This window comes from Loxodonta africana, chromosome 12 (genome assembly GCF_030014295.1).
Source record: "Loxodonta africana isolate mLoxAfr1 chromosome 12, mLoxAfr1.hap2, whole genome shotgun sequence".
Lineage (NCBI taxonomy): Eukaryota > Metazoa > Chordata > Mammalia > Proboscidea > Elephantidae > Loxodonta > Loxodonta africana.
Genome location: NC_087353.1, coordinates 85836677 through 85949416, shown reverse-complemented (window position 1 = coordinate 85949416; position 112740 = coordinate 85836677). Strand labels below are relative to the sequence as shown.

The following is a 112740-nucleotide window of genomic DNA, read 5'->3' as shown; positions in this document are numbered from 1 at the left end:
TTTATATGACAGTATGGAATTGCCTATGTGACAGAAGCAGCCCTTCTGACCTCCTAGATCCCTGGTACTCACATGACCCCACAATACAACTATATCTTGGTAACCTGGCCTAAAATCCCTCTTCTCCCTGGTTGCTGAGATTTGGCCTTTAGTAATCTGAGGCATCACAGCATGGGTTCTGGAGTCAGAATGCCTGGGCTTGAATCCTGGCTTTACTCCTTATTTAGCTGTCTTACCTGGGGCAAGTTAACCTCTCTGTACCTCAGTTTCCTGATCCGTAAGAGTAGCTATCTCTGAAGTGTCGTGAGGATAAATGAGTTAACAGGCAAAAGCACTTCAGTCTTGGGCGTAATAAGCGCTCAATCCCGGTTAGCTAATATCATTAACCGTTTGGTCCTATCACAGAGGCAGCTGCAGCTCCTGCATCGTCCGCTCCTCTGTATTGTAGCAGACCTTGTTGTTAGCTGCTGTGGACTTGGCCCTGACTCATGGTGACCCCATGCACAACGGGATTGGACCATTGTGATCCATAGAGTTTTCATCGGCTTATTTTTTGGAAGTAGATCACCAGGCCTTTCTTCCTAGTCTGTCTTAGTCTGGAAGCTCTGCTGAAACCTGTTCAGCATCATAGCACCATGCAAGCCTCCACTGACAGATGGGCGGTGGATATGCATGAGGTACATTGGCCAGGGATTGAATTTACCACTGAACCACCTGCTGGGGGACTTAGAATTGGGAAATCCCCAGGCATATTTAAATGGATCATTAAAACAAATATGAGTCCTGCCCTCCAGTAACTCACCTACATTTTTGTACACTCGCAACTTAGTAAATTGAGAATGCAATTCGTTTTCACGTAGCTAGCGAAAATAAACATATAAATAAACCAAACCCTTTGCCATCCAGTCCATTCTGATTCACGACCCCATGGGTGGTGCGAACAGTTTTCACTTATGTGCTAAACTAAAGGTTGGCTGTTCAAACCCACCCAGTGGCACCGAGGAAGAAAGAGCTGGCGATCTGCTTTTGTAAACCTAAGAAAACCCTATGGAGCAGTTCTATTCTGTAATACATGGGGTCACCATGAACCAAAAAAACCCTCCAAAAACCTGTCGCCTTCCAGTCAATTCTGACTCACAGTGACATCACAGGACAGAGTAGAACAGCTCCTAGGATTTCCAAGGCTGTAATCTTTATGATTTTCAAACAGCTTACCTTTCAGTTAGCAGTTTTGAGAGTTTAACCACTGGGTCACCAGGGCTCCTTACATGGTTGGGGCCAAGCCCCAAGCCCATTGCCATGAGTCAATTCTGACTCATAGCGACCCTATAGGACAGAGTAGAACTGCCCCATAGGGTTTCCAAGGAGCACCTGGTGGATTTGAACTGCTGACCTTTTTGGTTAGCAGCTGTAGGCTCTTAACCACTATGCCACCGGGGTTTCCATGGTTGGGGCAGGGGCTAGTAAATTCCAAAGGAGCCCTGGTGGTAAAGTGGTTAAAGCGCTCAGCTGCTAATGGAAAGGTCAGTGATTTGAACACACCAGCCGCTCCGTCGGAGAAAGATGTAGCAGTCTGCTTCCATAAAGATAACAGCCTTGTAAACCCTATGGGGAAGTTCTACTCTGACCTATATAGGTAACTACCAAAAACCCACTGCCGTCGAGTCGATTCCGACTCATAGCGACCGTAGAGGACAGTAGAAGTGCCCCATAGAGTTTCCAAGGAGCGCCTGGTGGATTGTTAGGAGTCTGAATTGACCTGACAGCAGTGGGTTTGGATTTTGGGAGTAAATTCCAAGCATTCATGCTGCTTTTCTGGAACAGGCCTGGGGGAGGCAGTGTAAGGCAAAGGAAAAGGCTCTGTTTTACGAGTCTGACAACCTGGAGTCACTAATGGGATGTCTGACCTTGGGTAACACCAGGCCTTTGTTTCCTTTTCTGTAAAATGAGTAAGCTGGATGCGAAATTCTAAGGCACTGAGAAGTCTTCTGCCTAGAGTCCTCAGTTAATGGTAAATGTGTGGAAATACCATAGATACATGGACTATCTCTGGGGGGATACTTAAACTGTAGAGGAATGGGGGGTGTGGACTTCACTGAATATTGTAAATGAAAAATAAATCAAGAAATAAAGTAATTTGTCAAATTAAAAAAAAAAGACACGGTCACTAAGTAGGCCTTCTTGCCAGGATTAAGGAGAGGCCATTAGGCTGGAGGCCTCCTAAATCCCAGCCCTATTTTCCCCCCAGAGCCAGCTCAAACCCCTACTGAGAATTTGCATTTCTAACATGTTCCCAGACAATGCTAATGCTAGTTAGGGACAAATTCTGTGAACTACTAGTAGAGCAAAAAAACCAAACCCACTGCTGTCGAGTGGGTTTCGACTCATAGCGACCCTACAGGACAGAGTAGAACTGTCCCATAGAGTTTCCGAGGAGCGCCTGACTGACTTGAACTGCCCACCTCTTGCTTAGCAGCTGTAGCATTTAACTACGCCATCAGGGTTTCCACTAGTAGAGCAGTGGTTCTCAAATCTTATTGTACAGAAGAATCACCTGGGGATCTTGTTTAAACTTAGCTTCAGTTTCAGTATATCTGGGGTGAAAATGGAAATTCTCAGCCGGGGTTCGAACGGGAACTAACTGGTTAGAAACTCTGTTTTCCCCTTCCTGGGCCACTCACCACCGCCGGTGCTTAGGCACCCGAGCTCGAGCTCTGGCTTCAAAGCCACTGCAGCCATCTTAACTATGGCAAAAGGTGCTGCAAGGCAGCTCAAGGAAGGGCAAGAGAAGACAACTAGAGGGGCAACAAACCAGATCACCAGAACTAGATCGACATTAAGCTGTTAAAAAAACCAAAAAACAAAAAACCGTTGCCATGAGTCCATTCTGACTCTTAGTGACCCTATAAAAAACCAAAACTACTGCCGTTGAGTCAGTTCTGATTCATAGCGACCCTACAGGACAGAGCAGAACTGTCCCATAGTTTCCAAGGTGTGCCTGGTGGATTTGAACTGCTGACCTTTTGGTTACCGCCATAGCACTTCACCACTCACTACTCCACCAGGGTTTCCAGTGGCCCTGTACGGCCCAGTAAAACTGCCCCACGAGGTTTCTAAGGCCATCGCTACTAACCAAAATCTGCGGTTGGAACCCACCAGCAGCTACGTGGGAGAAAAGACCTGGCAAACCGCTCCTATAAAAGATTGCAGCCTCGAAAACCCTATGTAGCAGTTCTATTCTGTCATATAGGGTCACTATGAGTCAAAATCAATTCTATGCCACACAACAATGTTTATGGAAGCCAACTGCCATATCTTTCTCCCACAGAGTGGCTGGTGGGTTTGGACCACGGACCTTTCTGTTTGCACCCCACCGCTTAACCACTGTACCACCAGGACTCCTAAAGCTGTTAAATACCCTTCTCCAAAATGGAATGAAGCTAGAGTACCGTCATCTTTTCTAAGTTCCCTTGAATTTTTTTTCTTGGCCCCAGGGACCCGCTGAGTGCTCGGGGCCAGCCTCTTCCAGCCTGCCGTCCTAGAGTGACCCCACCCGAAGCTACTTTTCATCACTTAGGCTCGGAGGCCGAGTCCCAACCATCCCTTCCCGGAGGAGGGGAACCCACGGCGCTGGCCCTAACTCCATTCCCTGCAGATGTACCAGGGAGGCGGCCGGGTGGGGCAGTGGAAGGGAAAGTGGCCGAGGGTCCTGAGCTTTGCGGATGGGACTGTGTACTTCTCCCTGGAGGAGTTTGGCCTGTCTGCGGCCCGTGCAGAAGGCCCTGTACCAGGACTTGATTCGGAGACACTTACGGCCCCTGGGCGAGCTCGGCGAGGTCCAGCCATCCGGATCTTTGAAATGTGAAGGGAGTAGGTGAGGTGGGCAGGGCTGGGTGTCTCACTCACCCCTACTCTCGCCCCAGGACGACTCCACTTCCTATGGATTCTTGCAGATCAACCTAACTGAAGTCCATAACTGAGCCTGCCGGCCAGACACCTCCAATTGCTCCCCAGAACCCTTTATCTGAATAGACTCAGAGCCTTGTTAGCAGACCCCTAAAATGAGAGACGTTCAGGTGGAGCTCACAGAACGAGTTATCGGCTCTACTCTGAGGGAGTGAGGCAGAACTGGCTATTCTGAGAAAGAATGCTTCCATGCAAACTGCTCTTGCCCTTAAAAGATAGGCAGAACCATTTTCACAAACTACTTGCACAGACTGGTTCCAGGACGTCTGTAGGTTAACCCTTAGGTGACTTGTGGTTACTGTTTCCTTAAATGTTCCTGTATAAATAGTTTTTCCTCAACTCCTGTACTTTGAAGCATTTCGCATTTTTTGCTTCATGCTCCAAGTGCAGTTGCTCTATTCCTCATTAAAACTCATTTTTTTCCTACTCCTAAGAATTTTGTTCTTTGACAGCCTATTCCACAACCCATCGCACACTGACCTCCTCGAACTCAAACCACAGGCGAACAATTTGGCTCCAACTAAAATGGAATCTTGGTTCTCTGGACATGCCTCTAGCTTAATAAACCCTGGAGCTTTTGTGCTTGCTGTTCTGCCTTGTACAGGCTACACCTCCAAATCTAAGCCTTCCTTCGATGCTCTTCTCAAACGCTATCTCCAAGAAATTCCTCCTGGAACTCTCCTGCTCCATGCTAGAAGTCTCCTCAGAATTGGCGCTGTGTCTGTATCTCTTTTTATGAACCTGAAGCCTATAAAATGGAGGTGGGTACACACTACCAGCAGAATTTGTACCTGGTATCTCCCCCCAACCCCAGCTCAGTGTAAGCTTAAGGCAGGAATTTTATCTTGGTTCACCAATGTCTTCAAAATCTATAACAATGCCTGGCACACAAGAGGTGCCCAATACTTTTTCATTAAATGAATGTATAGGTAGTCTTAAGAAATGTTTCTTGAATAATCAGTGTTCTTCCTTGGGATTCCCAGGCCCCAAACCAGCCCTCCTCTCCTGGGTGGTGGAAGATGGTCAAGATCTCCAAGGAGAGAACAGGCTTGAGAGAACCCAAAAAGGTGAGAAAGGGGATAATGGAGGGAGAAGTGTTTTGTTTAGCAAGAAACACGATCAATATGTTCCTTGTGGCTAGTGCTACTAATTTTTGCTGACCTGAGTTTATGATACCCACTGAAGCCTGGGATTTTGACCTTCTCATTCTCACTTAATTGAATTTGAGGCATCCAGTGGTACCACGATCAGGCTGCACTGTAAGAATTACCCAAATGCTAGGTCAGCGATAGTGTAGATTCAAGTTTAGGATGATGGCAGTTCACCTTTCCTCTCCTCAGATCTCTGGTCCTGCAACGGTTGTTCTGTTTAAGGACATCTCCTCTGGCTGGTCCTGAGGTGGGTGCAAATGTCCCTGCCTGGTGAGCCCCTCAGTTAGCCAACCCAGCCTGGGGGGCCCACAGGGAGGAGTCCCCATCTGAATGCTTCCACTGTTGTGAAGGTTGACACTATTGCCTGAGCATGAGTAGGTCTTGGGAGTTGACAGGGCCAGAGGTGAGTTTTGGACATGCCATGTTTCAAAAATGACATATTTGGAAGAGACCAGAAAGAGTCTATTTAGGAGCTGTCACAAGTAACTGGGGTAAGAGATACTTAGTCTCTGGCCATGGCTCCCTGTAGCCAGGCTTTCAAGCCCTCGTTTGGCATCTAGCTTCAGCACCTGGCACTGACCCAGCACCTTCATCCTTGTCCCTAGTACAGTTGCTACTGTGCTAATACCTTCAACCTGGCACTCTGGGAAGTGACCCTTTGCCTGCAGCTGTCGTGGCACTTGCTTCCACCACAGTGAGGACCTCTTGTGCCACCTGGTGACCCACACAGACAGGTGGTCTTACTCCTATCCGCACTGCCTAAAAAAACCCGTTGCTGTCGAATCCAGTTGATTCTGACTCAGAGAGACTCTATAGGACTAAGGAGAGCTGCCCCATAGGGTTTCTGAGGCTGTAAATCTTACTGGAAGCAAACTGCCCCATCTTTCTCCCGTGTATCCACTGATGGGTTCAAACTCAAGACCAGGTAAACTTGTAGAAAAGAGGATCCTCCTGACCTTCAGACCTTATCCTTCTTCCCCAGGTGCCCCCACGATCCCCGGAATATAGAAGGTCCCAGAATTTCAGGGTCGAAAAGCTTCAAATTGGAAGGTTCTCTTTTATCTACTACATTTTTTTTATCTTTATCTTTGTGATAAGGCCCCTGTCACCCAGTTTTTGAGGTAGTGAGGAAGGAACAAAGAGTGATGGGCCGAAGCCCAATTAGAAACGGCTGAGAGACGAAAAATAACGTCCGAATTCACAACAGCCGGTCAGCCCCGTTCAAGACCCGAGCGTCCGCTAACCCTCCGCTACACGATCTTTGTTTCCTCCGAGCCTGGGGCGGGGCTAAGGTTCCGCAGCTAAAACGGGGCCGCCCCGCCGAGGCGCAGTCTCCTCTCCTGTCGACGAGCTGAGCATTCTTCGAATCTGCGCGCTTTGACCCGGGCCAGTAGGTGCCCAGCTTGTTTTCAGGTCTGACCAGTCGACATGCGCCATTTCTCGCGCTTGTAGCCGCCGCGGCCATTTTGGCTGAGGGCTGGAAGACAAAGCGACCTGATGACACTCGGGATGACGTCATGGGGGGCGCGAATGCGTAGGAGCAAAGTTCGTGAGGCCGTGTTGCCGCCATTTTTTATGAAGGCATCTTCCCGTTCTGATTCTCGATGTCCCTTCAGCCATCAAATCTTAGTTTTATCCACGGCTCCTTGAGAGGCGATTCCTGGTTTCTCTCGGCGTTAATGAACGAACTCCGACCCTTGCGTCTGGCCTGGGGAGACGCTTCTTGAGCTCGCGAGGCTCCGCAGCCTGAGGCCCGGCTAGGGGAGGTGACTGCCCCATCACCGGGGCTGGCGGTTCCCATGGTGCCGCCTGTAGCCCCGCTCCCCGCCAGGGAACCAAACGGGTCCCGACCCAAGTGCAGGAAAGCCGAGCCCGTGAGCTTCGGGGACGTGGCCGTGTACTTCTCCCCCGAGGAGTGGGCGTGTCTGCGGCCCGCGCAGAGGACCCTGTACCGGGACGTGATGCGGGAGATCTACGGCCACCTGGGCGCGCTCGGTGAGAGCCCCACCTACTCGCCTGGCCCCACATTCCGCATACAACCCGCTCCGTCTGTGGTCCCTGCACGTGGCTTGCGAAGCCTTAGGTCCACACGTCGGAACCTCGTGGGGCCGCCTCCCCTCAGCGTGGGCTTTGCGTTCTTTCCCCCAGGATTCCGAGGCACCAAGCCAGCCCTCATCTCCTGGGTGGAGCAAGAGGCCGAACTGTGGGGTCCGGATGCCCAGGATCCAGAGGCAGGAAAGGCTCTGACAGAAGCAGACACAGGTAAGGTGCCTCCCCTATCCTGGTACCCCCTGCTCATCAGTATCTTCCCTGCATTGCTTTCCCAGCTGGCCCCTTTCTGGCTTCTGGCTTCAGCCTGGAAAGGGACTGTGATTGTGACCCAGTTCTTGCTAGAGTGCCAGACACGGGAGTACCTGTCTTTCCACTCCGGGAACTCCTGTTTGCTTAGGAGCTCCTATATCTAGTTGGTCACTAAAGTCTGTAGCTTGTATGTCGGCATCATCCTTTCTGCCGTTTTCTTACAGTCCGTCTCCTCTGCCACCTCCTGTGTTTTAGCTTCCTTTTCTTTTTGTTGTTATATTTTTTGTAAATGCTTCCTTTCTCTTGATTTCCAGTGTTTCCTTTCTCTAGATCATCCATTCAGCCCTTGCACAGTTCCCAGCGCCATGACTTGTCAGTCATGACTTGTCATGCCAGCCATGTTCATGCTTGCCTTCCTGCTTTTCTGCTGCCTGGAATGCCCTTAAGTATCTGTCATGATTCAGCTCAGATGTTGTCACCTCCCCTTCCCTCCCAGTTTTCCCCACTCCTGAAGCAGAATGCACTGTTTCCTCCTTCCCCTCCTCTTTCCGCCCCTGCAGCTGAGGAGAACGTGTCAATCCTAGCACCTCTGCATATGCCGAGCTGAGTTCCAGAGGTCGCTATGGGTTCAGGTGGCTGTATCTAAGACACTTCTCCGTCACCATGTGGGGTATGGGATTCAAGGATGAGCCAGAGACTGAGATCTCCCCTTATCTTCCAGCAGATTCCAGAAACAAGGAGAAAGGACAAAGGGAAGAGACAGAGGCACTGGAAAAGATCCTTTTTATGCCTACTCGGCCTCCTGGGCTGAAGATTCTCAAACCCCCTCCTGCTGGGCTCCCTTATGGTTTGGAACAGCCATCCAGGGTACCTCACCGGGGCCGTCCCCCACTCTGTGCCCACCCCCCTGTTCCCCGAGCAGACCAGCGTCATGGCTGCTACGTGTGTGGGAAGAGTTTTGCCTGGCGCTCCACCCTGGTGGAGCACCTCTACACCCACACAGGCGAGAAGCCCTTCCGGTGCCCTGATTGTGGCAAGGGCTTCAGCCAGGCTTCCTCCCTGAGTAAGCATCGGGCCATCCACCGTGGGGAGCGGCCCCACCGCTGTCCTGACTGTGGCCGGGCCTTTACCCAGCGCTCTGCCCTCACTACCCACCTACGAGTCCACACAGGCGAGAAGCCCTATCGCTGTGCTGACTGCAGCCGCTGCTTCAGTCAAAGCTCTGCCCTCTACCAGCACCAGCGAGTCCATAGCGGCGAGACCCCCTTCCCCTGCCCAGACTGTGGCCGTGCCTTTGCCCATGCCTCAGACCTTCGGCGCCATGTGCGCACCCATACAGGCGAGAAGCCTTATCCGTGCCCAGACTGTGGGCGCTGCTTCCGGCAGAGCTCCGAAATGGCAGCCCACCGGCGTACCCACAGTGGCGAGCGCCCCTACCCCTGCCCCCAGTGTGGCAGGTGTTTTGGCCAGAAGTCAGCCATGGCCAAGCACCAGTGGGTCCATCGGCCTGGTGCTGGGGGGCGCAGGGGCTGCCACAGTGTCAATGGGTTGCCTGTGTCCCTGACTTCTGGTCAAGGGGACCTGGACCCACCTGTAGGCTTCCAACACTACCCAGAGATATTCCAGGAGTGTGGGTGATGGCTTCAAAGGTGACAAGGCAGAGGGTGAAGATCTAGACATTGCCTGAGGCCCAAGCTGGGCCATGGGGCCTGAGCCTCTGGTGGTCTCCAAGGAGGACACAGAATTCTTGGCAAGAGCTGGACCTGGGTGATGAGGACAATCTTGTCTTCAGCCCTCACCAGCTTGATCTGCTGACACCGTGCTCCCTTTTGCTTCAGACTCTAGAAGCCCCATTTGCTGAAGCCTCCTTTGCTGAGGTGAGAACTGCCACGATGCCTCCACGGTGGGGAAGAAGAGGCTGTCCCTCAGCTCAGACGTGTTAAGAGAATTGGGGTAGAAGAGAGCCTTCTCTTACCCATTGTCTTTTTACTTTATTGCAGAAGTTAAAAACTGATGGTCCCTGTACTGTATCAGCCTTTGGCTGCCTTTTCGTTTTTTGGCCGAGATGGCGTTTTAAAACGTTATGAATTAATGATCAAGATTTAAAAATTGGGATATTTCACAGAAATTCAGGTTTCTGACTGCTCTTGAAAAGTCCAAAGATTTGGCAACTTGGGCTAAACTCTCACAAAACTACAACTGGCAGGAGCTGAGTAGCAGCTGTTCCCTTTTGACGGAACCTGTGCTCTCCAGTTCACCATGACCCTGCCACCCTCATAAATACCTGGGGGAGGGACACCTTGCTTTAGAGAGGCCAGCCCAGTCATGAAGAGGCAGTCAGGACTGACTCTTGTGCCTTCAGACCAAGTGGTATTTCTTCTACATGAAAACCCCACTCACCCTATTTTTGAGGGGGGAGGCTCTTAGAGCTCCTTCCAGTCCTCCTGGGGCCTCCCTGTGAGAGCTTTATAGTTCAAGCCTTCTTAGCCACCCTAGACAGGTGGGCCTCATACATTTTTGAATTAGAAGAGATCTTAGTCCCCACCCCTGGGAAGGCCAAGCAGCCTATCCAGGGCTCCTAGTTCACTGCTGCTTTACCACACCACTCCTGAATTCCTTGTAAGTGTCTCAGGCCCACTCCCTGGGGTAACACCAGGCATTGACCTGGACTTGGACTGACCAGTTCATTGTCAGCAAAGACCAGGTACGAGATGAACTTGAAACAGTCTTATAACAGACCAAGGCAAGGGAGAAGCCAGCCTGAGATGAGCATTCCAGGGCAAAAGCAAAGCTTGCACTATCACGCTCTTTAGGTAGCCACCATTATGAACAACAGGGGACCAGGCCAGGAACATTTGTGGTTAGATCTGTAGCCAGGAGCTGTAGCCATCTTCCCAAGCTCTGCACAGAATCCCTCCCCTACCACCTTACGATTTGATTATCCATCTACCACTGTTCGCTTTCTGGCCAGAACCCAGTTTTGTCCAGGTGATGGAACTAGCTAGCCATAGAGAGACTTCAGGATAAGCTTTCACCTCAGAGACATAGCAGAAGCTTCTGTTCTTTGCTGGCATGTGTGCATTTGCCCTATTCACTCAACTAAACCTGGATCTGGCCTATCTTGGAGAGGGAGAAACCAGATTAGTTGTAAGCTAGTAGTGTTAGAGATTCTCTAACTTTAGGAGGGGGAATAAGAATCAGCATTGGCACAAAGCTGATCCCTGTGACGTGGAGGTCAGATATACCTCCACTCTCCAACTTTTTTACCATTCTGACGTGAGCAATCCTCCCCAGGGTACTACTTGTCTGCTGGGTTTGATGCTTTGCAGTGGCCACACACAACTCACAGACTGTACTCAAAATTATGTGGTTTATTAGGGAAATAACAGACAGGCTACAACTTGGCATTAACTTGGAAGTAACAGGAACAACGTGGGAGACAGCATACAGTTCATCCATCAGGACAGCTTCCAACCAAGACCGCTTTCAGCTCCTTGGAAATGGTAGCTGGCAGGCCATGCTTGGGCTTTTGTTGCTGGCCCACACTAGGGCCTGGCCTCTGCCACCAGGCCCCCCTCAGTCAAGTGCTACAGCTCTTTTGGCTCTGCAGTCAAGTGCCCAGAGGCACCACACTGCCAGCAAGCCTCCTACCCGAGGGGGCTCAGTTCTTGCTTCGTAGACCAGGAAGCCCACCGCAGCTGTCTTGCACTGGTCTGTTTCTTGCTCATACTGTCTCATGCCTTCTCATGCTGTCTCTTGCTGTCCTCGGTGTTACAACTCTGTCTTCTGGGTCTAGGAAGTTCTCATAGCAGGGATCCTGTGTCCAAAGGGCATGCCCCACTCCCAGCTTTCTTTGACGGTACTGAGGTCCCCCTCCAACCTCTGTGGAATGATCCTTTTAAGCCTAGCAGGATAGTGAAACGGACCAATTCCCTAGGTAGACCACAGTCACTTAATTTGCTTGGTAATTGACCAATCTCTGCAAGAGTTTTTCATACCTTATTTCCATAGCAAACTGTTAATCCCTTTGCAAGATTTTGGCCTAGAAAATCACCTTGGCAAAACTACAAACCCAGGGCCGGAAAGGCCATATATAAAGAGAAACCCACTGTGCCACATTAGTCAACCTGGAGAAACTTCTAAAGGAAGAGGTAGAAAATTTAAAGAAAAGGCACTGTTCAGGTGAAGTGATGAGCTGAGTTGATGCCGACATAATAGTCAAATTTGACCCCACCAAGGTCTCCCTGACCTTAAGCTTTTCTGGGGAAGATTGATCTATGTGCCACTTAGTCACAAAGGGGATAAGGGGTGAGAAGAGGCACCTTGGCAGTAGACAGTACCTCAGTGCCAGCTTTTAAGCCCCCAGAGGAGCTTGTGAATAACCCCTTTGCTCCCCTAGCCTTCAGCTTTGCCTGGGTAAAGCCTGGTTTGCAGCACCAGTACTCAGCCCAGAATCAAAGCCAGATCTGGACCCCAACCTTAGCTTGCCAATTAAAGGTGCCATAAATTACTACTCTGAGTGCTTTGAAGTTTGCAAGACTTGCTTAGGGCCCAGAAACCAGACCCAACTCCTCTTCCTCCTGTCCTCATGACCCAACTTTTTGTCATCCAATCAGGTTTTGAATATCATGAAGCCCTTAAACCTCATTCTTAGTTCCTTTCTTGGTGTGGTAAGGCCCCCTTTTTCCTCTACTACTGCAGGCTGAGACCCAGAAGCAATTTAAGCAGGGCAGAGGGCTCTTCTAGGGCTTCGTTGATGTTAGGACCAGATTGGGAGAATGCTTGTCTGCACCAGACAGAATGGGCCCTATCTGCATGGTCAGTTAGAGTGAGAAGTACAGGCCATGACCACAGGGCCCATCCCTAGCTTGTCCAAGAAAGTAAAGAAAAAAAGGGAGGCTGTTAATCTGAGCTCCAAGGACCCTTATAATTCCTTGGAATGTTTTTTATATGTGTCTTTCTAGAAACGGATGTGCAAAGAAGTCAAAGCTGCTCTAGCCTGGCATTTTTTTAAGTAAAGCCCCCTGTTAGAATCACATGGAGTACTTTTTACAAATTTAGCTCCCTGGGCCCGGCCCCTAGCCTAGTGAACCAGAATCTGGGGGGGGAGGGAAAGAGGGGGAATCCTACGCCTGCTAAAGTTTGAGAACCACTGCTCTGAACAAAAAGTTATCTTCTAGCTGCTCTTAGTTTTGCAAAAGTAGGGGATTGGTTCCAGGCCTGTTCCAAATGTATCAGGCTAGGAGATGACCTAGCCATACACAGAGACTCCCATTTCCTGTGCTATGGCTGGCCTCTTCATGTTGTATATACTGGGCCTGACAGAGGGCCTCTTAGAGGGGCTTGCCCTTTGCATGCAGGAAGGGAGCAGTTCGTGCAGAAGCCCCTCCCACACTGAGAACCTTTGCGAGGGGTCACCTTAGTGTGTGGGGCCTGCGGTGTTGGCTGAGTTGGCAGGACCATAAGCCCTGGGGGCACACTGAATGGCTGCTAGGGTTCTGCCCTAGTGCTGCTGCACACCAGGGGATGCTGCTGTGGACAAAGTGGGTGGCCAACTCAGGACACACATGTCTCCTCCTCACCATGGACACAGTGGCAGAACATGGCTCCGTGGACTCCCGAGTTTTTCCTGCTTTGAATGAGCTGGTGCTGGGTCAAACTGGAACCCTTGTCAGAGGCTTCCCTACACTTTGAACCTCTCACTGCTGGGGACTTGTGGCAGGCCAAGGCTGGCCGCCTCTTGAAGGCCTATTGAAGTTTGCAAGGCTTGCTTAAGGCCCAGAAGCCACACTCTGATGCTGAAGGAGGCTGGCTGGAGGTCAGCCACTCTTCTCCCACACTAAGCACTAAAAAAAAAAGCACTAGCAAGCCTGAAATTCCACATGGAAATGCTGGTGCCAGATCAGCTTGAAGCTCTGGCTCAACTGCCACACTTGGGGCTTGTGGCTTCTGATATGATGTGTGCTGGCAGTGGACCATGTCAGAGCTGTGGCTGGAGGCCTTGCCACATACTTTGCAAGATTTGGCTGCGGTCCAGTGTGAATTTTCTCTGATGGGAAGTGTCTCATGAAGGAGACACTTGCCTTGCCTTCCCTGGCGACCTTTAACGCCTCATTTGTTTCTCACCTGTGTGAGTGCATTGGGGATGATGAGGGAGTGCTCCAGGGCCAGCTTTTTCCATAATCAGTGTGTTTGTAGGGTGTCCTGCCTGTGTGGGTCCTCTAGTGCTGGACCACATGAGCCATTCTTAGCAAAGGTTTTAGGACAAACCCCACAGACACTGGGATGGGAGAGAGACATACAGCCGGAAGCTGTTCCTCGGGAGGGCAGAAAGATACCCATTTCATTTGTGGAAGAATCTCTGAGATTCTATTTGTAAGATCACTATTAATTCTCTCCAGCCTTTTACCACCTGGGATTCTCCAAATTTTTGTTCTCACCTCTCCTTAGGAGAATGGAAGATGCCATTTTTCCTCCCAACCAGTTTCTTTTTTGTTCAGGTAGTTGTTAGTTGCCATCCAGTTGATTCTGTCCAGGTAGACAGAATACACACAATCCATGGCTCCTGCGTCACTCACGTGGAGGATGTCCAGAGCCCTATTAAACTTGTTTCAGCCGGAAGTGTAGAAAAGGTTCAAGAATCAGATCCTATTGTCTTTCCAAGGTCACTTTTTTCTGGATTCCAGTTTCATCTGGGGCAGTGTTTCTAGAGTTCCCATTCTCTACAAGCCTCCATTCAAGTCAGACAGGACTGAGGAACTCCTAAGCTGCCTTAAAGGCCAGGTGGTTCTCTCTGTCCACTTCCCCTCCTCAATCTTCTGCACCACCCTCATCTAGGAAGGATCCCTATAGGATTTTACCCTCTCTATGAGAAGTTTTTTATGAGAAGTTAAGTGCTACAGCTGCTAACCAAAGGGTTTGCAGTTCGAATCTGCCAGGCGCTCCTTGGAAACTCTGTGGGGCAGTTCTACTCTGTCCTATAGGGTCGCTATGAGTCGGAATTGACTCGACGGCACCGGGTTTATGAGAAAACCCAGGGAACCAGGGACTAAGGCTCCCAGAGACTGCGTTAAACTCAGGCTTTGGGGAAGACGGAGGGGAGAAGGGGGAGAAAAGCAAGCAGCTTGCTCTCTGGGGGAGGATCCCTGGACAGGCCCCTTCAGTACCCGGCACCTGTGTGAAGACGGAAAGAACTGAGAGTGGGGTGTCTGTCCTCAAATTCTTTGACTTTCAGTCTTCAAAAAGAAAACATAATGGCAGGTAAGTGGGGGCGGGAAAAGCGCTGAAAGCGCAGGATGGACTCGAAGGGAGACGCCCGGCACCTGCTCCTACTCACCCCCGCAGGCGCTTCTGGCAGACAGGGGAGGTGGAACATGCCCCGCGTGCCCTCCAACCAATCAGAAAGGTTGCCTTACCTCCCCTGGCGACCTTTAACGCCTCATACCCCATGGGCGGTGAGAGCACTACTCCATCGGCCAATCGCTGAGCTCCCTGGGGGGTGGGGGTGGTGCCTCTGGAAGCCGGAGGCGGGGCTGTCTCCTTGGCAACGATCCCAGCCCTCCCGGGGGGGAGGGTTAAGAGGAGCACAGAGGGGAGGGGGACCGAAAGAGTGGGAGTGGGCGCGCCGGCGGTGGGGGTGGGGTATGAGGAAAGGGTCTCAGGCTCAAGGGCCTCCATGAGTCCGAGGCAGGTCGGTCGAGGTTCCCCAGGCACGGTCGGCGCTGACCCCGAGGCCTGGGCGGGGAGGCGAGCTACAGGCCGCCCCCGCTGGCGCCGGGAAGCGTCGCTCCTTCTCGCTGACCTTGGTATCGCTTGTCGCCTCGCCCTTGGCTACACGCACTGATGGACGCAGGGTCCGGGAGAAGGCCAGACAAGTTTCTGGACTGACGGAGACCTAGGACACAGGCGCACACACTGCCCCCGCCCGGCCTGCTGGCCCCGGGGCGTGGTGCCTGCCCCCGACCCAACGCTGGGGCCATCCAGCCCAGGGTTAATGCCAACGAGTTTCCACCTCCAGCCGCTCCTAGAGAGGCCGCGGCGCTAGCCAGCGGGGGGAACTGGCCGCGGACGGACACTTCCTGTGCGGGGGGGAGGGGGTCGGACAGCCGCAGCCCAGCCCGGGGCTGGAGGGCCAGACGGCGGGGTCCCGGGCGGGGAACGTAGTCCGGGAGCGGCGGGATCAGCTGTGAAGCCCCTCATCTCCAAAGCCAAGACGCGTGGGGGTCCGTGAGGGTCAAAAACCAAGCCGAGACCTTCAGGGGGGCGGGGCCGCGGGGAGGGAGGGGCCCGGCGGGCGGGAGAGGCCCAGGGTCAAGACGTCCGGCCTCGGGGGCCGGGGCTGTGCAGCCGGGTCCCCTGGACGGCGCTGAGCGGGCAGGCGGCGAGGGCCCGGGGCTCAGGCCACTCGGGCCGGGTCGCAGGATCGTCCTCCATCGCCGCCGCTGCCACCGCACTGGGAGTCGGCGGGGATGGAGCGGGAGGCGTCGCCGTGGGGCCTCGAGTCCCGGGATGTACACAGTCCAGACGAAACGGGGAGCGTCGAAGGGTCCCTCAAAGGTGAGGGAGGGATCGTCCCTATGAGGAGTGTGCTTGGGAGAGGGAGAGGGAGAGGGAGAGGGACCAGTTGTTCGTGGGAGGGGAGGAAAGCCAAGGGTTTGGATCCCTGCAACTTGGATGGGGTGGGGGACATGGGGGTGGGTGACTTGGGTCTGTTGAGGGGGTTGGGGTGGGAATTTCAGCACCTCCTCAAGGACAGGAGACTCTGCTGGCGAGGAGGGAGAAGTTTGTGGCAACAAACCAAATGACCTAGGTCTCACACAATCTGGGTTTTCTGTAATTCTCTGATCTTGCAGGCAACATAAGTGACAATGAGGAAGAAGAAATTTCTCAGCAAGAAGGCCCTGGGGACTATGAGGTTGAAGAGATACCTTTTGGACTTGAACCCCAAAGTCCAGAGTTTGAACCCCAAAGCCCCAGGTTTGAGCCTGAAAGCCCTGGTTTTGACTCTCAAAGCCCTAGGTTTGTGCCCCCGAGCCCTGAGTTTGCACCCAGAAGCCCTGAATCAGATTCTCAGAGCCCTGAGTTTGAACCCCAGAGTCCCAGGTTTGAACCCCAAAGCCCTGGGTATGAACCCAAGAGCCCAGGATATACACCCCGGAGCCCTGGGTATGAACCCAAGAGCCCTGGGTATGAACCCCAGAGCCCTGGATATGAATCCCAGAGTACAGGGTATGAACTCCGGAACCCTGAATCTGAAACCCAGAATGCTGAGTTGAAAACCCAGAATCCCAAATTTGAAGCTCGAAGTTCCAAATTCCAGGAAGGTGCAGAGATGCTTCTGAATCCTGAAGAAAAGAATTCATTGAGTATCCCCTTGGGAGTCCACCCCCTGGACTCCTTCACCCAGGGGTTTGGGCAACAGCCTACAGGGGGCCTGCCCCTAGGGCCGCCTTTTGAGATGCCCACAGGCACTCTACTGGCTACACCCCAGTTTGAGATGCTTCAGAATCCCCTGGGCCTGACAGGAGCCCTCCGGGGTCCAGGCCGGCGGGGTGGTAGGGCAAGGGCTGGGCAAGGCCCTCGGCCTAACATCTGTGGCATCTGCGGGAAGAGCTTTGGGCGGGGCTCCACCCTGATCCAGCACCAGCGAATTCATACAGGTGAGAAGCCGTATAAATGTGAGGTCTGTAGTAAGGCCTTTTCTCAGAGCTCTGACCTCATTAAACACCAGCGCACCCACACGGGAGAGCGGCCCTACAAGTGTCCCCGTTGTGGCAAGGCCTTCGCTGACAGCTCTTACCTGCTTCGCCACCAGCGCACCCACTCAGGCCAGAAGCCCTACAAGTGCCCCCACTGTGGCAAGGCCTTTGGCGACAGCTCCTACCTCTTGCGGCACCAGCGCACCCACAGCCATGAGCGGCCCTATAGCTGCCCTGAGTGTGGCAAGTGCTACAGCCAGAACTCATCCCTGCGTAGCCACCAGAGAGTGCACACAGGGCAAAGGCCCTTTAGCTGCGGCATCTGTGGCAAGAGTTTCTCCCAGCGCTCGGCACTTATCCCCCATGCCCGCAGCCATGCCCGTGAGAAGCCCTTCAAGTGCCCTGAGTGCGGCAAGCGCTTTGGCCAGAGCTCGGTGCTGGCCATCCATGCCCGCACCCACCTGCCTGGCCGCACCTACAGCTGCCCCGACTGCGGCAAGACCTTCAACCGCTCCTCCACGCTGATTCAGCACCAGCGCTCCCACACAGGCGAGCGGCCCTACAGGTGCGCTGTGTGTGGCAAGGGCTTCTGCCGCTCTTCAACGCTGCTGCAGCATCACCGTGTCCACAGTGGTGAGCGGCCCTACAAGTGTGATGACTGTGGAAAGGCCTTCTCACAGAGCTCCGACCTCATCCGCCACCAGCGGACCCATGCAGCCGGCCGGCGCTGACTAGGGACCCTGCCAGGGGTGGGGAGGTGGTGGGTAGAAGAGAAGGGGGCAAGGAGCTAGAGAAACATTGAGAACGGTGAAAAAGCTGGAGAGAATGGAGTTGCGGGTTCTAGGATAAGGGGGCCAGGGTGGAGGAAGTTACATGCCCTGGAGACTTAGGGGAAGTGGGCTATGAAGAGGGGTTGGAGGGAGGCCAAATAGGCAGCAAGAGGCTTTGGGAGAGATCCAGAAAGAGGTCAGCAGAGAGCTGTCCTCAGCAGCAGCATGCCCCTTGGTAGGTGCCTGCCTTGGCAGAGTGTTAGGAGCGGGTGGGGGGTGGGAGGGATTGAATTACTTAATTAGAGTTGGGTAGATTAGATTGGTAGCTGCTGAGACCCTCCCTGAGTCAGGAAGTGGGTGAGAGGGTAGGTGGGGTGGGGAGTGGGGCCTGGGCCCCTGAGTTCAATCCCCAGCCTCCCTGTCTTCCTTAGGCTTTGGGGCCCCTGAGTTTGAGTTCAATAAAAACCTTCATGTGGTAAAAGACATTTGTCCTTAAAATGTGTGCATGGGCAGTGGGAGACATGAGGTCATAACTAAGAATAGCCAAAGGAACCTCAGGGCCTTGTCTGGGAGTTCAGTGTTTCCTTTGAATCTTGTAACCTTCCCATTTTACACACTGGAAATCTGAGTCTCAGGAGGCATGACTTCCCCATATCTGCCCAAGTTCATGGCCCCCTTTGAATACAGCACAAACGCAGAAGAGGTGGCCCAGTGTAGAAGTGTGAGGAAGCCTCAACTTTGCAGGGATCTCCCTTATTGGTTAAGACCCTCAATCAGAGAATCTGCCCTTGGGTCAGAAAACAGACCCTGATTGTCATATCCAGATACAGAGCCCATTTTCCATCTGCTCTGTCTGACTTCTAGCACCCACCTGCCCAGCTTTCCTCCCCCCCCGCCCCCCCCCCCGCCACTGGAACCTCTAGCCACTGAAAACCCTGATTTGAGGCTCTGAGACCTGAGCCGTGAGAGGTGTCTGCAGTTCCTTCCAACCCCACCCAAGGGGAGGAAATATTTGGGTATGAGAATTGGACAATTACTTCAGCTCCTAAGGCCCTCCTACCAGCACTGGAGTGACCCAAACCCCACGGCTGGGCTCAATTTCCCAGAACTCTGCCTCCTTTTTGGGACTTCTATACTTGGTGGTGGAAACCCTGGTGGCACAGTGATTAAGAGCTACAGCTGCGAACCAAAACGTCGGCAGTTCGAATCCACTAGGCGCTCCTTGGAAACCCTATAGGACAGTTCTACGTTGTTCTATAGGGTCCCTATGAGTCATAATTGATGGCAATGGGTTTGGTTATACTTGTCGATGGGGCCCTGGTGGCACAGTGGTTAAGTGTTTGGCTGCTAACCAAAAAGCAGTTCAGGTTCACCATCTGCTCCTTGGAAACCCTATGGGGCAGTTCTGCTCTGTCCTGTAGGGTCACTATGAGTTGGAATTGACTTGATGGCAACACGTTTGGTTTTATACTTGTTGGTGGGACCTCCCATTTCCCCACCCCACTTTTATCCTGAGTTCCTCTCCCATCCAAATCCCAACCCCTCTGAACACTTGGTCCCTCAGGAAAGGACGGAGCTGGGGCCATGGAGGAGTCAGAGAGATTCTGAAGTGTGGCCTGTTGTGACCTTAGTGGAGGAGAACAGGATTCTCTGAGGAATCACCTGGCTGCTTGGCACATCCTGAGATGAACGCCTACTAAGGGTCTGACAGTGCCCCTTAATTTAATCTGCCCGACAACCCTGTGAAAGATTTATTCATTCTATTTCACACACGAGGAAACAGGCTCACAGAGCAAAGTGATTTGCTCAAAGTCACTCAGTGGCTAAGAGACAGATCTTTGATGTAAACCACATCTGCCTGGCTCTGCTTCCCCCCAGCAGCTCGGCCACACGGGTCATGTCATGTCCATCAGTTGTTGCTCTACAAGGTCTCTGGGACCTCTGTATCCTAATGTCACCCCCACCCCACACTGGCCCTCGGGGCCTTATAACTTGTCAAGAGCAAATTGCTTCACCAAGCACATTTCTGTCTAGCTCCTCACTGATGTGCAAACTCTGGAAAGACCTGTAGGCACCAGATACTTCAATGTAGTTGGGACGGTTTAGTAGTTTTCAAAGTTTAAATTATTTTTGGAAGCATAACATTTTTTTTTAAAGTGAAACCTTCAGTCTTTTTAAGCCCTTATATAAACCTTACACACATTTTCGTACAGATACGCTACACCTTCAAATATAAAAATACACTAATTCCCACATTTCATGCAATTCACGTGCGTAACCATGTGTGTTGAGTAGAACTGCAGTTGACTGCCTGACGAGAGGTTTCGTTTAAAGACATTAATTTTGATTACACAATTTTATTTTCACATTTTGGAGTGGACTGTTTTTCTGTTCCCAGAACATTCGCAGAGCCTTGAGAGCTGGCAGGCCCTGGACACGGTGCCTAAGGTGTCTAATTGATAAAGTGGCCTGTATGCACAGAACCTCAAAATATAAAGCCAGATAAAGTGAGGGCGAGGACTCAGCTGCTTAGCCCTCACCCCTCTCTTCCATGACTACTCCTGAGGTACTTCAGAGCCCAGGTGGAGCAGATCAAACCTGGAAAGAGTACATGTCTTCCCCAGAGTCACACAGCAAGCTAATGAAAGAACTAGAACACCGGCCCAGGTCTCTTGATGCACCACAGTCCAGCGTGCTGCTTTCTACTACGTCATCCTGTCCAACTCAACCGCTTCTGTCCTCTGCCATTATCAAGCGCTACAGATGTTATCTCATTGCATGCTCACAACAGCTCTGAGGCATATACAATTATTGTTACCATTTTATAAATGATGAAATGAGTCCCAGCAGCATTAATTCCCCAGGTCATGCAGCTAGGAAAGCGGCAGAGCCTGGATTCGAACCCAGGGCTAACTGGGTTTTGACCCTTTTCCTGACCAGACGAAGATATTGTTTACTTTTTTTCACTCTCTCTCTCACAAGTGTACAGTGTTTTCTAGAGGCTATATGACACTATGATGGCTTGTGGAGTATGGCTTGTGTGTTCTTAGGTTTTAAATTTTTCTGTTTTAAGTTCTAAGTTGGTAAATATCAATAGATACAACCCATATAAACAGAAGCTCTTCAGGGGTCTTCAATAATTTTAGAGTATAAAGGGGTCCTGAGACCAAAACTTTTGAGAACCACTGGATTCAACAGTAGTGAGCACCTCCTGTGTGCCATCCCCAGTGAAGGGCCAGTTGTTGATAACCTATGTGAATGAAGCCTGGGTCCTTGTTTGCCAGGACTCACTGTCCTGAGAGAGGAAGGAGCCACCACAGACTGTGCCTCAGGGAAGTATGATGTGCTGATGGAATGAGTACAGTCATGCACCGTATAACTCCCGTTCAATCAGTGACCTACTGTGTATACATCCGTGGTCCCATAGGTTATAACAGAGTTCAGAAATCCCAATCAAAGAATGGGATGCTGGGAACATAACAGGGTGTAGAGAACGCAATAGCTTCTCACACGCAACATGTGTCTCTCATGTCTCTTGTATACGGGCAGTCCCAGGTGATAAATGAGAGCCATCCCTAATCCTGTCTTTAAGTCGAATTTGTACGTAAGTCAGAACAGGTACGTACGGTTCTTATTTAGTGTCAGTTAGTCAAATGTTTGGAAACCCTGGTGGCATAGTGGTTAAGCACTACGGCTGTTAACCAAGAGGTTGACAGTTCGAATCCAGCAGCTGCTCCTTGGAAACTCTACGGGTCAGTTCTACTCTGTCCTACAGGGTCGCTATGAGTCGGAATCGACTCAATGGCAGTGGGTTTGGTTTTTGGTTTAGTCAAATGTCTTAGTATATAATATATACTTTACCTTCCTATGCATATAAAACACTTAAGAGATACTTCCAAACTGCATAACGTTTTGAGTGTCTCAAAGGAGTGTGTACATTCACTATTACGAACCATTGTATTTAACTCAAATTTTTAACATAATAGGCCTTATGGTAATCCTTTCTTAATTAAGCATAGTCTGTAAGTCAGACGTTCATAACCCAGGGAGTGCCTATATATGGTCTTCGTACAATGTCCCACATATAACGTCCTATTTCACGGAACGTATCGTGGACCTTAAGCAATGCATGACTGTTCATTTGTCCAAGAAATGAGGAGTGAGGAAGGCTTCACTGAAGAAGTGCCTTGAAGTAAGGAAGATTCTGATGAATTGGAAGAGGGGGAATAGGACTTGTTGGCAAAAAGAAGAGCATGCGCAAAGGCACAAAGGTGGGGAAGGACAAATTAAATACGTGAGGATGGTGCCTTTGGGTGAGGTGGAATACCAATTCCTGGACACGACGGTGGTAGGTCTCATCTGGAAACGAACTTCCTAGGTTTTCTGTGCTTTTGTTTCTGACCTTGATAAAAATAGCCACCTTTTTTATTTTTTTAGTGTCACAGACTAGTGCTTCCTCAGAGAGGTTTCCCTGACCAGGAATATAAAACAGCCATCTCCACTACCCTCTCACCCATTATCTTGCTTTACTTTCTTCACAGCCCTTATCACTACCGAAATCCAGTTTGTATTTGTTTACTGTCTGTTTTCCCATAGAAGCGGAAGCTTCTTGAGAGCAGAAACTTGTCTGTCTTGTTCAAGACTATGTCCTCAGAGCCCAGAACTGGGCCTGATACAAAGTAAGCCCTCAAAAACCACAGGCTGAATGGATAGAAACTGACGTATTTCATGATATCCAGAGATAATTCCATGTACTTTTAGTAGTTCTGTGATATTCTTGACAGACATTTTTCTCCTTTCTGGGAAAACGTGCCTCACTTCTTCCTTCCTGATGTCAGGCTTACCAGTCAGCCTGTGGTTCCTTGGGGGCTGGGCCAGGGGGGCGTAGATGAACCTGGAGAGGCCAATAGGGAAAGATTGCTCTGGGCCTTGTATTGTGCTAGGCTTGTGAACTTTCATTTATTCCCTGTAGGCAGTAGGGAGCCACCAAAGGTCACCGCTTGGGGGACCAAAATGTTTCTTACCTCTCACCTTAAATGGATGCACCTGTCTTCTCCCCCGCCACCCCCCTCCCCCACCCCAGGGCTGGATCTGGTCTTAGAGTTGCTCAATATTCCACCCCCCCCTTCCTACTAACCATAAAAGGGCAGCAGTGACTGGTCCTCCCTCCCTTCTAAAGGCCACCCCAGACCCAGTGCCTTCGAAAGGCAGGAAGGTCTATACTCACGTTTAACGAATTGTCAAATGCCCCCTCACCTCTTGTTGCTTCCCATCTCACTCCCTGCATCTCCTTTGAATTAGCTCACAGTGTCAGGCACAGAGTCATTATGGGAAGAGAGAGAGACAGAGAAAGAGAGGAAGAAAAGTAGAAAGAGGAAAAAGAGCTGAGTGTTTTAGGCTCATTTAGTGAAAAGGTTGAATTTAATAGGCCCAGGCTGAATATTGCGCCAGCACAAAAACAGCACAACAATTGGAGAGAATGTCACATTTATTGGGTAAAATATATGCAGGCACTGTGCTTGGTGCTGGGGATCCAGGCAAACAGGCATGTCCCCACCCTTGAGTCCATAGTCTCACGGGGGCCACTGTGCATGGCGTGATGGAGTCCCGGAAGAGGCTGTGGAGCCAGGGGTGTGAGGAAGGTGAGGAAGGCTGAGCCTTGAAGGATGCATTGCCATAAGTCCATTCAAATTTTTTTCTACATCTGCCCACAGGCTCCCTCATTAATTCAATGGAATTGTGTCAAGCACCTACTGTGTGCTTGGCCCTGTGACAAGACCAGGAATCCCAAGGTGAACAAGAACAAGGTCCCTACCCTCATGGAGTTCATTTTGACAGCCAGAAGTAAGTAAATCATCTAACAGTTAATTCGAATATGATGCATGTGATGAAGGACAAGTGGAGGCCATTAAAAGAGTGTATAATATGAGAACCCAAGGAAGTTGGGGTGGAAGGAAGCGATGCAGGAGCTGAGATCTGGACGGTGAGGGCTTGCCAGGAAAAGTGGGGGGTGGGGGGTGTGCTCCAGACAGAGGGAGCAATGTGGGAGTGAGACAGGAGGGAGCTTAGCACTTGAGAAGGGCTAGTGGAGCTGGAGCTTAGAAAGGGAGGAGGGGTATCTCCAGAGGACGCTGTGGAGGGAAACAGGAGCCCACCTTTGCAAGGCCTTGGAAGGCATATTAAGGAACGTAGGCTTTCGCCAAACAGCAAGAGGCTGGCCACAGCAACGTAGTGACACAGATCAGATTTCACTCTCTAGCAGAAGAATGGAAAGCTGATTGGACTCCAGGCAGGAGACAGTGCAGGAGAGTTCAGTGTAGGAGTCTGAGGCATCTGTGGACAGCCAAGGTCAGGTGAATGGAGGGCCAGAAGTGTCACCAGGTCCTGAGATTACAGTTTCTCCAAATTTAAATCACACATTTCTCCTGGAAAGGAGACCAGAAGTGGCTGTGGAAGCCAAGATGATTGGACAGTTACAAGGCCTCACCTCTGTAGCCTTCCTGGCCTGTCCCTCAGCCTATCCTCATCATGAGCCTTCAAAGGAGGCAGGCGGGAATGAGCTCCATGTTTGAGATAGGGACACTGAGACCTACGGAGGGGCAATGACTTGCCTGAGGACACACGATGAAATGCAGGTCAAGGTAGACCAGCCCCAGGCATCTAGAGTCCAGCCCCGGATCCTCTGTGCATTAGGCCTGGGCCTCAGTCTGCCTCTCCATTCTGGCCCTCCTCCCCTTGGAGGGGCTCCAGGCAGCCCACATCCGCTGCCTCTTCCCCAGACTCTGGCTTCTCAGAGCCTTCTCCAGGAATTCCATTTCGGGCACCTGCATCAGCCTCCATCTTTTCCTTCAGGTTCCGTTTGAAGAAGCCAATCTGCAAGGAGACAAAAATTGAGCAAAAAGTCCACAGAGCACTGCAGACCAGACTGCCCCTGCGAAATATGAAAACACTGTTTATGTTACTAAGTCATATACACTACAGTGACCTGGTGCCCAGATGGGGTGATGGTATCTGCTACTCACTGTTCTTGGTAATATGTTAAAGGTATAAGCTTAGTAGTTTCTTCTTCAGGTTCATCAAGATGTTATGTACTAATGTATCAATACTGGTTCATCAGTCGTAACAAATGTACCACAGGGATGGGAGATGTTAATAGAAGAAACTGTGCGAGGGTGGAGGGAACACATGGGAACTCAATAGTTTCTGCACAATTTTTGGTAAATCCAAAACTTCTCTAGAAAACAAAGTCTACTAAAAAAAAGTCATCTACCAATCTTTTAGACAGGCTGACAACTTAAAACATACTCATTAGCCTAGCAATTCCACTTCTAGGAATTAATCCTAAATAATATTTGGACGAATGTACAAAGATGTGGGTAATCAGAGTGGTTTCTTTTTGCCATATTGTTTGAAATAGATGTATATTAGAAACAACCCAAATGTTCATCAATAGAGCTCGTTAAATAAATGGTGGGACATCCGGACTACTCAGTGCTTAAAACGGAAGAAGTGGTCTAATTGTGTTCATAGGGAAAGACATTAAGATATAAGATCAAGTGGAAAATACCAATTCCCCACCAGTATACACAGTATCATCCCGTTTACGTTTTTTTTTAGATCTATACAGACAAACTGATTTTTTCTCCCTCACACACACATACGTATACTACAAAAAAATTAAAACCTGGAGGAATATAAACAAAATGGTTGTTAGTGACCACCCTCAACAAGTACAACATGAAGGTTTACTCTTTTTCTGTAATACTGCGGTTTTTTACATGCAACATCTGACCCCCACTACTCTTCACCTGGTTAATTTCTTCTCATCCTTCAAATCCCAGATCAAATGCCACCTCCTTCTGGTGGCCTTCCCAGGCTCCCCCCAGCCTAGTTTAGTCCTTCTGTTATAGGTTCCAAAGCACATAGGCCCCCTTTTGTAACCCTCATCATGCTTGTTCTTGTCTGTCTCCTCCATTAGACTGTGAGCTCCACAAAGGCATGTTTATGGTACGAACCTCTATCCCAGTGCCTGGTACAGTGCCTGGCGCACAGGTGGCCCTCAATATAAAGGAGCTCCTTCCTCTCCCTTAGTACCTAGTCCTAGCTCTGCCAGAACTTTGATGAGTAATGGCGGAAAAGTCTCTTTTGCTCTTTTGGCCTCAGTAGCCTTAACTGTAGAAGGAAGACGTTGATTATGGCCCCTTCTAGCTTTAATGCTCCCTGGTCTTCGGATTTTCCTCTCTGGCTCCTGCCAATTCCCCCTTGCATAAGGTTGTCTTAGCAATGCCTGTTATTTTCAGAAGCTCACCTTGTATAGCACCACGAAAATCAGCAGCAGCAATAGAAGCCCCCCGATGCCACTCAGCGCATAGACTTGGAGCATCTCCTTCTCATATACAACATCAACTTTCATGACGACCTGGGGAGAAGGGGAGAGGGAAGGGCAAGAAAGAAGTGCTTCTTACCTCTGAAATTTCTGGTCCCAATTCGTAGATCTCACCATTCCCCACCTGGACTGTGTCACAGACGAGGCTCTGGCTCCTGTCTCTCTCCCTTGATAGATCTTCCACTGTAGTCACCAGAGTCATTTGGCAAAAACTCACCATGATCTACCTCAAGTCCTTAAATGGCTCCCCATTAGCCCCAGGATAAAGTTGCAGAATCCCAGCTCAATGTTCATAGCCTTCCAGAACTTGGCTTCTGCTTACCTTTCTAGCTTTGTCTTCCCTTCTCATGTTCTACCTACCAGTCAGCTGAACTTCCTGCTCTTCACACCTGCCACTCCCACTCTGTCCACCTTGGGCCTCTCCACTTGCTTGTCTCCCCACAGCATGCCCAGCTCTTCACTCTCTGACTCTGGGGCTGGTATCCCTTTTCTGGACAAAGATTTATCTTTGCCTAACACTAAGTCTTAACACTAAGTCTACAACATCTCAGCTAGGTGGCCTTGTGGTCTGTTTGACCACCTGCAGTGGTGGGTGACTCACAGCTTCCAAGGAAGTTTTCTAACACTGATGGCTCTGGCTGTTGGGAAGATCTTATTTGAGTTGAGCCTAGTAGCCCTCTTGCTGCTAGCTGTGCCCTGGGCTCCTCAGATCCCTCAGCTTCCTGTTCCCCAGGGGGAGATACCTGGGCCAGGGAGGCATTGCTGCCGTAGAGGTGGAAATGCTTGCTGCTGTTGAAGGAGATGGAGAGGGAGCTGCAGAGGCTGAACATGGAGGGACCCTGTGGGAGAGTGGGAGTAGGCGTCAGGGCCATGGAGGACAAGGACCAATTGATTTCTGTCCCCAGTCAATAGGGAGAAGTAGAGGAGAATGGGTCCCAGTGCGGGGCACCACCGCTATTCAAGTCTCATTGTAGCATTCTAATGTGCCCTTCCCATTCTTGGGAGGAAAGTTTTTCTATAAGGAACATATAAGAACTATCCATAGGCCCATGAAAACAGACTTGTAAATTTTACACAAACCCTGGTTCTGTTTCATCAGCAAATGTATAAACACTGGGGACTTTTCACCAAGATAGAAAACAAAAAATGGAGAAACACTATTTGGTGCGGAAGCCCACCCACCACTACTCAAAGCACTTGGGCGCCTACAACCGCTTCCTGTCTGTTATGAGCAGGTGGGTGTTACCTCAATCTCTCCCGTGAGCTCGACTATTCCATTTACTTGGATGAGGGACTCCTCTTTGAAGACAACAGGGCAGCGGAACTCAGCTCCAGGGAGGCAGGGCTGATGGGAACCAGGAATAGCAGTGGGGTCAGAGAGACCTGTCTCTCCCCTCTCCATGCCCTCGAACTCTGCCCTGCCCCTATCCATTCTTTAGCTCACATGCTCGTACCTCAGCAGCACTGGGCAACCTCTTCAGTACCTCAGGATGGCAGGTGACAGGGGGCTCCTAAGAATGATGAAATCAGGTCGTTGGTTAGTCCAGAGCTGAGAGAAGACACTGGTCCCTTTATGCTAGAATCTGGCATTCCTTCCCTCAGCCCAGATAAGACTTGGGCATCCCAGTTTTCCTCCCCCATTGGCCCCTGGTGGACTCCAACACCAATGAGTCTGACAGGATTCATCCATCCTCACCCCCTTCCCACACATCTACCTCTGCCATCTGGATCCCCTCTGGGCAGCACTCACCATCTCCACGCTCCAATTGCATGTGAGGGGCCCCTTGCTGTGACACTGTGGCACCGCAACCAAGGCCTCCAGGGCGGGCAGATCGTGGTCATGAATAGAAGGTGTAATCCTCACCTGGACAGAGAACATGGGGCTACAGAGCCCTGAATGCCAGTCTCCCCAGTCAATCTCAGACCCTCCAGCCTTGCAAACCTCTTCCACCCTCATTGGCTGAGTCCCAAGGGCCTGCTAATTGTTAGGCAGTGTGCAATGATCAACCACACCTGGCCACTGGCCCCAAGGCCTTATAGTCTCCGTTCCATCTCCTCCCTCTGTCTGGGATGCTCTTCTCTGCTTTTTCCAAGTGGTCAGTCCTCACACATCTTGCAAGGACCTGTTCAAGTATCACCTCTGGAGGTTTCGCTGACTCTCAAAGGACAGGGCAGCATTCCCCTCCTGTGTCTCCACAGCACTCTACACCCCCTGCAGAATGGCAGTGTATTTGCTTGTGTGTTTGTGTCTCCACTAGGCTGTGAGCTTCATGAGGGCAGGAGCTGTGTCTTATTTCACCTCTAATTCCCTACTTCTTGGCACAGCACCTAGCATGTAACAGGCCTCAGAAAAAGTTTTGTGAATGAATGACTTTTAACAAAGATAAAACCAAAACAAAACCCTTTGCCGTCGAGTCGATTCCAATTCATAGTGACCCTATAGGATAGAGTAGAACTGCCCCATAGGGTTTTCAAAGAGCAGCTGGTGGATTTGAACGGCTGACCTTTCGGTGAGCAGCCAAACACTTAGCCACCGTGCTTAACAACCCAGAAAATAAAAAGTGTGGGTGATGATGTGGAGAAATTGGAACCTTAGTGCATTGTTGGTGGGAATCTAAAATGGTGTAGCTACCGTGGAGAACAGTTTGGTGGCTCCTCAAAAGATTAACGATAGAATTACTATATGACCAACAATTCCACTTCTAGGTATACACCCAAAAGAATTGAAAACAGTTGTTCAAACAAGTACACGCACATGCATGCTCATAGCAGCACTATTGATAATAGCCAAAAGGTGGAAATAGCCCAAACGTCCACCAATGGATAAATCGATAAACAAAATGTGCTATATACATACAATGAAATATTATTCAGCTGCGAAAAGGAATGCAATGGTGATACATGATACAGTGTGGATGAACTTTGCAAACATCATGCTTAGTGAAAGACCCCAGTCACAAAAGGCCATGTATTGTATGATTCCATTTATACGAAATATCTAGAATAGGTAAATCCATAGAGACAGAACACAGATTGGTGGTTGCCAGGGGCTGGGTAGAGGGGGAATGGAGAGATACTGCTTAATAGTTTTGAGGTTTTCTTTTGGAGTGATGGAAATATTTTAGAACTAGATAGAAGTGGTCACTGTACAATTCTGTGGTGAATATACTAATATTCTACAAAATTCTGTAAATACACTAAAAGTCATTGAGTTGTCCACTTTAAATGAGTGAATTATATGGCATGCAAATTATATATCTCAATAAAGCTGTTAAAAAAAAAAAAAAAACGGATGCTGTGGTAATGATTGCCCATACAGTGAATATACTAAAAACCATTGAATTTTATATATACTTGGAATGGGTGAACCGTGTGGTATGTGGTATCTCAATAAAGATGTTCAATATGAAGAAATGAATAAGTAAAAACTATTTCAAGAAGAAGCTACCCAGGTCATCCATATTTAGATCATTCCAAACATATGGAAAACCAACCTGAAAACTGACAAATGTTAGTGGACCTGGTTGGTCTCTTGATAAAGTCTTTTCCTCTTGTATCACCCAATTAGCCCTCCAATGCTAACATACTTGTATTCATTGTCTTGTATCTTATATAATAAATAATACTTTCTAAATGTTAAAAAAAAAAATGATGCTACGAGGACATTTCTGTGGAGATGAGCAACAAGCTGTAGGATAGGTGGACTGGAGGAACAGGAGGGACCCCTGATCTGGGAGTCTGTCAGCTGGAAGGGGGACATTGGATAATGCTCTGGGAAGTGAGACACACTAAGTGGAAACTGATACAGAGCGGCCAGTACTGCCAGGCCAGAAAAGCCATGCCCCTGCCGTGAGGGCACAGTAGTTCTAATGAATCAGAAAATAAGGGGTTACACCACTCACTCAATGATAATCCTCATTTACTGCACACTTAACATGCACAGCCTCATCCGACCTTCTTTAGGCGCATTATTTCATTTAGGCTTTACAGCAAAAATGTGGTGGGCGGTATCATCACCCCCATTTTACAAGTGAGAGAACTGAAGCTTGGGAAGATTAGCAAATTTATCTGAAACAACAAGTAGCAGAGGTGGCATCTTAACCTTGGATGATTCCAGAGACCAGACCACTATGCTCTATCACTTTCCTCGGATAATGGTGGTGATAAACCAAAAACCCATTGGCATCGGGTCGATTCTAACTCATAGCAGCCCTGTAGGACAGAGTAGAACTGCCCCATCAGGTTTCCAAGGAGTGGCTGGTGGATTTGAACTGCCAACCTTTTGGTTAGCAGCTGAGCTCTTAACCACCGTGCCACCAGGACTCAGATAGTGATAATACCAATGCTAAAAACAGCCAGTGTTGACTGAAACCTTACAATGTGCCAAACGCTATGCTAATCACTTAATACATATTTTCTCATTTGCTCCTCACAACAACCATATACAGTAGGTGCCATTACCATCCCCAGGTTAAAGATTGAAAAACTGAGGCAAAGAGAGGTTAAATAACCCCCCCAAGGCCACTCAGCTTTAAAAGGTAGAGCTTCAAAATGATTCCAGGTCCGTCTGAAGTCAAAGCCTCTGCTCCTAACCATCCAAAGGAGCAGCTGATTCATATAATGGGAACCACCAGGAAGGTAATTCTATGGCCTAGCCGTCCAACTCTTCCTGTGTTTTTGCGTCTGTCTAGCTTACAATAAACCCCAATTATTAGAGTTGACCGCCTTGTGGCAAAAAGGGTCTGACCAATGGGACAGATTCAGGAAACAGGAGGTGGACCACCAGTGCCCCATACCATGGGGAGTTTTAGGGGCATCGATTGGGTTTAGCTAAAACAAAGACCTTCACGGGGAGTGACTGCTTGGCAGGCTGGCAGTGGGGAATCAAATGCATGGTGGGCGGTGAGATGAATGGAGGGGTCCAGCCCTGATGACACTTCCAAGAAGGGAGAGGGAGGAAGCTCAAGGGGCTTGAGCCGGTTCAAGGTTGAGTGAGGCCAGAGTGTAAGAAGGCTTCCAAAACAGCTGCAGCACAACACCCACAGCTCCTCTAAACACCTCCACTTCCTCAGCCGCCATGACAAGCGTTTTACAAGGAGTAAGTAACCTATTTATAAACTTTACGACCACCTGTGAAGTTCTTATTTAAAACTCCATTTGCCATAAGTAGGAATTCTTGGGCGGCACAAACGGTTAAACCCTTGGCTACTAACTGAAAGGTTGGTGATTCAAATCCAACCAGAGATGCCTTGGAAGAAAGGCCCAGCATTCTGCTACCAAAAGATCATAGTCACTGAAAACCCTATAGAGCGCAGTTCTGCTGTGAAACACATGGCATTGCCAGGAGTTGGAATCCACTCAGCCGCAGCAGGTTTGGTTTTGTTGGTTGCCACAGGAGGGAACTGAGGCATGAAGAAGTTCAGCCTCTGATCCAAGGTCACGCAGAGAGCAAGCAGCATAGCTGGGATTTAGATCTGTGACTATCTGACTCTTCACCATCACTCTGGGGAATGAAGGACCTGCCTAGCTAACCTCTGTGAGGGAACCCAGAGCCATTCCAATGAACAACTCTAGAAGCCAATTCATCCAGTCATTTAAAACATTCTATTTTTTTTATTTCAATGCAAATGAGGGTCTGACCTCAAAGGCCATGCTCCCTCTCCCTACTCACAGTAAGATTGAGGCAGCCCTTTTCTGAAGATCCCCTGCTGCTCGGGTCACTTTACTGAGGGGCTCCTTCCCCCAGTGTACTTTGACTCCAGTGTGGCCTTGGGAGAATCAGTTTCCCTTTGGGGACTCCATTTCCTCCACAGTAAGATGAAATAAAGAAAGTCAATGTTCTTGACTTGGTCAGTGCCTACTCCCCTTTGAGAGGTGACCTCTAAGACTCACAACCCTGGCCTGGTGGCCTGGCAGCATGGCAGTGAGGACAGCCGCTCTCAAGGAGCACCCTAAGTAGGTGTTAAACACGTGGATGTCTGTGTTCAAATAAGCACTCAAATCTACCACTTTCCCCTTATTAGCTGTGTAACCTGGTCAAGTTCCTCAACCTCTCTGTGCCATAGATCTCTTGACCGTAAAATGGGAAGGACAATACCTGCCATACAGGAATCACATAGGTTGGTGTGAGAATCATTGGGGGTTACATATACAAAGCACTAGGCACAGAATCCAAAACTCATGTTTGGTGAGTGGGAATTCTAAGTATATTATTATGTGTTCATAGATCTGCTTTCCTTCAATTGCAAGCTCCCCAAGGGCAGGGATTCTGTCATTTCTTACTGCCTCCAGCACCTGGTAAGGTACCTAAACTAGGACAGTGGCCCATTAAATGTTTGGGTAAAAAACTAGGTTCTCTAGATTTGATTCCTAAAGCACAAGCAACAAGAGACAAAACGATAGAAGGACTTTATCAAGAAAGTACAGACAACCCACAAATCACATATCCGAGAAGCATCTAATACCCAAAATATATAAAGAACTCCTATAATCAACAACAAAAAAGACAAACCACTCAGTGAAAAAGTGGCCAAAGGACCTGAATAGACATTCCTCCAAAAGGCCTAAAAGCACATAAAACAATGCTCAACACCTCAAGGAATGCTCATCGAAACTGCAATGAGAACTACTTCTTCCCCATTAAAACCGAAACCAAACTAACTTCCTGCAAGCTGGTCTTGACTCATGACAACCCCACGTGTGTCCCAGTAGAACTGTGCTCCACAGAGTTTTCTTGGCTATACTCCTTACAGAAGCAGATTGCCAGGACTTTCTTCTATGGTGCTGCTGGGTGGGTTCAAACCATCAACCATTAGGTTAGTAGTCGAGCACAAAATGTACTACCAGGGGACTTTTCACCCCCCACTGGTATGCCTATAATAACAATAAAACATAAAATAACAAGTGCTGGCAAGAATGTGGAGAAATTAGAACCCTTGTTCATTGCTGGGAATGTAAAATGGTACAGCCACTGGGGAAGACAGTTTGGTGCTTCCTCGAACAGTTAAACAGAGAATTGCCATATGACCCATGCAATTCCGTTCCTGGGCATATATCCAAAGGAACTGAAAGCAGGACTCAAACAGATACTTGGACACCAATGTTCACAGCAGTACTATTCACAATAGACAAAAAATGAGAACAACCCTGGTGTCCATCAACTGATGAATGGTTAAACAAAATGTGGTGTGTGCATATAGGGAATATTATTCAGCCATAAAGAGAAATGAAGTTCTCATACATGCTACTACATGGATGAACCCCGAAAATATAATGCTAAGTGAAATAAGCCTACTTACACGAAATATCTCAAATAGACAAATTCATCAAGACAGAAAGTAGATTACAGGTTATCAGGGGCTGGAGGAGGGGGCAATGGGGAATTATTGCCCAATGGGTACAGAGTTTCTTTTTTGGAGTGATGAAAAGTTTTGGAAATACATAATGGTGATGGTTGCACAACACTGTGAATGTAATTAATGCCATTGAATTGTACCCTTAAAATACTTAAAAAGGTCAATTTTATGTTATATATATTTTATCACAGGGATCAGTCCCCGGAGAAAGACATCATGCTTGGTAAAGTACACGGTCAGAGGAAAAGAGGAAGACCCTCAACGAGATGGATTGACACAGTGGCTGTAACAGTGGGTTCAACCATAACAACAATTATAAGGATGCACAGGACCGGGCAGTGTTTCATTCTGTTGAGCATAGGGTCATTACGAGTCGGAACCAACTCTATGGCACCTGACAACAACGACAAAATTTTATCACAATAAAACAAACAAAAACTAGGTTCTCTTCCAGAGCCCATTCTGCTCCTGAGTTCTGTGATTCTATAAATAATCTATCCAGTAGCAGAAAAGAGTTTGTGAGTGTCCGGCCACCAGAAGCATTTGAGCAAGGATTAGAAAGGGTTCGCTGAGGACAGGACTGTGTCCAACTGGTCTCTGCACCTTTGATCCCTGAGATAGGGCCTCTAAGAACTTTTTCACATTGAGACTCATACCTGGTAGATGTGCTTGACATGCTGAATCTTGGGACCTTTAGGCTTGAAATTGATGTAGAGCGTGGAGTTTCCCTGGCTGGAAAGAGACAGAAGAGCTAGACGGAAGGTGTCAAAGACAGCAGCACCACCTGCGGGAGGGCAGGGGCCTAGGCCAGGGCAAGCCTCTGAGTTGCCAGCGATCCTACCAGGCACCGCACAGGCCAGACCTCATCTAACCCTGACAACAACCTGATGTTTCCCCGTGGAAACTGAGGCTCATGGAAGGGGTCAACCTCTTGCCCTAGGTCCCACAATAGAGAAACAAGCCTGGAACCCAGGTCAGTGCACCTATAGAGCCCATGCTCACCCCAACACCTCACCCGTGTCACCACTGTAGTCTAGGTCCCACTGCTCGGCTCCTAGAGAATTTTGTCAGCCTCACTTGGAGACTGCAGACTCCCTCTCCCACCCCATCCTTCCAACGGACGCCGCTAGACTAGCCTTCCTAATACCACTCCCTGACTCTGCCACTCACGTATTCAGAAACTCTCCATGGCTCCCTACTGCCAGGGTCAGGTCCAAAGCCTCCCACACCTATACCCGCCCGTCTTCCCAGTGTGCCTTCCCACTACTCCCTTGCACATATCTGCCCTCTGCTAAGCCTGTCCACTCCCTGTTCCCCAGATATGCCCACCATCTCTGTGCCTTTGCCTATGCTATTCTCTCTGACGAGAATGTCCTCCCTTCTTCCTGGTCCTAATTCAAATCCCACCTTCCTCCAGAGACCCCGGTTCCATGGCCCTTCCGTTTCTCCTCCGAACCACTCTCATCTTTCCTAGCTCCAATTTCCTATCACACTTCATCATTCTGTTTGACATTTAGTTAGTAAGCACTGGACAACTGGGCTCAGACACTGTCCCTGTCCTTAGCTGACTGAGCCACTTGGAGAAAGCCACTCTACATTTCTAGGCTCAGTTTCCTTTTCTGTAAATGAGAAAATCCAATGAGCAGTCCTTCCTGCCACAGCCTTCTGAGATTCAGTGGTTCCTTGTGTCTGGGTTTGGTTTCTCCAACTTAACCATAAGCTCCCCAAGAACAATGCCACGGTGAACACTTTTCTCATAGCTCTCCCAGCACTGCGGAAAACAGTAAAGAGCTCTCCTGGGGCTTTGGAGTCACACAGACTTAAGTTCAAATCCCAGCTTCAGTAATTTCTTGCTGTGTGACCTTGGGCAAGTACTTCCCTTTTCTGAGCCTCAGTTTGCTCATTAGTAAAATGGAGGGAGGCCCAGCTGCCTGACAGAGGTGTTGGAAGCTGCATGGAAAACCATCAACCACACAGAGAAGCCAGCACCAATGTAAGGTCAGCATTCAATGACTTTGTTTCCATCAGTAAATGCTGAACTGATTCAAAGATCTCAAAGGGCCTTCACTCTTTTGAGTGTTGAAAACTGTTGGGATCGTGGCTGGGATCAGTTCTAATTACTCCCGGGGGGCCCTAGGAAAGAAAAGGGGCTTAGAGAGAGAGCCCTGGGAGGCAAGGTTGGGGGCCTGGGTGAAAGGAGATGGTTAGGCGGCTGCCGGGAAAGACTTACTCCTCGATGAGGATATTGATGGGGTACAGGACTGGGATTCTGGTGATGGCCATGTTGTTATCCAGGAGGCCTGAGTCCTCATTGTCACTGTGTGGGAGCAAGGTAGAGGTCAAAGTCAGGAGAAAGGCTTGGCCAGGACTACGTGGAAGTCTGAGACCAGGGTAGGGTGCTGGCAGGGGCGTGCCTGGGGCCTCTCACCAGCTCACGTTGGCCTGCAGCTCGACAAAGTCTCCCCAGGAGCTGTTCAGCAGCGTATGAAACATCACCTGGATAACCACCTGGCAGGGAAGGAGAGGGAATGAAGGAGGAAGGGACCTGGGCCTCAGGGGTTAGCCCTAGTACCTCACAGCCTCCACCCCCAGTCACCACAATAAATGCTTACCACTTATTGAGTGCTCACTATATCTCAAGCACTGGGTTAGGTGTTTTATCCCCATTGTACGGATGAGGAAACTGAGATTCCCAATGGTTAAGTCGCGTGTATAAGGTCACAAAATGAATAACCCAATCCCAGGTTCTTTCGATTCCAAAGTCCAGGCTCTTGAACATGACTTAAAAAGGCCAGCACACATTCCTCTTGGGGTGCAGAATCTGGCGAGCCCTTCCTTGCCAGGAGGTCCCCTGCCCTCTGCCAACTCATGGTCCCTTGGCTTCTTGGTTCCTAGGGACTTGAGGCACTCACCGAGCTGCCTGCTTTAAAGATCGGAGAGCTCACATTGCAAGAAAGGGCACTGGTAAGAAGTCTGGACTCTTTAGGAAGCTCTTCGCAGCTCACAGGCATCTGGCTGTGGGGCTAGGAGTGGGAACAGAGAAGAAGAACTTTCTGATGGGCAAGGTTACGGATTCCCTTAAGGCCATCAACCCACCTCCTTCATATTTCTGTCCCTGAGTTCTCAAAGAGTCAAGGCCAAATAATCAGGACACAGAGAGAGGTTTAGCACAAAGATGTTCATTGTAGAGGTATTTATAATAGTGAAAAATGGGAAGTGGTTGAGCAGTTCAAAGAGATGGGAATGGTTTAGTAGTTATGGTACCATCAGAGGAGATACTATCATGAGAGTGTTAAAATACTGCCATATCACAAATTCAGCAACTAATTTAAAAATGCTACCATGAGCTTGATCCGTGCTAAGCATTATTAACCTTCTCGCTCACCTTGAGCATCTCCACTTTGCGGAAGGAGAGTCCCTGGGGGTAGCTCAGGCCCAGATGGACCCAATAGGCGTCTTCTGCCACATTACTCAGTGTCAGCTCCACAGAGAGGCTGGCTGAGGAGATCAGACGCAGGACTGTGGATCTAAGGAAAGGTCAGGAAAGAGTTATGGGGTCAAGATGAGGGATGTAGGCTCAGAGACGGGAATTTTGGAGCTGCAGGATCTGGTAGGCCATAAGAAAATAAATAAAAATAAGCACCTGTGCACAGGTTTTAAATTTTGCAATCTCATCTAATCTTGACAGGTGTTCCACCAGGGAACTATTTCTCCTATTCTCTAAAGGAGGGAACTAAGCCCAGAGAAGGGGCGTGCCTTCCCAGGCTACACAACCAGTGAGTGGAGCTGGGAGCCTTTCTTTCCAGCACATAGCAGCTGCCTCAGGAAAACACAGAGTGGAACAGGAAGGTCTAGTGGGTTTGAAGCCTCACAGACCTTTCGGAGGGGAACAGCTCCAGGTTGGCCTCGCATTTCTTGTCCTCACCGCAATTCTTCTCAAAAGGGATCTGAAAGGCCAAGAGGAAAGCACTAGGAAGATCAGCCCCAGAGGGGTTCTGACCCCTGGCCTCTCTGTCTGCCCCGCTTGCCTCTTACCTCCTTAGTCTCCGAGTGTGGTATGGGTCTCAGGATGGGCTGTACGTCCTTGCCCTGCTGAGAATGGAAAAGTGGGAGGGCCAGGAGACAGGAGAGATTAGTTGAGGTAGTAGAACTCATGGAGGAAGGCTAGAGAGGCTCGGGGCTCGGTTGGCCTGGCTGTGGTCTGCCTCTTTCAGGACAGGCCCCTCTCTCCTGCCTCAGCCCCGGCTATCTGTGCAGCCCTTTTCTCTGGTGGCAGCTCCAGCTCAGGGTGTCTCATTCCGCCTTTTCTGGGCAGAAGGTCTGGGCTTGGTGGAGCTGCCTCCAACAGTTCCTCCCACTCCCAGTTTCTTCCCGTGGAAGGACCTCCTTGTTGTGCAGCCTCTGAGCTTAGCAGCCCGTCAATTTCATTTGGTTCTCCTCTGAGCCCCACCATCCCCCTCCCCCACAGCTCTCCATCACCTATCAGACCAGGGCCAATTTTTTCAACATTTCCTGAGCTTCTACTCTAGACCAGGCCCCGTGCTGGGCACCGGGTATACACCAGCGAACAAGAAGACAGACATACTGCCTCCCTCCCAATACGGCGGGAGAAAGGAACAGGCATTTACCACAGAGAGGCCAAGTGTTGATGTGGGACAAGTATAGGGTCACTCTAGAGCATATGGAAGGAATCTTATTCCAGGAAAGTTTCCCAAAGAAATATCATCTCAACTGAAATCTAAAGGCTGAGTAGGAGGAAGCCAGGTGAAGAGTGTGGAGAGGGAGGAACAAAGGACAGTCACACAAGGCCATGTGCCGGTAGCAGGGCGATGCTCAGGCAGCTGGATCACAGTGTTCCAAGGGGCCAGGAGAGAGCAGGGTCAAGACTCCAGTGGGCCTTGCAGGACATGTTAGGGATTGGGACTTTATCCTGAGGGTAATGGGGACCACGGAAGGGTTTTATGGGTGATGAGTTGTATGTAGGCCATCCTCTAAGCAGCCTCCAGACTCTTCCTTGAGGGGTTAGGGTGCTGGCGGCCCCTGCCGACCGCTCACCACCCACCCTCAACATTCACACACAGCTTCCCACCTCCTACCAAACCACTGCCAGTTCCCAAGCAGGCATAACGGGCGTCTGTGTGGTTCAGCTGTCTTCCTGCCAGGAGCTAAGCCCACTTCCCCATTTCCCTGGAGCCTTCCCCATACTTTTCCTCATGCTGTTTCTCTGCCTGTCCTCTCTCCACCTACCCAAAGTCCACTCCTTATGGAAGATCCATAAGCAATGACCCTTCCCCAAAGAAGCTTTGACTACTTTGACCTCAGGTCTCTTTTCCTCCCTGACTTCCTGCACCACACAGTTTGTTGTTTAATTAGTGCCTCTGGCAGAGCCAACTGGTTGTCCCCATATGGCTTTTTTCAACTTCTTCCTTCAAAATAGGCCTTCACTTTTTAGCTGGTCGCATGGTTTCATGGACTGAAGTCCACATTTCTCAGCTTCTCTTGTAGCTAGGTGTGACCATGCCAAAATGTCATGCAGATTTGAAGGGAAAGAGCATGCTCTCCCTCCACCCTTCCTTCCTGCTGGCAAGAATGGGGACGTGCAGAATGCAGACACAGTGGTTAGAGCTTGAGCAGACTCTGCAGCCTTGGTACTGCAACAGCAGGGCAGAGCAGTTGCAACAGAAGCCATCTGGCCTGCAAAGCCAAAAATATGTACCATCTGACCCTTTACAGGAAGTGTTTGCCAGCCCCCGATTTAGAGAATAACTGCCGTACCAGCTTTCACTGCCTTTAATAGGATGAAAAAAAATAGACTTTTCTTTTTCTTTAAGCCACTTTGAATTTGAATCTATGTTGTTTGCAGCTGAGTTCACCTACCTGACACCTTGGCCATGCCTAAAACAGATCCAGTTGCCTCCTGGATGATTCACAGGCCCCAAATGCAACCAGTCCATAGCTGAACTCACCAGCTCTGCTTCCTGACCCACCTCCTTGTTTGCTCATGCTTCCTGTTGCAGTGAGAGGCACCATCGTCCACCCTCATCTGCCTCTCGCCCCACGTCTAAGCAGTTGAACAATCCTGCCACTAAGCCTCTCTTTACGGTATCCACTCCTTTCCGCTCCCATAAAAACTGCCTGGGGTCAGGTCTTCTCATCTCTCATCTGGACCATGACGATAGCCTCTCAGAGGTCTCTCTGCCTCCAGGGTCATATCCTTCCAATCCAGCCTCCATACAGCCTCTGGAACTATCTTCCTAAAGTACATACGTGACAGTACAGATGTCTATTCCCCTCCTTCCAATAGCTACACCTTAACTTTCCATTGGGGAACACTACTCCCTGCTTCCTAGAACTTGGCATTAAGTTGGGGCTGATCACCCCTTGCCCCTGTGTGCCTGGTCCTACTCCAGGGCCAGCAGTGGGTACCTAACCCAGGCTCGGTGCCAGGGACTGGTTTAAAACAACAACAACAAAAAAACTCACTGCCATTGAGTTGATTCTGACTCATAGTCACCCTATAGGACAGAGTAGAACTGCCCCGTAGGGTTTCCAAGGCTATAAATCTTTACAGAAGCAGACTGCCACATCTTTCTCCCATGGAAGCAGCTGGTGGGTTTCAACTGCCGACCTTTCAGTTAGTAGCTGAGTGCTTTAACCAGTTTGCCACCAGGGACTGGTTTAGGGGTATAAATATGACTCAGGTCATGATAGTGAGAAGGACCCAAAGTGAGAAGGAGGCATTCTCTTTTCTACTTGGGGTTACCAGGCTACAAAGATAATGTCTGGGGCTGTTGGTAGCCGTTCTAATAAAGTGAAGGAGAGATTGCCTGGCAATGATACCAGTGAAAGGATAATGATACCAATACAAGGATATGAAGAAAGGCGGATTACCGATGATCTTATTTGGATGCCTGGATCCAGCTATGTGTGAAGCCAGAATCTATCCTTGGTCTCTTTAGATACAGGAGCCAATAGATTCCTTTCCTTGCCCGAAGAGATTAAGTCAGTTTTGAGTTGGGTTTTTGACACTTGCAATAAAACAAACAAAAAAACAACCCATCCTATGGGAGGAAGGGAAAGAGGGGAAGCTTTTGCTTAGGGGCATTGAGTTTATGTAAATGACAGAATAACTTAGAAAACAATAGTGATAATGGCTGCACAACACGAAGAATGTAATCAATGTCATTGAATGATACATGTAGAAATTGTTGAATTGGCGAATGTTTTGTTGAGTATATTTTTACCACAATAAAACAAACAAGCTATCCTAACATACTATAGCGAAACGAGTTCCTTTACATGGCCTTTTGCCTTGGTTCTTTGGAAAAACACCTTAAGAGATTTTTCCCCTAAGACTTGAGGAGTTACCTTTGCACTAGTTTCCTACCCTAGAGGGTTTGTTACTTTTGTCCAGGTTGATTGACATTTCCTGGGTAAGCTGTAAACCAGTTTAAACAACTCAAGGTTTGATACTCTTTGTCTGGCCCTGGGCTGCAGCCTGCCTTGTGATTGGTATGCACCTTGCAGGGGCTGATCAATAGAATGTGCAAATGAGGTGAGTTGTAGCCTACTATGCAAATGAAGTATCTGTGGCCAACAGAGAGGGGATTGGATTAGTTTGTGGCCCCCTACTTTTTTTTACTGGGAGGGGCTATGCCTTGAAATAGACAAGGAGTTGTGTGGACCCCATAGAGGTTTCAAATAGAAAGAAGCAGAAAGAGAAATGGCAGGAAGAAACAGGAAGAAGAGAGAAGCAGAGAGAGAGGAGGCAAGGAACCTCCTAAAAGAGCTGTAACACAGTCAAGGGCTGTAATACTGAAGATGACAAGAAGCCCAGAAGGGGCCCAGTGGGTGGTAACAGATGGCAGGGCCAAGAGGAACCTGAACTAAGGGGGAGAAGAGGAGTCCTGCACAGCCTAGAGGAACTGAGAGCTGTTGTGCATTGAAGAGAGACTTTGCCTACATGCTTCCTGATCCCGAGTTATAGCCTGTTGTTTCAGATCCCAAGTTGTAGTCTGTTCCTTAATAAACCACTTAACTGTAAGTATAGTCTGTGAGTTCTCTGTGGCCATTGCAATGGATTATGGAACCCAGAAGAGAAGCAGAGTGCCGTGGGAGGGACAGCTGGTGTCAGAATTGGTAAAAGGCTCGAGAGTGGAGGTATGTCTGACCACCACCGCCTAGGGTCGGCCTTGGGCTGATCTTGATCCTGGTCATCATCCCCCTGAGGTGAGACAGGTTCTGACACTAATACTACTGCTGATACTGACACTACTACCCTTACTGTTTTACCAGTACGATTTCCTTCCTGGAAACCCTGGTGGCGTAGTGGTTAAGAGCTATGTCTGCTAACCAAAAGACTGGCAGTTCAAATCCACCAGATGCTCCTTGGAAACTCTATGGGGCATTTCCTTCCTCTCCTTAAAATTCCTTTACTGGCTCCTTGCCACCCTCAGGGAAAAGGCCAAACCCCTTAATCCATCTGAAAAGGCCACTAAAGAGCTACAGGCCTCTCTGGCCTTGTCTTCTCTCTCCCTTACCCATCCCACAACCCCACACTCTCACATTCTTATGCCTTCTTCCTAAATGTCCATCTCCGTTTTTCCATCTGGGGACCTTCAGGGTCACCTCTTGTGGGAAGGCTTTCCTTATCCTCCAGATTTGTGGCAAAAGATCTGTGCCACCCTGTATCGAATATTACCATAGCATTATTGCAGTGGAGTCTGTCTATTTACTTGTCTGGCTTTCGCCTATGAGCTCCCCAGTGGAGCAGGTCCCCAGAATAGGGCTTAGCGCGGGGAAGGTGTCCATTGAAATTTCCTTAGGTGTGTGATGAACAGTTGGTCAGCAGGGCTTTATATTTTGCTAAGCCATCCATTGCTATCTTCAGATCTCAGGAGGGTGAGCATGTGTATCCAGGAGTACGCTCACTATATGCAACCAGAAAGCAGCAGGGGGCAATGACCAGGTGGCAGAAAAGGGCAAGAAAGAGCACACTAAGCAGTCACTACTCAGGAGTGAGAGGTCGCCAGCTCTGGAAGAGATGTCACAATATAAAATATTGGGACTCATTTTTTATAGATGGGAAGATAGACCCAGAGAACTCAAGCTCAAGCTCGTGCCAGGAAAAAAACACAGGTCGTTTTCACCAGACCCTGCTGCCTACCTCACAGAGACCAGACTAGGTCAAAGCAACTGTTACCACCTTAGTTTACCATATCACACAGGCTTTTGGCACTGTGTGATATGGTAAACTAAGGTGGTAACAGTTGCTTTGACTACCCAACAACATTCTTCCTCCTTCTTTCACGTGATAAGAGCACTTCAGTTTGACTTTGAGGGAACTAACTGCCCTTAACTGAATACATTTTGGTGAGAAGTCTAGTCAGGGTGCCCTGGATGGTCCTGGACTCAAAGCTAGGTCTTTTGGAATTCTGTCCCTGGAATTTGCATCTTCAATAGAGTGTTCAAAGTCCAAAGGTATGAAGTTGGTTCATTGCAGGGGCCACGCCCTGAAGAGTCCACCCATTATTTCCTCCCCTTGAGATTACCTCAAGCCACCACCCTGGCTCCCCTTCTCCCACTCTAATAAGGGGGTTAATGAGTTCATCAGATTTCCATTTGAGGTATAGATACAAACACCCATAAATTCCTTTTCCTGCTTAAGTAAGCCATATTTGGTTTCTGTCACTTAAAATAAAAGACTCCTGTGTGAGACAGGCACTTCTTGCTAAACTGAATTTCTATTGCCCCGTATTCTCCATCAGTAATCCCATCAATCTCTTCTTACCACCCTGTGGTCCCTCGGTGTCCCTTCTTCCTCCCAAAGAGAGAAATTTAGGGAGACATTGACGGGAGAGATGAGGTCTTGAATGCATACCTGAGGGTGATAAGAAGAATAAAACAGCCTATGTCATGAAATGACTTCCAATTAAATGCGTGCTTTGTCCACATCTTACAAATGATTAAATTCTAGTACTTAGCTGTTCAGGACCTTAACAGTAGTGAGAATTGTAATAATAGCCATTGTTTACTACATATTAGGTTTCTAAAATATACTTGGGGTTGCCTCTCAGCACAGGGATTGTCACTCCTCAGCCCCAATTCCATGGCAGGCATCATTAATCAGTCACAGCACTTTTCCCCATTGAGCCCTACCAAATGTCCCTGAATCCTTGTCAGACTGCTCTAGGCAGCCATTATCAATCAATCAAAGTTTTTAAAAGAAAATTCTAGAATAATTAGAATATCCTAGTTCTGGATGGAAGAAGTACAGCCAGAATGCTCCTTAGAAGCAAGGATGGCAAGACTTCATCTTACATATTTTGGACATGTTATCAGGAGGGACCAGTCTCTGGAGAAGGACAACATGCTTGGTAAAATGTGGGTCAGCAAAAAAGAGGAAGACCCTCAACAAGATGGATTGACACAGTGGCTGCAACAATGGGCTCAAACACAGCAACGATTGTGGTGCGCGACTGGGCAATGTTTTGTCCTGTTGTACATAGGGTTGCTGTGAGTCAGAACCGACTCGATGGCACCTGACAGCAACAACATTTCTAGATATTAGTTCCTTGAGAAGAGAGATGAGTCTTAGTCTTTTTTGTTATTATTAGTGCCTAACACTGGCACTTTGTAGGCTCTCAAATGTATTTCACCTAAAGTTTCTACCAGCCCTAAGAGGTAGGCATTAATATCCCCACATTAAAAACGAGACAAATGCAGCACAACTGGACTAAACCAAAAGCAAAGAAGTTTCCCGAATAAACCAAATGCTTCGAAGGCCAGCATAGCATGGGTGGGGGTTTGGGGACCATGGTTTCAGGGGACATCTAAGTCAATTGGCATAATAAAATCTATTAAGAAAACATTCTGCATTCCACTTTGGAGAGTGGCGTCTGGGGTCTTAAATGCAAGTAAGTGCCCATCTAAGATGCCTCAATTGGTCTCAACCCACCTGGAGCAAGGGAGAATAAAGAACACCATTGACACAGGCAATTATGAGCCCAAGAGACAGAAAGGGCCATATAAATCACAGACTACATCTGCCTGAGACCAGAAGAACTAGATGGCACCCAGCTACAACTGAAGACTGCCCTGACAGGGAACACAACAGAGAATCCCTGAAGGATCAGGAGAGCAATGGGATGCAGACCTCAAATTCTCATAAAAAGACCAGACTTAAAGGTCTGACTGAGACTAGAAGATCCCCAGAGGTCATGGTCCCCAGACCTTCTGTTAGCCCAAGATAGGAACCATTCCCAAAGCCAGCACTTCAGACAGGGGTTGGACTGGACTGTAAGCTAGAAAATGATACTGGTGAGGAGTGAGCTTCTTGGATCAAATAGACACATGAGACTATGTGGGCAGCTCCTGTCTGGAGGGAAGATGAGAAGGCAAAGGGGGACAGAACCTGGCTGAATGGACATGGGGAATACAGGGCTGAGAGAAAGAATCTGCTGTATCAATGGGAGAGCAACTAGGAGTATGTAGCAAGGTGTATATAAATTTTTGTATGAGAGACTGACTTGATTTGTAAAATTTCACTTAAAACACAATAAAAATTAAAAAAAGAAAATGAGATCTAGAAAGGTGACATAGTTTTCCTAAGGTATAAAACTAGGAAGTGACAGAGTCAGGACTTGAATCCAGATCTAACTTCAGAGTCCAAGGTCTTTCCACCATGTCACATTGTCCTCTTCTTTGGCAAATTTATATTTAAAATTTCAGAATCTTGTTTCAAAGTAACGAGGGAGGGGCAGAAGAGCACTGAATGGAGATATGAATTATTAATGAAGTAATATTAGGTGCGCGCTGACAATCGTTGAAACTGGGTGATAGGTATATGGGAATTCATGAAACCATTTTTCTACTTTTATATAGCTTTGAAATTTCCCAAAATAAAAAGTTTAAAACAAACTTCAAATCTTATGCTTCAATTCTAAACTTCGTCTTTTATGGAATATTTAAGAGACTAGAATAATTTGATCTCAATCCTATTTTTATACAGGACTGCTATAAGCAAAACCAACCCGAACATATCAGTAGTTGTTTAAATTAATGTTAAAAAAAACTGTCTGGGATGGGTGTTAATAATAAATAACCATAGGTACCTGGCAAATCATGCTATACCACCTTGGCTGGATAATCTGTATGACTGAACATTCTGCAGCCATTGAAGCTAATTTCAACTCATAGCAATGCTACAGGATACAGTAGAACTGCTCCCCGGACAAAAAAAAAAAAAAAAAAAAAAACTAATTATGAAAGTTGGGTAGTAGCATTTATATATGATGTGTGAATAAAGTAGTAAAAAAAAAAGGTAAGTACATTGCAATCAAAATCATGTTACAAATGCGGGTGTAAGGCCTAGAAGAAAATATATTAAAGGTATGAGTACTATTATTACTATTGTACAGTGGAGGAAATGGCAGCACAGAGAGGGAAAAGTGACTGGTCACTCAACTGGACCGTGCCAGAGCCTCGCCTGGCACCCAGCGTTCATCCGCCCATTCCCCAGCTATAGAGCCGGCTCCTTACTGGGAAGTGAAACCAGAACTCAGAGCAGGACTCCCTGGAGGTGACAGCTGTGTTCCCGCTGAGCTCATGTTTTCCTCCCGGGAACAGCCCCCGGCTTCTGGTCCGATGGCCGTCCAGCTGCAGGGTATAGGTGAGATTGGCAACCAGGGGCCCTGGGCAGGGGGAAAAAATGTGGAGCTGAACAGTGAAGGGTCCTGGGCCATACTCCGGATGAGAGTGGGCAGGGGTTCTAGGGAGCAGAAGAACAGCACTGACTTTGGAACTGGGGAAGAAGAGGCTTGACTTGGAAGCAGATGGTGATGTTCACCCCTTCCTTCTTCCTGTTACTGGCTGAGTAGGAGCAGTCCACTTCATGCACTGGGATCTCAGCCGGGGAGAAAGCCATCCTGGTGATGATATCCACCACAGGCCGGGAGCTGTGGGACAGAAAACCAGCGGGCCTCCACTGAGCCTCCTCGATCAGATGCCAGGGCTCCCCCTGCCACAGCTACAGAGTCCAGAGGACTCTCCTTCCTAAAGCAGACTTCAAAGTCACTGTTTCTTCTCAATAATAATAGCAATTACCAATTACGGTTCCCCACTTCATCCTAGCACCCTCTGATCTACTTCCTCTGAGTTCTCAAAAAGAGAAATCATCTTGAGCCTCTATGCTTATAACCCTTTAGTGAGGCCAGATGATATTTAGAATAAAATCCAGACTTTCACTATACATGCCACATTGTCTGCCTCTCCAAGTCTCATCTCCCTTGGTCCACCACGTTCCAGCCACCTTGGCCCTCTCAGTTCTTTGAACACAGCAAGCTTCTGCCTGCCTTACAGCCATGGCATAGCTCAGATTTTCTGCATAGAAAGCTCTCACCCCAGCTTTCTGCAGACATCTCCTCTTTCAAGTCCCAACTCAAATATCATCTCTTCAGAGAGGTCTTTTTGGCTCCCCTGTCTATAGTAGGTTCCCCTATTAGTCTCTCTCACAGTACTCTGTTCACTTCTTCCACAGCACTTATTACAATTTGGAATTACTCATTTATTTGCTTAATTTATTAATTATGTATTACCCCACACATACACCATGTGCCCGGGGCCTGGTTCAGGTTCAGTGTTTAAGACATAGTACCAAACCAGTTGCTATTGAGTCAATTTCAACTCATGGCTACCCCACGTGTGTCAGAGTAGAACTGTGCTCCATAGGGTTTTCAATGGCTGATTTTTCAGAAGTAAATCACCAGGCCTTTCTTCCAAGGTACCTCTGGGTGGACTCAAGCTTTCAACTTTTTGGCTAGCAGCCAAGTGTGTTAACTGTACCACTCGGGGAGTCTTAAGACATAGTAGGTGCTCAATAAATGTCTACTCGCTGTATGATGTCATGTTAATGCTCCCAACAACTCTAAGGTATGGGAAAGCAGGGGATGCCACCATCATTTCAAAGATGAGGAAACTTAGCTCCTGAGAAGTTAAGTGAGTGGGGTAAGATCACTCAACCTGTAAATAGCAGAGCTTCAACCTGAATCTGGGGCATCAGGTTCTAATGCCATGTCTTTACTTGCTACATAATGTTGCTTGTCTAGGAGGTTTTAGTGTCAGATAGGCCTGGGTACAAATCCCAGTTCTGCCACTGACTAGCAACTGTGTAACCTGGAGTAAGACAACTATAAAAAGAGAAAGTAGCTCACAGCGTTGGGGTTAAAACCAAATGAGCTGATGCCTACGAAGCATTTATCGCAGTACCTATTACACGGTAACTGTTCAAAGGATGAGAGAGGAAGTTATTCTTAGGTGGGACTCAGAAGTCCCATCTCACCTCAGTATGATCACCTGACCCTCAGCCCCTACAGCCACATCTGTCAAGCCATCACCTCCAAGGTCCTTCACCCCGTGGATGGAGCGTCCAAACCACCGAATTCCTGAGAACACCTGGTTCCCTTTTATCCGCTGAGAGCAAAAAAGAAACTCATGCCAAACTGGGAAGAGGACAGGTTGGAGGAAGGGAAGAGTCAGGCTGGACAGTGGGTCTGGGCTTGGAGGCTTTGAGGTGCCTGGAATGGGTTTATGTTTGGCAGGCAGGGGTACTTCACCTGGCTAGGTCGGGAGCTGAGCCCACCACGCCGCCCATTGAAGATGTACAGAGCCCCCTGGTCCTCCAGTGGGGCTCCCACAGCCACGTCCATCAGCCTATCCCCATTGATGTCCGTCAGGGCAGTGATGGCTGCTCCAAACCGCCCAAGGGGGTACCCAGGATCCCCCTGAAGTTCTGAGACCTCTTCAAACCCCACCTGGGAGAGAGCAAGGAGACAGGTCACAACACATTCAATCACTCAGCAAATGTTCACAGAACACAGCATGTGTGACTGTGAAGAACAGTAAAGAAATGTAAGATGGTGCCATCCAGCTCCGCCTTCATCTGTGTGACCTTGTGGCTTTGGAAAGTTACTGAACCTTGCTGGCCTCAGTGTACCCATCTGTCAGATAAAGCTTGTAGTATCTCAGAAAGTGATTGTGAGGATAAAATGAGGTCAGATATACATAAAAGGTTGGGCACTGGGTTTTGTACACAGTCCACCCCCAATGAGTATTAGCTACGGCTTGTCTGTTGTTCTAAAAGTTTGATTAACACATGATCAGACATGGAAAATTTTTCAGAATAATCAGGACCTGAATAGGCCTATGAACCTCTGCTTCTTCCTACTCCCTTGCCTCAACGTCCTCCTGGTCCACACCTGTTTTCTATGGTAGACAAACACCCGGCCTCCTCTCTGCTCCCCATAGAACAGGGGGGCTCCAATAAGCAACAGCTCCGTCTCCCCATCTTGGTCCATGTCGATGCCACAAAGCTCCCCACCAAAATAAGAGCCGATCTGTAGGAAGAGGAAGATGTTTGAGGAAGAGGCAGGGATCTCAGGAGATCCTCTTTCCCCATCAGCTGCACCAAGTCCATCTTCTTCCAGCCCCTCAAATGCAGATTCAAATCCTGGATCCAACCTGAAAGCCTATATGAATAGGACAAGTTGAGTTCTTCGAGATTAATTTTTTAAACTGTGAAATGGAGATGACAAAGCTCTCCTCAGAGGTGTTTGGGAGAAGCAAATGTGATAATGTTTGTGTAGTGCTTGTGCCACTGGTGTGCAATGGATCGCTTTATTCGGTCTTTCTCACCATGGTCTTGTACCTCCCACCAAGCTGCTGGGTGGGACTATGCAAATGAGGTGCTTGTGGCCCACCAAGGGGATTGGATAGTTGCTAATAATGCACATAAGGCTCATGGCACCCTTGCGAGGATGGGAGGATGGGAATCCTAACGAGAGAATTGGTCATTTTTGCCATCCCGCTAGGCTTAAGATGAGCCATCCCAGAGGCAGATGGCAGGAACCTCACTACCACCAAGAAGAAAAAAGGGTATCCTTTCACCCTGGGGTCCTTGCGCTGAGAACCTCCTAGACCTGGGAGACAGAGCAAGAACTGTAACACCAGACATGGCGCAAGACGGCAAGAAGCAGCAGCAGAGACATGGCAGCAGCAAAATGAGAAGACTGCTCAGGATGGTGAGATGGGCGTCCTGGCCCATGGAACAAGGTGGTTACAGTGGGTGTGCCAACCTAGGGAACTAGAGAGCTGAGAGCCTTTGGGCGGGAGGCTTCCTGGTGGAGTGGGGTGCCCCTGGGCACTTACTGGCAGAGCTAAAGAGCTTTGTAATACTTGCCTGACCAGGGCAGAGGTGAGGCCGAGAGGCCAAGGGCCAGAGGGAGGCCTGCCTGGGGGCACAGCTGAGGAGAGGCTGTCCTGATGGAAGAACTGTATCCTGAGTCATTCTTGATCCTGAATTGTAACCTGTTGCTTCCCTAATAAAACCCCATAGCTGTGAGTATGGTGTGTGAATTCTGTGTGGCCATTGCAATGAACTGTCAAACCCAGCAGAGAAGTAGAGAGTATCATAGCAGGGACAGATTGTGTCAGAACTGGTAAAAAGGTTGGAGGGTAGAGGCATGCCTGACCTCCACCTCATAAGAATCAGCCTTGGGTTGTTGATCTTGATTCTCCTTCCCCCTTGTGAAGTTAGAGGATGTCAGATGCCCCTACCACCATGCCATTTTTTACAACCACGCAGTAAGTGGATGAGTGTTCAAAGAATAGCAGGGACTATAATGAATGTCCCAGGCAGCCCCTGTTGTGCGGATGCCCCTTGGCTGCGCTCACCTGGGCCCCGTCTATTTTCTGGAACTGGCTCCAGCGTCCTCCGCCATTTGGCGCTTGGAACAGCAGCACCTGCCCCGTGTGCTGGTACCGGGGGGCTCCAGCTGCCAGCAGTGATGTGTGTCTCCGGGAGGGCAGCCAGGTCACCGTGTAACCTGAGGAGCAGGAGAACGAGGGGCTTGGAGTTAGGAACACCATGGATACTGGAAGCAGGTAAAACTCATGGGGAAAGGGGCAGAGGCCCTGGAAACTGGGCTGGTGGCAAAGATCCTCTGAGACAGCCAGGATACCTCCTAAGACAAGCAGCAACGTGCTTTGAGCAGTCCAATGTGCACCCCAGCAAAATGCAGCCATGAACCAGAGGACAAACATGGTGCATCCCTTTGAGGCTCAATTAACTGAGGATTGGCGAGGGAGGTTACATTTTTTTTAAATAATAAAATAAAACATGGATATAGTAGTAAAAAGAATGCGAAGGTTGCATAAATATTAAAAAAATAAAACATGGTTTATTAGTGGTTACCAGAGATGAGTGAGTGGGAGGGAGAAAAGAAGACACAGTGCTTAGGGGACACTGAGCTTAACCCAAAAAACCCGTTGCTGTCGAGTTGATCCTGCCTCATAGCAACCCTACAGGACAGGGTAGAACTGCCCACAGGATTTCCAAGGAGTGCCTGGTGGATTCGAACTGCTGACCTTTGGTTAGCAGCCATAGCTCTTAACCACCACGCCACCAGGGTTTCCTACTGAGCTTAGGGTGATGGAAAAATCGGAGAACGTTGATGGTTGAACAACACGATGAGTATATTGAATGTCATGGAATTGAACATGCGAAGATTGTTGAAATGGCAAAAGTTTCGTTACCTATATATTTAAAATGTATGTATATATATTTACTACAAAAAAAAAAGTCAAAAAAAAAACAAAACAAAACATGGGAAAGCTACCCCGTTTAGTGCTTAATGACGTCTCTTCAGGCTGTCTTCACACTTGACACTTCTTGTGGTAGGGTGCTCTGTCCTCTGTTAGTACGCTCTGCTACGCTGATGAGATGTTTGAGAACATGCTGCAAGCAGCTAGACCAGGGATTGAGCTAGAGCCAGGAGCCACCCAGTAGGAACGCTCTGATTCCCTGACCCAATCCAATTTTCCCTGCCTAGAGCAGTTGGAAGTGGGCAAGAAAAACAGAGATGTCCAAGACTATAGCACAGGAGAGGAAGGGTGAAGGGTCCTGAACCCCTTTCCCACACACTCATGTATATTCCCGAAGCATTTGCCGTTTGAAATTGGTGATACAAGGTTTAAATCTTAGTTCTACTACTTCCTAACTGTAATCTTGAGTAAATTACTTGATGCCTCTGAGCCTCAGTTTTCTCATCTAAAAACTGAGTATAGTACCAATCTCATAGGGTAGTTTTTCAGGATGAAATAAGACTGTGAATATAAAATGCTTAGCACTGTGCCTTATATATATGTGTGTGTGTGTGTGTATATATATATATATACATATATATATATAAAACCAGTTGCCCTCAAGCGATTCCAACTCATGGCGACCCCATGTATGTTAGAGTAGAACTAGGCTCCATAGGCTTTTCAGTGGCTGATTTTTCTTTTCTTGGAAGTAGGTTGCCAGGCCTTTCTTCTGAGGTGCCTCTGGGTGACTCAAACTGCCAACCTTTTGGTTAGCAGCAGAGCACTTAACTGTTTGTGCTACCCAGGGACTTGGTCTCTCTCTCTCTCTCCCTGTGCAATATATAGTATACAAAAGAAAAAAAATTCTATTGCTGTTGGTTGAATCTATTCTGACTCATAGCACCCCTATAGGACAGAGTAGAAGTGCCCCATAGAGTTTCCCAGGAACAGCTGGTGGAGTCGAACTGCCAACCTTTTAGTTAGCAGCTGCGCTCTTAACCACTGTACCACCAGGGCTCTGTAATACGTATTATAGAATATATAATGTGGAATATTATACACATACACATACACACACACATATATATATATGAAGTGCTCAGCTGCTAACCAAAAGGTGTGTACACACTTACATATATATATGAAGTGCTCAGCTGCTAACCAAAAGGTCAGTGGTTTGAACCTACCAGCTGCTCCCTGAGAGAAAGATTTGGCAATTTGCTTCCACAAAGATTTACAGCCTTGGAAACCCCATGGGGCAGTTCTCCTCTGTCCTGTAGGGTTGCTATGAGTCAGAATTGACTTCATGGCAGTAGGTTTGGTTTTGGGGGGTATAATATATATTATAATATAGTAGGGTGCAAACTAGATATTAAACTGGAGTTTTTTCCTCTTTTTAAGTGAGCAAAGTTGCCAGCTATTTGTAGTATACTCAAGAACAGAAAACCACTTTGAAGGCAGTAAGACCAACTGACCCATTGCTGTCGAGTTGATTCAGAATCATAGCAACCCTATAGGACAGAGGAGAACTGCCTCATAGAATTTCCAAGGAGCGCCTGGTGGATTTGAACTGCTGACCTTTTGGTTAGCAGATATAGCTCTTAACCACTACACCACCTTGAAGACAGTAAGCATAGCGGTTAATTTTTTAGACTCTGGCCTAGAATACCTGGGCTCCAGCTACTAATGGAACTGTAAGTGAACCCTGGGCAAGTTACTTAAAGTCTCCTTGGTTCTATTTCTCCCTGTGTAAAATAGAGATAACAAAAATACTTCCTCACAGGGTTGTTGTAAGGATAAAACAAGATGAAATATTTTAATAATGTGAAGTGCTCAAAACAGTGCCTGGCATATAATATTTATTCAGGAAAGAAAGTAAAAAAAAAAAAAGAAAAAAAAATCCACTCCTTAGAGGGGTGGATGCAAGGTGAGCAGCACTAATTTTCCCAAGGAAAGAATTCAGTAAGACCTTTGTGCTCTGAGAGTTTAACAAAGGAGTGATCACGCCCCAGTAAGTGGTCATGGATGAGGCAGGGTGGAGGGAAGGTGAGAAAGAAGAACCCGGAAGCAGTCCTATCTGGGTGCTCTTGGAACCAGCTTGTACCTTGGGATGGGCTGATGATAGGAATGTGAGTTCAAAGATCTACAACCTCAGAGCACATGGGTGAGGCCCCTCTGTCACCTGAGCCTGGTGTCACCTTGGGTCAACAAGCCTCTGCAGGACAAGACTTCAGCAATGCCATCATGAGGCAGAGAAAAGCAAGAGCAACTGTGGTTTGACCAGACTCTAATTTCCTTTATGTTTCGCATCAAAGGAATTTCAAAACTGAATAAACCTCTGGAGTTCTTGGACAATTCAAGAGGATGAAGCCTCAAGAAGGAGCCACTAGTCCTCCTACTACTAAGACAGGTGAGGGCTCAAGTGATTAACTGGAAAAATTAAAATGTTATACCAGTACTAGTATGTCAGAGGAGAGCTGTGCTCCATAAGGTTTTCTGTGGCTGCTTTTTCAGAAGTAGATCGCCGTGCCTTTCTTCCGAGGTACCTCTGGGTGGACTCTAACCTTTAACCTTTCAATAAGCAGCCGAGAGCGTTGGCTATTTGCACCACCCAGGGATTCCAAAAAAAAGATGTTATAACCATATTTGAACTCTGAGTTGTTCAGGCTGATTGCTTAATTGCTTTCATCACTATTCTGAAAGCCAATGTGAGTGACTCTGCCCCTGAAAACCAAAATACTTGCCAAAAAAGAAAAGTACTCACCCAAGTATCCTGTTCTTGCTTCCTGTGTCAGTGGCTCCTTCCCAACAAATATGTCTTCCTGCAGGTCTGCCTTCAGGTCTAGAAAGCCCCCAGTCCAGTCCTTGGCTCCAACTGCCCCCACAACTCCACGGTTCTATCCAGAGAAGGTGAGCAGGGGTCAGCCATCCTCCTGGAGTGGGCTGCATTCCCACAACACACTCTTCAGCTCCTACCCCTGAGGCCCCCCACTTCTGTCCCACCACTCACGTGGTTGAGGTCAGCGCTGATCCCGCTGGAGGACAGCTCCATGTTGAAGGATGTCAGATCCTGTTTGCTTGTGCCTGAGGGACAAGTACAGAAGAAAGAAGCTGAGACCCAAGGGGCAGTAAAAACTGTGATGCTCATGAAAGGACCAGAAGGAATTTACTTTTGGGTGAGAGGAAAGAATGTGAGTTAGACGAACCTGGGCAGTGATTTAACTCTCAGTTGGCTTTCTCATATAAAGCTCTATGAGTCCCTGAACTTCACCTCAGCGTGTCTAAAATGCAGCTCTGGATTTCTGCTCCTACTAAGGCTTCCCCACTTCAAAGAATGGCACCACCACCCACCTAGTAAATGAGGCTAAAAACCAAGGGATCAGCCTTGTTTCTTCCTTTTTCTCTCTTTTATCTCTAACCCATCACCAAATCCTGCTGGTTCTACCTCCAGAATACAGCCATTCCCTTCTCTGAACAATGTGTACTGGCGGCACACTGGTCTAAGCCATCCTCATATCTTGGCTGACGCAATAGCTCACTAATTTGGTCTCTGTTTCCATTCCTCCCCCTCTTCCATGCTTTTCTCCACAGAGCAAGCTAGGGTAATCTTTTTAAAAAATGTGTATCAGATGACATTTCTCCCTTTCTTAAAAACTGCATTACTTCCTATTGCTCTTTGAACTAGAATCTAAACTCCTTATGAGGGCCTAGAAGCTTCCCACCTTCTCTCAAACCTCCTCTCTCCCTTACTTACTATGCCCCACTCACACTGACCTTTTGAATTCTGTCAACATGCCAAGCCCTTTCCCACCTCCTGGACTTTGCATTTGCTCTTCTCCCTGTCCTTTGCCCATAATCTTCACATGGCTGTTTGTTTCTCATATTTCAACTCAAAAATCACCTCAGATAGGTCTTCTTTGAAAAGCCTATCTAAAGTGGCCTCTCCGAGTTAAATCTATCACTTTATTCATTTTCTTTATAGGACATAACACAATCTTTAGTTGTCATGTTTGTTCACTTGTTGATCAGCTTTCTCTATCCAACTTGAACGGGAGCTCTGCTTTGGCAAAATCCCTATGTGTCTTAGTTGCACGCCTAATACATGGTTGTTGCAAGAATGAATTAATAATATGGAAATACCACCAGCCTTACAAAGATGCTGAGAGGACTGAATTAAGTAATATAAAGTACTTGTTACATGTGGGAGTCCTGGAGGCGCAGTGGTTAAGAGATCGGCAGCTAACCAAAAGGTCGGCAGCTTGAATCCACCAGCTGCTCCTTGGAAACCCTATGTGGTGGTTCCACTCTGTCCTATAGGGTCACTACGAGTTGAAATCGACTTGACGGCAGTGGGGTTTTTTTGGTTACAGGTAAGCTTCCAAGAAATTTAGCAATTATTATGATGACTTCCTCATTCGTTAAATAAATATCTAGAGTAACTAAATATTTGCTGCTATGGATACGATGGTGAAAAAGCACACGCAATACTTGATATGACCATCCTCACAATTTAGTGTGGGAGGCAGAGACTGAGTAGACAGCAGAGCACAGTGTAACAGGGCTCTGATAGGAAACATGCGGTGGGTTTAGCAGCGCACATGGGAAGAAGCACATAAACCAAGCTTGGGAGATCAGCAAGAACTTATCAAAGGAAAGGACATCTAAACTAAGATTGGAGGGCAAGAGCTGGTCAGGTCAGGGTAGGGGATAAGGGTTAGATATAAGAGCTACCATTTATAGAGAGCCTACAATACACCATCTTGCTCAGCAATTAAACCCTAATCAGCCCCGTAAGGCTGGTGTTGTCCTCGTTTAGCAGAGCCATACAATGAGGCTCAGAGAGGGAAAATGACCTGGTTTGTCACACAGCAAGTCAGAGGCAGAGTGGATTCTTAAGTATGTCTACCTGGTTCGATTATATATACCACATTGCTTCTTCAACTAAGGCTGTGTCCTATCAAAGGGGATTTGCCCGTGGGAATCATGTCTCTTTTAGCAGACTAAGCTTCTTGAGGAAATACCCTCCTATAGCCAGCTCTCCACCTAGTGACTGCAATAACCAAACCAAGCCAAACCAAACCCATTGCCATTGAGTCGATTCCAATTCACAGTGACCCTGTAGGGCAATGTAGAACTGTCCAATAGGGTTTTCAAGGAGTAGCTGGTGGAGTCTAACTGCTGGTCTTTTGGTTAGCAGCCAAGCTCTTAACCATTATGCCACCAGGGCTTCGACTTTCTTTTCTTTTTCTGAGCCAAAGAAGAGAGCCTGTGGTGTCCTCACACTGGGTCCCTGTTTGCTTGGCAACATCTTAAGTAATTTGGAGCTAGGATGAGTGAAGTGAGAGTTGAGCTAGGGTGGGAAGGAATTATAGTCATTCTGCAGGGCTCAGGTGACATCAAGAAGACAAAGGTCATTCCTGGGCCTTACCCTGGATCAAACTAGGCTCCAAAAGAAAGACGGAATTTTGAAGAGAAATATCAGCAGCCACTTTATCACTCTTGCTTAAATGCCTTCTAGAGGCCTTTCTCAGGAGAGCTCTGTCACAGAGTCAGATAGTAAGTGCTCGTTATGATTCACTGTGTCTGTATAACAATGACAATGTCTCTGTACACAATCTCCTGAATGTTCCCTCCCAGTGACTGCCACTCACCCTCAATGACATAGATCTTCTTTTGCAGCTCAGTGAATAGACCTTTAAGCTTCTCGAACGTGTCCAAAATCTTTACAAACTCCTTCGTGGGTTTCGAGGCAAATTCGTGGAGTGTCTCCTGACTTTCCTGTTTCTGAAAATGCTTCCCAATCTGTGAGGGAGTGAAGAGCTGGCATCCCCAGAATCTCAGACCAGTTTTCTATTATTTTCACAACTCCCAGCTCCCCAGCAGAAAGGGGAATGGGATTCAAGAAGAGGAGAGGGAGAGATGAGACATGAGAAGGAGCCAGGAGCCTAGGGGCCCATACCCCAATGATGTAGCGGATGATGTCTTTGGCTACATCAATGCTGCCTTTGTCAGTGGCTTCCCCGTCTGTGATGATGATGAGCACTTTGGTGGCATCTGGCCGGGCCCCCAGCTTCTGCTGAAACACCTTTGTCCTGTGTTCAAGAAGGAGGGATGTGAGAGACTCCTCCCAAACCTGGGTCTTCTCCCTCCCACCTCCTCCCCACTTCTACCGGTGTTCTTCATCAGATCATTGTCCTCTCACTATGCAAAAGTCCTTCTCATATTTCTCAGCCAGATACTCCAAACCTTCAACGTTCTCCTCCGAACCTTCCACCTCATCTTTGCTGCCACACCTCTCCTTCTAGACTAGTGGTCTTCAAACTGTATTCTAGGCTGTTCATAGACTATCTCAGGGGTCCATGGGCAGTAAGATGAGGCTTTGCGAGGGGTGACTCCAGGTTCCCTCCACTTCAATCACACAGCGACTATGCTTTCATCAGTTTTAATCCGTTCAGTATGTTGGTGAGGTTTCAAAGGAAAAAAAAAAAAAAAAAGAGTTCTTGGCCAAAAAACACTGAAAAGCCACTCTTCCAGAGCAAGCTCATATAGTGCCACCTCTGCCTTCCCTACCATCCCCAAGCTGCCCAGAGATCGCAACTACAGTACTTATCCTGGGAACTGTAACGGCTGGTTTCTGTCTCAGTTTTCCCTCTAAACCCTGAGTTCCTCAAGGAAAGGACCATGTTTGCTTTGCTAACTCTTGGCACAGAGTAGGTGCTCATGCTTAATAAAGGATAAAATAAAGGGAAGGGCCTGTCCAATACCGGACAGGCCAAGGCTCAAAAATCCTGCCCTGCCACAGCTTCCTTCTGAAGGCAGTTGGGTGAACAATGTGACCCCTCCTTCCCCACCTCCACAGATAACCAGAGATGGACAATTAATCCAAGAGCAGCCAATCCACCACCCATGCCTTGTGAAATGACTGACTCGGTAGCAGAAGCTGAAAGCCACATGATGAGGCTGGAAAAGCCATTGTGGGAGGTGGATGAGATATAGAAAGGAGGGTGGGAAAGCTACTTAGAAGCTGCCAAAGACAGAGAAGCAGGCCGTACTCACAGCAGAACACTGATGAGCAGGGCCTCAAACGTCTGCTGTTAAGACCTCTAGTTCTATCTTGGGTCCAAAACATTTCTCCAAACTCCATCCATATGGATTGTGCCTATCATGGCTCCAGTTCTTGGATTCCTGCCCTGGTTTAAACCACCATCATCTCTCATCTGGATTTTTCAATAGCCTCCCTAACTGGCCTCTCTGCTTCCACCCTTGCCCCACTGCAGTCTAATATCAATATTGCAGCCAGAGGGGTCCTTTTAAAAACATAAATAAGATTATGTCACTCCTCTGCTCAAAACCTCCAATGACTTTTCATTGTATTCAGAGGAAAAGCCAAAACCCTCACTCTGGCCTCTAGGTCCCTGTTGATCCCAATTCCCATTATCTCTTTCACCTCATCTCCTACTACTTTCCCCTCTCCATTACTTCTCTCTAGCCACACTGGCATCCTGGCTCTTCTTTGAACATCCTAAGCATGTTCTCACCTCAGGGTCTTTGCAAGTCCCTTTGCCTGGAATGGCCTTTCCCCAGGTATCCGTGTAGCTCACTTCCTCAGCTCCAACTAGTCTTTGCTTAAACATAACCTTCCCTGTTCTTTTTATGGAATATTGCTTTACTTTTCTTTATAATACATACACCTTCTACTATATTAACCTAATTTAATTATTTATCCTGTTTATTATATTTCTTTCCACTACTAGGATATCAAGCTCCAAGAGGGCAGAGATTTTTGTCTGTTTTGTTCCTGCGATACTCCTAGTGGAGTCCCTGGGTAGTGGAAATGGTTAATGTGCTCGGTGCCAACCGAGGTTCAAGTCCACCTGGAGGTGCCTTGAAAGAAAGGTCTGGAAGTCAACTTCCAAAAAATCAGTCATGAAAACCCTATGGAGCACAGTTCTACTCTAACACACATGGGATCACCAAGAGTCGGAATCAGTTCAATGGAAACTGGTTTTTTATATTCCCAGCACCTAGAATATGGATTGGCAAACAACAACCCACGAGTCAAATCCAGCCTATGGCTTGTTTTTATACAATCCATGAACTAAGAATGCTTTCCATATTTTTAAAGGGTTTGTGAGACAAAGAACTAGATTTGGCCTTTTGTCTCTGGTTTCTGAAAATAGTGCTTGAAATTCCCCAGCAATCCAAGGTGTTTTTTCATAAAACTGCGAGGCAATACTTCCATCCACTGCTGTCAAGTAGATTCCAACTCATAGCCACCCTGTAGGACAGAGTAGAACCGCTTCATAGGGTTTCCAATGCTGTAAATCTTTACAGAAGCAGACTGCCACACCTTTCTCCTGCATATTGGCTGGTGGGTTCAAATCGCCGACCTTTTGGTTGGCAGCCGAGTGCTTTAACCACTGTGTCACCAGGGCTCCCTAGGCAACACTTAAATATGTGTAAATAAGGTGGGAGCCCAAGGCACCACATCTGGAAAGCTAACTTCAGGAAAAAGAAGGGGGGCATGAAGGAATCAGTCATGGATATTCAGTGATTCAACCAATCGTTGACTACACATTAAGATTCCAGTCATGCATATACATGGAGGCCCCAATAACTATTATAAAGGACCCTAGGCCTTGGAGCTCCCTTTCGAGCTTCCGGAATGATGATGCACGTGGGAGGACTAGCATGTCTCTGGGGACATGAAGCTCCGTGCCAAACACTCCTTTCTGATCTCATCTGTGTGTCTCTTCGCATGTACCCTTTTGTGGTTATATTAAAAACTTATAGTGAGTATGCCTTTTTCTGTGAGTTCTGTGAGTCATTCTAGTGAATTATTGAACGCACCGGGGTAGTGAAAGCCAGCAGTGCCTGACAGCTGCCTATTTGGTAGTTGATTACAAGGACAGAGTCCTAATTTGTAAGGAACCAGCTTTGGGTGGCTGGTCACAAGAGGACTGTGCAAGCAGTCATTTTGTAAAGATCTAACTCTGGGTAGTTGGGGAGTGAGAGAAAGAGAAATGTCGTGTGAGTGACTGGTGTCAGGGATGGAGAAAAGCGGAGATGTGAATTATCTTCACATTTTGGGGATAAGCTTTGGGCTGATTATTATTTACACAGGGCCATAAACACAAAGATGAATATGCAACAGAGACCATACCTGGCCAGCAAAGCCTAAAATATTTGCTGTCTGACTCTTCACAGAAAAAGTTTCTCAACACAGTGGGTGGTCAAGAAATATTTGTTAAATAAATTCCCATGACCATCTCTTTTTGCTTCCACAATTGACACCTTTTAGGGTGTCTCCCCCTCCCCTTTCTCCAAGAACAACCCCCTGCCCATAGAAGGGGGACCTTAGAATCCCTGTTTGTTCTAGGTGACCCTATGCCACAGTGTAGACCAGGCCATAGCTGAGTGGATCCACGGACACCTGACTCAAGACTGGCCGATTAGATTTTCTGTCTTGGAAGCTGGAATTCAGGTTGTTCATCTGAACTGGAGAACTGGGGCTGCCATTTTTTGAGTGGACATATGTTTGACCCTTTATATACTAAAGCTGTCTACAGATAGAGAAGAAAGAGTAGACATGGCAGACCAAGTGAGCCCCAGAAGAAAAGAGCTGGAAACACATGGGGAAAGTCTCAAGGAAGTGTATTACATGCATGTTTAACTTATGCAAATTCAACTATACATGCTTGGCAAAGAAATGAAAATTAGAAAAATCAGTGAAATAGTGCGTGAAATCCTTCCTGTATTTTACTCAGTTGGAGTGTCTGCCCAGGGTGATTGTGAGATAGGAGATATGTCATTCTCCTCTGCCTCAAATCAGTTCAGTGTTCTCGTGGCCACCCTAATGTTTAAAGATAGGCTTGTTTTTATATTTTAGTTTTAATACAGTATGGTCCTCAACATAATCCAACTGCTTTCATCCAGGGCTCAATTTAAACACGGCAATCTGATCCAACTCTGAGGGAAAAACTTTTCTGTGTTGAATTTAGGAAATCAAGGTATGCCAGCCTCCTATGTGAGACTTGAGTATGCTGAATTTTATAAACAATTCGAGGAATTCTTCAAGTATAATTTTGACTATTTGAGATTTTTCTTCATACCATGGCTTCAGAAACTGACCTCCCACTGTGGCTGCCTAGGTTCACACTTTCCAGATCCTGGTTCTACTTTCTCATGAGGCCTGACAACACTTCCTGTTCCAAAGTTTCATGAGCTGCCACTGAATCCTCCCAAGAATTTCCCTTTTGTACTTAGTCAGTATAGAGTGGATTTCTGTTACTTACAATCAAAAAAACCTTGCCTAACATTACTCTACTTGAATTCTCACAACAAACTGCCCCTGGCTGAGCCAACCCATGTGAGTTTCTGCACCTTGCAACTGGAAGGGGCTAAAATGGATAGGCTCTCTCCTGCAAAAAGGAACTCACGCGACATAGTTGATAGCACCAAAGGTGTTGGTCAACTGCGCCATGTGTTTTACTTTGGCCAGCAGGGTATCAGGGTCCTTCTGCCCAACATAATCCAAGAAATTAAATTCTGTTTTGTAGGTTGTGGAAAACTGAACAGCAGCAAACTAGAAAAGGAAGGAAGAAATGATGTGTAGTTACATGTAAGTTCCACTTATCTGCTCCAATCTCTACTTCTTGTCTAGGATCTGGGCCACTCAACTCCACATTCCTGCCTCAAATCATTCTTTGGAAAATGAGGCAATATATAAACAAACATAGAAATAAAATTAAATAAGTCCCTGCTTCCTTATGTAGTGTTTTTTGCTGAACTCCTGTTTTCTGAGTCTGCCTGTTTAATCAAAAGTGATGGTTCCCAGTAGCCATATTCCTGCTGAGTAACCCTGTTAAACTGGGTACAGTTGGCTAAACTAGGGAGGTTCATCTGACTGAAGCTAAGTCAGTCAGAATCTCTTCCCTGAAAATTCGAAATTTGCAAAGGCAGGAGTTAAGAAGAAGGCAAAAAACCATCTTGGAACTTTAACATGTGAACATGGGAGCTTTTATAAGCTCATGTGACCCAAGGAAGCTGAAGGAGCCAGTCTACGGAGAAAGAAGAGGGAAGCAAAAACACAGAAAGAAGCAGAAATGAGAACTAGAAAGTCCTAGCAGCTTTCTACTCCCTGATTTTTGTTCCTTCCTGAGGTCTAGTTATAGTCATTCTCTTAGGTTCTAGAGACACCTCATATTAAATTTTCTATAAAGGCTTAAGCTAGTTCAGATAGGCAACTGTTGCTTGCAGCCAAGAATTCTAATACATGTACCTGGTAGGACGTGTTGCTGAGTTTCTTCATCACATCCTTCATGAAGTCCACAATTTTCTGAAATTCATCTGGCTGCATGCTCCTTGAGCCATCAAACAGAAACACCAGGTCTACGTTGCCCTTTATACATTCTGCAGAGGCCAGACATAAAGGGACCTGGTGAAGTGTCTCCATTATTTGGGCTGCTATGCCGGTTTCATGTACGACAGCCACGTGGAGGCATTTTAACCCACTGGCTCCCCACCTCTGGGGTCTTTTTCACCCATGGATTGTGGTGGCTTACCCTGATAACCAGGGCGTCCTTGATGCACAGGGCTCCCCAGATTCTGGTGGAAGAGGTAACACTGGCCACTTAGATAGATATTCTGGTCACATGCCCGAGACAGCCCAGGGTCACAGGCCTAAAGGAAGCAAAGGTAAAAGGGTTGAGGTTTCCTCCTACTGTACATCTATTGGTCAACATTAGTCAAGAACAAAAATCTTCAGCGTCACGGCCCTTCTCCCTCACTCCTTACATCTAACTGGTTACCAAGACAACCAGTTAATTTTGCCTCCACGATGTCTTATATCTGCCTCTCTGTCACTACTACCAGTGCTGTGGATCATTGGACACTCATGGCCTGTAGAATAAAGTCTAAACTCCTTAACGTGGCATCCAAAATTAGTTACACTTGGGCACTAGCCTATATTTATAGGCCCACCCTCACCCATTCCCAACAACACATTCTGTATTTACGCCAAATCACTCACAATTTCCAGAATATACATGCTGTTTCTCTCACTTATGACTTTCTTGCTAGACAATAGTTTCTTGAAAGTCAGGGCGCTTATCATGGTCATCTTTGTATCTCACTCCCCTTACCCCATCAGAACCTAGCACAATGCCTGGCATAGAAATCCAGTTACATACTGGAGCTCACTTAGTCTTTCTATCTCTCAATATTTCGCTCAGTCTTCTATCTCTCACATAGCTGTGTCAGAAGGATGCTACTGGGATGAATTGGAAAGAACAATGGACTTGGAATCAAATGGGAATTTGATTCAAATCCTGGATCTACCACTTCGCAATCATGGGACATTGGCAAAGTCTCTTAACCTCTTTGGTCCCCTGTTTCTTCATGTGTAAAATGTGTATACTGATTCCTATCTCATCTGACTGTCTTGAGGGTTATCAAAGGCAAGGCAGTGTTTCTAAGCTTTGCACATTTGGGTATCACTTCACAATTTCTGCCATATGGGGCTATCATCCATACTATTATTTTCTTAATATATTCCTTTAAATTTACTTTAGTTTCATCCTAAACAATATAATTCAAGAAATCACAAGTTTGATGCGCTTGTTGTATATTTTTTTCCAATAAGCCCTTCAATAAATATGTAGCTATTAAAACGTTAAAAGTCTGTGTACCACCAAAAATCATCTTGTATATCAAAATGGTCACAGATGTTTCATAATTGGGAAAAAAAAACTGAGGTAAGTCAGGTCTTGAAAATAGTTGGTTTATAGTTGGTTCTGGAAACCCTGGTGGCGTAGTGGTTAAGTGCTACAGCTGCTAATCAAAGGGTCGGCAGTTCGAATCTGCCAGGCGCTCCTTGGAAACTCTATGGGGCAGTTCTACTCTGTCCTATAGGGTCGCTATGAGTCAGAATTGACTCAATGGCACTGGGTTTGGGTTTTTTTTTGTTTATAGTTGGTTCTCAATAAACACTGATGAAATCTGGATCTCTTTAATGCCTTTAACCTTCTGTGGGATTTTTTTCTCCATTTCTTTCTTTTCAGCCTCTCTTTCCTAGCATCGAGCTTCACAGGCTCTGATATTACCCTACACAAAATCTTACCAAAAGGCTTCCACTTATGGGGTCTGTCGCCAAGGTCATTCCCAAGTACTTGGAAGTATAGTTGGAACCTGTAGGCATGAGAAGGTTAGTCTGGAAGAGCTTAGGCAATCCAGGTGTGTTGGGGCCAGCCTTGATTTCCCTGAGACACCACTCCTCCCAGCTCCCTCCCCAGTAACTCACCACTCAGGCTGACTGGTAGGCAGTGTCCAGTGTCTGGCTGGCACTGGTAGAGATTTCCCACGTTGTTCCCCTCACCTGGAGCTCCTACAACAACCCTGGTGAGAAACCTCACCTGTGAGATGGAGTGCCCAGATCTTTATGCACCCATACCTGCCTATTAATAGAGTTCAGATCCCTTACCAAGTATGTCAAAGCAATACAGTCACTCCCTTAAGGGGGGCTCCTCAGCCTCCTACCTCTTCTCTATTTAATCTGAGATAATAACCCCATACAAGAAAACTCTAGAAAATTAAGGATCCTTTCAATTTATGGACTAGAAAAACTGAGGCTCAGAGAATAGTCTGCCAGAATGTCACACTATGAGTCCATTAAATCAGTCATCAATTCAAAAGCCATTTATGGTACAACTACTACTTGGGCCCAAAACCAACATCCATGGAAGCAGCAGTCAAGAAATCAAATGATGTATTGCATTGTACAAATCTGCTGCAAAAGACCTCTTTAAAATGTTCAGAAGCAAAAATGTCACTTTGAGTACTAAGGTGCACCTGACCCAAACCATGGCATTTTCAATCGCTTTATATTCATGCGAAAGCTGGACAATGAATAAGGAAGGCTGAAGAATTGATGCCTTCAAATTATGGCATTGGCGAAGAATATTAAATGTACTATGAACTGCCAGAAGAATGAACAAATCTGTCTTGGAAGAAGTACAGCCAGAATGCTTCTCAGAAGTGAGGATGGTGAGACTTCATCTGACATACTTTGGACATGTTATCAGGAGGGACCAGTCCCCAGTGAGATGGACTGACACAGTGGCTACAATGATGGGCTTAAGCATAGCAAAGATTGTGAGGATGGCGCGGTGTTTCATTCTGTTGTAGATAGGGTTGCTGTGAGTTGGAACTGACTCGATAGCACCCAACAAAGACGACTATGTACTAAGCTGGGGGATGTACTAGAGGTAGAGGGAAACAAGAGTAACAAAAATCCTGCCTTCAAACTGCTCAGTGTCTAGTCAGGGAGAAAGTCAGAACCCCAGAAAGTGCTGCAAAGTGTTTTAGGGGCCCTGATATGGTTCCCCTTCTATTAGGCACTTGCGTGACACTTTAATGGTGTGGCTATCATCCCCAACCTATTTGATAGACTTTCTTGTTTCTGTATTTCCAAAGAAATCCCAATGACACACGCAAGACAGGAAAGTCCTCTTGACCTGCCCCAATTCACCTACTGGCCAACCCTAGAGGGTGGTGACGCCATCATGGTCTCCCTCCGGGAAAGTACCAGGACTGATATCAGGGGCTCCTCTCCCGTGCAGGGCAGGTAAGACTGGGGAGGGGGGCAGCTTACCCGTTTCCAACCTGCAGGACACGGTACCCAAAATGCCTCCCGGCGTCTTGGGAGGAGAAGTTTTGCGCATGCAACACGTCCAGGTTGTAGCTTGAGGCAGGGGCTAAGGGAAACGAGGGGTCATCAACCACTTCAGCCAGGGACTCCATATGTTCCCTGAAAGCCATGGGTGTGGAACCATGGGCCTACCACAACAGGACTCTCAAAGACTCACACAATGACGTAAAACAGGGCTGCCTCCTCAGCAGGCTGCCCACACCTGAGTGAGGCAGAGCTGAAACCTGCCCCCTTGGACTTCCCCTTGATGGCCTTGACTCTGGGAAATATGGACGCAGCCAATCCCTCCTACCCAGAGTTCTGGCAGTGCCAGGGAATGACACGGCAACTTCCTGCTTGTCCTCTCAGCAAAGATAGAAGGATGAGAAGGCCCATGAGAAAGGAAGAGTCCGAAGGGCAGCCCACCTCCCTGAGGCATAGAGTGGTCAGATTCCCAGGTAGGGACCAAGATGGGAATGCCCTAAGGAAGGGTGTAACTCTCACACACCCACTTCTTTCTTGGTCACATGGCCCGCTCACCCTGAGAACTCAGATAATTAGTCTCAAACTTTCTTTGGCATACTTGGTAATTTAGAGTCCCTTGATCCCTGTGAGGCTGCCTCCTCACTCATATGATGCTTCCACACTTCCCACCCTCATCATGGACCAGTCTTGCCTTTAACCATTAGTCTTAGATTCTCCTATCCCACCCCTGACCTCAGACAGTGTAGGCATCATCTGCAAAGCCCGAACTGTCCTTTCTGATCCTGCCTTCCTTCCAGGCATCAGGCCTATTTCACAGCATCCTAGGATGTCAGGGAAACGCTGGTGGTGTAGTAATTAAGTGCTACTGCTGTTAACCAAAAGGTTGGCAGTTCAAATCCACCAGGCGCTCCTTGGAAACCAGAATCCAGCACGCTCCTCCAAACTCTACATATCCATTAACCATCTGCCTTTCAAAAGGACCCATCCCACCCTCCTCTCTAACCATTGCCTGCTTTGTCTCCCTTCACTGTGTTTTTCCCACATGTTGCCTCTAGCTTTCTTTCTCTTTCTGTTTCCTGGTCTCCCTCCAGGATTTCTGGACCCAACCTTACCTATGGCCAGTCCCACCCTTAAAATAGCTCCTCATTTATCCAGTTCCACAAAGCCCTGCAGTTTCTCTGGTGACAGACGTATGTCCTTTCCCCTCCTTTGTCCTCCCCTGCCCTCCCCTCCCGCTTTGCCTACCGAAGAGAAAGGGCCCAGACAACAGCAGCCTCATTAGGGTGATGCAGGAATTCTTCATCTCTCAAGCTGCCGGAGGGACCCGTGGACCCAGGCCCCAGTCCCAGAGGGTCCTTGGGATTTGCCAGCAATCTAGACTGAGTGAAAGAAGGAAATGATAATGCCCTGGGGCCTCTTGCAGTAAGCCTTTCTCACAGAGGCGGGAGGCTGGTAACACTGGGGGTGTGCACTGTACGGGTTGTGAAACCACAGGGTTTGAAAAGGAAGTGTAAGCAGGTTAGAGATGTTTCCTGTGCCTAATTGCATGTTCACATCATCCAAGAGTATGCAACTCGGTAATGAGATAAAAACTGTCTTTCCTTCCTGCCCAGAGCTGCTGCATCACAGTCTCTTACTAACACATGAACTTAAAGACGATTTAAAGCTCGGTAGAGGATTGGCCAAGTACACTGCAGTACAACCATAATAGAATGTCATGTAGCCATAAAAAGAACGAGGAAGGAAAAAAAATGCTGAAGAAAAAAAAAAAAAGTAGCTCTCCATTGACATTGAAAGGTGTCCACAATACACTGTTTAAAAAAAAAGGAAGAGTGTATTTAGTAACTCATTTTCATTCCAAAAATAAAACACACAGATTGGGAGAAAGTGCTTGCAAATCATGTATCTGATAAGGGACTTGTATCCAGAATATATAAAGAACTTTGAGAATTCAACAATAAAAAGATAAATTGCTCAATTTAAAAAATGGGCAAAGGACTTGAATAGGCATTTCTCCAAAGAAGATATACAAATGGCCAATAAGTACATAAAAAAGATGCTCAACATCATTAGTCATCAGAGAAGTTCAAATCAAAACCAAAATGAAATACCACTCCATACCCACTAAACCCAAAAGCCCATTGCTGTCGAGTCAATTCCAACTCATAATGACCCTGTAGGACAGAGTCTAATTGCCCCATAGGGTTTCCAATGAGCAACTGATGGATTTGAACTGCTGACCTTTTGGTTAGCAGCCGATCTCTTAAACCACTGGGCCACCAGGGCTCCTCATACCCACTAGAATGGCTAGAAAAAGAGAGAGAGAGAAAGCAAAAGAAAATGCCGAGCGTTGGTGAGGGTATGGAGAAATTGAAACCCTGTGCATTGCTGGTGGAAATGTAAAATAAGAAACAGGCAGTTCCTTAAAAAGTTAAACATAGAGTTACAATAACCAAACCCGCTGCCATCAAGTCGATTCTGACTCATAGCTACCCTATAGGACAGAGTAGAACTGCCCCAGAGAGTTTCCAAGGAGTGCCTGGTGGATTTGAACTGCCAATCTCTTGGATAGCAGCCATAGCACTTAACCACTACGCCACCAGGGTTTCCAAGTTACAATCCAAAAAAATATGATCTAGCAATTCCGCTCCTAGGTATACAGCCAAGAAAATGAAAACACATTCATATAAAAGTCTACATACAAACGTTCATTGCGGCATTATTTATAATAGCTAAAAGGTGGAAACAACCCAAATGTCTAACAATTGATGAATGGATAAACAAAACGTAGTGTATCTACACTATGGAGTATGTTATTCACCCATAAAAGGGAATGAAATACTGATACATGCTACGGCATGGATAAACTTTAAAAGCATTATGCTAAGTGAAAGAAAACAGACACAAAAGGCTACATATTGTATTATTCTATTTAAATGATAAGTCTGGAACATGCAAATCTATAGAGACAGAAAGTAGAGTAGTTATTGCCAGGGAGCAAGGGGAATGAAGAACCAGGAGTGAGCGCTATTGGATATCGAGTTTCTTTTTGGAGTGATGAAAATATTCTGGCATTAGCTAGCAGGGATGTTTCCACAATCTTGTGAAAAACCACAAAATTGTCCACTTAAGATGGTGAATTTTATGGTATGCGAATTATATCTCAGGAAAAAAGACTTTAAAAGAAAAAATAAAATCATACGCATGTGTGTTTGCGTATGAAAAAAATTGAAAAGGTAACACAAACAAACGCCTTAAGTGGTGGTCATCTCTGCAGAGTGAGGTTTATACATTTCTGTATTGTTTGAAGTTCTTTTTGGTTTGTTTTATTTTTTAGAATGAGGATGTATGAGCTGGGTAATTAAGAAACATAAAAATACTTAAAATGCAACAAAATGGAGGAACTGCATTTGTTTACAGGAAAGTGGAACAGACATTCCAATCGTCTCTGTGTTGTTGGGAAATCCTGCTCAAGCTGCAAGGCCACTTCCAGTGTCATTGCCCTGGGGAAGACTTTTGCGGTAGATTATCTATAATCAGTAGATACAGTAGTAGCTACAACAGGACAAGCTGGCTCCTGGAAATTAGATGATATCATGTAGTCTTTCAAATTCTGTTAGAATCAGATAATTCAGATGGATGGATTGAATTCTTTTATTCTCTGTAGAATAGCTCCAGTTGAAAAAACCAGTCAATTCTAACACACTGTGACCCTATACAAGTAATCAAATAAGTTTGTTTTGTTCTGAAATTACAGAAAGAACATACAGTTTTAAAATTCAAACACCACAGAAACATGTCAAGTCAAGGGATAAAACCCCCCTTTAACATCCCGTCTCCCCATTTCTAAATCCCAATAATAATAACTGTTAACAATTTGAAGCTGTCTTAGTTACCGTGGGCTGCTGTAACAAACAAACAAAAACAACCTACAAGTGAGTGGCTTTAAAGAACAGAAATTTATTTTTCACAGTTCTGGAGGCTGAAAGTCCAAGTCAGGGTCTCAACTGTGTCAATTCCTTCCGGGGACCTCTCTGCTAGCTTCTGGTGGCTGCCAGCAGTCTTTAGGATTCCTTTGCTTACAGACAGGTCCTCACATGGCTTTTTCCCCTGTATGTGTGTCTCTGTGTCTATTCTGCTCTTTTTATAAGACACTACTTAGAAGTGACGACTTCGTTAACATAACAAAAAATCCTATTTCCAAATAGGGTCACATTTACAGGCATAACCAAAAAACAACCCCACTGCCGTCGAGTCGATTCCGACAGACATAGGGGTTAAGAACTTCCACATTTCTGTTTGGGGGACACGGTGCCATCCACGATAGGGCCGTACATTCTTCATGTCAATAAAATCGTTAGTTCTACTAGGTAACCATACAGGTTTGACTTGTTTAACAAGCTATAATTATCTCACCACAGACCTTCTAACTGATCCTCAAATCAATCATCTCCAGCCTGAAGATTTTCCTTTAGGCGGTCTTCAAAATGTAGATGCTTGAATTAGGGTTTCAGTTTATAGTAGCCGGAAGGGTGCCGATAGTAAGGAAAAGAATACCTGGGGTAAAGGATGTTCAGGAAATGATCTCAAAGTCTCCATTTCCTTGTTTTTCTTCTTTTTTTTAAATTGTATTTTAGATGAGGGTTTACAGAGCAAGTTAGTTTCTCATTAAACAATTAATACGCATATTGTTTTGTGACATTGGTTGCCACCCCCACGACATGTCAACACTCTTCTCTCCTCCATCTTGGGTTCCCTGTTATCAGCTTCCCTGTCTTCTCCTGCCTCCTCTGTCTTGCCCCCGGGCTGGTATGTCCATTTAGTCTTATTTTTTTTTATGGGCCTGTCTAATCTTTTGCTGAAGGGTAAGCCACAGGAGCGAGTTCAAAGAGTGCCTGCGGCCATACTCTCAGGGTTTCTTCAATCTCTGTAAGATCAGTAAGTCTTTTTGTGTGTGTGTGTGTGTGAGTTCGAATTTTGTTCTCCGTTTTTCTCCAGCTTTGTCCAAGACCCTCTACTGTGATCCCGGTCAGAGCATTTGGTGGTGGGGTAGCCAGGCATCACCCAGTTGTGCTGGACTCTGGTAGAGTCTGGTGGAGGATGTAGTAGTTGTGGTCCATTAGCCCTTTGGACTAATCTTTCCTTTGAGTCTTTTGTTTTCTTTATTCTCTCTTGCTTCAGATGGGGTGAGACCAGTAGAGTATCTTAGATGGCTGCTCACAAGCATCAAAGTCTCCATTGCGTTTATTACTGTTATGTGTATATTTCAGCAAGCAAGTATACTCATTTACCTATTTATTTTATTCTGGTCTTTAGATTACAAAAAAGCAAAAGAATAACACTCTTTTCTCCCCTCTTTGAGAACTACAAGCCTGAGGAAGCATGCAAGCATTCTTTTTAAGTCGGGGCTCAGTAGAGAGATAGCAGGTGGTTTCCCTGAAGAATTTGGCTGCAAAGTTCTTAGGCTGGGACCGGATGGGGAAGTCCTGAGATAGGATGCACCCTACACGCACACTCACTTCTCGCTTGGTCACAGGCCCTGGTTGCCTACAGACAATCATTTCTCTGGAGGCCCAAATCCTCCAAACTCTCCCAATTCTGTTCCTCTTTTCAAACCCCACTAGTTCTCACCAGAACTATTGTTGCCACTGGAGCCCTGGTGGCACAGTGGCTAAGAGTTCTGCTACTAACCATAAAGGTCAGCAGTTCAAATCCACCAGCTGCTCCTTGGAAGCCCTATGGGGCAGTTCTACCCTGTCCTGTAGGGTCGCTATGAGTTGGAATCAACTTGATGGCAATGAGTTTTACAGCTCTCCTTTCCCTCAGTCTCCTCCCCATATAGGGTTTCTACTTCTCAGGTTCTACCAAATTAACCTTGAAAAACCTGAGGATGTCTCTCTTAAGCGCTAAAATCTCTGATGACTCCCTCTTCATATACACGAGATCAAGGCCGAACTCCTTGACATGGCATTCAGGGCCCTCATTGTCTCTCTATAGCCCACACTGTAGTGGTACCAAACGTCTCATTGGTTTTCAAACAGGGTAGGTATCCTAAAGAGGAGTGTATGAAACTTGAAGCACCCCTTTCTAAGGAAAACAGCCTCAGTAGGTGCTTTCTGTGTGATGTGGCCTTGGCTGTGTCAAACGAACAGCATGAAACTGATCCTGCTGATATGGTGATGGCTGACTGGACCCAGAATCAGTGTCCAGGGCAAAAGTAGCCATGGAGAGACTGAATACGACAGATGCCAGCTCTCTTGAGGGTGGCTTGGTTACTCTACTTATTATGAGTTGTTCTGTATAAAATGTTGTAAATGCACCCAACTGTATCATCTCAGAGGAGAGGGACAAATGAGATCCTAGACTGGGAAATTCTGGGGTACACAGAATCTGTGTACCTAAGAAGGAGTCAGTGGCCTGGTTGCTCCAACTCCTCTGTCCTTGGTGAGGTAATTGATCTGAATGATGTCTCATTTTGCTATAGGTTCATCTGAAAACAATGAGGGAGTTTTCTCCTGCCCCACTGAAGACAGCAAACAGGACTTTGTGTCTGGCCACTTCTAACCTTCACCACTGCTCATTCCCTGCTTCAATTCACCATCGTCTTTCCCCTGGATTTTGTAGCAGTCCCCTAATGGATCTCCCTGCTTCCAACCCTGCCCTTGCTACACTCTATTCTCTACACGGATGCCAGAGGGATCCTTTGAAAATAAAATATCCTTTTAGAGTGTCACCCTGTGGCTCAAAACTCTTCAGTGGCTTGCCCTTTCACTCAAAATACAAGCCAAAGTTCTCACCGTAGCCCACAAAGCCCTAACCAATGGGGGATCTCTCATGATCTTTCTGAGGTCACCTCGCTCTAGCCCTTTCCTCTCTACCCACAATGGTGTCCTGGCTCTTCTATGATCATTCCAGCACACCTTTGCCTCAGGGCCTTTGCCCTCCCTGTTTTATTGCTTGGAAGGCACTTTCCCCAGAAAGCCTCCTGTTTCATTCCCTCATCTCCTTTAGATCTTTGCTCAGATGTCACCTTCTCTTAGCACTTATCTATAGCTTTCTACTATACTATTTATTTATCCAGCTTATTGCCTATCTTCCCTACTAGAATGTAAACTCCATAGAGACAGTGTTATTACTATTCGTTGTTGTTCACTACTATATCTCCAGTACCTAAAACAGTGCCTGAAGCATAACAGGTGCTCAATAAGTATTTACTGAATGAGTGACTGCTTGGGGCTGCCCTTGCCACTAAGAGTAGTCAAGAGGCTTTTGATTTTGGAGGCCTAGGCTCTTAGAAACAAAAAGGTGTATTGTCCAAAAAGGAGAGGTTGAAGGGGTTGAAAGAAGAGGGCTGAATTGCTAGAGACTGGGCCTTGCAGAACGCTTCCGGTTCTGCCAGCTCCTCTCAGGGTCAGAGAGGCAATTCTAGATGGTGATATGTGGGTGTCTAGGGATAGAATCCCAAACCTCTGGGTTTAGAAGCTACAAGGGATGTCCCAGTGGCCAAACTGGGGATGAAGAGAGGCGATCCCTTGAGGAGAGCCATTGATTTAGAATGGAACAGACAGCTTGAACAACGGCCGCCAAGACAGGGAAAAGCAAACACCTCCCTTCTAATTTTTGGTTGGAGCCCTGGTGGCTTAGTGGTTAAGAGTTTGGCTGCTAACCAAAATGTCAGCAATTTGAATCCACCAGCTGCGCCTTGGAAACCCTATAGGGCAGTTCTACTCAGTCCTACAGGGTCACTATGAGTTGGAATTGACTTGACAGCAACAGGCTTGGGTTTTTTTTTTTTTTTGGTTAATTTTTGGACTACATAAGCCAGATCCTTCTTTTTTTTTTTAATGAGATTTATTGGAGTATCATTTACGTACAATAAAATTTATACTTTTAAAGAGTCTAGTTTATGAGTTTGACAAATGTATACAGTTGAATAACCACTACCATAGTTAAGATAAAGAACATTTCTATCACCACAAAATGTCCCTTTTTGCCTCTTTGTAGTCAATACCTTCCATCTACCCCAACCCTCTGGCAACCGCTGATTTGCTTTCTGCTATAGTTTTGCTTTTTCCAGAATGTCACATAAATGGAATCATATAGTATGTAGTTGTTTGTGTTTGACTTCTTTCACTTAGTATAATGCTATTGAAATCCACCCATATTGATGTATGTATCAACAGTTTGATCCTCTTTAATTGCTGAGTAGTATTCCTGAGTGGCGCAGCGGTTAAGTGCTTGGCTATTAACTGAAAGGCTGGTGGTTTGAACCCACCAGTCACCCCACTAGAGAAAGATGTGGAAGTCTACTTCTGTGAAGATTACAGCCTTGGAAACCCTATAGGTCAGTTCTACTCTGTCCTATAAGGTCGCTATGAGTTGGAATCGATTCGATGGCAACGGGTTTGGTTTTTTAATTTTCTTTTTTATTCCTGAATGGTGCAAATGGTTGTTTGGCTGCTAACCGAAAGGTTGATAGTTCAAGCCCACCCAGCTGCTCTGCAGGAGAAAGATCTAGCGATCTGCTTCTGTAAAGATTATAGCCAAGAAAACTCTACAGGCATTTCTACTCTGACACATGAGGTTGATATGAGTTGAAGCTGACTCGATGGCATAAACAACAACAAATTCCTAAGTACCACAATTGCTTTATCCATTCACCAATTCACGGACATTTGGGTTGTTTCTAATTTTTTGGCAAATATAAATAAAATACTATAAATATTTGAGTATAGGTTTTTGTGTGAACATGTTTTTATTTCTCTCAGATAAATGCCCAGGAGTGGGATTGCAAGGTTGTATGGGAAGCATATGTTTAACTTTATAAAACACCGCCAAACTGTTTTCCAAAAATGGCTGTACCATTTTGCATTCCCACTACCAACATATGCCCCAGGACTCTTAAAATTACTCTAAACCAAAACCAAACCCAGTGCCATCAAGTCAGTTCTGACTCATAGCGACCCTATAGGACAGAGTAGAACTGCCCCATAAAGTTTCCAAGGAGCTCCTGGTGGATTCCAACTGCCGACCCTTTGGTTAGCAGCCGTAGCACTTAACCACTGTGCCACCAGGGTTTCCTAAATCACCCTGGTGGTGTAGTGGTTCAGTGAGAGACAGCAGACCCAGTATGCTGCCTGCTGAATGCTGAATTTTTTTTCCCCAAGCCCAGCTTAAATGATACATCCCCTGGGAAGCCCTCCCTAAGTCATTTTGCCCTCTAATTTCCCCTTCACCTCCATGAGCTTATCTCTTAGCATATTGCATCACGGTCCAAATCAGGTTCTCAAACTTCATCTGGAGGGCTGTTAAAAGACAAGTGCTGAACAGAGGAAGGAGAGCCGGGAATAAGAGAAGGAAAAGGAATGTGTGGCTAATTGCCTCCATGAACAACTTGCCTCCTTTGCCATGAGACCAGAAGAACTGCATGGTGCCTGGATGGAAGGTACCATTACTCAACATTTTGATCAAAGATTCTATAAAATAATCCTGAACAAAAGGTGGGAAATGCAGAATAGAATTTCAAATTCTCATGGAATCCAGACTTCCTGGAGCCATGGAGGATGGATGAATCCCTGAAACTATTGCCCTGAGATCATCTTTAAACCTTAAAACAAAAAATATCCCCTGAAATCTCCTTAAAACCAAACAATAGTTTAGCTTAACTAGTAAAGAATGTCTGCCTTGAGCATTGTGCTTTTTTAAGATCTATCTATATGGGATCAAACTGACAACAGCAACTCGAAAGATTAGGTAGGAAACTTAAGGAGCAGTGAATTTATGTTAATGGGGGAGGAATAGTTTGGAAAAGGAGGTGAGAATGGTTGCACAGCTGGAAGAATGTAATCAATGTCGCTGAATTGTACATGGAGAAATTGTTGAGTTGGCGTGTGTTCTGCTGTGTATATTCTCGGCAGCAACAAAAATAAATTATTTAAAAAAAAAAAAAGATTGCTGGACTCCATTCTCAAAGTTTCTCATTCACTAGGTCTGGGGCGAAGTCCAAGAATTTGCATTTCTAATAATTTCCCAGGTGATGCTGATGCTGCTGGTCCACACTGAGAGTGCCAGATCCAGACTATGGAGTTAGATTTGTGTTCAAAATCCTAACCCGGACACTTGATAGTTCTGTGACAATGGGTGTTATGGATTGAATTGTGTCCTCCAAAAATGTGTGTCAACTTGGCTAGGCACGATCCCCAGTATTGTGTGATTGTCCCCCATTTTGTCATCTGATGTGATTTTCCTATGTGTTGCAAATCCTAATCTCTATGATGTTGATGGAGCCCTGGTGGTGGAGCAGTTAAGAATCTGGATGCTAGCCAAAAGGTCTGCAGTTCGAATCTACCAGCTGCTCCTTGGAAACCCTATAGGACAGTTCTACTCTGTCCAAAAGGGTCACTATGAGTCCGAACCAAGTCATCGGCACCTAACAACAACAATGATGTTAATGGAGACTTGGTGACGCAATGGTTAAACGTTAGGTCGCTAACCAAAAGGTTGACAGTTCGAATCCACCAACCGCTCCAAAAATCCACCAACCACTCCTTGGAAACCCTCTGGAGCAGTTCTACTCTGTCCTGTAGGGTCACTATGAATCAGAATCTACTAGATGGCAATTGGTTTTTTTTATGATGTTAATGAAGCAGGATTAGAAGCAGTTATGTTAATGAGGCAGGGCTCAATCTACAAGATTAGGTTGTGTCTTCAGTCAATCTCTTTTGAGATACAGAAAAGAGAAGTGAGCAGAGTGACAGACTTCTATCCTCCTAACCTGTGAGAGAATAAATTTCCATTTGTTAAAGTCATCCCCTTGTGGAATTTCTGTTATAGCAGCACTAGATAACTAAGACAATGGGCAACTTCATTAAATTTTCTAGGCTTCATCACTCTTCGTCTGAAAAATGAGAACAATATCTACCCCAAACATCTATCATAAGGATTAAAGAACAGCATAAAATAGAATCCCCTGACACTGGGTCCTGAGTAGGTGTTTGTCAAGTGAGATTGTTCACTGATGATCTCTGTACAGCTGTTCCAGATGTCCCTCAAGCCTACAGGAATATCAATGAAAGCCTAACAAATAGACTAGAACTGATACGTCCAGATTAGTACCACTCCCTCGGGGGGGAGAAGAGGCTCCACTGGAACTTTCATTTTAGAAATCTCCATCAGCGGAGATTTCTACGATTCAATTATAGGCTATCTGATCAGCTACTGAGAATACTGTTGATGGGATTCAAGTTTCTTTTAGGAAGATGTAAAGTGGGTCTGGAAGGGTGACTAAGAGCTCATCAAAGAGGAATTATGGAAAGAGCAGCCAGACAGCTGGAGGAGGCTTGGACAACACCATCTTCTTCTCTCCATTCCCACCCTTCGTCTTCGTCCAGGACCTCATTAATTTTAGTGAGTTGTTGCAGAAGTCTCCCTGCTAATGGGGCTTGTCTGCTCCAAATCATTGCCACCTGCCGAGACATTCCTCTTTCTGAAGCAGTGAGGAATCAGGAAAAGTGCAGGGCTCTGGAGCCAGCCAGACCCGATTCCACTACTGTGGAGGGCACCAGATGGATGACCTTGGGCAGTTCTCTTAGCCAGATTAATCTTCTGTTTCCTCATCTGGAAAATGGGGATTAGATACCTACCCCTAAAATATCAACAGATCATAAGCACTTACGTAATTGTGTCCCCATATCCCAGTCCTTTTCTCTCCCTTATAAACGCAGATCTTGTCCTACTCCAGGCCCTTCAATAGCTCCCAATTGCCTAGTCTTTTTCTTATTTATTGTCTCTCTCCCCCTCTAGAATGTAAGGCAAAGACTTTGTCTTTTTTTACACCATATCCAAACACTTAGCTTTGTCAATTAATATTTATTGAATGAATGCCTGCTTATAGAATAATTTCAAGCTCCTGACTGGCCTGGGAGGCCCTCCACAGTTTGGCTTCACACTTCCTTTATGAACTTAATACTCACTGCTTTCCTTGACTCTGTTCATGTCAATATCCTACCCACCCTACAAGCTCCTGTTCAAATGATGCCCCCTCCATAAACCTTCCTGCTCTCTCTCCTACCCTCAGACTGCAAGCCACAAGTGTCAACTTCATGGCACTTTGCACCTTCACCCTTGTCTTACTATAAACATGTCCATCTCCCAACTGGATTGAGCTCTATGACAGCTGGAGCCTCTTCTGATTCCTTTGCCTCCCACCAGGTCTTAGCACAAGGCCTGACAGAGAGTAGGTGCTCATCAAGAAATACCTGCCTCGGCCTTTTAGAGCTGCCTCCTTTCCTAATGGCCTGTCTAGTCCCAGCCCACACAAACTCTCACACAGAACCCTTAATTTCTTGAGACTCTCAAGTGAATAAAATGTTGAATAAGCAAGGGTGTGGTAGCAGGTAGCCTCTGGGGGTGCTTGGGGTCAATGGGCCTCTGACGGTTGTAGATGGCAGGAGGGGTCTGGCTTGAAAAGCAGGCTGGGCTTCCCTGCCCCCTACACCAATCCTACCGATCTGACTACCTAAGGCCCAGGGCCTATCAGGACTAAAGTTCTGTCTTCAGATTCACACAGAAGATTTTCTGCTGCAGATGCTGCTGGTTACCTCCAGCTGCTATCTCCTCAGTGTGGGTTCCCCACCCACCACTTCCTTCTGGGTGCAGTAACACAGGCCTTTTTGGTCAGGATGATTCGGACAGAGATATCTGAGTCACTGCTCCCCACATGCCAAGAAGTTAGAAGGAGAAACTTTCCAGAAGTCTGGGCCTCCGGGGAGAGGAGGTCACTAAGGACAAGAGGGGCCCAAGATAGGCGAAGCTTGGAGGGCTTGCCACTGGATAAGGTCCTTGCGATCTCATGGCTGCGCAGACCAGGGCATTCTAAAGTTCTAGATGCTCTACCTGAATTTTCTGAGGGAGGGCTGAGCTGAACGTACGACAGGTAGGGATTTTCTAAAGATGGCATCCTTTGGGTATTTGCGTATGGTCCATGGGGCTCTGTTGTCACTGGGTGACTTCACTCCAGGGGCTCCATTTTCAGCCTCTCATTGATAGTTGATTTTTATGGCCAAAAAAGCATATAGTTCAGGACCAGAGGCCTGGAAGCCAATTATAGGCTGCCCCTCTCTTGCTATGTTTTGTCAATGAATCTCTTCACCTCTCAGTTCCTTCCTCTGTACATAGCTTAGATTTCTACAGAACTCACCAATTTGTGACTTCAAATAGGATTGTATTAACTTAATACCCCCAAGTTGTTGCCCTAGTACAATGTCTCCAGCTTCCTACAAATTCTCTGCACTACTTTCAAAAGTCTTCAGGGGTATTTTCCCAGTATTTGAGCTGCTCTAGGCTTCGTACCTTGGTTGCTGTTCTATACCCAAGGCCTCCAGCAATTCTCCTTGGCTGTTGGCCCTGAGCCCTCAAAGTGCCAAAGCTGAGTGGTGGCTTGTGGCAGAGTTGGGGAGAAAGGCTCTCTCTGCTTTGAGTTACAGCATGGGAAAGATGTCCAAAAGCTATACTGTACTGTTTGAGCTCCAGTGTGTTCAGGCTAGTGATGCAGCTCTTTCAGTTTTAACTACCCCCGAAGTCACTTTTAGCTAAATAATAGGCTGACTCATAAAGAATATTACCTGTGAGTACTGTGTACCTTTAAAAAAAAATCATCTATATGCAACTAACTGGTCAACAATTACCCTAAAGCAAAGATGAAAGGGTAAGGGGACAGGGAAACCAGATTAGGTACTAGAAAGGAAACATGTGGAGCGGAACTAATGAGAATATTGACACACTGTGAAAAATGTAACCAATATCACTGGATAATTTGTGTAATAATTGTTAAATGGAAACCTAATGTGCTGTGTAAACTTTCACTGAAAACACGATACAACATTACAGTGAAACCTGCAAAAGCCAGAACCCGTGTAAGGTGGAAACCTGTCAGAAAAGGAAAACTCAAATAGTTTCTACTAAAACGAGTGACAGAAAAGTGGTAAGACTGTCAAAGGCGGAAAACTTGCGAGACCCAGAAAAACAAGGCAGTTCCGTCAAGTTCTGGCTCTCACAGGTTTTAATTAGTACTCTCTTTTTTTTTTTTTTTAATTTTTGCAAAATATACACAACGTAAAATTGACTGTTTTAACCATTTTAAGTATAAAATTCAGTAGCATTAAGTACATCCACAATGTTGTGTAACCATCACCACTTTCTGTCTTCAGAATATTTTCATCATCCCAAACAGAAACCCCGTAACCGTTAAGCAATAGCTCTCCCCTCCACCCTCAGCTCAGCCTCTGGTAACCACTCTTCTACCTTCTGCCTCTGTGAATTTGCCTACTGTAGATATCTCATGTAAGTGGTCCTTTCATGTCTGTCGTATTTCACTTAGCATAATGTTTTCAAGGTTCATCCATCTTGTACGGTATATCAGACTTTCATTCCTTTTTTATGGCTGAATAACAGTCCCTTCTATGTATATGGCTCAGTGTTTAAGCATTTAGCAGCTAGCCAAAAGGTCAGCAGTTTGAAACCACCAGCAGCTCCTTGGAAACCCTATGGCGCAGTTCTACTCTGTCCTTTAGGGTTGCTATGAGTCAGAATTGACTTGATAGCTACTGGTTTAGCTTTTTTTTTTTTTTGGTTTTCTGTGTATATACCATATTTGGTTTATCCATTCATCCACTGATGGAAATTTAGGTTGTTTCCACCTTTTGTTTCCACAGTGCTGGTATGAACATTGGCATTCAAGTATCTGAGTGCCTGTTTTCAATTCTTTTGGGTATATACCTAGGGGTGGAATTGTTGAGTCATGTGGTAATTCTATATATAACATTTTGAGCCAAACTGTTTTCCACAGTGGCTGTACCATTCTACATTCCCACCAGCAATGTACAATGGCTCCAGTTTTTCTACATTCTTGCCAACGCTTGTTATTTTCCATTCTTTTTATAATTGCCATTCTATGGGTGTGAAATGGCATCTCGTCCTTATTCTCATTGTGGTTTTGATTTGCATTTCTGTAATGACTAATGATGTTGAGCTTCTTTTCAAGTGCTCATTGGCCATTTGTATATCTTCTTTGGAGAAATGTCTATTCAAGTCCTTTGACCATTTTTTAATTGGGCTGTTTGTTGTTTATCGTTAAGTTGTAGGAATCCTTTATTAGATGATTTGAAAATATGTCTCCCATTATGTGGGTTGTCTTTTCATTCTTTTGATAGTGTCCTTTGATGCACAAAAGTTTATAATTTTGATTAAATCCAACTTATCTATTTTTTTCTATTGTTGGTTGTGCTTTTGTTGTCATATCTAAGATCTGTTGACAATTCAAAGATCATGAAGATTTTTCCCTATGTTTTCTTCTAAGAGTTTTATAGTTATAGCTCTGAAATTTAAATCTTTGATCAATTTTGAGTTGATCTTTGTACATGATATAAGGTAAGGGTTCAACTTTATTCTCTTGCGTGTGGATACCCAATTTTCCCAGCACCATTCATTGAAAAGACTGTCCTTTCCCTTTTGAATCACCTTGGCACTCCCATCAAAAATCAATTGACATATAATCCAGCAATTCCACCCTTAGGCATATACCCAAAAGACCTGAAAGCAGCAACATGAACAGAACAGATGTACACCAAATGTTCACTGCATACTATTTGCAATAGCCCAAAAGTGGAAAAACCTGAAATATCCATCAACCAATGACTGCATAAACAAATATGGTATATACATACAATGGAATATCACTCAGCTGTTAAGAGGAATGACATGAAGCCCTAGTGGCATAGTGGTTAAGAGCTCGGCTGCTAATCAAAAGGTCAAATCCATCAGCCACTCCACGGAAACCATATGGGGCAGTTCTACTCCGTCCTACAGGGTCGCTCTGAATCAGAACCGACTCGACAGCACCTAACAACAACAACAAAGAGGAATGATGTCCTGATGCATGCCACAACATAGATGAATTTAGAGGACATTATGCTGAGGGAAATAAGTCAGTCACAAAAGGACATATACTGTATGATATCACTTACATGAAATAAGCAATTATATAAAAACCATAAGTAATTGGTGGTTACCAGGAGCAAGAGGGAGGGGGAAAGTGGAGGTCTTTGTATCAAATGTATATTAATGGTAGTGGAATAATTTGGAAAAAAGATAGCAAGAATGGTTGCACAACTTGAAGGATGTAATCAATGTCACTGAAATGTACATGTAGAAATTGATGAAATATTACGTTTTGTTGTATGTGTATCATTACAATAAAAATAAATTTTTAAAAATCTGAGTGGTCAGGGCAGGTAAAATATTTTTTGTGAGGAAAGTATTGTTTAAAAATATTTGACAGTAATATTGGAATGTTAAGTTAGGAGAGGGTAGCTATTTTTCTGTCTAGTAAAAAGAAGTATTACATGGTCTGATTTATACAGAAGCATAAATGAGTCTTAAAATTCAGTCTCTCTTTTATTATTTACCTCTTCACACTGCCCTGCAAAATACTGGATTCAAATGTTCAATATGATGTGAAAATAAATGTTTTCTGAAAAGTTAAAGCAATGTTACAGTTTTTCCTGTACAAATTTTTAACTCCTTGGTTAAATTTATTCCTAAGTATTTTATACTTTTTGATGCTATTGTAAATGAAATTATTTTCTTAATTTCCTTTTTGGGTTGTTCATTGCTGGTGTATAGAGATACAGCTGACCTTTGCATGTTGATTTTGTATCCTGCAACTTTGCTAAATTCACTTATTATCTCTAACAGGTTGGTTCTGTTTGGGTGGGTTTTTATTGAATTTTGTCAAATGCTTTTTCTGTATCTATTGAAATGATTATGTGGGTTTTTTTTTCTTTTATTAATGTGATATCTTGAATTAATTGATTTTTGCATATTGATTCACCCATGAATTTCTGGAATAAATCCTACTTGGCTATGGCGGTAACATGCTGCTGAATTCAATTTCCTAGTATTTTGTTGTGAATTTCTGCACATACATTCAGAAGGGGTATTTACTGGTCTCTAGTCTTCTTGTAGTCTTTGTCTACCTTAGGTGTCAGAGTAATGTGATCTCAAAGAATGAGTTAGGAAATATTCTCTCCTCTTAAATTTTTGGGAAGAATTTGAGAAGAACTAGTGTTAATACCTCTTTAAATGTGTTTCACCAGAGAAGCCATGTGGTCCTGGACTTTACTTTGTTGGGAGGTTTTTCATTACTGATTCAATCTCCTTACTTGTCATAAGTCTATTCAGATTTTCTATTTCTTCCTGATTCAGTTTTAGTAGTTTGTGTGTTTCTAGGAATTTCTCCGTTTCATCTAGGTTATCAGTTTGTTGGTGTACAACTGTTTATAGTATTCTAATTTTTTTTATTTCTATAAAATCAGTAATAATGTCCCCACTTTCATTTCTGATTTTAGTAGTTTGCATTTTCTCATTTTTTCTTAGTCAATCAGCTAAAAGTTTGTCAATTTTGTTGATCTTTTCAAAGAACCACATTTTGGTTTCACTGATTTTCTCTATTATTTTTCTTTTCTTTATTTCATTTATCTCTACTCTAATCTTTATTCTTTTCTTCCTTCTGCTACCTTTACATATAGTTTGCTCTTCTTTTTCTAGTTCCTTCGGGCATACGGTTAGGTTATTAATTTAGGATCAGAATTGACTCAACGGCACTGGGTTGGGTTGGTCTTCTTTTTTAATGTACATCTTTACAGTTATAAATTTCCCTTTTAGGACTGTTTTTGCTGTATCTCATAAGTTTTCCCCCACGGGTCTGTCAGTTAGTCATACTGTGGGGGCTTATGTGTTGCTGATGTCAGATGGATCCTGGCTGAAAGCAGAGAATACCAGAAGGATGTTTACCTGTGTTTTATTGACTACGCGAAGGCATTCCACTGTATGGATCATAACAAATTATGGATAACATTGCAAAGAATGGGAACTCCAGAACACCTAATTGTGCTCATGAGGAACCACTACACAGATCAAGAGGCAGTCGTTTGAACAGTCACTATGCTATAGGGACGATCTCTATTCCCCTCTGACAACTAAGATTGTGTTCCTGGGTCAAGTTCATTCTAGTATGACCCCTCCTCCCCACCAAAATGCACCTCAGCTCTCTCCAGCCATTCTTGAACTTCCAAGGCAGACAAAGCCTAAGTTTGTCCTGTTACATGTAAAATGCCTGTCTTGTTACACCAAGCAAAGTGAACTCCCTGACATCATCCTACATCAATGGGAAAAAGGAAAACATGTCCCATCTTCTGACCAGGTGGCTTGAGTGCATCTAGAAAATATACAAATCAAACAGAACCTGGAGGACTTGTTACTATATAATGTGTTTGCACATGAGGTGAAGTGTTGAGGGTGGGAGTGGGGCGAGGGGACGCAGCAGCTATCTCCAATACCTAAATGATTAGGAAGGTTGCTTACCTAACCTCACCACCTACTGAACTCTCTTCAGCTCCCATTGCCACTCCTCCTCCAGCTGAATATTCCCTGAAGCCCCTTCAGGAGCTTTGGATGTCTCCCTTCAAAGCTCTGGATGACTTCCTGTTACTTTAGAGGGTCTTGGCCAAAGCTCACATGTGGCTAGTAATAGTAGTCCATTTAATCTGGTTGAAACTAAAAGAATAAATTTGTTTAAGGGATATCATGAGGCCCTTAGAGGAACCGAAGTACTACTAGGTCTCCCAGGTGGCTAGAAGAGAGCATCACGTCTCTTCCATTCTCCCAACACTCTCTACGAGCCACCTTTTCCTTTGGTTAAAGATGGCGGCCTCAATTCCCAACTTTACACGTACTTAATTATAGAGACCATGGAGGCTGACTAAGATCTCTGAATTTCCATAGTTTAGGAGGGAAAATCTGGTTGGCCCAGTTGAAGTCAAATGTGTGCTCCATACTAATCAGCTACGGCCACTACACTCTCACACCCAGGTTGTTTTCAGGTGGAAGCTGTGGGCTAGGCAGATATGTCAAAAGTCATTTGTTACCTGGGTAAAGACCAATATTATCCATAACTTAGCCTAACCTCTCCCTTTACTCTCATGTCCTACTTTCCTTCTTCAGTCTCTCTGACAAGCTTATCCTCTTTGATCAGAATGTACATGCAGTCACAGGTGGCCCTGAAAGTGGACAGGGCAGGGAAAGCAGAATTACTGCCAATTTTCAGATAAACACCTTTATGGCCTGCAGAGTTGGGATGAGATAGTAGCAGGTGTGCCACCAGGCACCCTTCTGGGCCAAGAAGAAAAAGGAAGGATTGAGAGAAAGGAAATAAACAGGAAAATGGGATTTTTAAGAGAAAGAGGACATTTACTTAGGAAAGTGTACACTGTCAGCCCTAGAAGGAGAAGCAGGTGCAGAAGGGATGTATGCATGTCATGCCCTCCAGAACTTGGCCATTCTCCTGAGTCTGGTCTGCATCAGCCCCTTGCAGTTCATTCCTGCAGGCACTTGTTAGCTGTTCCCTCTGCTGCAAAGTTCTTTCTTGTCCCAACCCCTTTCATCTAAGTAATTGCCTGCTCATTTAAAAAAAAAAAAGAACATGTGTGCCCCTTTATCACTTGTCAAAATCTTCCCAATCCTCTAATGCCAGCTCACAACTTCTCTGTATCATCTTTCATAGAAAGCTGGTCATGATAATATAAGTATAAAAAAAAGCAAGTTACAAAACTGCACATTACATCTCATTTGTCTATTAGGCAGGGAGTCTATCTTACTCAGCCTCTCTCATTCTCCCACATCTCTGCCTCTTCGGATTTTAGCTGTATACATTTAAGAAATTGGGGATGGTGAATACTCACTGAACTCTGCCTGGTTGTTATTACTAGAGTTGAGAGATATATTGAGTTAGCTCTAGAGTATACTGACGAGGTTTAGGGGAGCTTTCATAAGCTAGGGTTTACATCTAATATTTTTTATGATGGACACATTTTATAGTCAGGAAGGAATAATAATGAAGGAATTGCAATGTTTTGGGGAGCTCTGAATAACAAGATGTTGAGTACTTTCCTCATTCACATTCTTTCCTTCATTTATTCATTCAACAAATGCTCTATAAGACCTTCCCTGGACCAGCCTCCATGCTGGGACTTGGGCTTATAGTGCTTAGTGAGCCATGGCCCCAGTTGTGAGGAGCTCTCAGGCATCAGAGAAAACCTAGCAGGATAAAGGTAGAACATAGGTAAGCCCAGGGGTATGGAATCATAGGAAAGGGGCTTTCTGGAATCTTGAAGTCGTGTCTGTCGGACATAAAGGGCTTTCAGGTGTTTGAGAGTAGCCTGTGCAAAGGCCCACAGGCAGGTGAAAGCTATACTTTCTTCTGTCCACTCCTCCACCCTACTCTACCCTAGTCTAAGCTATCACCCTCCCTCACTGGTCCTCTGCTTCTTCTGGCCCCTCCAATCTATTCTCCATGCAGCAGCCAGACTGATCTTTCAAAAACACAAATCCAACCATGTCGCTCCTCTGTTTAAAACCCTGCTGTGGATTCCTTCTTCTCTTAGAACAGAGTCCAAAAATCCTTCCCATGAACCATCAGATCTTGCATCAGGAAGAAAATCCTATTGGCTCTACAAAATATACCCAGAATCTGACGACCTCTTATTGTTTCCAGTGTTACCACACTGGTGCACACCACCATCATTTCTCCCTGGGATTTCTGCAGAAGCCTCCTCATTGTCTCTCTGCTTCCACTCCCCCGCATCCCATTTACCTTCATCCACTCCCAGGTTTTCACCTTTGTAATCTCTGACTTACATGTTTGGCCCCAAACGGTAGATGTAGTTCATTGGATCTCTCAGAAAAAACAAGATAACAAGAAAGATAAACAGGATGCTTTAGATGGTCCTGATGCACAGCCAGAGGGATCATGTCAAAAACCTCCAATGGCGCCACCGCACCCAGAGTTAAAGCCAAATGCCTTACGGTGGCCACAAGGCCTTGCCCAATCTGGCCTTCATTGCCTCTCTGACATCACCTCCTTCTGCTTTCTCGTGCCCACGCATCACCAGCTACACAGGCCACCTTCCTGTTCCTCCAACACATCAGGCTGGCTCTGTCTCCAGGCCTTTGCCATGGCTGCTTCTCTGCCTGGAATGCTCTTCCCCCAGGTTACCGAATGACTCTGTCCCTTACCTCATTCAAAGCCACCATCTACATATCCTCCGCTCTCTGTGTTCTCATTTGTCATTGCTCTGAGTCTTTCTCTACTTGTGTCTTTCTCTGTTCTATGGCAAAAAGTGACTCACCAGGGCTTCTCACATTTGCCCCAGATACAAAGCTGAAGCTTCCTGGGCCATTTGGGATGGTGGAAGGTGGTGAGAGTGTGAGGGCTGGGGCTGTAGGTGTTATGTCTCAGGTTTCCTGAAGCAGAGCCTGTTGCTGGAAGTCCCATGAGGCAAGCTTGGAGGAGGTGGAGGTTGGAAACTGGGGCTATGCATAGCCTGGGTCAGTCCCAAGTCAAGGTCCAGCAATGCGGACACTGACCTGGATGTTGGCCCAGGGTGGTGGAGGCTCAGACTGATGGGAAAGAAACTTCAGAGGTTCTGTATCTCTGGGGTTTGAATTCAGATGAAAAGCTACAGCATAAGTCAGATCAGTGATCTGTGATGCCAACATCACGTGCCATTTCCCCGCACCCTTCCACACCTCTCTGGCCTCATATCCTACCACTCCCCTCCCTTACTATGTACCAGTCACCCTGGCCTCCTTGCTGTTCTTGGAATACCCCAGGCACACTCCTGCCTCAGGACCTTTGCACTTGATATTCTCTGCCTAAAACACTCTTTCTAGATATCTGCATGGTTATTCCTCACTTCATTCAGATCTTTACTTCAAAATCACCTTCTCAGTGAGGCCTCCACTGGCGACATGTCTAAAGTTTCAATCATACACAGACACACTCAAAACCACACTTCCTAGGGTCCACCCCTCCAGGCTTCATTCTTTCTCCTTAACATCTATCCCTAACTAACAAATGATTGATCTTATTTATTGCTGTCTCTCCCTGCTAGTACATCAGCTCCATGGACAGGGATTTTTGTCTATTGTTTTCACTGCTGTATCTCCAGTGCCTAGCACAGTGAGCATCTATAACGTGCCAGGTATTTTCCAGTCTTTATTTCTTGCTAGAAATAAATGGGATGATATCATTTTTGTAAATATATATATATATACCAAAAGGAAACCCTGGTGGTGTAATGGTTAAGCGCTATGGCTGCTAACCAAAAGATCAGCAGTTCAAATCCACAAAGTGCTCCTTGGAAACTCTATGGGGCAGTTCTACTCTGTCCTATAGGGTCGCTATGAGTCAGAATCAACTCGACGGCAAGAGTTTTTTTTTTTTTTTTTTTTTAGGTTATACTGAAAAAACCAAACCCATTGCCGTTGAGTCAATTCTGACTCATAATGACCCTACGCAGCAGAGTAGAACTGCCCTACAGGGTTTCCAAGGAGTGGCTGGTGGATTCGAACTGCCAACCTTTTGGTTAGTAGCCAAGCTCTTAACCGCTGTACCACCCGGGCTCCCTATATATGTATCCACCCACCACCACCCATTGCCGTCGAGTGGATTCTGACTCATAGCAACTCTGTAGGACAGAGTAGAACTGCCCCACAGGGTTTCCAAGGAGCACCTGGTGGATCCAAACTGCTGACCTTTTGGTTAGCAGCCGTAGACTTAACCACTGTGCCACCAGGGTTTCCATATATATGTACATAAAAAAAAAAAAACTACATACATACAAATGTATACATTGCTCCACAAAGGGTAGGGGCTTGGGGTGCTCCGTGTAATTGAGTGTGAGGTGGTGGCCCTATACAGATATGACGGAAAATGTCTTAAACACTATATGTTAACCTGTTAAGAGTACTACTCTTCAGGACATGGGATTTCAAGTGATTTTAACTTTCCTCCATTTTACTAAGCTGTATTTTGTGATTTTTCTACAGTGACGACAGACTGCTTTTGTAGTTAGAAAAAAAAAAAAAAGCTTAAGTAGATTGAACCTTTAAGTATTTTGTTATAACTCTAAATTATTATCGTAATGGAAAAATAAAACATAACTAGCCTCAGTGCTTTTGTTGTGTGTGGAACACAAATGAAGGGCTGGTACTCGGATCATGTTATTCTTTTAAACCTCACCTCTCTTCTTTGCCTGCTTCTCCAGGGCCACCCCCATGTTTTTGCCTTTGTAATCTCTGACCCACATGCCTCACCCTCAAACGGTAAACATAGCTCAATGGATCATTCACTGAAAAACAAGAGCAAGATAAACAGGGTGCTTTGCGTGCCCCTCTAGCAGTGGGCCAGGTGGATCCAATAGCTTGCACAAGGGCACATGAATTTGTTGTTCTGAGCCCAGTGGGTTCATCACTGATCAAGCAGTTATTACCATGCAAAGTGCCAGGGAAACAAGGGTGACCAAAACAGAGCAGCCATTGCCCTGTGGAGCTTAGGGACTAGTGGGCAGACAGATAGTCCGTGACATTATCCCATGATTAAAGAAGTATAAACTGTGCTGAGTGCTCGGAGGGAATGTCTAAAGAACCAAGAGAGCATATAACCAGGGACACCTCATCTAGTCACTGTTTAACTCAGGCAAGGTGATTACAGATGTATTTGAGTGTTTTTGCTTTCTCCTTTAGAGATAGCAAAAACACTCAATTACATCCTTCACATTTGGCAAAGAACTTTTCCTGTGATTTCCATATGATCCTTAAACCAGATATAAGCAGAGGTAATGATACTCATTTTACAGAAGTGAAAATTAAACTTCCTCAAGATCATATAATTCACTGATAGCAGACCCAAAGGTCAAACCTAGGCCTTAGCTTCCATATATATTTTTACTATATTATTTTTTTAATTCTGAAATACAGCATGCTTTTCCTTTCTTACTGTTGAAATATAGGATACTTGACAAAAGGAATGTGGGGAAAATACATATGTACAGTTTAAAGAACAATACCCATGTACCCACCACCCAGCCCCCCAAAAAAGTTTAACATAGCCCCAAAGCCCCTATGTACCTCTCCTCAGATGTAACCACTATGGTAAATCTTGTACTAATCATTCTCTTTTTTAAAAAGTTTTTATAATTTATGTATCTCTGAACCACATACTGTATTAAGTTTTGCCTTGTTTTGAATTTTCTATAAATGGAATCTTAGTTTATGTATTCTTCTAACTTACTCCTTATTCCTAACATTTTATTTTTGAGATTATCCATACTGATGATGCCTATAGCTTTAATTCATTCATTTTCAAAGATAAAGAATATTCCATAGTGTGATCATACCACAAGTTATTTATGCATTCCCCTGTTAACAGGCATTTAGGTTGTTTCCAGTATTTTGATGTTATAGTCATTCTTGTACAGGCGTCCCTGGGCATGTGCAAGAGTTTCACCAGGGCATTTCTTACAAGTGGAATTGCTGGGTCACTGGGTTTGTACGTGTTCAGCTTTATTAGCTAAAGCCAAATTCTTTCCCGAAATGGTTGCACCAATTTATAATCTCATAATTTATACTCCCATAAGCAATTACTTAAGTAGGTAATGCATTCAACTGTTTGCAAGTATTTTTTTAAAGTTTCAAAAGAGTGATACAATGTAAAGTCTCCTGTTGTTCAGCCACCTCATTCCCCTCCCCAGAGGCAACCAGTATTACCACTTTCTGGTGATTATCCTTCCAGATGTATGCTATGCATATATTTTTCCCCTTTATGACAAATATTAGCATTCTCTACAATTTTTTTTTTTATACATACCGTTCTGCAACTCCCTTGTTTCACTTAATAAACATCGTAGGCAGTATAACTTGGTAAGTAAGAGTTTGGTCTCTGGAGAAGACTGTCTGAGTTCATATCCCACCTCCACTCTAAACTGACTGTGACTTAAACAGGTCATTTATACTCTCTGTCTCATATTCCTTATCTGTAAAATGGTGAAAAGAATCCTAACTCATACGGTTTTTATAAGAAATTAGTTAATATATATAAAGTATTTAAAACTTTGGCTATTAAAACCATAACTATTATCATTAATATAATTACACACTTGTTTTCATTATTTCTTACAGTTGCAGAGTAGTCTCTATTATATAAATGTATCACAAGTTTAATTTTAATCAATTGATAAACATTTCAGTTGTTTTCAGTATGTAGTATTACAAACAACACATCAATAAATAACCTTGGCATGTATCATGTCCCACACTGGTGAGCAAATCTGTAGGATAAAGACCTAGACCTGGAACTGCTGAGTCAAATGTATTACGTGCAGTTGTAATTTTGATACACCACAGATTCTCAGATATATTAATTTAGAGAGAGATAGAAACTTTATAATGAAAGAGACTAGGGAAGCTTCTCTGTTGTACAGATGAGTCAACTGATGCTCTGAGAGAGACGGTGACACACAGCGGCAGAAACGGCAGCAGAAACCATGCAGGTGTCTGGACTTTGAGTCCTGAAATTCTTTAAAATTCGTTTTAGAATTTCATTGTTTTGATGCTGCAGTTTGTTTACCTAACAGTTGCAACGTAATTTCTCATTATTCCTTCCGATTTTTCCCTAGGCTGTTTTCCTACGCTAGATCGATGATGTGCGCTGTAAAATGACCCTTGGACAATTCTGACGGTCACGAGCCTTGCCAAATGACAGATCTCCTTGGGCTGGGAGAATGCTGGCCTTGCTAAACCAACTAGGTGAGCCGAGTTCCGCCAGCCAATCCCAAGAGATCATTTAAATTAGAAGGGGAAGGAACCACAACACGTGACGTTTCCCAATATCGCTTCCACGAATTTTGCAAGCGGATAGTCGGTTTGTAAGGCACCTTTTAGGCTACAGGAAGCCCGCCTCCCGGAGGCAAAGTGTCATTGGGTGACTTGGCTGTCAATCACCAGGTTTATAAGTAAGGGAGGCTAGCGACTCCCACTTCAGGAAGGCCGGGAGCGCGTAGTGAGGTGCGGGTCGTGCTGGCGAGAATCCCTGCGGGTAATACCTGACGATTACTTCATATTGACTTGAGCAGAAAATAAAAGGGGCCTGTTCCCTTATCACTTGTGTCTCTGTGGGACAGGCGTGATGGCAGAAGCCGCGGCCACGGGCGCCAGCGGAGAGGCTATGGCGGTGGCGGAAGGTTCCTCGGGCCCGGCGGGCTTTTCTCTCGGTCGCGGCTTCTCGAGCTACCGGCCCTTCGAACCCCAGGCGTTGGGCCTGAATCCGAGCTGGCGGCTGACGGGCTTCTCGGGCATGAAGGGCTGAGGCTGCAAGGTCCCCCAGGAGACGCTGCTCAAACTCCTGGCGGGACTGACGCGGCCCGACATGCGGCCCCCGCTGGGCCGGACCCTGGTTGAAGGCCATGAGGAGGCGATCCAGGAAGCTGGCCTGCCAGCCGGGTCGGGACCCAGCCCCACCTTACCATCCCTGGGCATTGGGTTGGATTCCTGTGTTATACCCCTGAGGCACGGAGGTCTGTCACTGATCCAGACCACCGACTTCTTTTACCCCCTGGTGGAAGACCCTTACATGATGGGTCGCATAGCTTGTGCCAACGTGCTGAGTGACCTTTACGCCATGGGCATTACTGAATGTGACAACATGCTGATGTTACTCAGTGTCAGCCAGAATATGAGCGAGGAAGAACGAGAAAAGGTAACACCGCTCATGATCAAAGGCTTTCGAGATGCTGCAGAGGAGGGAGGCACTGCAGTGACTGGTGGACAAACGGTGATAAACCCTTGGATTATCATAGGTGGAGTTGCCACCGTGGTATGTCAGCCAAATGAGTTCATCATGCCTGACAGTGCAGTTGTTGGGGACGTGCTTGTGCTGACGAAACCCTTAGGAACCCAAGTTGCTGTCAATGCCCACCAATGGCTAGATAATCCAGAAAGATGGAATAAGATAAAGATGGTGGTCTCCAGAGAAGAGGTAGAGCTGGCCTATCAGGAAGCTATGTTCAATATGGCTACCCTCAACAGAACTGCTGCTGGATTAATGCACACATTTAATGCCCATGCGGCTACAGATATCACGGGCTTTGGCATTCTAGGACACTCTCAGAACCTTGCACGACAGCAAAGAAATGAGGTGTCCTTTGTCATTCATAATCTGCCGATCATTGCCAAGATGGCTGCCATCAGTAAGGCCAGCGGAAGATTTGGGCTCCTTCAGGGAACTTCAGCAGAAACCTCTGGAGGACTACTGATTTGTCTGCCAAGAGAACAGGCGGCTCGCTTTTGTTCCGAAATCAAATCTTCCAAGTACGGAGAAGGTCATCAAGCCTGGATCGTCGGCATTGTAGAAAAGGGAAACCGGACGGCGCGGATCATTGACAAGCCTCGAGTTATTGAGGTCCTACCTCGGGGAACCACTGCGACTACTCTTGTTCCTGACAATTTCAATGCCTCCTCTGAGCCTACCTTATGAGATGGAATAGCAGAAGCTGTTTGGACCTTAGAGCCTTTATATACAGTCGTGGACAATTCTCAAGAATTCATTTTAAGAAGAAAAAACTTCCAAAGAAGGCTGTCTGCCTAGTGATTCCAGCTGCCCTTTCTAAATGATTTGAATCAGCTCATCAAAGGCTGTCTTTATGCACATTCCAAGGCCAGAAGTAACATTTCGGACTTTGGAGGGAGATTTGTTCATCTCCTGGGGAGAAGAGGAGCAGAATAATCTGTTTCCTCTTTTGCAGGAAGAGAAGGCAAGGCTATTTAGTTTGAGGAATGTTTCTTTGCACTGGGTTGATTCATTTCTGCACAGGGAAGGAGATGATTTATTCAAAGTATATTAACATGCACACAAAAAAAGTAAATTGCAAAGCGAAAAAACATTTAGATTAGAAGCAAATAAGTTTGGACCAATATGGATAAATTGTTAATTAAAAGAGAAATTGTATAATGCCATGTCAAATTGTTGATTAGATTTTCTGAAGAATTGGTTCTTTCCTACTCTGGACAAGAATTGAGCAGCTTGTCCAGAAAGGAGGATCTGTAACCATCTGACTTGGTCTCTGTTAATGATGTTTCTCCCTCTAAACCTCATTAAGGTCTGGAGAGACAGAGCAAGCCCCAGAGCCCAGGCCTTGGTGGTCATTAAGATGTTAAATCTTGTGTTGAAAATGAATTCCTGATGATTTAATCAATAAAGATTAATTTCTGGCAAAAATAAAACTGTTGAAAAGTTCTTCTGGCTAATGTGTGGTTTCTTAGAGCTCTGAATATTTCTTTCACAGCCTTATAAAATGAACCAATGGATGCATATAGAATCTGGCAAAATGCAGCGTGAAAGTTCTTTTCCTGATCCTGGCCCAGGGAATTTAACAAACACCTAGATTTAGGTTTGCACCTTTCTCCTGAGGTGACAGCAAAGTACTGAAAACAGGTATAAGCCCAAGGACTAGGGGGTAACTGATTTAACAGAATAAAGGAAACCAAAATGTAAATGCCTTCATTGCCAGAAGCAAGGAGATATGCTCTGAAGGTACTAAGCAAGGTGGGGAGTGAGGAGTGGGGATAAAAACATACTGGTTGAAAGTTCATCATAACAGGGTAATTAGATCTTTGGAATCAGCCTTTCCGCTCTACCCCCCACCCCATATGTAGCCAGATGACTGCCTCTCATCTCTACTGATAAAGGGAGGTTTTTATTATCTAGAAAATGTGAATTATCACAAGAGGGTCCTGGACAGAGATGGAGAAAAATGTAGAACAAAATTCTAACTCATAAAAAAAAAAACAAAAACTGGTCTGATAGAGACTGGAGAAATCTAAGAGTATGGACCCCCGGACACCCTTACAGCTCAGTCATGAAGTCACTCATGAGATTCACCCTTCAGTGAAAGGTTAGACAGGCCCATAAAACAAAAAATGGGCACAGCAGCCCAGGGGCAAGGACAAGAAGGCAGGAGGGGACAGGAAAGCTGGTAATGGGGAACCGAAGGTCAAGAAGGGGAGTGTTGACATATCGTGGGGTTGGCAACCCATGTCACAAAACAATACGTGTATTGTTTAATGAGAAACTAGTTTGCTCTGTAAGCTTCCATCTGAAGTACAATTAAAAAAAGAAAATGTGAATTAAAAATGACTTCAAAGTCAGAGACAGCAGGCCCAAGAAACCTGACTGAAAACAGAAGAATAAAAACTGAAAACAGACTGCCCTGGCCCCCTTCCTCAGCTTCCACTAAACCCACTGCTGTGGACTCATATTCGTCAGCTTAGCTACTTAAAAAAGACTGGCTGAGAACTTTACACCTGCCCCTGCCTCGCGCAGAAGGATTGGAGAATATGATTGTCCAGTAAAAAAAGACCTATAAATACCAACATTTTGGGGGTGGGGGGGTCGCCCAGTGTAACAGTCTGCTCACTTCCTCTACTGTGAAGACTCCCAGTTGAAAAGCCTCCCTCAACCTCATTAAGCTCTTTAATGCTTCCTTCTTAAATATGAGCGGTCAAAGATCCAGCTTGAAAGAAGCCGAAGCAAAGAAAAAAAGAAACTCAGGAAAGAGGCAATACAGGGGGCAGAAGGAAACTTAAAAAAAAAAAGCTGTAAATATCTCAAAGAAGGTAAGATAGCTATGAAAAGATAAAAAACAAAACACTAAAAGCCACAAAAAGATAACTAAAATTAAAAAAATTCAGTAGAAAATTCAGATGATAAAGTTGAGAGAATTCATCAGAAAGAACATAAAAGACATATACAACAGAAGAAAAAAATGTATGAAAATCAGAGGTGAGCCAGGAACTCTAAGAGGCATTCCAGAAAGGGAATAAAGCAGATGGTAGCAAGGAAATTATTAAAAATAATAGAAGAAAGTTCCAAAAACTTAAAATAATAATTCTCACATACTTCTTGAATTCCCAGTGTAGTGAATGAAAAAAGACACTAATTTTAGTATGAAATTTCAAAATTCCACAGATAAAGACATCCTGATAATAATAAAATCAAATGTGTAGCTAGCTCTTACTCTTTGCCACGCACTGTTCTAAGTGCTTTATAGATACTGATTTGTTTAACCTAACAACCCCATTTTGCAAATGAGGAAACTGAGGTGCAGGGAGATTAACAAATTTGTTCAAGGTCACACAAACTCCAGAATCCATGTTTCTAACCGTTAAAAAACCAAACCCAGTGCCGTCAGTCGATTCCGACTCATAGTGACCCTATAGGACAGAGTAGAACTGCCCCATAGAGTTTCCAAGGAGCACCTGGTGGATTCAAACAGCCGACCCTTTGGTTAGCAGCCGTAGCACTTAACCACTACGCCACCAGGGTTTCCTTCATTAGACACCCTAAAATCTTCCGGGGTGGGGGTGGAATCCCATATAAAGGTATGTGGATAAGAAAGGTAACATACTTCTCAACAGCATTTGGAAGTTAAAAGACAAGCAAAGGCTCCAAAATTCTGAGGGGAAGTTCCTTTCTTTGCAGAATTCGTTAATCAGCCACAATTTTCAAACAAGTAAAATAAAGATATTTTTAGATATGCAAGATGACAAAATGGTTTCCTCCCATGTACTCTTCCTCGTGAAACTAATGGAAGATGTACTCCAGCAAAACAAGTAAAATAAGAAGGATAAAATCTAAGATCCAGGAAATGGGTGGCCCAGCCCAAGAGAGAGGTGAAGGGAGGTTCCAGGATAGCAGCTGTACAGCAGGCCTAAAGGACAACAAGTTCATGCTGGAGCAGGAGCCTAGAAGGCTTCCAGAAAAAAAAAAAAAAAAAGAATTGATAGAACGCTGATACATTAAAAAAAAAAAAAAAAAATTATTATTATTTTTTGATACATTTAATTGTGTGGAAAATTGCATTGGAAGGCTAATGTAAGTTGGAAAAAGAATTCATGATAACTATACAAAAATTTGTTCTTGTTGTTGGGTGCCGTTGAGTCAGTTCCGACTCATAGCAGCCCTAGGTACCACAGAACAAAACACTGCCCGGTCCTGCACCATCCTTACAATCGTTGTTATGCTTGAGCCCATTGTTGCAGCCACTGTGTCAATCAGGGTTGTATCCTTTCACTATACTTATTCAATCTGTATGCTGAGCAAATAATCTGAGAACCTAGACTATATGAAGAAGAACGGGGCATCAGGAGTGGAGGAAGATGCATAGAAAAACTAGGAAAGGAAAATAAAATAAGGCAGTTAGAACTATAAGACAGAAAATGATACTGGTGAGGAGTGAGCTTCTTGGCTCAGGTAGACACATGAGACTACGTGGGCGGCTCCTGTCTGGAGTTGAGATGAGAAGGCAGAGGGGGACAGGAGCCGGTTGAATGGACACAGGGAATACAGGGTGGAGAGGAGTGTGCTGTCTTCTTAGGGGGAGAGCACCTGGGGGTACACAGCAAGTTTTTGTATGAGAGGCTGACTTGATTTATAAACTTTCACTGAAAGCACAATTTAAAAAATTAAAAAAAAAAAAAAGAGGCAGTTATCCATTCCAGCCAAAAACAAAACCTTGCATAGCAAATGAAATGTAATCATGCCGTAGTTAATAATGTAAAGAGTACTGACTTAACAACAATAGTAAATTCAATTAGTTTTCCTCCTGCTCAAATCTCTTTTGGCTTTCCATAAAATCCCAACTCTTTCCCATGGGCCGCAAGACTCTGTATATTCCTACTCCTGCTATAAATCTCTAACATTCTCTCCTTGCACTCTCCCTGACCCTCTCATTAAACTCTAGCTCAATAGCTTTCCTGTGATGATTTAAACAAATCAAGATCTTCCGTGCCTGGAACCTTACCTCAGGCTATCTACTTGGCTGACTCATTCTTTTCAAGCTTTTTTTTTTTTTTTTTAATACTTTAAGTTTACAAATCAAGTCAGTCTCTCATACAAAAATTTACACACGCCTTGCTATGTACTCCTAGTTGCTCTCCCCCCAGTGACACAGCACACTCCTCTCCACCCCGTATTCCCCATGTCCATTCAGCCAGCTTCTGTCCCCCTCTGCCTTCTCATCTCCCCTCCAGACAGGAGCTGCCCACATAGTCTCAAGTGTCTACTTCAGCCAAGAAGCTCAATCCTCACCAGTATCATTTTCTAGCTTATAGTCTAGTCCAATCTCTGTCTGGAGAGTTGCCTTTGGGAATGGTTCCAGTCTTGGGCTAACAGAAGGTCTGGGGACCATGACCTCCTTCTGGTCTCAGTCAGACCATTAAGTCTGTTCTTTTTACGAGAATTTGAGGTCTGCATCCTACTGCTCTCCTGCTCCATCAGGGATTCTCTGTTGTGTTCCCTGTCAGGGCATTGGCTGACTCATTCTTAGCCCTGTTTCAGCTCAGATAAAACCTCTTCGTAAAGGCCCTCCTTGACCTCCAAGCCAACACCTACCTACTCTCCAATTTATCATCCTATTCACTAGCTTCATAACTCTAATCCTGATCTGTATTTTGAGGATTTGTTAGTTTGTTTTATAATTGTCCCCTTCTGCTGGTATGTAAGCTCCAAGATGGCTGGGATATCCTGTATCCCCAGCACATAGAACAGTGCCTGGTATATAGTTAGTGTTCAGGATATAGTGAATGAATGATGAAATGAATGAATGAGATACACACTGGGGGACCCTGGCACTCTCTCCACACTTTCCTTGTTCTTTGTGTCTCCTAGCAGTGGAAGCTGGTACCAACCAATCTCTTAAAACTAGGCTTCAGAGAAGAAATTTGGCCCTTGGTCCTCATTGCCTGCTCTCTAGCTTGAGGAGGCAGTAGAAAAGGGGAGGAGAATGATTAGATCCTTCCCTGGCCTGGGTTTGCTCAGCTAACCTAGAAGCGGTTAAAGCTGGGGCAAAGACTCTGACATCACTAATTGGTTGAGAACAAGGTAGGTACCCAACCTTTCCCTGGGGAGAGACTTGGCAGCAAAATGGAAGTAGCGGGTAGTGGAGGGAACAGGGCCTTGGTTGGGAATCAGAACAGAACCACAGATATAAACAGAAGGAGGGAAGGCAATGGAGGAAAAGGAAGAGAAAGAAAAAGAAAGCGTAGCCAAAGAAGAAAAGAAAAAAGAAAGGAAGCTGCAGCTAGAGGAATAGAAAGGGCAAGATAAAGAATAAGGACAGAAGGCAGTGGCAAGGTGACTCCAGCACATCACAAGCACATGTGAGCTGCCTCTTTTACTCCCTTGCAGTCAGGGAGACTTCTTTCATTTGCTGAGGAACACTGGGAGCGCTGGTAAGCTCCAGCCTTTGACCTTTTGGGTGATCTCCTGAGCTCTCTTGGCTTCAGTTTCCTCATCTATAAAATAGGCACAGCCATGCCCACCTGTGCCAGGAAAGTTATGGGGGATCCCATGAGATGTGCTCCTATAAATAAATACTTATTATATCTATTCAAGCACCAGTCCCTAGGGTGACAGAAGCCTGACACTGCTTCTGTTCTCTAGTAGGCTCCAGTCTAGGGGGAGGTGTAGGACAGCAGCACCGATTGCCCCCAGATTGGGTGAAAAGTGGTACGTGCCATGAGAACTACGGAGGATGAAGTGCAATAGAAGGCCAAATTATTTCCTTTTTGAGGAAGTTTACAAAGGCTTCCCAGAGGAGGTGGCCTCTGGCCGGCCATCTGCAGGCTCTGCAGGATAGGTGGAATTTGGATTTGGGTGTCCAAGGAAGGGAGATGGGCATTCCAAATGGAGAGAGCTGTGTGAGCAAAGGCAGGGAGGGGAAATGGGGGGCAGGGGAACATTTGCCTAGATTTTAGCAAGTGTATAGGGGGATGAAGTTGGAAAGGTGGGTTGGGGAAAGCCGTCTCAAGGTGTTGGGTACTCCCCGGGCCTGAATGGGCTAAGCTAGAGATCCCTAAAGGCCTCCTTTATAACTTCCCCTGAAAATCCAGTAAGAACAAATATGATTTTTAATAATAGCAGCACTTTTTCCCATCCCCCATTTCAAAACTAACAAGGCTTATGGATGGATTTACCTCCAATAATAACAGTGTGGTGGTATGTGGTGTCCTCCCAGTGTACCTAAGCCAGATCCCCATTATATAGAGAGGGAAACTGAGGCTCAGGGAAGAGATGTATCCTTCCCAAGGGCACATTGATAGGGGGTTTCTCAATCACCTGACTTCCAGTTTCCTATCACACCCTGATCTCTCTGGGACCTGACTGGTCCAGGTTCCCCCACCCCCACACCATTCTGCCAGGCTTACTTACCCCCGGGGGCTTCTGGGCCTCTATTTTGTTTTCTAGCTTGTAGCTACCTCCACTCCCGAAATTCCCAAACAAACCAGTCACACCAGCCTGGCTGTAGTGGAAAAGATGGCTGAGCTCTTGAGTAGCAGAAAGCATGTGTGCTTATGTGCATGTTTGCCTGCCCCACTCTGTCCATCCTGTCATTAAACATTTATACGCCTGCTCCAGCGAAACAGACTAGCAGCTGTACAGCAGGCCTAGAAGACACCTGGTCTCCTGGGGGCGGGGGTCGGGGGATAGCCTTATAAAGCAGGGTGGTCTGATTGCCAAATGTGTCTGAGGAGAATGGAAAAGGCTGACTGGGTGTGGAGGGTGAGGGACAGGGAAGAGTCTGGGGTGAGAAGTCCATATGTTCTGATCTGTTTCCCCTCCCCACCCACATGGTGGCCTCTTCCTTCCCCATTTACTCCTTACCTCTAATTCTGTGCTGTGCTGGAGCTGAATTTGGTAGGTCTTCTTTTTTTTTTCAGAGGATGTCCCTGCAAGATGCTTTACAAGAACCTTACAGCTCAGCCCGGGATCTCCTAGGAGGAAGGAGGCATTGGCAGCCCCAGAGACAGTGCCTTCTGGTTCCTGTCAATCTCCAAGAACCATCTCACCTGTGGCCTCTAGAAGTCCTAGTCCCTGAGTCTTCCAAACCTGAGATGCAGAGGACTCCTGATAAAGCTGCGCTCCAAGTGATATTTTGCACTCCAGTAAAAGAGTTCGTTTTTTTTTGTCTGGAGCAGCTCTGGCTGTAGCTTAGCAAATGGCCAGGAAAGGTGCTAGGGGAGGTACTTGGCTGCTTATATTTCCAGCTCCCAGATCCATAAGGCAGCCCAGTGCTCTGGACTTCAGACCTGTATGTCCATTTGGTGCTGGATATCTCCACCTGGATATCCTAGAGCCATCTTAGATTCAACGTGTCCCAGACTGAATTCATTATCTTCTCTCCCAGCCCAGCTCCCACCTCTGGTCTTCTGTATCTTCATTTCAACGACTGGCAAAACTATGCATCCAGTTATTCAGGCCAGAAATCCAAGAGTTACTCAAGATTCCCTCTTTTCTCCCATTCCCCATATCCAACCCAACCTGCATTTTGCCTACCCAGTGGCTAATTTCTCCCATTCCCCATATCCAACCCAACCTGCATTTTGCCTACCCAGTGGCTAATTCTGAGTTCTCAACTCACCCGGTAGCTCAGCAGTGTCCATTCATTCTGGAGCACTTTCTTCTCTTCGTCTCCATGACACAACACTCTGCTGATTTTTCTCCTGTCTCACTTGCTGCTTCTCCTTTACTCAACTGTTAAATGGTAAAGTACCCCAAATCAAGGTCTACTTAGATTCTTGTCTCAGTTATTCTCCTCCAGTTCAATGCCTTTAAATACTGTCTTACTCACCAAGACAACCAAATCTGAATCTCTAGCCCTGACCTCTCCTCTAAACCTTAGGCTTATAAATCTACCTGCCAACTTGACATTCATATTAACCAAACTTGTGATGCCACACATGTTCAATCCTGCACCTCATCTTCCCCATCCCAGTATGAGTCACCATCCATCTACCACATTGCTCAACACTCAAAACCTGTAAGCCATGGTTGATGCTACAGTTCTTCCCATCCCTCACTTGAAAACCAATAAGGTCTCCACAATATGTCCCCAGTACATGCACTTCTCTCCATTTTCGCCCACCATTACCCTGGCCCAAGTCACCATCATTTCTCTCTTGTTTTATGTAAATAATTTATGTGTTGTTGTTGAGCATATAAACAGCAGAATATATATCAACTCAACACTTTTTACACATAAAATTCAGTGACACTGATTACATTCTTCTGGTTGTGCAACTGTTCTCACCCTTCTTTTCTGAATTGTTTCTCTCCCATTAATACAAACTCATTGCCCCCTAAGTTTCCTATGTAATCTTTTGAACTGCTGTTGCTGTTGTCAGTTTGATCTCATTAGATAAATCTTAAGAGCACAACGCTGAAGGCAAACATTCTTTTTTTTTATTGTGCTTTAAGTGAAAGTTTACAAATCAAGTCAGTCTCTCATACAAAAATTTATATACACCTTGCTATATACTCCTAATTGCTCTCCCCCTAATGAGACAGCACACTCCCCTTCGCTGTCCCCTTTTTGTGTCCATTCAGCCAGCTTCTGCCCCCTCTGCCCTCTCATCTCCCCTCCAGACAAGAGATGCCAACATAGTCTCATGTGTCTACTTGATCCAAGCAGCTCATTCTTCACCAGTATCGTTTACTATCCCTTTTTCGAGTCCAATCCCTGTTTGAAGAGTTGGCTTTGGGAATGGTTCCTGTCTTGGGCTAACAGAAGGTTTGGGGACCGTGACCACTGGGGACGTTCTAGTCTCAGTCAGACCATTAAGTCTAGTCTTTTTACGAGAACTTGGGGTCTGCATCCCACTGATCTCCTGCTCCCTCAGGGGTTCTCTGTTATGTTCCCTGTCAGGGCAGTCATCAGTTGTAGCTGGGCACCATCTAGTTCTTCTGATCTCAGGCTGATGTAGTCTCTGGTTTATGTGGCCCATTCTGTCTCTTAGGCTCATAATTACCTTGTGTCTTTGGTGTTCTTCATTCTCCTTTACTCCAGGTGGGTTGAGACCAATTGATAAGGCAGACATTCTTTACTAATTAAGCTAAACTATTTTTTTTTATTATTATTGTTTGGTTTTAAGAAGACATCAGGGGAGTATTTCTGCTTTAAGGTTTAAAAATTATCTCAGGGCAACAGTTTCAGGGATTCATCCAGTCTCCATTGCTCCAAGAAGTCTGAATTCCATGAGAATTTGAAATTATTTTCTGCATTTTCCTCCCTTTGGCCCCTTTTAATCAGGATTCTTCTATAGAATCTTTGATCAAAATGTTCAGAAATGGTAGCTGGGCATCACCCAGTTCTTCTCGTCTCAAAGCTGGACAATGAATAAGGAAGGCCAAAGGTGTTGATGAAGAATATTGACTATATCATGGACTTCCAGAAGAAAGAACGAATCTGTCTTAGAAGAAATATAGCCAGAGAGCTCCTTAGAAGCAAGGATGGCGAAACCTTGTCTCACACAGTTTGGACATGTTATTAGGAGGGACCAGTCCCTGGAGAATGACGTCTTGCTTGGTAGAGTGGAGGGTCAGCAAAAGAGAGGAAGATCCTCAACAAGATGGACTAACACAGTGGCTGCAACAATGGGCTCGAACATAGCTACAATTGTGGGGATGGCACAGGACCAGGTAGTTTTTCGTTCTGCAGTAGTTAGGGTTGCTTTCAGTCAGAACCAGTTTGATGGCACCTAACAACAGCAGAGCAAAGGAGGCAATTGTTCATGGAGGCAATTAGCCACACACCCATTTTCTCCTCCTGTTTCCGACTTTCCTCTGCCCCTGTTGCTCCAGGTGAATAGAAACCAATTGTTGTACCTTTGGTGGCCACTTGTAAGCTTTTAAAGCCCCAAGCACTATGCAACTAGGAGATAGAACAGAAGCATTAAACACATTATTAGGCCAATTAACTGGGATGTCCCGTGAAATCATAACCCTAAACCTCCAAACTGAGAAACCAAATCCCATGGTTGTACATAAGCAGCCTTAGGAGCTATTCTTTTGTTGTTGATGATGTTGTTTTGTTGTAAATATATCTATCACATAGCTTTTTCCAGTTCAACTTTTTACAGATGTATAACTTATTGACAGAAATTACATTAATTGGCTGTGCAACCCTACCCTTAACTCGATTTTCCCATCACTGTAAACTGAAACTCAATAGTCTATAAGCAATAACCCCCCTTTCCCCTCCCTACCACCCCTGGGAACCACTAATAAACTTTGGTCTGTATACATTTGCCAGTTCTTGTCTTTTCATATAAGTGAGGTCATACAATGTTTGTCTTTTATGATTAACTTATTTCACTAGCATAATACCCTTCAAGCTCCATCCACATTGTAATATGTATCAAGATTTCATTTCTCTTCCTGGCTGAGTAGTATTCCATTACCATGATCTCTTGCCTGGACAACTGTAATAACTTCCTTAACTGGTCTTTCTGCTTCCTCTTACTCTCCTCTAATTCATTCTCAACACAGCAGCTAGAAAGCTCATAAATATAAAATATGATCATATCACTCCCCTGCTTAAAACTCTCCAGAAGATTTTCATAATACTTCAAATAAAATCCAACTTAAAATCCATGGTTGACAAGGCTCTTTTTGATCTGGCCTCAGTTTACTTCTCCAATGCCATATGCAACCATTATTCCCCGTCCCACGCTGGAATTCTTTTTGAATTTAGAACATGCCAAGACTTTCCACTGGTTGCTTTCTCTACCTAGAACTTGATTCATCATGATTTTTGCTCAGCTTAAATGTCACTTTCTCAAAGGCAAGTATCAGAAAACCCAACTAAAAGTAGATTTCACCTATTAAGAGATTCATTATCTTAAATAACCAGAACCCCTACTTCAGGCATTTCTGGAGTTGTAAAGGAAGTGGCTTGGCAATGTTATCAAGGATCCAGGTCCTTGCTGATCTGCCAGTCTCAGCCTATGGCTAGCTCTCCTCACATTCCTATTCTCACATACCAACATCTAAAGGTAGAAACATCCTGTGTCTTTTTTTTTTTTTTAAAGAATTAAGAACCTTTACCAGAAATCCCCACAGACTTCTTCTTACTTGTCATTGTCAAGAACTAGGTCAATGCTCACTCATAAACCAATGGCCAAGGCAATGAGACCACAATGATTTGTAGAACGAATTGGGGAGGAGTGGACCCCAAAACAAAATCATGGTTCTGTAAAAATGCAGAAGGGGGAAAGACAGTTAAGTAGGTAACCAACAGTATCTATCACATCTTCCCTGGACCATGTAATCTAAAAAAGAAAAAAAAAAAATCTAAAGTTGCCCCCAATCATTTTTCATAGTGTTTAAAATACCATAACATTTAAAATTTTCTTCATATACTTATCATTCCAAAAACCAAAACCAAATCCAGTGCCATCGAGTCACAGCGAGCCTAAAGGACAGAGTAGAACTGCCCCATAGAGTTTTCAAGGAGCACCTGGCAGATTCAAACTGCCGACCCTTTGGTTAGCAGTCGTAGCACTTAACCACTATGCCACCAGGGTTTCCTACTTACCATTATCTGAGGCAATATACTGAAGCATGCTTAATAACACAAACTCTGAAGTCAAACTGCCTAGATTTGAAACCTGGCTCTACCACCTTATTAGATATTGATATTTTTGTTTGTTTAATATCTTATTTATTTTTGGTGGCAATATACACAACCAAACATACACCCACTCACAATTTCCACGTGAACAGTTCAACAACATTGGTCACGTACTTCACATTGTATCGTCATTCCATCTCTATCCAGATTGTTTCATCACCATTAATTTAGGCTCTCTGCCCCTTAAAGTTCTCATCTGTGCTTTAGATTAACTGTTATCAGTTTACACTCATATATTCTTTATAAGAGCGCCATGCTTGAGGCAAAACCCATTGCCGTTGAGTCAATTCCACTCATAGTGACCTGATATGACAGAGTAGAATTGTCCCATAGGGTCTTCCAGGAGCGGCTGGTGGATTTGAACTGCCAACCTTTTGGTTGGCAGCTGAGGTCTTAACCACTGTGCCACTGGGAGCCCCGGTGGCCCAGTGCTTAAGCCCTACGGCTGCTAACAAAAAGTTCAGCAGTTCGAATCCAGCAGCCACTCCTTGGAAACCCTATGGAGCAATTCTACTCTATCCTTTAGGGTTACTATGAGCCAGAATCAACCAGACAGCAAGGGGTATGCTTGAGGCAAATATTAATTGGGCTAAACTGTTGTTTACTTTAAGAATGGCTTCATGGAATAGTTTAGGATCTAGATATTGATCTTGAATAAGTTACTTTACTTCTCTCTTCCTTATCTATAAAATGGGAATGATAATATTACCTAACTCACAGTTTCTGTGAGGACTGTATAAGAATATATGCAAAATGCTTAAAACAGCTACTCCAGTTCCAGTTTATTCCTGAGGCCGAACTATATCCCAAAGGACATTCTTGTTCCTTATGATAAATTCCCCTTTCTTGTTCAAACCAGTTCAAACTTGTTTCTGTTGCTTGCATTCAATGTAATGGAACTGTATGAATTTATCTCAATGTACTCATTGTTCTGTTGATGGCCATTTGGCTTATTTCAATTTTTCACCATTACAAACGAGACTGCAATAAACTTCTTGTATGCATATACTTGTATATATATATATATGCACTATTTTCCCTCGGGGAAACCCTGGTAGTGTAGTGGTTAAGTGCTATGGCTGCTAACCAAAAGGTTGGCAGTTTGAATCCACCAGGCACTCCTTGGATACTATGGGGCAGTTCTACTCTGTCCTATAGGAATCGACTCAACAGCAGTGGGTTATTTTCCCTCGGGTATATACTTAGAAGTGGAACTGCCACACATTGGGGATCTTAATTTCTAAAATCGGACTCTCCACCATTTCCTTCACTTTCTTATTCTTTCACTTCCACCAAACTCCAGGCCTCTTTAAACTCCTGGAGAGCCAAGATAGTGGCCCTTAGTAGACAAGTAATGATTTACACCACTAAACCTGTTCTTGGGTTTTATCTCTGCTCTTTCCATTAACAATAACTCAGTGGTTCTTAGATTTGAAATAACAATTCCACAGTTTGTCAGCTCATAAATCCTCTAATGTAAATGAGCTTGGGGTCTTCAGAGAACCAGAAGAAGGCTTTGCTTGCTGTGTGTAATATGTGGGGGGCGGTCGGACCACAGCAGGCCCTGTGTTCCAGGGCCCTGTCATCTACACTGAGGGCAGGGAGGAGGGCCGATTGATTTCTTCCCTTAAGGCCAGTAACCTGAGCTAAGTCCTTCCAAACACAGGAAACAGCTGGGGTAGGGAACCGAAGTGGGACTAAAGGCCTGGGTCCTAGTCCTGTCTGACCTTGAGCCGCTCTTTCCTCTCAATCTCTTCCAAATAGTGTGGTGGAGGTCTAGAGCGGGTACTCCGTGTCCGTAAACCCTGAGAGATCTGAAACCAAAAAACTGGTTGCTGTCAAGTCGATTCCAACTCATAGCGACCCTACAGGACAGAGTGGAACTGTCCCAAAGGGTTTCTAAGCGGCGGCTTGTGGATCCGAACTGCTGACCTTTGGTTAGCAGCTCTCCATCTCTGGGATTCTCCACGGAGCCCTTCATTTCTGAGTCCTACTTTTCTGGAGTTCCCCACACATGCCCCCTCCTATTTTGCTTTGGCGCCATCTGGCGCTCACAGGGGGAGTAATGCGCCTACGCTCCCACTTCCCCCTTTTTTTTTCCTCTTTTGTCTCGTCCCGTTGTACCTGTATCTTTAAGATGCCCGGCCAACAGGGAAGGATTCGAGCGCGGTGCTGACAAGCCATCTCTAGAAACTCCCTCAGATTGGTCCAGCCCGGGTAAGGGGGCGGGCTGTAGCAAAAGCTACATAAGTCATTGGTCTTTCCTCGGGCTCCGCCCCATGAAGCAATCGGGAACGCCCGTGATTGGTCAGGGTCTCTTTGGGCTGGGCCCTTGGCGCATGGTTCTACGGTACTTTTAGGAGCTGCGGCGGGGTGGGCGGCATGTCTGGTGTCGGTGGGGACACGCGTGGGGGAAAGGGAGGGGAGGGTGGTATCTGTGCCGGCCCGTTCAGCTTCAGTTCGGAACCCACGCTCGAGGACATGTAAGCAGTTGTTGCCCATCCCAGGCTAGGGAGAGCAGCTTTCTCCCTTCTAATGGGGGAGGGTCCCTCCACGTGGTCGGAAAGAAGGCCAGCAGCGGCGCTAGCGTCTGCTGGTTGACCTCGGGCGAGCCTTCTGACCTCATTTGCAAAATGGGCGCAGCAGTGCACACCTGAGGCAGGGGAAATTGGGTGACGCTCCGTGAGTAATACTAGGATCATCCTTATGCCCAGCCCTGGGGAGATACCGGAGTCGGACACTGCCTGTGCCCACCGAGAGTAGGGGGTAGGACAGGGGCAAATGAAATGCTGAGAAGTAGGAGATACTCTTTCTTGCTGGAGAAAATCAAGAAAAGGCTTCTTAGGGGAAGCGGCCCTGGTGCTGCGCTCTGCAAGATAAGTAGAATTTAGAACCACGTTCCAGGTGGAGAAGATTACAGAAGCTGCAGCAGGAGGTGGAATATTGGGGAAGAGGGTGAAGTTTGGCTAGAGTTTAGGGACGCACCATTTTATAGATGAAGAAACCAAGTCTCACAGAGAAGAAATCACTTGCCCAAGTCCATCCAGGGAATTAGTTGCAGAATTCGCTGATGCCCACGTCCCCATTACTGCCTTGGCTCTGTTTCTCCTCCCTGGGACCCTGGGCTTCCACCCCTTTGTCCTATTCCAGCCGCCGCCTCCATGCTGAGTTCGCTGCTGAACGAGACTGGGACCAGTTCCACCAGCCTCGGAACCTCCTGCTGGCCTTGGTGGGGGAAGTAGGGGAGCTGGCAGAGCTCTTGTAAGTAAATGGAACGCTTCCTGGAAGAGGTTATGCGGGGGGGGGGGGGGGGGGAGCATTTATTTGATTATCAAACAGTCATGGGTTCAGTTTCTCCTCCACACTCTCAGGCTGTGTGCGTGGTACTAGGGATACAGAGATGACTCATTCAGTCCCTGCCCTCTAGGGGCGTCCAGTCTCCTGGGACAGAAAAGTATGAAAACAGCAAGGCTGATCCAGGTTTGAGAAGAGGGGGTGGCAACAACTTTACTTCTTGCCTCTGGGAAGGAAGAAAGGAAGGTGGTATCCTCTAGAAGACCTGCCTGTGGCATTCTAGAGAGGGAGAAGTACTTTTGCACAGTTAATGAGGCTGGAAAGGGAGAATCTGATACAACTTTAGTGTAAAGAAGAGCAGAGGTTTGTATGTTTTGTTCTGTGGTGTGTCTCAAGTGTCTGGCATACAATTAAAGCACTCAGTTATCTATCGAGTGAGTGATAGAGCTGTGGAGAAGAGGGGTGGGAGAGGAACCCGGAAAGATAGGATTGGACTGGTAAGTGATAGAGGTTGGGCAGGGGACCTGACCTAATGTGGGTTGTAGAAAGACCACTGTGCTGCAGTGCAGACTGGATCACAAAGAGAAGGGGGTCTGGGAGACCAGTAAGGAGGATGGTATAGACCAAGCAAGAAATGGTGAGGCCTGGACCAGGGCAGTTACTGGGGCTGGAAAAATGAGGGCACAGGTATAAGTGTGTGGAAACAGAGGGCAAGCCATTCATTCATTACAGATGTATGAGCATCACCTGTGCGCTAGGTCATCTAGCCTCAAGGGGGTCTCGAATAAGACAGGCACGGTTCCTACCTTCACGCAACTGACGTTTTCATGGGAGGAGACTGACAATAATTCAACTAATTTAAAAAGATCTGGAATTGTAACAAATGCTGTGAGGAACATAAAAGGCAATGAGAGAAGGTAACTGGGAGGAAGAAGGCTTTTCTGAGGAGGTGACATCTGAGGTGAGATCTGAACAACAGGAAAGAGTCCGCCATGGAAAAGGATGGGGGGTGGGGCATTCAAAGTAGAAGGAGCAGTAAGTGCAAAGGCCCTGTGACAGCATGGCATGTTTGTGAGACAGAAAAGAGTGGCTTTAGGTGAGGAGGGAGAGCGGGGGGTGGGGGTCAATGACATTTGAAGAGTCAGGGAGTCAGGCAGGCAGGGCCTAGGGGGCATGGTTAGGGGTGGATTTTACTCTAAGCACTGTAGAGGTTTAGCAGGAGAGGGATAAAATGTAATTTGTGCTTTTAAAAGATGGCACAGTGCAAGAGTAGAAGTAGGGAGATGAGTTCTGCGGTAGTCCAGACCTGAGGTTTGGTCACTCTAACAGTGGTAGGGCTGGAAAGAAGTGGAATTGGGTCTCAAAGCTGTGACTGAACAAGTGAAATGTTCTCCTTTCTGCTTCTTGGCTCAGGTAGGGGACACAGAGGTCTAGGTGGATCATCTGTTGAGGTCTCTTCCTCACCCTGACTTGGCCCAGATGTGTTGGATTGCCTTGGAGGAACTTCTTGGGGGGGGGGGGTGGTGTGTGTGTGTGTGTGTCTGTGTGACTGTGACTGTGTTTATCTCTGCAAGGACTGAGGTACTTCTGAGAGACAAGGAGCCCACTGTCTTAGCTAGCATCTTTGTATGTCTGTCTGTCTGTTCTTCTCCCCAGTCAGTGGAAGCCGGATGAGGAGCTTGGACCCCAAACCTGGCCTACCAGGGAGCGGGCAGCCCTTCAGGAGGAGCTTAGTGATGTCCTCATCTATCTGGTGGCATTGGCAGCCCGCTGTCGAGTGGATCTGCCCCAAGCAGTGCTCTCCAAGATGGACACAAACCGGCGACGTTACCCAGTCCATCTGTCCCGTGGCTCTGCCTGCAAATATACGGACTTGCCCCATGGGTCTGTCTCCGAAGACCAGGTGGTAGGGCCTACAGACCTCACCTTTGAGTCCACGGGCCAGGCCTCCACCTAGAGACGTGGGCACAGGACGTGCAACTCAGCACAGAATCTGAGAAGCAGAAGGTAGCCTGGTTACAGAACTTTCTGGTCCTTTCTTAACAGATCATGCGCCTGGAGGCCCCACTTCCTGAGGTCTGAGGCCCAGGGACCTCTGGAAAACAGCCTCCTGTCTTCTCTCCCAATAAAAGTTTTCAGCAGCAACCTCTGGTTTCTTCCTGGGGTCACTGGGGAGGCTCTATTTTCAGCAGGTGCTGGAGAGGGGCACCAGGGATGTGTCAGCCCCTTAATCCCCATGTTTCTCCATTGTCCCTCCTACCTGCAGGGCAGAGAAACCTAATTTCTAGCAAATTCTAGTGCCTTCTCAGTTATGGGCTTATAAAGGAGGCTGTAGGTAGTACTGGAAACCCTGGTAGCATAGTGGTTAAGAGTTTGGCTGCTAACCAAAAGGTCAGCAGTTTGAATCCACCAGGTGCTCCTTGGAGATCCTTTGGAGCAGTTCTACTCTGTCTTCTAGGGTCATTGAGTTGGAATCAACTCAATAGCAATGGGTTTGGTTCTTCTTTTTGGCTATATAGTATTGGTTAAGAGCCCAGATTCTGGAGCCAGGCAGTTTGGGTTCAAATGCCATCTTTGACACTCATCTTTCTGTGCCTTGGTTTTCTCATCTGTAAAATGAAAGTAACAGTACCTACCTGATAGCTGTGTTACTACATGCAGAGTGTACAGGACACACTTGGCATATAGTAAGTACTTTGTGAGTTTGCTGTTATTGTTATCATCTGTTTGCCTTTTCAACTCAACTTTCCGGGGCCCAGAGCAGAAAATGCCCACAGCTAAGGCAGGTGGGTTAAGGCAGGCCTTGCCCCCCAGACCGCAGCCTTGTCCATTGGGATCCCAGTCCTGTATGATCCCTCTACCCTTCTCCCTTGATTCCCAGCACCAACTGGGGCCAGATCTCTTCCCTTGGGCTTGGGCCCATTTGAAAAAGCAGAGACCCCTGCCAAAGCCAATTTCTTGTTCCCCTTCTTGGCCTAAAGATAGCATTGGGTGTGCGTAGTTTACCTAGTGTGACCCTAGGCACATCCTTTTCTGAGACTTCTGTAGCCTGCCTCCACAGGGTGGGGTGATACAGGGGGAAAGACCTCTGAAACACTTACAGGACTCATGGTCACTGACTTGCTGCCCGTCTGTTTCCGCATTAGTAAAATGAGACATTCCCCTTTACTGGCCTCATTCCTCTTACCTCTCTTAACCAATGATCTCTATTTGTACTTCCCAGGTACGGAAGAATCCATCAGATGGGAACTGTTTCAGCTTTGGGCCCCAAACCTACCTTTTTTCTTCCTCTTGTGATAACAGAATCCTATTCTTGCTGATCACTGATTTCATCCCCTCTCCCTTAATCAGCTTCTCTCCCTTTTCACTAGTCCTTCCTACCAGCACGTTCAAGTCTGTTCCCTACTGGCAAAACAAACCCAACAAATTCTCTCCATACTTCTCCCAGCCCTACCTCACGAAAGGCTTGTCTACGCTCCTAACTGCTTGCTCATATCCATTTATGCCCTAACCTACTCCTGGCTGGCTTTCACCCCCACTCCTCTATTGAAACTACTGCCATTGCTTTCCTGTACACATGACAAACGCAGTGACACCAGAGCAGCATTGGACTGAGCTGACCACTCATTAGACACTTTCCACTCCAGATTTCCTACCTCTGGCTGTTCTTTACAGACTCTTTTTGGGTGCTCTTCGGGATCTAACGTCATGCACTGCAGGCCTGATACATCCAAGCTGTTATGGTCCATTCATCTTACACTCAACATGTTCAGATGGGGGTCTAACAACTACCCCCACTTCTGTTCCAGTCCTGCCCCTCCTTCTGTGTCCCTGTCTTAGTGATACTGTCCTGCAATTACCCAAGCTAGGCAGTGAAGTCAGCCCCATCTCCTTTCCCTCATCCCCAGATACACTGTAGGCTGCTACAGATGCCAGCTCCTTAATTGGACAAATCCATCCCTTCCTAATCCTTCAAGGCTTCTTTGCTGCCGTGGATCCTTTAAACTTGGCTTCCAAGGCCCCCAGTGGTTTATCTCCTGCCAAACTCCCTGCTTTAGGTCCCCACATCCCACCCCAGGGGATGGCTGC

The 112740-nt window shown here is 46.1% G+C and overlaps 5 protein-coding genes across 9 annotated transcripts; 4 read left to right on the top strand and 1 right to left on the bottom strand.

Moving 5' to 3' along the window:
• The first annotated feature begins 6454 nt into the window (after positions 1 to 6454).
• Positions 6455 to 13847, top strand: LOC100659280 (zinc finger protein 764-like). Of its 4 annotated transcripts, none has more exons than XM_010598517.3 (3): positions 6460 to 7112; positions 7266 to 7379; positions 8140 to 13847. In XM_010598517.3, the coding sequence occupies exons 1-3, from the start codon at positions 6917 to 6919 to the stop codon at positions 9054 to 9056; spliced, it is 1227 nt and encodes a 408-aa protein (XP_010596819.1). In that variant the 5' UTR covers positions 6460 to 6916; the 3' UTR covers positions 9057 to 13847. The 4 variants fall into 4 exon arrangements, with proteins under 4 accessions (XP_023414711.1, XP_023414712.1, XP_010596819.1 ...); XM_003418853.4 differs by having other exon boundaries at positions 6462 to 7112; positions 8143 to 13847; XM_023558943.2 differs by having other exon boundaries at positions 6455 to 7379.
• Positions 13848 to 15780: 1933 nt separating this feature from the next.
• On the top strand, positions 15781 to 18367 carry ZNF768 (zinc finger protein 768). Its single transcript, XM_010598518.3, has 2 exons — positions 15781 to 15974; positions 16271 to 18367. Exons 1-2 carry the CDS (start codon positions 15887 to 15889, stop codon positions 17845 to 17847), a joined length of 1665 nt encoding a protein of 554 aa, XP_010596820.1. The 5' UTR covers positions 15781 to 15886; the 3' UTR covers positions 17848 to 18367.
• A 4989-nt stretch (positions 18368 to 23356) lies between these two features.
• ITGAL (integrin subunit alpha L) lies at positions 23357 to 67372 on the bottom strand. Of its 2 annotated transcripts, none has more exons than XM_064295839.1 (31): positions 67184 to 67372; positions 65918 to 66020; positions 64568 to 64662; positions 64388 to 64455; positions 62832 to 62949; positions 62549 to 62679; positions 61707 to 61852; positions 57227 to 57359; positions 56919 to 57069; positions 54278 to 54351; positions 54032 to 54164; positions 50356 to 50507; positions 48882 to 49019; positions 48240 to 48437; positions 47966 to 48096; positions 46423 to 46583; positions 46168 to 46319; positions 43418 to 43507; positions 37663 to 37719; positions 37504 to 37574; positions 37013 to 37154; positions 36540 to 36650; positions 36056 to 36135; positions 35858 to 35944; positions 34284 to 34359; positions 28023 to 28136; positions 27727 to 27783; positions 27519 to 27617; positions 27016 to 27111; positions 26195 to 26305; positions 23357 to 24759 (listed from the first exon to the last, which is right to left on the bottom strand). In XM_064295839.1, the coding sequence occupies exons 1-31, from the start codon at positions 67239 to 67241 to the stop codon at positions 24589 to 24591; spliced, it is 3504 nt and encodes a 1167-aa protein (XP_064151909.1). In that variant the 5' UTR covers positions 67242 to 67372; the 3' UTR covers positions 23357 to 24588. The 2 variants fall into 2 exon arrangements, with proteins under 2 accessions (XP_064151909.1, XP_064151911.1); XM_064295841.1 differs by having other exon boundaries at positions 37663 to 37716.
• Positions 67373 to 91836: 24464 nt separating this feature from the next.
• SEPHS2 (selenophosphate synthetase 2) lies at positions 91837 to 94124 on the top strand. The gene has a single exon (XM_010598516.3). It carries the CDS (start codon positions 92019 to 92021, stop codon positions 93363 to 93365), a length of 1347 nt encoding a protein of 448 aa, XP_010596818.2. The 5' UTR covers positions 91837 to 92018; the 3' UTR covers positions 93366 to 94124.
• Positions 94125 to 107719: 13595 nt separating this feature from the next.
• DCTPP1 (dCTP pyrophosphatase 1) lies at positions 107720 to 110796 on the top strand. Its single transcript, XM_064295846.1, has 3 exons — positions 107720 to 107840; positions 108508 to 108618; positions 110308 to 110796. Exons 1-3 carry the CDS (start codon positions 107740 to 107742, stop codon positions 110606 to 110608), a joined length of 513 nt encoding a protein of 170 aa, XP_064151916.1. The 5' UTR covers positions 107720 to 107739; the 3' UTR covers positions 110609 to 110796.
• Positions 110797 to 112740: the final 1944 nt, after the last annotated feature.

What these genes read in the sequence shown, in the direction of transcription:
- DCTPP1 (XM_064295846.1), top strand. Translation starts at nt 107,740, where the DNA reads ATGTCTGGTGTCGGTGGGGACACGCGTGGGGGAAAGGGAGGGGAGGGT. An exon ending in GAACCCACGCTCGAGGACAT is followed by an intron (nt 107,841 to 108,507) that starts GTAAGCAGTTGT and finishes GTCCTATTCCAG; the next exon opens with CCGCCGCCTCCATGCTGAGT. An exon ending in GGGGAGCTGGCAGAGCTCTT is followed by an intron (nt 108,619 to 110,307) that starts GTAAGTAAATGG and finishes TCTTCTCCCCAG; the next exon opens with TCAGTGGAAGCCGGATGAGG.
- ITGAL (XM_064295839.1), bottom strand. Translation starts at nt 67,241, where the DNA reads ATGAAGAATTCCTGCATCACCCTAATGAGGCTGCTGTTGTCTGGGCCC. An exon ending in AGGACGCCCTGGTTATCAGG is followed by an intron (nt 62,680 to 62,831) that starts GTAAGCCACCAC and finishes TGGCCTCTGCAG; the next exon opens with AATGTATAAAGGGCAACGTA. An exon ending in GGTGCTATCAACTATGTCGC is followed by an intron (nt 57,360 to 61,706) that starts GTGAGTTCCTTT and finishes TCTTGAACACAG; the next exon opens with GACAAAGGTGTTTCAGCAGA.
- LOC100659280 (XM_023558943.2), top strand. Translation starts at nt 6,917, where the DNA reads ATGGTGCCGCCTGTAGCCCCGCTCCCCGCCAGGGAACCAAACGGGTCC. An exon ending in TCTGACAGAAGCAGACACAG is followed by an intron (nt 7,380 to 8,139) that starts GTAAGGTGCCTC and finishes CTTATCTTCCAG; the next exon opens with CAGATTCCAGAAACAAGGAG.
- ZNF768 (XM_010598518.3), top strand. Translation starts at nt 15,887, where the DNA reads ATGGAGCGGGAGGCGTCGCCGTGGGGCCTCGAGTCCCGGGATGTACAC. An exon ending in CGTCGAAGGGTCCCTCAAAG is followed by an intron (nt 15,975 to 16,270) that starts GTGAGGGAGGGA and finishes CTGATCTTGCAG; the next exon opens with GCAACATAAGTGACAATGAG.